Source organism: Lepisosteus platostomus, chromosome 17 (assembly GCF_059453375.1).
Source record: "Lepisosteus platostomus isolate fLepPlt1 chromosome 17, fLepPlt1.hap1, whole genome shotgun sequence".
NCBI classification, from domain to species: Eukaryota; Metazoa; Chordata; class Actinopteri; order Semionotiformes; family Lepisosteidae; genus Lepisosteus; species Lepisosteus platostomus.
The window spans coordinates 20,134,756-20,278,934 of NC_142627.1; the positions used below are offsets into that span (position 1 = coordinate 20,134,756).

At 37.9% G+C, this 144,179-nt stretch overlaps 7 protein-coding genes and 1 long non-coding RNA gene across 11 annotated transcripts in view; 4 read left to right on the top strand and 4 right to left on the bottom strand.

Moving 5' to 3' along the window:
- Window positions 1-1,428: 1,428 nt before the first annotated feature.
- On the bottom strand, window positions 1,429-20,824 carry sft2d1 (SFT2 domain containing 1). The gene is made up of 8 exons (XM_088609707.1): window positions 20,641-20,824; window positions 16,808-16,894; window positions 14,609-14,691; window positions 8,316-8,397; window positions 6,807-6,842; window positions 6,473-6,531; window positions 3,940-3,969; window positions 1,429-2,278 (listed from the first exon to the last, which is right to left on the bottom strand). The coding sequence occupies exons 1-8, from the start codon at window positions 20,701-20,703 to the stop codon at window positions 2,239-2,241; spliced, it is 480 nt and encodes a 159-aa protein (XP_088465833.1). The 5' UTR covers window positions 20,704-20,824; the 3' UTR covers window positions 1,429-2,238.
- On the bottom strand, window positions 6,903-8,298 carry LOC148646331 (uncharacterized). The gene is made up of 2 exons (XR_015927885.1): window positions 7,750-8,298; window positions 6,903-7,703 (listed from the first exon to the last, which is right to left on the bottom strand). It is a non-coding gene; the product is annotated as an uncharacterized LOC148646331 (long non-coding RNA).
- A 7,451-nt stretch (window positions 20,825-28,275) lies between the features above and the next one.
- lhcgr (luteinizing hormone/choriogonadotropin receptor) lies at window positions 28,276-46,546 on the top strand. Its single transcript, XM_088609937.1, has 11 exons — window positions 28,276-28,758; window positions 32,276-32,347; window positions 35,383-35,457; window positions 36,792-36,866; window positions 37,825-37,899; window positions 40,064-40,141; window positions 40,230-40,298; window positions 41,625-41,699; window positions 43,307-43,492; window positions 44,453-44,524; window positions 44,932-46,546. The coding sequence occupies exons 1-11, from the start codon at window positions 28,583-28,585 to the stop codon at window positions 46,142-46,144; spliced, it is 2,166 nt and encodes a 721-aa protein (XP_088466063.1). The 5' UTR covers window positions 28,276-28,582; the 3' UTR covers window positions 46,145-46,546.
- A 3,707-nt stretch (window positions 46,547-50,253) lies between these two features.
- mertka (c-mer proto-oncogene tyrosine kinase a) lies at window positions 50,254-77,334 on the top strand. 2 transcript variants are annotated; one of them, XM_088610732.1, is made up of 19 exons: window positions 50,254-50,566; window positions 52,793-53,177; window positions 54,843-54,943; window positions 55,478-55,651; window positions 61,643-61,729; window positions 61,908-62,023; window positions 62,567-62,759; window positions 63,412-63,557; window positions 67,502-67,640; window positions 67,843-67,993; window positions 69,594-69,682; window positions 70,167-70,262; window positions 70,598-70,678; window positions 71,148-71,240; window positions 71,463-71,581; window positions 72,816-72,925; window positions 73,445-73,604; window positions 73,858-73,994; window positions 74,415-77,334. In XM_088610732.1, exons 1-19 carry the CDS (start codon window positions 50,479-50,481, stop codon window positions 74,848-74,850), a joined length of 2,901 nt encoding a protein of 966 aa, XP_088466858.1. In that variant the 5' UTR covers window positions 50,254-50,478; the 3' UTR covers window positions 74,851-77,334. The 2 variants fall into 2 exon arrangements, with proteins under 2 accessions (XP_088466858.1, XP_088466859.1); XM_088610733.1 differs by having other exon boundaries at window positions 52,832-53,177.
- An 862-nt stretch (window positions 77,335-78,196) lies between these two features.
- Window positions 78,197-95,777, top strand: tmem87b (transmembrane protein 87B). Of its 3 annotated transcripts, none has more exons than XM_088610735.1 (20): window positions 78,197-79,084; window positions 80,968-81,028; window positions 82,369-82,460; window positions 82,840-82,974; window positions 83,781-83,834; window positions 84,131-84,184; window positions 85,671-85,764; window positions 86,056-86,117; window positions 87,122-87,305; window positions 88,010-88,109; window positions 88,536-88,629; window positions 88,883-88,953; window positions 89,632-89,741; window positions 89,823-89,881; window positions 91,380-91,483; window positions 91,579-91,652; window positions 92,482-92,549; window positions 93,036-93,088; window positions 93,333-93,363; window positions 94,182-95,777. In XM_088610735.1, exons 1-20 carry the CDS (start codon window positions 78,935-78,937, stop codon window positions 94,221-94,223), a joined length of 1,692 nt encoding a protein of 563 aa, XP_088466861.1. In that variant the 5' UTR covers window positions 78,197-78,934; the 3' UTR covers window positions 94,224-95,777. The 3 variants fall into 3 exon arrangements, with proteins under 3 accessions (XP_088466861.1, XP_088466860.1, XP_088466864.1); XM_088610734.1 differs by lacking the exon at window positions 88,883-88,953 and adding an exon at window positions 89,313-89,384 and having other exon boundaries at window positions 78,198-79,084; window positions 89,633-89,741; XM_088610738.1 differs by lacking the exons at window positions 88,883-88,953; window positions 89,632-89,741; window positions 89,823-89,881 and having other exon boundaries at window positions 78,198-79,084.
- An 8,901-nt stretch (window positions 95,778-104,678) lies between these two features.
- Window positions 104,679-120,443, bottom strand: fbln7 (fibulin 7). Its single transcript, XM_088610013.1, has 8 exons — window positions 120,045-120,443; window positions 117,443-117,605; window positions 114,246-114,416; window positions 108,646-108,771; window positions 107,884-108,021; window positions 107,240-107,377; window positions 106,552-106,690; window positions 104,679-105,941 (listed from the first exon to the last, which is right to left on the bottom strand). Exons 1-8 carry the CDS (start codon window positions 120,117-120,119, stop codon window positions 105,569-105,571), a joined length of 1,323 nt encoding a protein of 440 aa, XP_088466139.1. The 5' UTR covers window positions 120,120-120,443; the 3' UTR covers window positions 104,679-105,568.
- A 5,163-nt stretch (window positions 120,444-125,606) lies between these two features.
- On the top strand, window positions 125,607-137,990 carry zc3h6 (zinc finger CCCH-type containing 6). The gene is made up of 12 exons (XM_088610157.1): window positions 125,607-126,059; window positions 129,639-129,819; window positions 130,519-130,638; window positions 131,873-132,110; window positions 132,221-132,354; window positions 132,803-132,931; window positions 133,069-133,183; window positions 133,723-133,832; window positions 134,119-134,351; window positions 134,494-135,002; window positions 135,334-135,558; window positions 135,843-137,990. The coding sequence occupies exons 1-12, from the start codon at window positions 125,974-125,976 to the stop codon at window positions 137,306-137,308; spliced, it is 3,546 nt and encodes a 1,181-aa protein (XP_088466283.1). The 5' UTR covers window positions 125,607-125,973; the 3' UTR covers window positions 137,309-137,990.
- A 202-nt stretch (window positions 137,991-138,192) lies between these two features.
- LOC148646337 (uncharacterized) overlaps window positions 138,193-144,179 on the bottom strand; it is a 9,405-nt gene continuing 3,418 nt past the window's right edge. Inside the window, exons 4-8 of the mRNA XM_088610155.1 lie at window positions 142,001-144,179; window positions 141,008-141,199; window positions 140,076-140,248; window positions 138,971-139,088; window positions 138,193-138,800 (exon numbers count right to left, since the gene is read on the bottom strand). The exon at window positions 142,001-144,179 is cut by the window's right edge and continues 1,109 nt beyond it. Of these exons, the coding sequence (XP_088466281.1) occupies window positions 138,594-138,800; window positions 138,971-139,088; window positions 140,076-140,248; window positions 141,008-141,199; window positions 142,001-144,179 (2,869 nt within the window). The 3' untranslated portion in view covers window positions 138,193-138,593. The remainder of the gene's footprint in view (window positions 138,801-138,970; window positions 139,089-140,075; window positions 140,249-141,007; window positions 141,200-142,000) is intronic.

Consider the following 144,179-nt stretch of genomic DNA (forward strand, 5'->3'; position numbering starts at 1 on the left):
TACAAAAGAAAACCCGAAACACACGGTCTTCGGCACTGGGACGTAACAGCTAGTTTCTTCATCCACTGAAGTTGCCAGAAGGCAGGAAAGAGATGCATGCTCTTTTATTTGTACTGCAGGCACACACATATGATCAATAAGACAGAGAACCAGAATACAGCTATGATTGTTTTAGCATTTAGCAAAGCAGAAGTCATTAGTCAAGACTCATTCTTGCAAGTCTGGTCATGAATAAAATGAAACAATGTAAGATTTTCATTTTCTTTTATCAAATGGAATGCACAACAGGAAAAAAAAATACTATGCAAAGTTTTTAGTTTTTGATGATGCTTCAAAACATTACATTCATGAAATGACATCCATCACACCCAGGCTCCTGGAGTGTGCATGGCACAGAATGTACAGTATTGCACATATTTATAGAATGTATATGATCTGCAGTGTGTTTCATCAAGCAGGGCTGTGCTTTCATTCCCCAGTCGGTTTCAGAGCCTGAAACAGAAGGTTGCCAGTTCTTTTATGAAGAACTGTTTTCATTGGGGTTTTATAAAACCAGAGAAAATCCCTCCAAGAGAGCTTTTATGAAATCGAAGGGGAAATGGCGGGGGGGGATTAATTATAAGCCACTGGCAGCTCTTAGGGAATCATGCAGACTGGAACAGTTTGTGCAGGAAAGTGGGCGATTCAGAATGATCTCTACATAAACTTTACCCTTTAGTCTGCAAATTTCCTTAAATATATTATTTGTCTTAAATATTAGTTTAAGACAAAAAAAAGTGCAAAAACAAAAAAACAAGCCAGAGGGTCCTACAATAGTTCTGGCCACTCTTTTCTCAGCATGATGTTGTTCTGTGGAGAACAGAAGCCCGAGGCTCACATGTTGTCATGGTAATGATGTCTCTTATCATCCTCAGAATCTTTATCTACCAGTTTAATCCATTTAAGTGAAGCTCTGTTACACGTAATTCCTGCTTCCTAAAAAAGAAACCAACAAATGCTGCCAGAGCACTTTGAAAAGGGAGCTTCATGACTAACACTTTGGCAGTTGAGGATTCTCGAGTCCTTAATGCTAGGTTCTTATTTTGGTGTTTTGTTCTAAAAAAAAAATGCATGAACCATAGGAACATTCAATGAAAAAAGAAATTGTTATTTGAATCTACCGTGTTGTTCAAGCAATTTTCATCCTTGGCTGACAAAAAAACAACATACTTTGTAATTTACTGTATCGTGCTCTACTGCATATGTATTTGCAACGTCCTTCACTGGAAGTGAATCATCTCTCCATTGATACAGAAACTGCCCATGACTCCCCATTGAGGATGCAGGCAAGGTGAGGACCAGAGCCATCCACCTATTTTCCAACCTCTTAATCCAATAAAGGGTCACAAGGGAATTACTGTTGCAGTCAATAACTGGACAAAAGCAAAGTAGTTGGATGTCATTTATTATTGTGGGATGAATGATTTGAGTAAATTTTGTATTGATTACGTTACAGCAAAAAAAAAAAGCAAAAATCCCCAAAATTAGGAAATTGGCTCAATGTTCCAGGGTTCTTTTCACCAAGATATCATACAGATAAAAAAAGAAACGTAACGCCCATTTGTCACATTTATACACTGCTGTAGCTAAGGGCACAAGGGTTTTAAAAAGCCATTAACAAAACTTTCTATGAGGAACCAAATATGTTGAAAATAAAAATCGAGTTTATAAGCATCCTACTATACAAGTAATGGTAGGAAATAATGCATATCCACTCATTATTGCTGGCTAAGATATAAACAACTCTTTTAGCATGTCAGATAAACTGTTATACTCATTATAAATGGTTTATATGAAGAAGTTAATATAAATCATCTCTATGAGTGAATCTAGTATAGATGGAAACAATCATTTATTAACAAATACTTTTCAGAAAATGTAAATATTTTCATTTAGCGTTCACACTCAAGCCTTTTCTCACTCAGCACATGCACTCTCATATCAAAATCTAAAAAAATCTTCTTCAGCGAATATCATACAGCTGAATTACTTTAGTTGTTTTATTTAGCTTCTAATATCACCTATTAGAATCGTATATAAGCTGTCTTTGGAAATGTATGCAGTTTTTTTAACCGAATCTTAGGCAAATACACAAGATTTTTTTATACATATTTACTGTACAAGGAATAATGTTACTGAATAATGTTCTTTCACACTTTCTCTGCTTTCCAGGATCAGTCTTAAAACACACTTATCATTTTAACTCAAGCAGGTTGTAAAGCACTTCAAAACAGCATCCCTAGAAAACAAAAACACAAAAAGTTTCTTAGGTTGCAAAACAAAGTACTTCTAATGCCTCAATACCCTGACTATTCACTTAATTAAAACTTCATAGAGATATTCAAGACTACCTTTATTGTCAAAATACAATTTAATAAATTGATATTATTCATTGTAGATTCATTCTTTATTTTTAAATGTTCTACATTGGTGGTTTCATAAAATTTTAATGCTATCTCCGAGTAAAAACCTTGCTGATGGTATGCAGGCACTATAAGATGATGCAATATTTGCAGTCACCACAGTAACAGGAAAAGGTCCGTGTGTGTTGCTAAGCAGAAATTACATCTAATCCTCAATATTAGCAATGTGACAAACTCATAGGAGGAGGAGGTGAAAGTGCTATGTGAATTAAGTTTGAAAACACAGGAAAAGAGTAATCAATGGATTAAGGAGATGACAAGTAATTTAAATCATTGGGATGCACTAAATAACCAAAGTACTATTTAAATGTACAAGGCATCATTGTACAAACGATGTGTTAGTAGTTATTTATCACAGGCTTTCTTCGGATAAAACTGCAGTACAATATTTCATGTAACAGTTCTATAACAAATTAAGTCACAATGGAAATAAATGACCGTAAATTGGTGTATGTAAAACTAAACTATGTATTGGCTGTTGCACATCACCCAGGTGTAGGCTGTACTTGAGAGGTGGATGAGGTGGGGTCCTCCTGTATGTTAAACACTTTGAGACCCCTTGTAATGAAAAACACTATATTATGGTACGAGATTAAATTCAGAAAGAGTTCCAGCCTAAATTCTCCTCTCATGACTTGCATTAATAAGATTTGTTTTACATATTAACTGTAATATTTAGCAGTCAAATGTGCAGGTCCCAGGTCAAATTCAGATTGTTGTATTGATGACAGAATCCATGCAAAACATGATAACCATGGAAGTCTGTAATACTGTACATCCTTTTCAGAGCAGACACAGGTACTCTGTATGTGTTATTCTTTCCCTGTCTGTCATGGTTTCCTTGTGGAAAACACACTATAAGAAGCTTCACAGCTCTCTAATCTGGATTAGCAAATTGTTTGTGGGAATAAGAGATTCAGAACACTGAGAGCATTCAGAGACAACAGATGGGACAACATGAAATAAATGCCCTGCTATAATAATAACTTTGGCATAACACTAGCATAAGGTAATGCAAAAGGCATTTGTTAATGAGTGAGTCTGAAGAAACAGATCCATATTTCTACAAAAAAATAATTGTATGCATACATGTTAAGTAAAATGACTACTCTGAACATTTTAAAACAGAGCTGTATCTAGCTCCAGAACATATTTTCACAACAAGAATAACAGAATAAGCTAGTTTCATCAGTATATCCTTTAGCAGGCCTTGAAACACAAATATTGACAGATTAACTGTAATTTGTCTGAGGCCCATTTCTAAGCATTTTAAATATAATAATACCTGGACAATGGATTGCACACCATTCAGCACACAAGTGTGAAACAAAACATCTCAAATATTATAAGCAAAACATTATATTAATTTTATTACTGCTTAAAGTAACACCTGTTCTCTTCAATAAGGAGGTTTGAATTTGAATTTGTGATAAAAGCAAAGTTTGAGAAATGCATATGAAAGAGCTGGTACACTTACCTGGCAAAAGGAATGTATGAAATGCTATACCTGAAAGAATAATTAAAAACACGTGTTGAGGGTTTCTGCTGACATATCTGTAAACATTGCAATTACTCTGTAGAAACAAAGCCTTCCTTCTGCTTCCAAAGCAGATTAGCACACAATGTTCAGGCAGCAAATCATTTAACTGTCTTTGAGAAAACTGTAGTTCAGGTGTGAAGAACCTGAAGAAGGCTCCACGGCCGAAACGTTGTGTTCTCTTTCTTCTTTTTTCCAGCATGGAATAAACCTATTACTTGTTCCTTTGAGAAAACTGGACAATTTCAGGATTTCTGGTACACAATTCAGATTTCTAGAAGCATGGTTTCATGGGGCAGACTGAATTTTAGTCTTTTAAACCACCAAAAAAAGAGAAACTTTTAGAAATCCATACAAAATATTGTTAAATATTTTACCAACATGTGCTCAGACTAGTGACAGGTGAGGTACTGTACATGCTCCAGTCAAAGGAATTCCAACAAAACATAAATTAAAATGCACTTTTGATAGCTTGTGAAAAATCTACCATAAACAAGATATAAAAGTAATTTATAACTTTTTAGAATGAATGAACTCCCGGATTAAAAAATAAGCAATCCCATGCGAGTAAAATAATTAAACACAAAGCCTGCATTGTTAATAATATTCTTAAACTACAGCAATATGGGGTTTCCTGTATTTCCTGCTGTCTACTGAAGCACAGGTCAATAGATACTTAGCATTCACCCAACATCTCCCTCCCACGTGTGTGCTACTCAAACTTCTCTAATGCGTCACAGGTGGTTGCTACAACAGCGCTGGTCACACTGCAGTGGAACCTAACTGGAGTCTGCTGGATGAGTGGCTTAGGGAGGAAATGAAGTACTGACTTTTAAAGACTGCAATTACATGGGCAATAAATCCAGGCCAGCCGGCATGTGGAACAGCAGGCACATGTCGGGAAATTTTAATTGCAAAATTGACAACACAAAAGGAAACAAAAGTGCCATGAGAAAATCATTATTCTTCCACTTCAAAATACGTACTAAATGTCCTCTGATGTGGTTCATGACTCAGTAACCGAAAACTTAGAAATCTGAAGTTTCTAGTACGATTTGCTTTTCCATAACTAAACAGCCTATAGATTGTACAAAAGAACAAAAATGCTTTACTCAATTTGATGAGCACACAAGCTAAAACTAAATGATACAATCCAGCTTGTTTAGGTCCCTGATGAAATACTATTTGCCACACAAAAGGTGGATGTTCACGATTGTCCAGACAGCAGCTGGTACCTGTTCTTTGTTTCCTTGGCTGGCCAAAAGGTCATGATGTTTTCAGCAGATGGGATTAGCTTTTTCACAGGCACATTTAGCTTATTTACCAACAACAAGTTTAACAGTGGAGTGAGGGCCATCTGTTCACTGGGATACTGACGCAGACTTGACAGAAAACACATTCCATCAATCCTTGTAATTGATAATTATTTCAGCGTCTCTAAATATAGGCTGTATGGCTTAACTCAAATTGCAGGATGAATACAATTCTATATTCAAACATACAATATCACCAATCAATATTACCCAGGACTTCTGAAGAAATTGAAAATAAATTGTACACATTTTAACTATCATATTTCATTACTCATCCACCCTCCATGTTTAGAAATATAAGGACAGAAAATGAATGAGTCTGTAAATTGTATGAACAATGTTATAGATTTTTAGATAGGATTTTCTGTAGCAATAAAGCATCAGTAGACAACATGAAATGTTTTGCATCAACATACTGAACAGCTTTTAGGGATACAACCGCGTTATTCAGTAAAAGCAAAATGCTTCAAAGACATGTATGATCACCAAAATATTAATAGCTGATTAAGGTTTAAATTTATATTGACTAAATTTGGCATCATATTTTAATTAAAACATTGCCGAGGTTATTTTGTGCTATTAAATAAAAAAATGATAAAGTATGTGATTATAAATAATGAAATTCCCTATGAAGTGTAAGCACTAAAAATCCAAAAAGCCATTTTACTCAGACTCTAAACTGACATTTAGCAGAAAAGAGGATTTAGCATTAGTCTCTGCTAAGCCTTGTTTCAGTTTAGATAAAGAATAATGGAGTCAGTTAAAGCCTTACAGTAGAGCTACACCTTGACATTACGTATAAAAGAAATGTGGGTGTTCTTCAAAAAAGTAATAACTATACATCAAGATCAGCCTTAACAAAGATATAAGCAAACAACATTTTTTCTTGCTTCACATAATCTTTTTTAATTTAAAATATAGTATTTTTTTTTAGGAAAGTTTCAACTTATATTTCATTGTGAAGAAATATAAATATTAACAGTTTTCATAGCTGCCTGTCTTGGTACAAAAACATCCTGCAATATTTCGATTAAACAGCATAAGCAATGTTTCAACTAAATATAATATACCAATATAAATCTCAATCCCAGAGATCCCCTGGGAAAATGTCTGTATAAAGTACTTAATGGATTTAAGGTTTAAGAAAAAAAAAAACTTACCAGGTCATTGCCAGGAATTGTAATATGCAAAACAAAATTGCCAGTCCCTTCTTGTGCCACTAGAGGAAAAAAAAGCATACATTTCTAAAACAAGATTCATGGTTCATTAAAGCCAAAGAGAAATAGCAGGGATACAATCCCTAATGATTTTCCTAATAATCTCATCCCAATTACATGGTGGGTATTTTGTACCTTTACGTTTTTTTTCTAGGTTGCCAGTTTCCCCAAGAACAGCACAAAGCCAAGCATTTGCATTTTCACATATTTAACAGAACGCAAAAGTATGATAATTTTTTTAATATTCTGTTTTAAAAGGATAATAAAGATCACTTACCCAGAAAACAGCACACAATGTCAAAATTAGGCACAGCTGAGGAATAAACAGAAACAATAAGAATAAATACATTTTTTTACTTCAGAAAAAATTCCAATGCAGCTTATGTAATATATCAATAAATCAATAAAAACAAACATTCACAAAGCAAAGAAACCAACCTTTAAATGGATACGTGTGTAAGGTTTAAAACATCACCGACAAAAGTGTTATAGCTTAGCATAATTAAAACCCATATCATTGGACCATTTACTGTAGATATATTGCTAATGTTTATAACTTAGAATCCCAAATTGGAACAAACTCTATGACAACTACAGGTCCCAAATCGCTTGAATCTTGTCGTAGCGTTTACTGTGCATCAGTGAAGTCCAGTCCTTGGGGATGCCATGAGTGCAATGATGATTGCATACACGGTCCTTTGAGGCACACGTGTAAATATAGTGGAAGGAAAGTTTTAACTTTAGCTACATTTCCATCCGTCCATTTCTAACTGCTTTATTGGGTACCGGGTCACAGGAGAGCCAGAGCCTATCCCTGGCAAGCAATGGGGGCCAGGTGAGATACGCCCTGGAGTGGACGCCCGTCCATGACTGCGCACACACAGACACAGACACAGGCACTCACACCAGGGCCCACTTTCACAGAAGACAATTAACCTGGAGCTCCTGGAGAAACACACACGTAGGAGGACGTACAAACTCCACACAGACAGCACCTCAGGTCTGGAATTGAACCCAGGCCCCCAGCGCTGCAAGGCAGCAATGCCAACTACCGCGCCACTGTGTCGCCCATTCAACAATTTTAAAATTAAAACTACCAATGATTTTTGTTTTATAATGTACTCATACAAACTGCTTTAAGGCTTGGCTCTCTGGCAACCCATCCTAAACTCACCTGGCAGAGCAAAGCCACACATAGACTTATCCTCCCATACACTCACCTGAGCTGCTCATCATCTGACATACTGCAAGATCCCCAACGCCCAACAGGAGTGTTAGCGCTGACTGGAGCAGCTCTCTAAATGATGTCAATGTGAGCCTGTGGGCACCTCACAAATAACAGGAGTTGCAATTTTTGGGAAAGCATAAGAGAGCTCCGACTGACTAGTCCCACCCTTCTCTGGTAATGCTCTGCCAGTTGTTCAGCACTGCTTCTTAATGTCCCATTTAGCCATCTAGTGATATAACCCAGGATCACTCTGACTAGTTGAGCAACCTGGTAGTCCCTCCAGCAGGTTTCAAAGGGTGTGCTCATTTGTACATTTCAACCTACTTATTATGTGTATTAAAGCTAAACCGCTCTTTGAATGCCTTTTGCCAATTTCTAAAGAAAAAGGCATGTAACTGTTGAAAGACATTCTTCAGTAAGAAGCCTTTAATATCATAGGCCCCTGGATGTCAGGTAATGTCAAATCATTCATTATCACTAAGCTCATATTTTAAAGCAGGTTTTACCCCAACCACTAACTTATCACAGCAAAATACACATTTTAATAACGATATTTACCAGCATCACACATGTTGCAATCAATCTTGTAGGCTCGAACATTCGTTTTAACTGTTTTAATGGTCCCATGAGAAAGCAGGTACTAAATAAAATAGAAGAAAAAAACTGTTAAAATACATCCACCAATAACAGAAACAAAATTATGGTAGAGAAAGCACTGGTAGTTGTCATTGCAGAAAAACATATTAGCAGGTGATTTGAAACCACCTAACTATTGTACATGATTATTATGATTTCTTCAGAATTTAAAGGATAACAACTATTGTTATGGAAATGAATCCTTAACCATTTGAAATTCAAACCCAATTTCAAACCACATTCAATCGATTTCAGTTACACACTTCAAGCACACAAATTCCTCAGTACATTTGTATGTATGTTAGAGTCAATATAATATGTTTCTTTGTGGATTGTGGTTGTAGAATACTCAACAGTAAGAGAGTTACTGCAGCCTGAAACACTAAATTTATAGCTTTTCCTACAGGTACAAAACAACCAGATTCAGGTCACATGGATGGCCAGCCTGTTACATCCATTAAGGATAACCAACAAATATCACAGACACTGTATTTCGTCTATTTTAATAGTCTCATATAGTACTTTAGGTCAAACTGCTATAGAAGACCACAATATGTTACAGAGAGTTTTTAGAAACAAAGGCTGAGCTTTGCAAATGTTCTCAGGTGTTTGGATTGATGGGTTGAGAGTACGGCCTGTCAACTGATCAAGCACATATCAAGTCTGCTCAATTACAGGGAAAATATGGCCTTTAACTGGTATACTGTACTTCTAACTTCAAGCTTAATTATCTATAAAAGCTTAATTGCAGAGTCACAAAAGGAATACTACTGATAATAACTGTCATAGTGAAAACTTTCATTCATATTTTATCACACAATCCTAAATACCTGCTGTTAAACTAAACTCAGAAATACCAGTACTTGGAGATGTACATTGTTCTATTGTTTAGCATAAAAAATGTGTTGCTAAAGTCTTAAGGTGAAGTTTTTTCCTGCTTGCAACAAGCTAATCAGCATAAAACAAATTTAAATGCAAGTTATTGAAAAAGTAGTGTCACTATGCTATTACATTTTGAAATTTAAAATAACTACAAAATAATATCAAAAATTTAAATCCAAATACAGATTATATATAAGAAAATCCTCCAGACCTTCCTGCCATTTGTACAAGGTTGGCTTTAACACAAACTATCAAAGTATCTCAACCTTTGCATTACAGGCCAGCTATATTCAGGTTCTCTATGTCTGCAGCCCAATACTGTTTGTTTTATTTTCAAAGATTTCAAATACCGCACAACATAAAATTGCCATTCAGTACTAATCATGCACATAACAATGCTTTCAGAAAAAAGGATCACATTTTTCCACAGATCAGAGACAAAAGCTACTGCCCTGTCGTGCCAGTCATCCCAATGACACATACGTAAGCAGACTGAAACTTATCAGCTCTGAAAGGCAACTGTGTTTGCACTGCACTTTTCTTTGTCAGTAATAACACAAGTGATTTATTATATCACTTCACCATATGCTTTAGGTTCAAGTATTTAAATACATATTTAATTATGTGTCCAAGCACACTATCCATACTGCAACATTAATTTTCCAGAACAGCTGCTGACTGATAGGCACAATATGTACTTCTCTACCAAGGCAACCCATAACGATTCTAAGATGTTATGAAATTTACAAACCTCTTGTTCCAAACAGATGATGCATCTTAATATGTTTACAGCTGATACATACATAGATCAGCCTAAAGATGAAAATGGACAGTGGAACGTAGACAAAATTCACCTCAACACTGTGAATAAAAACACTGGAAAGCTAAAGTTGTAAGAGGACAATTACATGGAATATTAGCAATGAAACAGTTCTGAAATCTAAGCAAATTAAAAGAAGAATTCTCCTTTCTTAAGCCCTTTATTGCATGCTCTGGGCTCGATATGTGGCCCAGCAGAGTGTTTCATTACCCCTGAAACCAATTATCTGTTCTGTCTGTGTATTACTCAAGTACTACTGGGAAATCTAGTCTGTACACAAGTTTCTTTTCTTATGCCTCCATTGAAGCAGCATCCCTGTGCACTTACATAAAAATAGCTTTGCAAGCACTTTGCATTATCGTCTCAAGTTTGAAATGGGTCACTCTTCCAAATACTGTTTTCAGCAAACAGAAAAAGGTGCAAAGCAAAATGTATTATAGGAGACATCATAAAAAGAAATTAAGAACAGAACATGTGGTAAAATAAAAAAAAGATCTTAATGGAAAAAAAAACTTTAAATAGATACTTGTCACTGAAGACATTCGGGCTCAGTTGCTCTGTAGTGTAGCGGAGAAACTCAATTATAAAAAGACACCTGAAAAAATTTAATAAATTTAGAAGCGCAGCTAAGTAACTTGAAATGAAAACTTGTGTTCACGAGAGAAAACGGAAATTTATTAAAAAGTCCGCTGGAGTACCACTGCAAACTGATGTTATATCTGGTCAATTATTTCAAGAATTTTAAAAATACAGGAACTGAGCTCTTAGAGTGAAACATGAAAGCATAAGAGTAAAATATAAAATGGTTATTACACTATATGCACATAAAGTTCAGAGCTCTTACACAACATGGTTTAAGTGGACATGATCTATCTATTCACTTGGACAGCATACAAAACTAATCTACCTGAGTGGATGAGGATGTGCAGCCTAGTCAACATTCGAGAGTATGAATGAAATCATGTGATATCCATTTCCAGCCTTTGATGCCAGTCCTTTGGGATTCCTGTGTCAAACAATGTGTCTTCGAGTACTTTTCATCTGTATTCTCATCTCCAGCTGAGAGCACAGGGTGCAAATCAAGTCTGTTTTGTGGAAGAGAAAAAGGCTTCTCTGCAGATCAGGTTTTGGTCTGAGCCCATGAGATAGGTTTCCGAGTCAGAATTCGGCTTTGTATCTTAGAATGGCTATTTGCATAAATTCAATTCATAATATTAATGTGTAATGACCTGCAAAGTGATTAACTGGGCACCGAAAGCACACACTACCACTTGCTTCACAAATGGGAAGGAATTATTTTTCAAATATTAGTACTACTGCACAGCCTGGAACAGGTCACTGGCTTTGACCAGGAATCCCAGGTGGCTCCGCGCACCCAGGGGAATGCTGGGATTTGCTGGCCAGGCAACTGTGGAACCTGCGGCGCCCTCAAGCGTCACTGAGGGACATGCCTCTCGTCCAGTAGGCACTGCACCTCCTCCAAAACACGAATGGTTTGATGGATGGGTGGGATGAAGAGCCTGTATGTATTTCTTTGTTCTCCATGATGGGGAGAGACAAGACTTTAAAGACACCTGAAGATTCTTGGGTGCATACATTAAAAAAAACACATACCTGGTTAGTGTAAAATGGAACAAAAAGCACGTCTTCAAATCATCCTAATTTTGTGGTACATAGCTACAACTACAAATGCCACAAAAGCACGCAACACTCCAACAAACAGTGATAATGACTCAAGGTGCCACATGTAGTCTTGTACTGGAGTTCTTATTCCACTCCATATTGCCTTCCTACAATGGCTCTTCTCTTAGTCTGCATTCAGCATTCCTGTAACCTCTACAAAAGTAACATTTTGGTGGAGGTTAAACTCATTAAATGTTTCAAGTTACTTATTTGACAGAAATTAAACGGACAATTGCAGTTATTTTACTTGCAACAGCTGTCCTTTTAGGAGCTACCAACAATGAATGAACCTACTATCACAATTAAGAGAACTGGATTTATGTAGAAAGAAAAGCAGATTAAACCTGTATCTTTTCAGTAAAATATTACCACATAAGACAGTTGTCATTTCTCACATGAATTTACAGATGGAAACTATGCCAATGGATTCGGTTCAGATTTAATGCTTAAAATTTTCAAAAATGCAATAAAGACGTGTGTAATATTAACAGCTGCCAGGCAGTGGAGGTATTGATTATGACAACTTAAAAGACAGACCTAACAAACCTTACAAACAGTCCTAAGGGCAAGGCAAGGCTGGTTACCAAGACCATGACATCACTGGTTCAGCACCAAGACAACAATGCAAAAGAGCAAAGTTAACCATCAATGATGGGCAGAATGACTAATGCTTAATGACCTGTGAATGCACAGTAGTTCCATTCTACAAATTCCCAGAAATCCCCCTCAATATCTGTTTACTATAATATGGTTAATATTTTAACTTCCATATAGTTACATTTTCTTCTAAGTGTGTTAACATAGTCAAACTGAGTGGGAATTATTCTAGGGCTGCTTAGAAAGGTAGGGTGAGGATACCAGAAATTAATGACACTGAAATTAAATTAAACATTGGAATATATGCATCTGAAAATTAATCTGCTAGTGTGTGAAACTCTCTTTTCAGTCCAGCAAACCTTTTCACTCAAAAGATGCATCTTGTTCTCTCAAACAGCTTGCCACTGGTACTCTTATTTCTCCCATTGGGAATTATAGGAACATTATAGGAATGCATTTTACATTTGTGTAACATGTTTTTCTGCAGTACTGCTGCTTTCACTTTCATCAGGCAGTAACTCATAAAAGTACTGCAGATGAAGATGACTGACATCAGAAAATACTGACTGCTTGTTGAAACCACCACAAAAATTTTCATCACTTTCATCAAGCCTCATGAGAATGAAGAATATCGAGTGTGCAGGGCTCTGGCCTGGATAGGGTGCCTGTTTATCAGAGGGTTACTCCTAGCAATGATGATATAGTACCTTTCACCATGGTACAACACAGCATGGTTTCGAACCCACAACTTTCCAGTGAAGAGTCCAGAGCCTTAACTGCTAATCTACACTTTCCCCATATAATCGTTCAAATGCCTTTAAGACGTTTTTGTGCATCAGCACTCAAGCTTTTCTAACAAAAAACAAAAGGTTCCATTTTTTTATTACCCTGAGATAATTACTCTGTCAGTCTTTCTGGCAATCCTAAGAAAAAAAGATCATGGATTTGATCTGATAATATACTTTAAACTTTGTACTTTAAAGATAACATCAGAGTCCTGGAAGATAAATTCCCTTGACATAATGGGCAATACACGAATAATTATTATGGATTAATAACTGTCTCCACATATTTTTACACACACTGAGCTGACAACCTATCTTGTAAATTATTGCTGTTGACAGGAGGCTGTCGGCTGTCACCTATTGGACTGGAGTGTAAGTTCGCAATGCCGGTGTATTTTAAAGCCACTTTTTAAATGCTTAGTTTTTGGTCTTTGCCAAATGAGCACCTTTGCTGTGGGAACACAGGACATTCTCCATTCACCTGGTTTATTTCTACATCTATGCCACAAAACCTTACCTTAATTACTTTAAAAATAAGTGACAGCTTGAAACAACTAAGCTTTTTTCAATTAAAAGCGCTGGATACTGAGAATTTGTCCTCAAAATCCATATTCATTACACAATATACGTACAGTATGATGTATCATAGTTTTTTACACCAGGAACACAGGGCTTTAGTTAAGAGGTGTTTGCCTTTTGTCAGCTTCAGAATGCAAATTATAAGTACACTACTATACTGCATGTCACAACACTCTCATGTTACAGGGACCAGCCCAGTGTGATTAAAGATCTGTACACACAAGATGAAGTCATCAGTGTAGAGGTGCAGAGTATAAACACACCAGGGAACCTACAGTTTGTTTTCATACACAAAATACCCAAGGTAACAAAGACTGTGTTGATCTAAATAGCACACACTGTATTAATAATAGAGCTTTAGCTCTGCTACAGTTTCTTTTTTCCTGAATGTGCAGGAAAGTAAGAGGTTAATTGGTCACCCAGCAGTGTTGATTGACAGAGCAGAATGAGTTGGATGGAAAGCATGTTATGTTGCTAAATACATTTAAGGGTCAAAACAGATGAAATTACACATTTTATGTGTAATGATTTAAAAAAAATGCATGGGCTATTCATATGATAAAAACTCTTCACTAGGCCAATGAATAAGGTGCAGCTCCTTTCTGGCTCCAAAATCCATGGCGGGGTTGAACGAGAGACCGTTGACACAAATGCTAATCTTGAACCACACAGAGAAACGCCCCTTTATCTGCACAAGTATCTGTTCTTGTCCTCTCTAATTTACATCATTGGCTGCAGTCTTCCAATATAGACATTTTATCGACTCAGCATATTTTTTCAAAGAATTGTGCAGTAGAATGTCTGCATCTATTTACAGTACAATATTTCACAAAAGTTTTATTTCAATTAAAACATAATGCAGATCTTACCTGAACAAAGCAGCAAAATTCCCTAATGTGTAGAAAACTGCAAAGAGCTGAACTCCTTTTGGTAGAAAAAGCAATGCTGTCCCCTTAAACACAAGAACAACAAATATAAAATGTAAAAGAAAAAATAGAGAGAAGTGTACTCATATTTAAAAATAAATAAGACCAATACATTATATGTATATATAGGGCATGGCATTTTTCTTGACTAATTTTCTGACCTGGCTTTCGGCAGTTATCATTCAGTTCAGCTGCGATACTAAACAATCATCCCATTGTGGTACCCAATACATATTTAATCACGTCAATTAACTGTCATGTAGATGGATATTGACACTTATTCAGACCTCTTTTTTCACAACAGTATCACAGACAATGCAGCTCTAAATTAAAATGATAATCAGGAACTTGAATATAATGTGTCAACAACAGTTTTGTTTTGCTTCAGGCGCTGAAAAATACCAGAATAAAGAGTGCAGCATTAAAAAAAGCACAAAGCAAAACGATAGCAAAATGGAATTCAGAGCACATCAATTTTATGCTATACATGTTTTTTCACTTGCAATATTCTTCTGTTCGATTTAACCACTGTCAGTTAATTTATGCAATTAATGCACAGAGTGCAAATGATGCCTGGAGGAATACAAGTGAACTAAAGGTTAAGAGTCCCAAAGGTCAAGAAAAACCCAAGAAACCTAATTATACACAATACAGTGCAGATCTTTATTATCCATAACTTTCTTTTTGTCTTGAAATAAATCATTTCTGGAAGTGTAGACCAACTGCTACTTCAATCTAGTAAATTTATGCAAAGGTGTGCATTAAGCAACTCTTGCTGTACAAAGTATAGTACAGTCGCTGTGTTTTGTATTTTATAGAAGGAAATGTAAGTTTAAGATGCAGCCATACTACAGCCCCTAAGGCTTGTTTCTGCCAATGACACGCATGTTTTTTTAATATTTCTATTTAAGTTGATGGTTTTTATCATTTAAAAATAAACAAGAAATCGAACAAAACACAAAATCCTTTGAGGAGAGTAAAGATATTTTCAGAACACCGCGTTATGGTTTTGAGTCACTATCTCAAAGGCCAGCATTACATCAGCCTTGTTCTGGTAATATACGCACACATGTGCCACCCAGCAAGTGTGATGAATAAACATATCCAGTAACAGGTCCAGAACAGGCCTGCTGCTCCATCTTGTGGAAGCCCAGTGCAAATTCTATACTGATCTGAGGTATATACTCTGAAAAATGCATCACGTGCTCCCCCCCAAAAAAAAGTGAATGGAAGGAACTTCAGATTCCCAATACACACGGTCACATCTCAGAGCTGCTCATCAGCATGTTCCACCTTGTCTTTACAGAAGCAACAAAGAAAAATATCCTGCATTACAGAATAAATGTAAGTTCTATTCCAAACACTGACAGATGAATGAAGGGTGAGAAAATCAGATCTTGGAAGGAGACACAGAATATGATCATACAGAATCGGCTCTACTGATTAGGCCCGCAGGTTTGAAGGATGCAGCTCTACAGGTATAAAGAAGCGCCCACCACACAAAAATCTAACTAAAGGTTTTCCTTTACTAAAGCTTTCAAACTTTGGATATTTTTAAAACAGGCCTCCATATCCATTTACATTACTATCTTGATTCTTTTTAAACAAATTGCTTAAATATACAAAGTATAATCAGTTAGACAGCTCCAAACTAATTTGTTTGTTTCACAGTCTCTACATATTTATAGACTTGTGAAGATTAAGATGAGCACATGAAAAAGCCACGTCTGCACTTGCAGAAAACCTATGGCTATGGGTAAGGTGCAAGTTTATAAATGATTAAGACTTTTATTTAAAAATGAGAACATTTTGCCTGCTCATGCAGTGGCATTCAAAGGTATTACCAACCCCCATCTAATGCATAGTGGTGTTAAGCACTTATGGAAGAGCATTATAAATACTGCTTGTTAAGATCTGCCTGTTTTCAAAATGCAAACCAGAGGATGCAAGAACAGAGAAGTGGAGAATAAGAGGAAGTAGATTTGAGAATGAGAACAGATAGAAAGTCTTTACACAAATGGCTGTGGGAGTCTAGGAAAGGTTACCCCCTCATGCTGTCAAAGCTGGTATCTTTCTTTAAATATTTTTAAGTGTTGGTAAACTAACAGTGAACAACAGTTTTTAAAAAAAAACTTTACTCACAAGAATGGAACACAAAACCCCAGCAGCAAAGCAAATCACAAACCACTTCACTCTGGTACTAAAGCTTAGTGTACCGGCATCCAAAACCTTGAGAAAAAACAAAGAACAATTATGAACATCAGCAGAAACACTTCTCATACTTAACTTTACCTCACGTACATCCGGAGAGCTCAGTGGAGCCATTATACAAGTTAAAAAGCGCATGATAAATCGCTGAATACCCAAATCTCTGCCCACTCCCATTACCTGACATTTTTTAAAATAACCCCACCCAATAGTCTGCTCACATACCAACATTATATAACTGTATGCACTTGTTTTACCAAGAGTGAAAGACACCTGTTAAAAAGACATGGAATATACTGTGTATCGATAAACACTGGCACTGGAAAATAAACAGGTAGCCTATCTATATTAAGTTATATGGAGAAAACACTTCATGAAGATGGTGGTATAAAATGGACTGGTACAGGTACCATAAACATCTTAACAACTGGGCTTCCAACAGTATCATTAGCTGGATTGCTGAGAATCTAATCTGAGAATCTCACCATCAGTTTTGGATTTTTGTTGTTGACCACTTCTATTGGTCATCAGTACCAATTTCAGAAAAACTCCTCAGGGTCTTGCATAAGATACTGGGGGAAATGTGAAGCAATCATTCAAGAGGAGAAGCTTTTTATTGGTTTCTCCTTTCTATATGCTTGACAATAGTGATTTCCTTCCTAAGACCTACTGCATTCATCTCAGGTTTTAAACTCTAAAATTATATCACTACCTACACTTACACAGGCCTTGAGCTGTTTTCCCACAACTAAATTGGTTGTAGGGCAACCAACTGCACTGTGTCATATCAACGCAATACTGCTCAAGGCATCATTTCATGAACACTTTTTTCATGTGGCATTCCAGAGCATTCCAGAGCATTCCAGAGCATTCCAGAGCATTCCAGAGCATTCCAGAGCATGACAGCCTGTCTTGCTCCCACTACATTCCAAAGAGACCCTATGCATGATGTCACCTGACCAATCAGGCAACAGTGTTTGGTCAGCTGACTATATATATATAAACAGGAAGCACAAAGCTTCCTGCGGCTGATGTCAGCTATCTGGGAAAGAGAGCAGACTTCATGGTGTGTGCTGTATCTGAGGGAAAGAACATGGAGAATGAGTGATGGACCAGGAAACAGTAAAGAAGGGTGTTTTTATTTTCCGAGATTCTATCCACGGACAGAGATTTTCTACCTCTGGCACAGGCCGAGAATATTTTCTTCATATTCAATTGTAATCTTGTGTCATCTTTCATTACCGAGTCAGAAATAGGCCCCTGGGCTTACGTTATGTAAAAGCCTTAATGATTTGATCAGCTTGAGTCAAATCTCCTCTCAAACGCCTTTGCTGTCTACAGAAAAGATTTAGCTCCTTTAAACTGTTCAAATATTTGAAAAACCCCAGGAACTAGGAAACTAGTCTTGTTGCTCTCTCTTAAGACCTAAGGTTACAATACCATTTTCATGGTATTGTAACCATAACTGCAACAAAAAAGGGCAAAATGGATGCAAGAAAAAGACAGTTGTTCCAATTTTTGTTTGTACAATACAAACCCAGAATAAATGTTTCAGAAACCACTTTGGTGTTTGCAGGACTACACGAGTTGAACATCTTACCTTCTGGGATCCATCTGCTCCTGTCGCAAGCGTGTAAAAAGTAGCAATGCAAACACAGTTAACACAACAGACAGGATTAAACAGGAAGCACTCAGGGTTATTGAGATGACAAGATCCTGATGTTTGCAAAGGGTATTATTGATAAAGCATGCTAATTTTGAAGTACATTCCTCACATACACGTTGGAAAGACAATATACAAACTTTCATCACAGTTTTTCATAGATTTTCTCTGCCTGAAGTCATGCTTCTCGGTAACCCTATTTCCACATTACCTACAGATAGTACTGTAATTGAATTTCAATCTAAAGAACTTGTGAGTTATATTTGATCCAGGCTTACTGTCCAACCCACATGTGCCAAATATTGTAAAACCATCATTCTTCCATATCAGAAATATCACCAGACTATGTCCTTTGTTGTCTCTGACTGTAGCTAAAAAGCTAGCAAAGTCATTTGTCTTCTATATAATTGACAACTGCAATGCCCCACTCACTAGGGTATCTAAATCCACTCTGAGCAAACTACAGCGTGTCCAGAATTCAGCAGCCAGAATCCTGACCAGGTCTAGTGCAAGTGATCACATTACTCCTATCCTGAAGTCCTTGCACTGGCTTTCTATCAGGTCTCGTGTCAACATCAAAATCCTCATGCTCACCTACTGTACAAGCCTCTACCTGGCTTGGCACCTCCGTACCTGTCTGACTTATTATCTTCCCACTCCTCACCACGCAGCTTTCATTCATCTGACTGTGGTCTCCCGTCTGTCCCCCAAGCCCATCTACCTACTGGGGGTTTACAGGACTGTTCTGTTGTTGCACCCCAAAGGAGCAGTGGCTCTGTGGCACCTGTGGCTGGAAGGTTGCCAGTTCAAATCCCGCAGCCAGCAGAGGAATCCTAGTCCACTGGACCCCTGAGCAAGGACCTTAACCCCAACTGCTCCAGGGGCGCTGTACAATGGCTGACTCTGCGCTCTAACTCCAAGCTTCTCTCTGTCTGTGTGTCTCATGGAGAGCAAGCTGGGGTATGTGAAAAGACGAATTCTTAATGCAAGAAATTATAAAGGGCTAATAAAGTGATTTTATCTTAAAGATTCATTTGAATCCAGACTCAAAACCTTCTTAGTTAGAAGGCTTTTATTTAATTAGTCTGTGTCTGCCCCTTTGCACATTCAACTGCATCCTAAAACCTTCTATTTCTTTGTGCTATTTTTATTTCCTGTGTTTGTTGCCGTTTATGTTGTTTTAACTGTTTCTTTTAACTTTTTTCTGCAAAGCTTTAAAAATATGCTTTAAAAAGCGTTAATAAAATAACTTTTACTAGAACACTCGCATGGACTCCCTCGCAGAGTGATGGGAGTTCTGCCCAGGTTTTGCAGCTCCAATTCCGTCAATGTAAATGAAAGATCATTGGTTTGTTGACCCTAATGTCACTATGCGCTCAAACTGTGTGATCCCTGTGTCACTATGTGCTTTTAAGTGCTCTACTCATGTTTTGTGTAGCACGAGAAGAAAAACCCTGTACGGCAACAGTTACGTCCAGTCTAAAACGTGCCTAGTCTCTCACAGGGAAAAAAATGTTTACCAAGAAACGCAGGGTCTTTCATCGCTTTTGTGCTGAATCATGTCATTCATAACAGCTCTTCAGAACTACAGGCCTGGTGCAGATCACAGTGATAAACTACTATTAACCCTGACCGAGAGCAGCCACTGCAAACGAAACAGGAAGTAAAATGACTACTGCAGAAATTTACATTGCTGAACAGAATGGCTTGACCTGCACACACGTCTTAGTGTGCATCGACAAAAGCTCAGATGCATGGATAATTTTAAACTAACGATCATGCCGCGTGGCTCAAGAAGACTGTCCAAAAGTAATTCACAACATTTGATCAGTTACGACCAATGTCTTTAAACAACAACATGCAATATGCTAAAACAAATGTGATTATATGCATTTACAATAACTTCAAGAGCAGGAAAAAAATGCAAAGAAGTGCATCCGTCACAAAACCGCAGTAATTCTTACTAAGGTCAATAATAAGAATAAAAGGTAGTGTAAATAAGTAGCCTCACAATCCAGAAATAGAAGTGCGAACTAAAATACAGGCTTCTCACGCTTGGACAGATATCAGCTAACTTTTAACCATTTCTGTTGTCATTTCCTACCTGTGCAGTGAGCCCCTGTTCCTCGTCCTCCTGACCACTCAGGACACGACGCAGCTTGTCCATGTTTTAAGGGAACTTGCGCTTTTGTTTTTTTTATGCCCTCTTTCAGCAGATACTAAAACAGAAACTTCTCCCTTAACTTTCAGTCCAGTCTAGGTGTGTCAACACACGGCGAATTGACACAGGAAGTCACGGGGCTGTGCTGCTCGCTCATTGGCTGCTCCGTCCCCTGCGCCATGACGTCACCTCTCTACTTACGCTTTTGAACTGCTGGCTGCGGTCCGAGTGGTTGTGGTTTGACTTGGGTGTTTTGTGGAAGAACGGGTTTGCATGAAGATTGTTGAAAAGGCATGCGATGTTCCTGCATAAAGTCAAATAGAAATTATCTATTCTAAATAATTGTGCTATAATAGAATATTATATAACTCTCAATTGGCGTTTGCATGGATTTTAAGAATTTGATGAATAGCACAAGGTAAATGCATAATAAATAGCGAAATGAAACTGGCCTCAGCGCAAAATGTTACAAATACATTAGTTCTCGCGCAGACTCACGGAACCCCAGGTAATTCCCCAAATTATAAGACACCATTGAAGATTTTAGTGTTTCTGATAGATTCCCGGATAGTCAGAACGTTTCTTTTGAAATCCAAGAGATGGCACTATCCATCTTTTGTATCCATAATGTTTCTGGTAAAACTATTCAGCAAGTAAAAGGCTATGAGATCACTTTATTGGCCATATAAAGTTTCTTGTATTAGAAATTTGTCTTATCGCGTAACCCAACTTGCTTTCCATGAGACACACAGACAGGGAGAGAAGCTGGGGGTCAGAGCGCAGGGTCAGCCATGTATACGTTGCCCCTGGAGCAGGGGCATAGCCAGGAATTGATTTTTGGGTGGGCCTGTGCAAAAGTGGGTGACCCGGGCTCTAACTGACCGTCATGCCAGCATAGGGGCACCCCTCCAATTTACAATGCAATCCTTGAGCGGTATAATTAAACAGCAGAATTAGTGGAACCTTATATATATATATTGTAACGAATTCGGGTTTCGGTACAGAATGGAGCAGGCATGGGACTCAGGGAATAAGGCTGAACACATTTATTAACTTGAACTTGAACCGGGAAAGGTACACACACAAGGACAGGGGCTACAGCGCTGCACCCTCACTAAACACACACACACGCAGGGAGACTGTCTCCCAGCCTATATACAGTCCAGTAGTCCATTTAACATCAGTGTCTTCTGTGCGCTTGTGTCAGCAAGAATCACATACACTAATCAGAAGAGTTCCGGGTGTAGTCTCAAAAAGCGAACACTAGCAAACAATTGCATCTTCTCACCAAGAGGTTTTAACGAGCACGTCTTAATACTTCTTAGCGGTGTACTTTTTTAAAAATCTGATGAAGTGATCGGTTTCTCACTGTCTCCTTAAATAAACACGCGCACCAAGGGACGAGTAAAGATTCACCAGTCAGTCGAGCCACGTGTTCAAAAAGGCTTGAATCTGCAACTTTACGAACAACAAAACCAATGTTGAACTTTTTATGCAAAGCACATTCGTTAACGTGAAAAATAACCAGGGTGTTTTTTAAGGGGCACTACGTACAAGGTTGTCGCTGGTAGTAAATAACATATCCAAGAAGCAACACTGGAAAGTCCACCGTCACACACCTGCGGACCGCGCAATATTGGAAACATATTTTTTATTTCACATAGCAGAAGTGAACATATATCTGAATTCTTTAATAAACTGTCATTATCCGTGTGTTTGTATTTACAGGGGTCTTATGCGCAGACATGAAGCGATCACAGTCCTTGTATCTTTGTGTTTCTGGCCATGGTGTAGAATACAGCGTGAGGGCACACCTGTCCTCTGAAGACACAGGTATGGGCGCCTGTGTTAGATCCTCAGGTGAAGTCGAGTCTTCTGCAGTCTGCAGTGTAATGACCCAGACATGTTTGCTTGTCCTGCTCCATGAAGTTGCCCACCCGCCCGTCGAACAGCATAAACGACGAAACTCACCGCAATCGTTAGTGCTGTGTTTGTGCCGGTTTGTGTCGCTGCAAGTAGCGTTGCTGCTTTCTTTTCCGAAATATAGCGCCTTGTTTTTTCGGGTAATCACGTGACTATCTACAGGGACGTTTACAGGCACCAACAAACTCGGTACTTGAACTGATTGTGATTAAAACGATGGGGGCAATTTGTTTTCCGAGTCTGTCTGGTCGGGTGGGGTGGATGTTTGAATATAGCGCCTTCTTTTCCTGGCTGTGACGTCACTCTGAAGACGTACAAAACAGCAGTCACGACCACCAGATCTTTCAGTTGTGATCTTTTGATCAGTTGACCCCAGACTTTGCAGCCTTTACGCGAATAAACAGTCTTACATTTAGGAAGGAGTTACGATGTTAGTTCATTGGGTTAGGTGTTTTCTTTTAATTTTTAACCATGTTCTCGAAAATGTATTGCTTGAGTACTCCTTTCATTGGTGAAGAGACACCAGTTTCAACATTACCGCTGGTACAACACGAGAACCCATATTCACATTTTTAGGTATTAGTTCAAAGATCGATGTAATTTAGCAATAAAAAAAACAAAATTGAAAGCACGAGCATAATAATATAATCATAGAATTTACATTTCTATTCATTTTTGAAATACAAAGCAGAAGGTGTTTCCCCTACCTTAAATATACGATTAAAATTGTTCAAATACCATGTATTCATTACAGAAAGCAGCGGAGACAGTTATATTGCAAATAAAAATGTATTTATTTCGAAGAGTACGGGACATTTTGAATCAATAAAGACGTTAAAAAAATAAGCCGATGTAGTTATTTTGCAAATAAGTAAAGCATTTTAAAAATAGATTGTCAACAAGCCGATCCACCTGGCACTGCTCAAGCACAGCTCCCAGACCCGTGATTGGCTTAAACCCCCGAACAGCTCGGGCCGCGATTGGGCGAAGAGTGAGAATCGACACTCTGATTGGGTAAAGCGCCACAGCGGAAGTTCCAAGAACATGTAGATACACAGGTGATGGATGTTCTTCTTGGTCCAAATACTGTAGCCCCGGTTAACCGTGTGTGCTGTGTGAGCACGCTGGATATACAGTAACACATCCATTGGTTTCCAATTATTGATCAATCTAAGAGAAGTCGCACTGAGGTCAAAACTGAATAGTAGACAAAGAATGTCATGGCACCCACAGCGCGTTCACGACTCCGACAGCATGCCACGAAAGGAGTGCGCGCATCACGATCACATCGCGATAACCATTGCGACTGGCATGTCACTATCGCGACATGAAGTCCATATATCGCGATATGACACTGTCCCGTCAAAACGCCTCCGCCCCATGTCGCGACATGAAGCCTGCATATCGCGATATGACAAACGCCCCCGCGCTCATGTCGCGACATGAAGCCCGCATATCGCGATATGTCAAACGCCCCCGCGCTCATGTCGCGACATGAAGCCCGCATATCGCGATATGTCAAACGCCCCCGCGCTCATGTCGCGACATGAAGCCGGCATATCGCGATATGTCAAACGCCCCCTCGCTCATGTCGCGACATGAAGCCCGCATATCGCGATATGACATACCCCCCGGCAAAAATGCCCTGCCCCATATCGCGACATGAAATCCATATACCGCAATATGACAAAAACTGTCACGCCCATGTCGCGATATGAAGCCGTATGTTACGATAGGACATACTCTGCCAGGATATAGGGACCCCTATGTCGCAACACAAAGTCCATATATCGCAACACGTCCTATCTGGGTATATCATCTCCTGATATGAAACGTTTGTTGCGACAGTCGTGCCAGGGTGGCATGGAAGCAAGCCGCCAGTCCTGATATACGCTGCCGCGATATACATGCGATATATATGGGGTCCTTATCATAACATGCTGCGGAGGTCTTTTCGCGACGGTATCCCACGGTTACGCGTTTGGCAACAGCGTGTCATGGTAGCGAAAGAAAAGGAAAATGTGCTTTAGAAAATAAAAACCATAGATCTTACAATCACGGTGCTTTTACAGACATTACAACCACAGGTTTATGTCATAGATGATTAACTTGTTGGCATGTGTCATGTCATGTCTAAAACGAGCTCAATTGTAACAGCGCGCTTGAACTCGGCAGACGGGGTCACTGGAGGTCAAAGTCACCGTGCATGGTCACGTGATCACCGGAAAAACAAGGTGCTTTATCTCGGGAAATAAAGCAGCACAAACCGGCACAAACATAGCACTAACGAATTAGGTGGGTTTTACCTGTCTGTAGGGGTGCCAACTTCACGGAGCTTTTACCTTGCCTTTAAATATTCAGCGGACTTGAGCATAACATACCAGAAGCAGGTGCACGCACGTATGGGTTTCAGAGGTTGGAGTAAATGCATCGCCCCAAGGGTAATATCGAGTAAGGCGCCATGAGAATAAAAACTGCGAAGGTATTAAAATATTAAGTTCTGAAGTTCTTGTTTGATACTTCATGATGCTTTTAAACGTGTATGAAACCCAAAAGACACCTAATCTGGAAATTCGTGACTTCCCACAAGACTTGACACTGAATTACAGTGCTAACCAATTCATCGTAGCTTTTGTTGCAAGAATGGTCTGCTAATAAAAGCGTCAAATACATACCTTGGATGTATTTTAGCTCTGTAAACGTCGTTCACTTAAAAATACTTAGGGCATTTAGAGGCGATCTGAATAGTCATCTGTAAAATGCACACTCGCATCTATTCTTCAATATTATCTTAATGTTATTCATGCATTCCAAAACTTGTCATTTGTTTACAGGAGACATTTTAGAACATCTTCGTGCTGAACTCCTACAGGTCGAGCATGTATCGAGCTGCTACAAGCAAACGCGTGCACAGCCCCTTGCGGTCCAGAAACACTTGTATTCGGGGAGCCAGGCTGTGCTCCTTAAAACCCAAGATGCCTGTAGCATCTCATGTGTCTTATTTGTTTCGGGACTGGTCTGGCCACCTACAGGCGGCTTTTTGAAAAACGTAGAAATATGCATTTGTTTTGCCATGTTGGCTGAGAAACCAAAAACCTAGCGCTAGCTAGCTCTAAGAGCGTCTGACGACAACGCATGCACCGCCCCACGATATTTACATAGTTTTCTTATTGGTCAAAAACGATACAGCGAGCCAATAGCAAATCACATACGATGAAAAAAAACAAACAAACACGTACCATTAAAAAGCAAATCATGTAAAGCAAACAAGGGAAAAAAGTAAATTAAATTACTTTGGACTGATTGGGTAGCCCTAGGATCGATCAGGATGGGCTTGGGGTCAGCCCTGGAGCAGTTAGGGTTAAGGGCCTCGCTTAGCCACAGGTGCAGATCCTTAGCCACAGAGCCACCGCACTGCCCCATTTTCAGGGTTCTGTAAGCAGTTCATTACACGAGGTATAGTTTGGCAGCGGAGGAGCAGCAGAGAAGTCAGAAGGGGTTATAAGGAGACCCAGTAAACTGCCAAAAGCTAAATAAAATATATAATGACAATAAAACCTTGAAAATTATAAATAATTGCAAGCCAACAGATCCAACTTTAGCTGTTTTTTAAATGGATGATCTTTGAGAATGTGTCTGGGTTTGTATGTTATCAATCCAGATTACTTGTAACAAATCAAGGATATTCTAATGTTTAAAATCTTGAATAAAGGTGTTTTAACAATGCATTTTTAATCATCAAGAAGTCCCCCGTTCTGAAATCATAAACATTCTGTGTAAGTTTGTGACCAGAATTCAAAGCCCCTTAAATAGCAAGTAAATAGCCAGTGATTTGTAGCTAATCAAATGAACATGTATTATATATTTTTAAATCTGGGACTAAGCCTAATTTACAGAGAAACACATATGGATCACAGTGTTATTTTCTAAACTCTAAGCAGGCCATTTTAAAATCAACTCTTTAAGAAGAGTCATCTGAATTATGGTTATATTTTCTCTGTCAAAATGTTCTGTTTAGTATCAGCTGACAGAGACATTGCCTATAAAGAGAGTCTATGAAAGTGTATTTCAACATCCCAAGATATAGTATTAGAGGTCCAGAGCAAATGGTTTTCTAGTTCATCAGCTACGTTCGTGTGGCACAAGATAAGAAGGAGTTTAGCCATAAATTGTTTATCTGATTTTGTCTTTTTTCTTTTAGACGTGAGCAAAAACAGGAACACATGCTTTTTCACAGGTGCACCATTGTAATCTAATATATTAATGGACTAAAGAGGTTTCTTGTCTGTCCTTGACTACCATTATGTCATTAAGGCAGTAGGTCTCATCTAGTGAGGCATGTAAGGAAAAGCAAGTTAATTGAGCATGTTTATAAACTAAAAACAGCTAGCTGCCTACTCAAGTGCTTCTATGCTTTTTCAACAAACGTAGTCAGATGTTGAGGCTAGGGAAGTGCTTATCATGATATTTCAGCACAAAGTACAAGGAAAATAACCATATGGTATAAAGAGATGATTACCAGCCAGTCACCAACTGCATTCAAAACATAATGTATCTTTTTGCTTCAAGGAAATTAGGCATGATTAGCACAATGGTGAAGTGGTCAGCATTGCTGCCTTGCAATGCTGGGGCCCTGGGTTCAATTCCAGACCTGGGGTGCTGTCTGTGTGGAGTTTGCATGTTCTCCCTGTTATTGCATGGATTTCTTCTGGGTGCTCCAGTTTCATCTCACACTCAAAAGACTTACCTATACCAGTAGGTTAATTAGCTTCTGGAAAAAAATCAACCCTAGTGTGTGTGTTTGCGTGTTCCCTGTGATGTTTCCTCCCTTGCGCCTGTTCCTAACTGGTATAGGCTCTGTCTCCCCTGTCACCCTACAATGGATAACGCAGTTTGAAGATGGATGGATGGATGGAAATTAATCAGTGCCATGCAGGGAGGTAGCAACTGAAAAAATATGAGTAAATCAAGTAAGAAAATTAAGGTTCTACAAAAGCATCCATATGGCCTTCTAATAAATCAAATTTATTTTTACATTTGTGGGTCTGTTTATGTAATTACATGGTAGGTAAGGACATTGATACAAGTCTTAACTAACAGTAAAGTCATTGGCATTTAAGTACTCTTTTTTCTATGGATGAGACTGTTAATGTTGTCCCGATACTTAAACCTGCAAAGCATGTTGATGGCTTCACTCTCAGATATAATCTGTATAAACATTATGTTTCCAATAGAACACCTTTTTTATGGAGAAAAAGACTGGAGAAGGAGAAGACGAGGTCCTGTTGCAATCTGTGTACCAGTTCTGTCGAGCTATATCTGTTTGTAATAGAGCCACTATAACTTTAGGAGGTCTATACTGGAGCTTAGTGGCTCATCAGACTGAGATGAGGTTATGTGACCCCAGAGCAGCCGATACCTTAGTCAAGAGTACAAAAATTGGGGCTCTTCCAATATCTTGAACGTTTCTCTAACAACATTATGTGACTGCAGTATGTTGTATAATCCATATTTTACACGTTAGAATGTGGCTTCCTACGGTCTACTTTCATTTAGAAATGTCACAAATTCAGACATCTAAGGCAATAATCTACTTTTGTTTGCTTGGCTTTTGCATAACAATATTTCTTCACAGCCCTCGGAAGCTCAGGGAAAGTTTGCAATTTTGTCAGTTCATGAACAAATCATATTCTACATAAAATATGAACCATATACAGACTTTTATGAACGCGGTCGTGCCGCACAGAATAGTTTAGTAGAACGTTTCGCCGGAGTTAGATGGATAATTGAACACTAATAAAGATACTTGGAGCTTTCAAGGAGCTGATCTGCCAGTGACGAACACAGCACTCCGAGAGAAGATTACTTTTTCACTTTCAGCTGCCGCCTGAGGTATATTTCTCTAGCATTTGTAAGGAGTAATCAAATCAGTTTTGGTTCGCTTTTAGACATAACAACGACAATGAAACTGTCGCTTGTATGTATGATTTTTCCTCTTCTCTTGAGTACACGTTACTCTATCTCTCTTTTTAATTTCGTGTGTCCGGAGATTTGTCATTGTTCTGACGGGATTATCAGATGCAATAATGAGACAGAATGGCTATTTTCAGCTTCCAGAAAAGACAAGTGCAGGAGAATGTAAGTGTTAAATATTCTGCTTGTTTGTTGAACTCGTGAAATACGTACTGTAAATAACCTATCACGCAATAGCAGGTGTACAGTATACTTGTATGTGTGATTTTAATGTGGTGATGGCAACGTGTGTGAAGTAGCCTTGCTCAATTTTGTATGCACTGTCTGCACTATGGAATTGTGTGCATCTATTCCCTTTCCTGTATAATGTAACTTTTTAAATATGTACAGTATGTATTTGCATATTTTAATATACTAAAATCTTGTAGAACAAGAAGCAGGAACAAGAACAAAAATATGTTGAAAACATTTGTGGAATAATAGTCTACACTCAGTCATTTAAGTGTTGAAATGAATGCTGTTTGTGAAGAGGGCTCAGTGCAACAGATTACCAAATCAATCCAGTGATGTAGACTGAGTATTTTGTAGTTGAAAAATATACTTAGATGTCTTTGGAAACTGCTAGGTTTGACTAACTCGACTATGTCACCCCTCGGCCTGGAAGATCTGAAAATAGACATAAAAAGCGCGTTCCTCTCAGATTGCGCATCTTCTGCATAATATTGCCTTTCTAATTGATTTGGGATTTATCGTTGGAAAGACTGCAGAGCAGCTTGCTGTAGTCTACGTTTGATATAGTTTCCCACTCTGGATTTTGTGTTTTTTTACAGCTGTTCTAATGTGCCTTGTTTAAAATACTGAATAATTTATTTCTTCTTCTACTCGATATATATAAATGCAAATAGTTATTGTTTTATTTTCAATTGCATCGTCTTTGGCGGCACCTAGAAGAGAACATGTTCCACTACACTACACCAAACCACATTATTCATACTTCCCACAGTGTTGTACTTTATCTTTTGGCAAACATTGGTACAGTGGTGCAGTAGTTAGCATGAAGTAAAGAGCATGATTCTATCATGTACAGTAGCAACCTTCTGTATTTCTACAGTACTCATTTAAAGGAAAATACTTCTATTTTCTTAACCTCAACAGTAGAATATCTTTCCGACTATAACAATTCCTGAATATATCAAGCCATGTGATTTAAAACTAAATGTGTAACAGTTAATTAAATTTAAAAAATCAGAAACAACCACAGAAGTTATGTAATCTGACGCACCATTTAAATGTATACCCTGGTAATAAAATACTTATTACTTCAATTTATTGGAATATATGAGGTGTTGTAGACCTCATTACACATTAAGGTATTCATTTTAACAAAGTACCTAATGTATGTTTTTGCTACATCTCTGTGCTTGCAGAACGTATGTCTGTTGTAGAGAGTTGCATTTCCTAATGCTTTTTATTTGGCAGTTGGCAATCATCTTATTATTGCTCAGTGTAATTACAGCATTACAAAAGTTCAGTATCAGAGATGCTAAATTTCCATTTACTGGATGGTTCAAGGTAATATGTATCTCACCCCATGCTGTTACACTGCACAAATCTTTTTAGTCAGAGCGTGTATTGTGTGCAGCCAAGTAGCTGTCCAATTATGCTGCCTGTTTTATTAGGCGTCTTGGGGGGGCAGCTGTTCATCTGTGGACTTCTGGGTTATGCTGTACCTTATGCCAATGATGACATGTGTTTTCCTCTCTCTGTTTAAGCCATTAATAAGCTCCCCTAGTTTTTCCATTCGGGAGATCTGATTCAGAGACATTTAATGCTATATTAAATCAAGAAAAGGGTAAACAGGTTAAGACAGCAAAAGAAAAGCAACAAAACACCCATCATATGTCTTGTATTAAATATATGTTTTCGTAAATTAATAGACATATCTATTGTATAGACATTGAAGAAATTGTCCTTCAATGTAGCTGCAACACTCATAGCATGTGCCTGAAGACACTGGCTGCCCAGGGTTGTCTTTCCATGGACTCTAGAGTATTGGAAGAAAATAAGTAAAAAGCACAACTGACTGACAATGATAATGAATCTGTCTCACAAGGCCGTGTGGTATGCTGTGACAAGTAACAGGTACAATGCATATGACAGTGTCACGGGAGCGAATCCCACTCCTGTGAAATGCGTTTGTGAAGACCCCAGGCGAGACGGTATCATCCGGGAGTGTCTGGAGAATGACGTCAGGGAAGGCACGGCGAGTTAAGGTCGGGATGACAGACAGGGGGCGGTGACTGGGGATCCGGTACATGGGGGGAGCGCAGGCGACGGAGCCCAAAGGAGGTCCAATAGAGTTGCTGGGTCACAGTCCGTAATGCAAAAGCCAGGAGATCCATCCGAGACGAACAATTAAAAACCAGGGAGGAGGAAACTGGAACAAGGAGGATTAAAAGCATAACAAAGCTAGGCGCTCCGAGCCCCGGACCTAGAGGTCAGGAGGCCGTGCTGAAACCTCTGCCCTCGGGCCACTCCTGGACCCTGTGATAGGTGGGCTTCCAGGCGTCTTCCAGAGGAACCACGGAGATAAATAATAAGAGGGGAACAAGGGACAAGTGCACCTAATGAAAGTAAATTATAAAAGAAAGGTGGGAGCACCCTCTAGAGGAGTGATGACGACCGTGACAGACAGAGTATAAACACATTGAACACTGAAATTATAGCACTAAAGTCAACATTTGAAGGCGCAAGAAAAATGCAGAAGTAAATGAACTGTCCAATCTGAAACTGTTGGACATCTGTGGCAACAGCACTCTTTGTAAAACTTCCACTTACCATCAAATGTTTTTTTTTATGTGGTAAAGAATAATTACACAACTATGACAGATGAGTTTTAGTTGGTGCAAGAGTTATAATTAAACATTGACTTTAATTGGTGTTATGATTGTGTTTAAAACGTATAAAGTAAAACTGGGTCATGTCTAGATTCATAATAGCTTCAAATGTTGCCATGGGTGAAATTTCAAGTTCTGACTCTTGAAGGGCTTAATTCTAAATCTGTACCAAATACATGCCTTTACAAATTATGTCAAAGTAAGACCAAAATGGTCCTACTCCAAACACAGGTTTTACTTTGTGAAGAACCCAAACTTTAAGAAGACTGTAACCCCAACACTGGACGATCCATTAATTCAACTCACCTCTTATGGTTGTCTCAAACTTTAACTTCACTTAATTAAAAATTATATTGATTGGATGAAAAATTCTGTATTAGTCAAAATATTATACCAGAAGATGTCAGATTACACCTTAATATTATTAGGAGTATGTTTCCTTGGATACAAAGTGAGATTCCATCTCTTACGGCTGATTCTACTGAGAAATTCAGTGTACTGTTGAAATTCCATGACAATAATGTAGAGCTGTGGTAAAATTAATATTAGATGATCGTCTTGGGGGTACAGCTGTCCCTCTGTGGATTTCTGGGTTTCTCCAAACTTCGAGGGATGTGAATCCTGTGGATTTAAGAGGTACCTTTCAATCAGCAACTGATTAAGATTTATAAAAGGCAGGTGACGCCATTTTTATTCAATGGATTATGTCAATCAAGTAATTAGTAACATCAGTGTTTTTGAAAAATAAATGTTTTCTGAAAAACTAATCTATTTTTTCCCCCCAGAACACTTACCCACCTGTCTATAAAAACCATCGCCAGCCACTCATTCGAGGGATTAGTGAATGTCCTACGAATGTAAGTATCCCCAGACACGCTTTCTGAGCGTGTAGTGTGTGATGGAAATGTGAGCAGCCTGGGCAAACTCTTTGTCTTTAAACTTAGCTTGTGTTGTGTTTTTTAACATTCTGTTTATGCTGGAGGTTTAGCAGGTACTTGCAGCTGTCATGCCTGAAATGAGCATGGAAAACATGTCCTTGTGCTTCCACAGTATTTCACACTGTTCCCCTTCCATCTAATAATCATCCCCAGCCAAGGGGTGTGTATGAAGCTGGAGTTCATTGAATGCTGTTAGGTAGGACAGTGCTGTGAGATGGAGGTGAAAAAGTAGAAAAAAAATTTGAACAATTATTCAGAAATTCAACTGAGGATCAGCTAAAATGCTGTCTACGTGGATTATTGTGTTAATAGTGATACAGTAGTGCCTGGTTTTTATCTGGCAAAATTTTAATGATTTCCTTTGAAAGCAAAATTCACAATGTATACTGAAACACAGAATATTAACTCTCACAACTCTCATACCTCTCTGTTAATTTGATAACATAATCAACAACATAATATTTTATAACGCAGTGTCGCTGGTGTGCAGCAGTGAAGGAAAAAATGTTCCCATGCTGAGCCAGCATAAGAAATCTCCATTCTTCTAAGTTCCTGAAGATAAATTCAAGGACAAAGACTGCCAGCAATCTTGGAGATATGTTAAGCACAAACTATTTCATAAGGGCTTGAGCAGCAGCTACAGTACAACAATTATGATGTTGTTTTCTGAAACAAGACATTTTTATGCTGATTGTCACCAAAAAGGATGCATGTCTTTTATATTACAATTTCTGTGGTATGAAGCACACAAATTTATGATTGTTTTTTAAACTTTAAAGCCGTAAGAGGTGGGAAGTCACTACATGTTGTAGAACTTATCTGTTCTTATCTTATCTGTTACTCCTCTGCCATTTAATAAATGGTGTGGATTGGATCATTTCAGCATTACTGTACATTCTGAAATTACAATTACATTCTGAAATTAATGGAATACTTTTCTGAATAAATTTTGAAAAAAAAGACATTGCAATGTAAACTAAATATTTTGTTATTATTCTGAGCATAATATTGTCATTATGTCATTACAAATCCCTCTTCATCAAGGATGCAAGGAGTGGTTACTCAGTAAGAGTTAATCTTACTGTCTTTAGTAAACTACTTAAACAAGTGAAACAGTGAGTCTTGTACCACAGACCACAGGCTTTTATTAGAAATGAAAACTAGGTTACTGTTTAATTAAAACCTGGTTGAAATGGAATACTGTGTGGCAAAAAGATGTAAATGAAGGCACATTGATATTTTAATCGGCTGAATTAAATGTGAAAGTTCAGATTTGTGTAGTACGGAGCACAAATGTCCTAATTATATATTTTTCATTTTTAATGCAATGGCACTAAAGCATCAAAAACCAGATTCTGTTTAAGATATCTTCTCTCACACTGTCACAGCACTGGAGCAATTTCTCACAAAGCCTGTGTTCAGGGAAACCTTTGCAGAACAATTTGCCAGAGGGTTACTGTGGAGGGGGGATGATTCGTTTCTGAATGAAGGATAAAAACATCAATTACATTCTGAAATTAATGGAATGAAATAATAATTTATATTTGAAAAAAAATACACTGGACCTTGTGTTGATTTCATTAAAACTCATTGCAAGAAATGTGCTTTTACTCCATGGTTTTGCTTCCATGGTTAGTCTGAACTGGCAGTGGTTTGTTGGTAAGACCTGTTAAAGATCAGGAAAAGGTGACTCATGTGTCACTCATAAACAGTAAGAGAGGTGCTCAGGTGCTAGGCAGTTCCATTAACACATACAACTTGATCGCAGTTGCAGGGATAGAGAATGTGATGTCCTTATGAAATACATTTTTCAGAATACAGAAAAAAAGCGTTTTTTTACTTGAAGCAACAATAGATGTTATTCTTCTTCTGCTTGTTTTTGCAGCTGTAGACTGTGTGTAGATTTTGAATCATTTTAATAACTCTGTTCAGAGGACGAGTTTTGTTCTTTAAACCTCAAACTTGAATTAATCATGAGAGAGGCTGTATATAATCTCTGCAGTTAATGAAAAACATTAAGTACTATTCTCCTAGTAAGTGATAAGCCCAGTGACAATCCCATTTAAGGGGATTTTTAAGTCTAAAGACATCAATGGGAAAATTTAAGTCCATGAAATCATCAAAAGAGTGACATTTTTAAAAAGGTTTTTTATGCATTTAAATTACAGATCTGCACACTCCTTTTACATGCAGTGATCAGGGGTTCCCAGTCCTGGTCTCGAGGCCCACATACTGTACCTGCTGGTTTTTCTTCCAGTCTAACACTCAGTTACACAATTGAACCCTCATTTGACTTTATAATAGGATTCATTTGAACTGTTTGTTATGAACTCTGAAGACATTTTGCTAATTGAATTGTAACTAGTGCATTTCATAAGAAACTTAAAAGTCCAAACACTGAATAGGAAAAAAAAAACTTGCAAATGTTCCAATAAAGCAACATATTAGCTCAATTATGGCTTGAATGAAGTAGTCAATCTTGGCTGAAATGAAAACCAGCAAGTATGAGAGTCTCTAGGAACGGGATTAGGAATTTATCCAATGTATTAAATTGGAATAAATTTAGGCTTTATTACATCAATCTTCCTTTTATACTCCTGTATCAGTTTATTAAGAAAACCACCTACTTTTAATGGCTATATTGTTATTTACCTCAAAGATGCTTTCATGATAAGATGTGGATTTCAGGAATTTTACAGAGTCGTTATTTTTTAGACACTTATTTTTTGTTTGTTAGGGAAACTGAGGATGGGAAGTCACCAGTACACAAGTTCTGGGAAAATATTTTCACTTCTCCTTATTGCAGAAAAATAATTATAAACAAATAATATTAAGAGAGGAATCGTAAAAAAAACTATTAATAAAGGAGGAATTAGAGGGATCTAGAATGTCATTCTGGAGTAAATATTGATCGTCTTGAAATGAATTAACTTTCTCTTTCCATGTGATTTCAGTGAAATTTCTCAAAGTGTCTTTCTTGAAAGAATAGAAGCTCTGGCTTTCAATAACCTGCACAACCTTTCTGAAATGTAAGTTGGATTGCACTTGATAGAGATAATATCCATTATCTCTGTTTTGGGTTCTGTTATTTCCTTAAAGATGAACAATTTGTACTTAGATGATTTGGTATTTCAAGAGATGTGGGCATGTTTTATTATGAAAACTGAATTGTAAAAACATAAGCAAAGTTACAAGAAGAAGCCATTAGCTGATTCCCAATAACTTAACTGATTCAGTTACACCATATTCCTGACTTATTCCAAGGAATCAGCTTCAACAACTGACTGGAAAGTTTGTTATAGACTCCTACAACTGCACAAATGAGTGCCTCCCATTTCCTGAATTTGTATTCTCATATTCTTAACTATGCTGTTATTCTCAGATACTGTGTACTTAATACTCAGATACTGTATGACTCTAAGCAAAAATAGGACTCATTCTGTCTAAAGAGTAGCATAACAATTTGAATCTCAAATACATTCTCAGGTATAACATTGGAAAAGATCCTGTGAAGCTTTTCCAAGCAAAACATTTGTATTAATAAAATACATACTACAAAATAGCCAGGAAAAATAGTTACATTTTTATTTGAAATTAAATTCAAAATAAACATTACATTTAAATGAAGTGAATATTTGTGTATACAATGAAAACTAAAAAAGAGCAAAATGTCTTTCTTCAGTCTGGTGTGAAAATATTGCTCAAGAGCTTGGCCTAAAAAACTGCTAATGCAGTGATTGCCTTTGCAGTTTATAGCTGACAAATGTCACTGTGACCTGCAGACTTCTAATTTGCACCAGTTCAAGGCACACAAATTAATTTAACCAGGATTTTCTCTCATCAGCAACTTCTCACTGAAATGTGATATGGCCTGGAAAATGTGTACTTTAACTTCAATAACAGAGGAAACCATGTACCACCTGCCTATTACAGCTGCTCCAGAGATAATCAAATCAAGTCAAATAAACTACTTCTAATCTGTTCCTGGAAAGCATACTGTATTATTGTATGATACTGTAGTGTTGTATTATTTAGTTACACTGTGCTGTGTTGACTGTGCTAAGCTGCTGTGGCACTGCAATTTCCCTCACGGGATCAATAAAGTATCTATCTATACAACATCTCAATATTCTATCCAGTCTACAGGCAAAAGTATTCTGAAATCGCATGGAAATGAACTGGAAATTGGATCCAAGACTAGCATTTAAAAGTTTTAACATTTTTTTAATTTTCAGATTTGTAATCAGTACAAATATATTGTTATTGCTACATATGTATTGTTTTGCACTTTAGTGGAAATATACATGTGGATCACGTTGTTAACCCATTCTTTAAATAACTGTTTATCCTCTTTTCTCAATAGCTCTATTCAGAATACCAAAAGCCTAGTGAACATTGGCAGACGTGCATTCAGCAATCTCCCAAAGCTAAGATACCTGTGAGAATGTTTTAGATTTTTTTGAATACTTGTTTATTTTTGTCTCAAATACCGGCATAGAAGACATTTCTCTGAATTCACTATATGAATATACTTTTTCAGAGATTTGCAAATGCACCATTTTCCACAAAGACCTTAAATACTTCATTTTCTCCCCTCGTATGCTCATTCTTAATCATTTGGTTGTTCTGTGGTTTCTGGGATGCTTTTTTAGATCTTTAAAGACACAGATACAAATGTCAGGACAGATCGGCAAATTGTATATCCAACCTACTCATAGTCATAGTTTTTGCACAAGAACCTAACCTCTAACAAAAAAACACATTTTTGTGTTGTGCCGGAAAAATTAAATAAGGGTGTTTTTGAACTATAGTTTCAAATTTGTATTGTAATATAAAAAACCTGGAAATTCTCAACATTAGAATTAGACATCCCAATACTAAATAAATAATTGATGAATAGTTTGAGGTGATACGCCATTTGTGAAAGCAAAGGCTCATTCCAGAATGTTACCCCAGGGAATCCACTGTAACAACTCAGTCAGGGTAAAAGCTGTCTCATATGCAACTAATACTACTGTTATAAATTAGAAAAAGCACAGCTACAATGGTAAGTCAAGGGATCACCAGCACTATCCCACTAGTTACACCTGAAAATAGCGAATCACACCCAAATAAGGTGACACACTCTGTCAATAAGACACACCCATAGATAGGTACAGATGCACTGTGAGTTTACCTGCAGCACTGAAGCAGGGAGCAGTCTTCATTTGGAAATCATGTGATTGTTTATCTAAGGGGTGATGATGATCAACACACAAATTGTATCAAAGATTTATCAATCTCAAACTGCAACACAAATTAAACTTCAATTAATTATATTGTAAAAGCTCTTCTTATAGATTTACAATTACACAATATCACATTTTTCTAAGTTTTCCAGTGTTTTGTTTTTGCAGGAGTATCTGTAACACGGGGATAACAGTATTCCCAGACATGTCTACGATTTATTCCATTGAAAGCCATTTTATTCTGTAAGTGTGATTTTTTTCATACACTTCTACAACAATATTTCTTTCTTGAAATGTATTCTGTATGTCTCACTCAGTCTCTGAATTTGGTTAAATAAATTAATAAACATTTGATGGTTCGAGTTTGTCAAAGACCAGAAATGTTATTCTGCTGTCTGTGAATTATTACAAAATGTGGTATGCAGAATAAGCAAACATAGGAACAGAAAGATAAGGTAAGACAATTAATTTGGTCTAACAGTAAAACAATTTAAATTATTTGTAAACTGCAAACTACAGAAGTACGAAACAAAAAAGCAAGTTGCTTTTCGCGTAAAGTGATACAATCACTTTGAATTGTTCTTGGTGCTGCTGCAGTTCCTATCTTTTCCAGAAGATGCCACTCAATTAGTGAAGAGCAATTCATTCTCAATTTCTAATGTTTAATTTGATATGTTCTTAGGGGTGGCGTTTTTGCAGTGGGAGAGAGGGACCCAGTTGCCCCTCAAACTGAGTTTTATGCGTCTTGATCATTTTAGGTACTTCACAGATCAGAAATGTGGTGTTGGTGCTGTACAGGGGTCCAATGGTTTTGTGTTAGTCACCTCTGCTGCATCACAGCTCATGGCTCCTGGATCCCCATCCATCCCAGGGCGCCTCCTGAGTGGAATTTTCATTTTTTCCCTCCTGTCCGCCTGGGAGTTGTCAGGATTGTTTGTTTTCTGGGTGCAGGAATAGTTCAGGAGCAGAGCAGTCCCAGCAGTCCCAGGCAAATGGACTGCACCAGAGAGATGCTGGGGAGACAGGGAGGCCAGGGACTGCTGCTGGGAGTGGGACATGGGTGCAATGGGCTTGAGTGCAAGAGCAGCCCAGGGTCACAGGGTACCAACACTGAGGCCAGGAGGGGGGCAGCAGCTTCAGCAGTAGCAGACAGCGCTGAGAGGAAAAGACACCCTGCTGTTCACATGAGAATCACATGAGCTGCGTCACTGTGTTGACCTTCCCCTGACTTCCCCTGTGGCGTAGACCCAGCCAGCTCCGCTGAACATTGCAGCCATAAGACCCAGCCAGCTTCACTGAACACTGCAGCCATAAGACCCAGCCAGCTCCGCTGAACATTGCAGCCATAAGACCCAGCCAGCTTCACTGAACACTGCAGCCAAAAGACCCAGCCAGCTCCACTGAACACTGCAGGCATAAGACCCAGCCAGCTCCACTGAACACTGCAGCCATAAGACCCAGTCAGCTCACTGGACACTGAAGCCATAAGACCCAGCCTGCTCGCTGAACACTGCAGCCATAAGACCCAGCCAACTCCACTGAACACTGCAGCCATAAGACCCAGCCAGCTCCACTGAACACTGCAGATATAAGACCCACCCAGCTCCACTGAACACTGCAGCCATAAGACCCAGCCAGCTCCACTGAACACTGCAGCCATAAGACCCAGCCAGCTCCACTGAACACTGAAGCCATAAGACCCAGCCAGCTCGCTGAACACTGCAGCCATAAGACCCAGCCAACTCCACTGAACACTGCAGATATAAGACCCACCCAGCTCCACTGAACACTGCAGCCATAAGACCCAGCCAACTCCACTGAACACTGCAGCCATAAGACCCATCCATAAGACAATGATTTGTAAGAGATGTTCCAATGGACCTGGGAAGCATTCAATTGAAAGTAGTGCCTGAGGCTAACACCTGGGATGTGGTGCTCATCTGGAAAAGGCAGTACACTGACTGCAGCTTGTGCCAGTCTTGGTACTGTGAAATCTCCCTCCTCAGAGCACCCTCTGAAACTAGCACAGAGGAAACAGTTATGCACTGGACGGTGAGAGACCTTGGTTCGGTCTCTGTGTCTTGGCTTCTTTCTTTGAACATCAAAAGCTAAACAGATTTTGGAAAGTGTTGAGGTTTGCACTGTGATTGGCTAAATTTGAACAGAAGTATCTCCAGATTAGAATTAAAACGTGATGAATCGTGGATACAGGACTATAAATTCAGTTTTCATTGTTACTGCTAATAATTTAGATTATATTCATGCTTAATGCATTACTTATGTAACACTTATTGTGTAATTAGGTATTAATTACAAATGTATGATGTATTACTGGATTACACAGTCCAAAATGTTAAATAGATCATTTAAAAAACGTATTACCTGGATATTGTTTTCTTCATTATAGGGAAATCTGTGAAAACCTGCATATAGAATCAATACCTTCAGATGCTTTTGTGGGAATGACCAAAGAGCATATAACAATGTAAGTTTTATTTCTTATACCTTCGTTAATGAAAGCCTTGAAGACAAAGATTATCTTTTGATTTTTGTGTTTTTTTTTGTGTTTTTAGGAACCTGTATAAAAATGGCTTCAGAGAAATCCAGCGCTGTGCCTTCAACGGGACAAAGATCGATAAACTGTACATCTTGATTTTACACAGTACTGTCACTGTAACTTTGGGGAGACGATGCTTTAAATTTATATGAAATAATAGATTTCCTCTGCATGTCAAAATAAATGAACAAGTTTTAATCGCTGAAAGTTTATTTAACACTAGGGTCAGTGTAATACTTTTATAAAAACATTACCGGCAGAATTGTAATATCACCATTTTGTTTTATTTGATCTTTTAATCAGTTAATCAAGCATTTAATTGAAAATGCTGTTTATGGCCCAACATCACACTTCACTCAATACATACACCGTACAACTATACTAATAAAAATGTAAAATTCAGAAACAGCACATTCTAAATGTAGAAATTATGTACATATTATACAATACAAAACAGAAAATGTTTTATGTTTAAACAGTGAAAAGAATAGTCTTAAAAACATGTTTTGAGTAATTTAAAAATACAATTACTGACTCAGGATCTTCACCATACTGACAGATTCCCACGGATTCTATACAATGCAGACTGTTTCTGTATCCTGTGGTTTATAGCATGGTCTTAGGGATAGACAGGAGACCAGCAGCTGCTGACTGCAGAACTTGAAACAAGTCAATATAGAATTATACCTACACTTCAGATGAATAGGTGTAAATGTCTTCAGAGCTTTAATAGTCAGTTGTAAATTTAGCTCTTAAAGTAACAGGTAACCAGTGCACTGTCTCCATGTGAGAGGTTACATGACACAAAAGAAATTGTCACGTGCTCTCATAGCAAATATAATATGTTGCACATGAGGTACAGTGGCTATCAAAGTGAGACCCCTGGACTTTTTCACATTCTCTCCTGTTACAATATGGAATCATAATTTATTTAATTGGGACTTTTGCCATTAATCAACATATATGTCAATGTGGAAACAATTCTGCAGATCATCCATAAATAATTATAAATATAAAACAGAAAATAACTACAAGTAAGAATACTGGTGACAGATATTCCAACTGAAAACTTATTGTGATATTATGGATACATGTTTGCAGAGGTTATGTATCTAAGCAAAAAGAAATTGAGAAATTGAGAGTGAAAAAAACAGGTACCACATGTTGTGTAGCTGCTACTGTCAGTTATATATCCTTATTTTCAAAAATGTAGCTCCACTGTTAATGCCAGAAGTTACTAATCCACAAATACAAAACTTCAGTAAGAATCAAGTGATTGCAAATGTCTGAGGACACACTCCTGTCTCAGCAGAACAGTTAGTTCAAGTCAAGAAGTGTCCCCTTTAGTACCTTCTGTTTCTTATGTGCTGGACATGGAGTTAATTGTTTTAAACCTATTTTACCTTTACAGAGTTTTGAAAGGCAACAGTAAACTCAGAATAATCCATGAAGAAGCTTTCAATGGAGGCATTGGGCCTGATGTACTGTAAGTAAAACAGAGTTTATAAAAGAAACCAGCTACTAAAACAACTTACATTCTCAGGATGTGAATACACCCCTTACCAAGCAGCTTTTCTGTTTCATAGAAGCATATTAAAGAGTTAAAGTGAAATATGACTATAAATTATTCATTCAAATATACAATTATCCTTCAGAGCTCCAGAAAGCAGCCCATTATTAAGACTCTGTTTGTCCCATCAACTACAAAAATGGCTCACTCACATAAATAAATATGATCAAAATGTCTTTTGTTACACATTAAATCACTGCAGAGTATTCTTACTGTAAAAATTAACAATGCAAAGAAAGAGGTATAATCACAAGGCTTATTCACTTTTGTTTTATTGAGTACTTCCTTTGTATCTTTGTCACATTATCCAGTCTGCAGACCATGAAAGGAGAACTCTTGTGATAAATATGGTGTGCTTTGGCTCCAGTCTGAATCTGGGATGCTCTGTCGTAGTCCTGGAGGGATATTGTGTGTCTGTGGATTTTCCATTCTAGTATATCCATAATGAATTAAACCAGCAGGGTACTGGCTTAACCAGACCAAGTTAATTGCTTCTCAGAACTCTTTACGTGCTACTTCTTTCAATAGATGTATAAAACCTGCAGTCACACTGACCCTCTAGGATCTGGATTGGACACCCTTGGCCTAAATGAATCACTCCACAGCATTGCTCCAAACACAGTGCCTTCCAAATGAACAGGATAATTAAGGGGAGCAAGATCGTGGTGATATTTAATAGTTCTTGAGCTCTCTGTGTTTGTTTTTCAACGTCTCTAAACTGTAATCAGTGTTTTTTAAGTGATTCCTTCACCCTAACTAAATATATTCACACAGATTGGATTTTGTACACTTTCTACAAATATCATTCAGATTTGGAATGCTATGCTTGTGATTTGTAAACACCACACAGAAGTGAAATGACAGAGTAGATTAACTGGAGGAAGGAAATGTGAAAGATTCAGAAACTAGCAACCAATATCATGTGGTAACCCTCTGTCTTTAAATTACAAAGAAAGCATCAGAGATTAATTTGAGACATAAAGAGCAATTAGTCTTGTTCATTGATATCTCTTCAAAATAGGAGTGGGGTGATTCAATTTGATAATTACGAAATCAATAAACATGAGGTTAAATATCAGGTTAAATTGTCTTATATTTGTGTTAAGACTGAATTGCTATTTTTTCTCCTTTGTAATTGGGCACATTACTGACAGGTGTAACTAGCCATTAATTAGTGTCTTACATGTATCTCACATTTTATTAATGCAGTAATAATCTCATTTAGCTTCCAATGTGTCTTTAGTTTCATGACTTGTTGCACAAGACAGCTAATTTGGACACAGAGAACGCTTAACATGTATAGTTACAATTCAAAGGTAGGTTTCTTACTTGACAATACAGTAAATGATGAAAACCAGAAGCTCTTTAACAGCTATTTTGTTGTTTTCATGTAAAAAATTGTACCAGCTGAACAAAGTGGCTGTTTGTTCAGTAATGTATTTAAAGTTACACTGCCCTTCGCTCATTACAAAATGTACATGATGTTTTGTTGTGACATTAAGACCATTTCCTCTGTTTTACAGAGATGTATCCTCAACACCAATACAAAAACTCCCTACATCAGGCCTAGAGTCTGTGCAGATCCTAATGGCCCAGTCAACTTACGCCCTGAAGAGTTTGCCTCCCTTGAACCTGTTTTCCAGCCTGCGTAAAGCTCACTTAACATACCCCAGCCACTGCTGTGCTTTTCAGAACTGGAAAGCGAAAGAGTAAGCATATACTGTATAGGAACATTTGTATTTCAGAATGGTCTATTGTTTCAAAAGCAAAACTAGCTATTTTTAAATGCATTGCATTTCCCTTGCTTCTCAAGGATATACAGAAGTCCTTACACTTTGTCTTGAAACAAAATCTTTGTTTTTAACGTTTTTAAAGTGACAATATTTCAATTAATCTTGAGAAAATACATTTTCTGTATCACCTCAAGAAGCATAGAGCTATGTTACTAAATCAGGATAAAAAACAATTGTTCTCATTTAGGTAATTTAAACCTAAATCATATGCATTTAGATTTGTAATATGAATGCAAAATTATATATCTATATATGCTGTATATGACCAATTATTTTTCATTTTTGCATGCAATTGGAGGTATGGTTTTATTAATCATTAAATATCTTCAGTTTTCAGTGGTGCTCATTAATGTGACATTCCAGAATGGCTCATCACATTAGTAATTGAATTTTAATTGTTCAGTGTTTCTCCTTTGTTGCCCTTTTTGTTTATGTCTAATATATAAACTACATATAAAACTACAACTTAACATTTTGTTTACTTTTGTTTGTAATTTTGTTTGGAAAGGAAGTATTTGGTGTCTAAAAACAGAACATGAATTAGAAACATTGATTAAATGGATCAGTTTTTTACGCTACTTCTATATAGTTTTGTTTGGAAAAGAAAATAGATCTGCATTTTCCATACTAAGAAAAATGCAAATAAATGCTAATTAGTAATATAAAATACAATATATCTATCATAATATATGAATCACTAGGAGACAGAATAGATTCTTTATACTGTACCCTTAGCTTTATGCCTCATTATTTACTACTATTTTAGCCCACGGAAAAAAAATCCCCTTTTATAGACAGGAACAGAAGCTTTTGCCAAAAAGCCTTTTCTGTTTTCTAAAATATATTTTCCATTTTCTGTGCATCTAATCTCCACAGGCACAACTCTCTCTTTGCCAGCTGGGCTAACCTATCCATTCAGCATGAGGAGGACAGAATCATGTCCCAAGTGTAAGTGCTAAGCTGAGAAGGAAGTTTTTTTTTTACCAGGTTTCTAAAGCTGGTTTGGAAACAGTTCTATTTATTTTTGCCTCCGTAAATGCCTTGGTAGATATTATCAACATAAACGTAACAATGTTGTATGTCAACCTGCATAAGAAATGTTTGGAACTCTAAGTGGGCGAATGCTTTGAGTAAGAAATTTATGCTGGGTAATATGTTCTTGCTCCAGTGTGTTAACAAAGTCTCAAAAAGAACATGCTTGAACAGAAACAATAATCTGTGCTGTCATTTCTTCTGGCCATTTCTCCAATCTGCTGCTATTCCTTGCTGTTTCATTATGCTTACCATACCAGGACTTTCCTATGTGATACAGGAAACGTCTACAATATGTGTGTACCTGTTCTTTTTCCTTGAAGGATTCCATTTCTCACCCCTGAATCATTCAGCTCATCCCTGGTAACTCAGATTCCTGCTACAGCCAGTGTCACATCATCTGAAGAGGACAGTGAGGCTCTGAGTTTGGAATTTCACTATCCAGAATTTGACTTTAGCCAGCCCTTAAAAATCCTCCAGTGTTCCCCAAAGCCAGATGCCTTTAACCCCTGTGAAGATATCATAGGGTATGGCTTCCTTCGAGTCCTCATTTGGTTCATCAACATTCTTGCCATTGTAGGCAACCTCATCGTGCTGCTTGTGGTCATGACCAGCCAGTACAAGCTCACCGTCCCACGCTTCCTCATGTGCAATCTGGCCTTTGCCAACTTCTGCATGGGGGTGCATCTCCTGATGATTGCCACGGTGGACTTTAAAACAAGAAGCCAGTACAGCCAGTATGCCATAGAGTGGCAGACAGGAGCAGGTTGCAGTGCAGCAGGATTCTTCACCGTCTTTGGTAGTGAGCTCTCGGTCTATACTCTCACTGTCATAACCCTGGAGAGATGGCACACCATCACATACGCCCTGCAGCTGGAACGGAGGCTGTGCCGCAGGCAGGCGGTTCTGATCATGATGGGTGGGTGGCTTTTCTCCCTCACGATGGCCCTTCTGCCCCTTTTAGGCGTGAGCAGTTACATGAAGGTTAGCATCTGTTTGCCAATGGACATTGAAATTCTGCCCTCGCAGGCCTACATCGTAATCATCCTGCTGCTAAATGTCATTGCCTTTTTCATCATCTGCGCCTGCTACATCAAAATATACCTGGCAGTGAGGAACCCCAAGTTCACAGGCAAGAACAGAGATACACGAATTGCCAAAAAGATGGCGGTGCTCATCTTCACGGACTTCACCTGCATGGCGCCTATATCTTTTTTTGCCATTTCTGCTGCCTTCAAATTCCCCCTTATTACTGTGACAAACTCCAAGATCCTCCTTGTATTGTTCTATCCCATCAATTCCTGTGCCAACCCTTTCTTGTATGCCATTTTCACCAAAGCCTTCAGGAGGGATATGTGCATCCTAATGAGCTGGTTCGGCTGCTGTAAAAAAAAGGCCAGCATGTACAGAATGTCATTGCACTACGCAGATCATCACACCGGGAAACACAGCAGTGCATCAACAGCAAACAGAACCTCCCACATGGTGCTGAGAAACAGCCGGCATCCCCTGAGTAATAAAGGAAGAAGTCTTTAAATAATGCAGATCAAAATTAAAACAGCAGAGACCCAGAAGATCCGTATTCTAATCCCAAAGACATGCTTTCTGCTGCAAATTAAATTTCATGTAAATTAAATCTATGTTGTAGTTATGTCTGTTTTGGTCTTCTGGCCCAAGAGTTCCTTCTTAACAATACTACTGTATAAACCTTCAAAAACTGTTAGCTAAAATCAAAGCCATCAAATTTCTAGGATTCTAAAATCATTTTCAGAATTTACATATTTTATTATGTTTATCATATTGTAACATGAGATCTGTGCTCTCAGTCTGTACCATGTTATGATATTATTAAACTGTAAATATTACTTATCAAGCAGATATACAGTAAATAAACCTATAATAGCAATACTTTAAACTTAAATGATTAAAGATATTTTGAATTGTAGCAGCAATTTGTGTTTGATTTAATATATAAGTACAGTCTCTATGTTTCAATTCAATGGTCTGAAATGTAAAAAACAGTGTGGAGTAAACAATTACTAAACAAGTTGTTACCTTCTATTGTATCTTCAGTTCCAGTACCTTTTTTAAGGATTAAAATATATTAGCTTTAATTTAAAGAAAACAATCTCAAGTACAAATAGCAGTGTGGTTCATCTCCTTTATGTAAATAGTTTTTCAAAATATAAAACTGAGGTATATTTGTAAGATTAAGGAAAACAAATATCCCTTGTGTTTTTAACCAAAGCCCTGTTTTTCCCTCCTAGATGTAATCACAGAGTGTCAGGTGTTATCCTTTTGCTGGTGCCTATAGGAGAGCTAAGAGAGCTTAATGTTCCATTAGTACATTTTGACATTGAAAAGATTCAATAGAAATCAATTTTGCCCTGCCTCGTGTAGCCTGTTTTGTTGTGTCCTCCTGCTCAATTCAGTATTTCCTGTAGGTTTTGAATTTAAAACTACTATTAATGTCTAAGAACAATTTGGTTGTGCCTACAAAAACTGTACCTTGTGTAGAATGGCCATACAAGAAATGTAAAACTTATTAGCCAGTATGAGGCGCCACATTTAAAGATGATCAACGGTGTGGATTATGAATTAAATCTTAAATCAGGATCTCCTGCACATTTTGTACTTTTCTGTGCTAGTTATTGTATTCTTTCCTGTTTGTTGTGGTGCTCTGCAAAATGTTTCCACAATATATTAATTGATGTTCACATGCTATGAACATTGTGCTATGACAGTGATCTCCATTTTTAATCAATTAATGAAAACCAATAATAAGATGACTGAAAATAAATGAAAAAGGATAACACTTTAAGGGACCTTTTGAATACTGACATTATCATTAATTATCATTAAACAAAGGTTAAATATGTATGTAAAAAAATAACCTACACACCTGCTAATATGCTCCATAAATATATTTGTAAATCCAAATATGGGGCAAGAGTATTTTTAACAAGAAGCATATCTTTGTTAGTAAAGAGCAGGAGCCTTCTAAAAATGTAAGTCTTATGTTTATGTTTATATCCATTACTGTTATTGCTCATTAAGATAAGGATGACCTGCCTTTTCTAAAGCTATGCTGACCTGTAGGATCCTACTGTCATACATTTAATTCTCCAGTTTAGTTCTGGTTACCTCCACAAGCCTTCTTTCAAGAGTGCCAACCCTCAGGCAACAATGTATAACCAAGAGGCAGCAAACCCCCAGATAACATGTGCATGTTTAAGTGGTCTGTCACTGTTCTTGACTTGCAGAGCCCCTCTGGGCTCCTACACTGTACCAATGGTCCCCTTGTGGGGAAGCCTGCTCATTCTCAAGATCAGTTAGTTTCTCAGAGGTTCCATCTGCAGTCATTCCAGATCCCCTGCCTCTCCTATTGATAAGATTCATTATTAGGGCCCGTATGGGTGTGTTCTATTTTAAGGCTCCAAAACCTATTACAAAAAGAAGAGCCTTTTGTTATCCTGCCTTGGAAGACCAACACACATAACCTTGCTTAGTACAGCCAGGCTTGCCCTTTCAACAGAAAATTCATGTTCCACATCTCCTCAGAGACTTTCTGGAGTTCTTTAAAAAAGCTTAGCCTTTTTACTCCTTAATTCCCTCAAAGACTCAGGAGCATTAAAAAAACAATTTAAGGAATATGCTTAGTTGTGTATCTGTTATATTTCCCTGTTCTTTGATTAATAAAGAAAATCCAGAAAAAGTGCAACTTGACAAGTTCTGTTTGATCTTACTCAGTGCTGCAAACCATTAGGAACACTGCCAGCTTGTCTGCTGAGGGAACAGCACAGGAGCTGAATAACTACTCCTGTGCTATCTAAAGTAACTACAGTTCAAGTGTGCGTACGCACACTGCGCACACATGAACTCCCTGAACTGCAGGAAATTAATAAACAGAAGTCCTAGGCTTTGCACACCTGGCTGCCAATATACCCTGACTGTAGATCCCATGGAAAAAAACAACAGGACCAATCAAATTAGTTATTTTCCCTTCCTGTGGCATTCCAGTCACACAGGACACTCATCAGGTGTTAGATGTGTCCAGTTTTCACTCCCAGAGGACGACGTGGCCAAAGCTTCAGCCTGCAGCATCACAACTTCAGGTAACAGATGTTAAACACATTTTCTATCATTCTAAATTACTGTTCATGAAGTTATTATACTTGATTTTTGTCACTCTTTTATGAATAAAGTGCTACTATTTCTGTTACTATACTTTATATAAGGAAGTGCTGAATAGTATCAGGGCAGGTGGTAATAGAGAAAAGAGTTTTATAGAGTTTACATCAGAATGTAATACTAGTCAAATGTTAGTCAATCCTAGTGATTGACAAATAGCCAAAACGTAGTACAAAGAATCAATATGATAATCACTATCACATTCAGAATGGACTCAAATCTTTAGACAGAATAGTAAGAGCTCAAAAGAATAATATCTCATAACATGCTTAAACAAAGGCAAAGCGTGGTCCCCATATAATATCCAACTACAAACAATACTTCCAAAACTGACAGGTTAAAGGAATGTCAAAACCATGCCTGTACATTACAAGCACTTGAGCACACACCCTATTGTATGGGTGTGTTTCCTATAACCTGGATTGAGCTCGAGTACTTCGAGCTACAAGGTGATACAGAGTAGACATGGAGAAACATCTGCGTGAAACGTGGACTGTACCAGAACAAGAACTTTCATCGACCGCTGAGATAAGCAAACATGCTGGTAAGTCACCTGCGGTTAATATAGTACAAAGGAACAAATAAAGGTTTATCCCGTGCTGAAAAGAGAAGAAAGAAAACACAACGTTTCGTCTGTGGAGCCTTCTTTTGGCGTAAGGTTCATTTACGTTTGACTGTAGGAAAGGTGTAGTAAATGCAAATTTCTTTTGCAGGGTAACTTAAACGTTCCCGAATTCCCTGCTAACCTAAATGCTAGAAGATCTAGAAAGGAAAAGAGGTATTATTATATGATTTTTAATATTCTATATACATAATATAGATGATAATAATATCATTATTATTATTTAACCACGGGTTCAAGAATTTGAATCCCAGAATAGAAAGTCACTGATAAAAGTATATTCCTAACATACTGTTTGATGTTAGAGTCCAAAATGTTTTTTTAGAACATTCAATTTCTAGTTAGCGTTTTTTACAGAACTCTCTTGCACTGATTTCAAGTACGATGTAGGAGGTATGATTATCAAAAACATGTACTTGACCAAACAAATCCAATGCAAGTTTATTCAATTTATTTCCACACATGATAGGACTGATCGATATTGTGCAATGACATAGAAACAAATTATATGAAATATTAAATGATCTGAAAATATTCTACATTAACTCATGTGTTGTGCAACAACGAGAGCACATGTTTCTGTCATATATAGATACAATATGATGTGTTTTGTTTATGAGTGATTCTAGAAAAGGGGATCTAGGAAGTTACAGTTATGTTTTTATGTAAGTATTAAAAGACTTTAATGTAATAAAAAAAGATGAAAATAACGTAGTTTCATACTTTTACTGTAATTATGTGTTGCATGATTACGGGATTCCCATCAACAATCACACACAAAATCCCTCCCCCAAACGCGTGTCTCAGTCAAATTCACGTGACGTCACTTACCAACAACTTTAGTTTGTCCCGGAGAACGTGAGGAATGAGACCTGATGCGGACACAGCGGGAGGGGGGGAAGATCTTTAACGATTGTCCCGTTACATTGTTTTTAAGATCATGCTTCAGACGAACACTTCATGATTCCTTTTTAAACTTTCAGGGTAACATCTGCTTTCTTAACATCGTGCATAAAATAACAAAATTGACGTAGCAGTCTGACGACTCCGGCCAAACATGGGAAAACCGATCTCCAGAAGCTCCAGTCTGAGCATTGTGATGATATTTTTAAATGTTTGGATCCTATTTGGACAGTGCACAGTAGGTAAGTGATATATAAACTTTGAAACTTTGGTCTTGCATCTGTTGAGTTTAGTGTAGAAATCTGCCGAGCTAAGCGATCGTAAAGTTTAAAGGTTTGCAGGGATTAGTGTCTGAGTGGAAATGTGATGTGTGCGGCTCAGTAGTATGCTTTTTCATTTTAAAAAGGGGCATTTAATTTACTGGGCGCTCCTTTGGTGTGTTCATTTTTACATCACCCTTCTCTGTATAAAACGTCGAGGTTTTCGAGCTAAACAGTTTAAGATTGGAAAGAGAGCCTGACATGTATATTCTAATGAGCTGTGGCTCATTCATCTCGCTAGTCACAGCATCAATTAATTTAAGACTAATGCATGATACATTGAATGCAGTGCATCTAAGGCTGATTTTTTTTGTGATCCTTGTCTGAACATTGCTAAATGTTGAACATTGTCTGAACATTTCTAATTGCAACGAACTAAAGGTATTTCACTAACTGTGGATGATCCAGAGATACGGTACTACAGTGCTAACTAGAACGCTTACAATTTAGCGCACCGCTCCGTATTTAATCCACAACTTCGTTGTGATAGACCCTTCAGCGACACTCAGATGCGTGCAATACCAGCTGTTGCAAATATGTTAGTACATGTCAGTCTTTATTGTTTCAAAGTCATCTTTTCTGTCGCTCTCAGCATGCAAGAACTCTACTGGTGCCTTTTTATTGTACATCAAAGCACAGCCAAGTGGGAATGATTAGGTTCTTTGGAAAATTGGATCCATCTTAACGAGCTGAAATAGCAGTTTCCTATTGATGTGCGTCTGAAACACGATTAAAAAAAACAAATTAACAAAATGCAGATCTAAGGTGAGGTATATGGACAGGTTGATTCTTTGCTGACTGTTCAAAGGTTATATATACTGTAATTTTGCGTGTGATAAGCAACTTTCTGAACTTTGAGTGCTTAAGCAGCTAGTTAGGCCTGCTGATGCTGTATTTTGATGAATAATGATGTGATACGAATTTCAAATGGTTATTGTGCAGTAGTATTTTCATGGCATAACTTAAATATGAGTGTCAGAAATCAGTTTGTGTGATAGATGTATCCTTCATGTATCCTATGTAAGTTGATGGATGGTGTTGTATTGTTTCCTACATAATGTTTATTTATTGGAAAGTCAGTTCAGTTTGCAGCCTTGGATGTATGACATAGAGTGACTCTGGTTGTTGAGCTACTGTAACATCACATCACGATGTTAGAAAACAGCAGTCATTTATGAAAGTAAACTATTTAAATCTCAAAATCTTTCAAAACACGTTTAGACCAAGCTGAGTTCCTTGACTTAAAATAGACCCCTGTACTAGAGGTATCATTAGAAAGAAAATAATGGAAGTCAACAGGTCTCACATGGGGAAATTTTGACTTGCATAAAAATGTTGACTAATATTCGTATAAGCCGAAAATGAGCAAATGGAACATTTCTTCCTGTCAAAGTAATATGCTTCCTTCGATAACAGGTTTCCATTGCAGGAATGTGAGGATTTCCTTTGTGATCTAACATAAAAGATGTCAATTGGATGCAGAAAAGACATGTAGCTGAAATGTTATTGCCCTTAGTCATTGAGAGTAGGAAATTATCTGGGTATTCACTGTTCAGGAATTTCAGATCTGAAGAACTGCACACACTGCAGGGAGGAGAGTGAAGGTTTCTTTTATTTCCGAAGGCAAAAAACAAATTTCTTTTTACCCAGTTAACAAACAATTCATTACCTACATATAGTGCTTAGCATCTCAAACTGCTTATCATGTAAGTGGGGACCTACTTCATCCACTACTGAAGTTCAGCCCCTACTGGGGGACACCCAGCAGACCCTCTGCTCAGCAGGTCAGGTAGAGAAATGAGAAATTACTTCACCAGGTGCATTGAAAGGAACTTTTAGGCAGGCCCGATTGTGCAGACCCCCAGCAGAAATCTCTGGGATACCAGGGTTGATTCTTAGAATTCCTGGTTCTTTAATGACCAGTTGGCAGGTCAATGTGACCACCTGTCATATATATCTGTTGTTGAATCCAATAGCATTGTATTGGATTTGAGGTTGTGGCAGATTAAATCGGATCAACTCACCAGCATTCACAAGTCTAATCATTTAATTTCAGCTTAATAAGAAGATTAAATGTTTGTCACTAATGTGTACCATACATTCCTGTCATTGTTCCAGTTAACACGAGACTTTGACTTGTAATTACAGAGGGGCAGAGTAAAGGACTTGGAAATATTTCTCCCACAGCGGGGGAGAGGGCCAGTGTACCTCAGTCTTGGTCACGTCAGCCCACTGAAGGAGCTCCACTGGCACCCATCACAGAGTCCCCTGTGGTGCAGAAGAAGGTCTCCAATGTCCACTTAAAGCCGGAGGACATTGAAAAGCTGAAGTTCAAGCCAACAGTGGGAAATGTGCACCTGTCGGAAGGCACAGAAGTGAAGATTAACTGCTCCATTGAGGTCCACGACATTTCTCCCAATCTGCACATTCAATGGTGGAAGGATGGCGAGGAGCTCTCGGGGAGTCAGCAGGCAGTATTGAATGACCTGCAAACCACAGATAAAGAGGTGTCCACCATTCTTTCAACACTGAGGTGACGACAACAGACTTCTCTTATTAACAGTGTTTCTCTACCAACAGATTTTCTCAGTTCGTATCCTGTTTTTGTTCCACCTGAGTGTAGCCATCACTAAGGTTAAGCAAACCTTTAACTGAATTAAGTGTCTGATAAGACCAGCTTTTAATTAATTTCAGGTTTTCCCGAGGTATTGAGAACTAAATTAGGACTGCCATTTGCCTCACATGGGAAATGAGGAACTGTGGGCAGACTCCTCCAGTGTATCCACCTTCAAGCCACTCGTCATTTAACACAGCACAGGCTACACAGCCCTGCACTGGAGGTGCAGCTCTCTTTCACAGAACTGCCTGGCCTTCAGTTCCCCAGGAGGCTGCAGGGATGGCCGTCTTGCTGAGAGAGTCTTAGTTAATCAATCTCGCACTACTCTTGACTGTGCCCAGTCAGTCACACACCATCTCCTGGGGAACCCAAGTTTCAGACAGATAACCACTCTGGTTAAATGTTTTTGCAACAATATAGCCAAAGCAAAGTACTACTGAAGTCTCTCTCTAAGGGGAAAAAATGAAATGAATCAAACCAGGAAATGATTCCACGACACATTCTGTAAGCCTCAATCATTTCAGAGAACAGCTGTAACACATTAAGTGAGTGGCCTGTGAGGACGAGGAAGGAATGTAAGGAATGAAAACCTCTGGACACCAAACTCCTAATCAGCTGTCTTTATATTTGTTGCTCCTTTCCATGTTCTGCCTAAGCATAATAGAAACACTAGATTAACCGCATTCTTGCAGGTGTGCATTAAATTGTGTCTACTTCTGCCTGTACATAAATATATGCTAATCATTCATATTTTATCACTGGTTACCATAGGTGCAGAAACTTTTAAATATATAAAATTCTAGAATTGTATACAGAAAGTAAGGAATTAAATGGCTGACACAAACCTCTTGACATTTACTCATTTATACTTAAATAGTTTACTAGAATGCAGTTTATTGAAAATTTCAGCAAAATATTTGGGTTTCCTAATGTAAAGGCATTTCAGGCATTTCAAGTACACAACTGCTGTTCAAGTACACAACAGCAGCCCTCAAGGGCCTAAATCCTGCAGCTTTTCAAATGTCACCAAATTATAACACTTGAAGACATTTGAAAAGCATTAAACTGGTCTGGTTAAGCTATTCAGTTAGGTCATTATGTGCAGAGGTGGAAACGAAATGCACTAACATGGTGGTCAGCTTTGAATAGAGTTGTGTGCCACTGCTTTTTAAACACTGTGTTTTACGTCGGGGGGGGGGTCAGACTCAATTTTTGGAAGGCCTTGTGTCTTCTTGATTTTGTTCTACTTAAGATTTAAGATTTACAGTCGGTGTAATTGTGGTCAGTTGGTCTTTTAACCAGACTTTAAGATGTTCTATAGGTAACAGTGCCTTCTATGATGTGAATGTTGTGAGTAAAAGACTGCAGCAACAGTCTTAAGAAAAACCCTAGATATGTCCAAGAAAACAATTGGGTTAATTGTTCAATAGACTGCTGAGATTGCAACGAAAAACAGAAGATACTGAATCCCTCAGAGATTGAGTTAGACACCCCTGCTGTATGTCAAATAATAACATTGTATTTAAATAAGATGTCACCATTATGTGTTAATTACTGTACCTAGTTCGTCTTCTGTTGCAGTATTAAGAATGTACAGCGCTCTGATGATGGGGAATACTGCTGCATTTTGAGTATCAGTGATACACTGATAGAGTCTGATCGCATCCAGATACACATTGAAGGTGAGTTACCTTCCTGAAAGCAAACCGGGCTGTTTGTAAAGTCCATATAATATGTGTAACATGAATAGAAAGAGATGACTTGTGGTTATTTGTATTCAATAGGTAATATGTTTTGTGCAAGCTGAATTAGTCCTGGGGCTGCATGGTGGTGAAGCAGTCAGCAGTGGTGCCTCTGAGTGCTGGACCTCAGTTCAGTTCCAGACCCGGTGCTATCTGTCTAGAGTTTGTATGTTCTCTCAGTGTTCGCGTGGGTTTCCTCAGGGTGCTCCAGTTTCCTCCCACTGTCCAAAGACATACTGATAGGTTAATTGGCTTCCCGGAAAATTGGCCCTGGCATGAGTGTGTGTGGCTGTCGTCTTGCCTTGCGTAGAGTGCTGGCTGGGATAAGCTCTGGCTCCCCTGCGACCCTGAATTGAAAGAGGAAGTGGGGAGAAAATGGAGGGATGAATAAGGCTTATCCTTAAAAGAGCCTTTTCTCAGTGGTGTTTTTAGGAGGCAGGTTAACAACGTGTTGTTTTATGGCTTTATGTGTAGGGTTGCCGATGTTCATTAAAGAACCAGAGCATCTGAATGTCAGCAGAAACACCCCTTTTAACCTGACCTGTGAGGCAGTGGGTCCCCCAGACCCCGTCAGGATCGAGTGGCTGAAGAATGGGGTGAAAATCAACACCCCAGCATCTTTCTCCCCTTCATATATCACCGTTCCAGGTGAGGAGTACTTCTGTAAAGAAATCCAAAATTGAATCTTTTTGTGCAGGTTATGCTTTACAAAATTCATTTGGTTGTTGTAAATTCTGTCAGAACATAGAGTCGTTTCATAGGAAGCACTCATTGGTCCAATCTGTAAATGTGTGAAGGCTGAGTTCATACATTGCTAGCATGAGTCTGGGCTATTTCATTAGCAGACTGTATTTGTGTAAAACATCACTGGTTTTCTCTTATACTGGAAATAATAATATTCAGGAAATAGTTATCTTTTTGGCAGTATTGTTTATAATGTTTTAAAAGAATGTGTGCTTAAAATGCTAGGAGAGAAGGCATGACCACATAAATGGTTGATTTTGAAGTGACGCAGTGGATAATACACAGCCCTGAATTATGCTGAAGGAGTCTTTTTTTAGTGAAAATTCAGTATTTCTAGTTTCTAGTCAGTGATGACCATGTACATAAGATCCAAACTTTATCTGAAACATCCCCTTAGAAAAAAGGTTTGGGTAATTGAGACTGACATGGTTGTTAAAAGCACTGCTGCAGTTCTGTATGAGACCTTGATAAACGTGAAGGTAACTGGTAAAGGCCTTGTTAACATGAGTGCTCAAAATAATTATAGTTATGTTGAGCTTGTAATTAATTGAGTCTTAAGATGCAAACTTAAACTGAAACTAACAAATGCTTGTATTCTCCTAAATGGAATTATCTGACATTAGGATTTTCAGCCCTGGATTTGGGGCCCTGTGGGGTTCCTGAGAGGCTTTCTAGAGAATAAACCCTATGCTGTCACACAGTAGATGTGCTCTTATAGCATTGTTTAATAATAATTATGATAATTCTTTACACTTATATAGTGCTTTTCTGGACGCTCCACTCAAAGTGCTTTACAGGTAATGGGGACTCCCCTCCACCACCACCAATGTGCAGCATCCACCTGGATGATTGTTTGTGGATCTGTTGACCAAACAGCTTTTCTTTTAATATTTAGTTGTAATAGCTTTATTTACACAAGCTCTAAACTTAAAATTGAAAGCGTGTGTGAATAGAGAATTACTGAAATTACTTTGTTTCCTGAACAGGGTCATTCAGCCAGAAAGGTTGAAAAACTCAAGTAATTGTTTCAGTGTTCAGGCATGTAAAAAGAGAGATTGTTGTGCTGTGGAGTTTGGAAAATGCCTTGCTGAGTGGTGTTGGCAGTGCAGAGGTCAGGCCTGTGCTGTTTGTTGGAGGAGGTGGGTGGACACTGGGACAAAAGCCTTATTCATGAGCCTGCCTGCCATGCCTCTCATTACCAGGCTTAGTCTGTCTCAGAGGCCAGTGGTCTGTAAAGATGTTGCTCTGTGCTGTATACAAATGCATAACTGCAGGTCAAGGTAGCACGAAAAGATCTAAACGTAGAGTACCTGAGCAGTACGGTACAGTGGAGTTATCAGTCAGTGGTTGCCAGTGAAAGTCTGTTTTATCACAGAGTCGGGAAGGGAATTCCAGTTCTGTGTGCTGAAGTCCTAATTATTGTTATTTCTCTGCTCAGATGGTTACATAACCTCATTAACTCTGAGGGTTTGGGAACTGTTTAGAATTAAGCAGCAAGACAATGTTATCAACTCACACATCCTACTGAAGGATGGCAGATGTTTGAAGCATGACGTGATAAAATATACTGGCCAGCGGAATTTTCCACACTACCCTGTAATTTATTCAAAAAATGCTGCAAAACATTACAGATGCTAAAGGGTGCTCTTAACAGGGAATATATTTTACTTTTTTTTTCAATTAGTGTAGCGGAGTTTTAATCCTTTCCACAAAAGGATCTGGAGAACAACATCTTGAAGGTCAATAAAAGTAGTAGATAACAGAATAAAATGAGCAAACAAGCTAAACAAATTTGGCTCATAAAGTATTCTCCTTTTGATATGTCTGTGCAAAGTCAAACTGTTCTCTGAAGATCTCTGAGTCTAGAATTCCTTGAGTGTCCTTGAGATAACCGTGTGCTGTCTATTGTCGGGATTCTTTCCTTCTAAGATATGACCCAGTCACTGGTGGACTGGAGTGATTCTACATTTGTAATGCCAGCGTCACACTACATGACTCGACACGGCTTCTAGTCAGAGTGCATGTCAAAATTATCGACTGCAGTTGCTGAATCTCTCAGCCTTTTCTGTCCTAGAGGATGTCAAATTATACGATTAGGAATCGCAGGCGGTGACTAATTACACGATTCTCTTATGACTTTTCATCGTATTGCGTCGGGACCAATCAACATGGAGCACACCAGAACACACATCATGCTGTGACTCTCTACATATGCAAATGCATATAAAAAGGCATATTTTGACCATTGATATAGTTTTAAATTTGTATTGCAACCCAAACAAGATAGATCTTGACCAATGTAAGCATTTGTGTTGTTTTTTTTGGTCTCGGAGAGCTGATATGTTAAACTTATTTCCTGAAGAGCCTCGTGTCTTCTGCTTTTTGATCCATGTGGCTTCTGGTGACTTCCAACCAGCCCCTGATTAGTTTTGTGGAAAATGGTACCTTTAATGATGTGAATTTGTGGATTAAGTTAAAGTGTTAAGTAAACAACTAAATATTTTGAGTAATTAACTGGAAAAGTCCTAAAGAAAAACAATTGAGAAAATAATTGTTTAATAGACTACTCTGATTGGGTTAGTCAGAAAAAAATCAGAAGATACTAGGCTACCTGCTCTAGAGTTTTCTTGCAAGATTGTAATAAGAATTTTTATGCTTATCATCCTTTGAGTTACAATTGACACCTTAAGTGGTATAAAGCATAAGATCCTTATACAGCAGTACATTTCTGTTCTCTGCTCCTTGTTTCTACTTGTTATCTATGCATAGTATAGTCTCCAGCTTTGATTACCAAACTGTTTTCAGAGACCTAAAATAGATGTGCAAGGTCTAGCTGTTTCATTTGGTGTTTTTGGAACAGAAGCAGCTGAAAATTGCTGTCTAAGGGAAAACATCTGTTTTAAAAAACCAATGTGTTTTCAGTAGGTAATTTCACTCTATATTGTGTTGGCTTCCATCCTCACAGAAGCATGTCAGGAAGTTCAGTTTTGTCGGTGGTTTGTGATGTAGATCCACATATTTGAACAGCTTTAAAATCGCAGTACTTTTCTAGATTTCTAACAGGCTTCATACTGCCTGACTTCACAAAAATGTTTACTGTCAAAAAAGCTTCAAAACGTAAGCTATAACTTAGAGTAAATGTTTTAACTGAAATCATTTGGTACCTTTTAATTAAAAAAATATATATTTTAGTGTATTCTCTTTTCACTGTTAAGTGATGCTATACATTGTGTATGATTCTTAATTTAACTTTAATTTCTTAATAAATAATAACTATTTTATTGGAGCTGGATTTTTCCATTTCCATAAAAGTATGCTTTTAATAAGGATCATATACACAGGGTTTTCTCTACAAAACTGGTCTAGCAGTGATGCAGAAGAAAAAGATTAATAGAATTCTTTAGAAATTAGCAAGAGGTGTCACAAATTTCAATAATACTTTGCTAAAATGTGTAGTTGCTTCTGCCATTAATGGTTCACCTTATAAGTAATAAAAGAACAACAATAATAGTAACATTTTTAATAAAACATTTAAAAAGATTTAACCATCTTAAGGGAGGTTTATATTGTCCAACAGTTAAGAATGATTGTTTTGCTGTGAAAGAAACAATGACGTTGTAAGATTTCTCAGAAATTTATAATTAAAACATCTGGAATTATTGACATTAATATCACAAGCAAATAAATGCTACTATACTGTCAAATGAATAATCCCTGGCTTTGTTAAATGATTCTCAGCAACAGATTTAGGAGAACAAATAGCACATTATAAGCCTCACTTGCCTCCTTGGAAAATAATTGTGGGCAATTATAAGCCAGAAGTGGAATGACTGGCACTGTGTGGGTTATGTTAGAGTAATGGAGCTGACCTGGCACTGGATTAGTGAACATTGTCTTGCAGTCATTGAAAGAGGCAAATATCAGAACACTTACGGAAGAGTCCCACACAGTCCATTACTGACTGTTCAAGGTTCAAGCCCTGAGCATATGAACCTGTGACCTTTCTTGTGTTTTCTGCTACTGTTTATGCCAACTGGGAAATAGGAAAAAGGGGTAATAAGAAGAGGAAGGAATAAAAGATTGCATTGCCTGTGTACCTCTAGGACTATATTTATGAGAGAGCAGTTATTGTGGAGGATATGACAGATTCAGGAACTCTAGGAACATCCAATGACAGCTGGGAATGTGAGGTTTAATGGCACAGCCTCCCACTCTCATTTCCTTTATCTGATTTCCTGCATGTTTAGGGTATGTAAACACAGTTCTATCTTCCATCCTCCTACAGCTTTTATTTTTTGTTCTTAATGTCTCCACCCTGAGGACCTCACTCTAAACCCTCTGTACCATTTCTGGAATGTGTGCACACCGTCTCCCACTGACTGCATGTACCTTTCTAAGGGGCATTCTGTTAGTATCTGGTAGTAGTATGGTAGCTGAGCCAACAGAATATAGTGCGTGTGTGGGAGATTAATAGTCTCACAGCTCCAGCTTCCCAGATCAATTCCAACTTCCTAAAGACATGGCTGGCTAGGTTTGACTGTGAATTCTATGTGGCCATGTGCTGGACTGGTATCCCAGAGTCAGTCCTGCCTTGGCACCCTGTGTTTCTGAGATAGGTGTCAGCTTTGCATCAGTATCCTCACAGAACAAGCATCTTTCTGGTGAGGTGAGGGATACATAGAAAAGTGATAAACATTTATTCCTTCCTCTTGTGGAGAAGGACTTGCATCTAGCAATGTCAAGAAGGTTTCCATTACTTTACTTTTCTAACAGATATTTTTCCAAACTGGGTAGACACCTTAAGACATTAGGTTGCATTTAATGTACTAAAGTACAGGGTATTACATGCTAGTAGCAGAAATGTGTATTGTGTATGTGAAAGGAATGATACTGAGCTTGAAGAAGCTACTTAAGATAAAGAGCTCCTCTAGTTAGAACTACTAGTTTTTACTGCTTTAGTTAAAAATTAAAGCGGCATACAATTAATCTTTTTTTAACATCTGCTTCTTAGCTGCATGATGAGCAAAAGGTTCAAATATAACAATACATTGCTGTAACTATGGTATTCAACTTTTAACAGACCAATAATGCCAGAAGGGTTAACATACTGAAGTAAAGAAAGAGCTAAATCCTCACCCTTTGCCCTTCCTCACAAACACATACCCACCCTTAGAAACAACACGTGTTTTGCAGAAGTGAAATAGTTGATATGCCTTAAACAAAGCTTGCATCCCATGTTTTACTTAAGTGAGACAGAAGCAAATTAATATGGAAGTTAAACAAAAATGTGTTTAACAGAATTCTTAGGTAATGTTAATTTCTGTTCATCACTGTCATATTACAAGGTGAAATACTGATTAATTTTCCTGTAAAAAAGTATTTTTCTTCAAAATTTATTTTTTGAAATACTGATTTTTACCTATTTTTACTTAACATCCCAATAATTAGGAGAACATAAATGTTTGGGAAATATATAAACTAATAAAGCAAGTATTTGAGGAAGTACAGGGGAATTTTACTGAGGAAATGAATGTTGAAATCACTGATTTACTCTACATTAGCATCTCAGACCATCTGTGTTTCTGCTTGTAAATGTATTTTTTTTTATTTAATTTGTATTCTCAGAACCATGTCAATGAAAAAAACATGAGCTTGTACAGGTTTTTTTGAAAAAAATCTTGAAAAATTCATTTTCGTATATGTGTTCAGAGATTTGTTTGTAAACTACTTTCAGCCTTCCAAACCTGCTTTTATCAAAATCACTTGCTTTGAGTACATTCTTCATAACCACAGCATCAAAAGAAAATACAGTAGAATCTCCTGTCTCCTTGCGTGGAAGAGCCCTTTTTAAAATAGTCTGTAAGACCTGCTTTTTGTTGTGTCATATGTCCTCAGGTATAGAAGAGGCAACACACTTCAGTTGTGAAGCACATAATGACAAGGGACTTTCTACTTCAAGAGAAGCACAGATTAACATCAAAGGTAACCACAATGCTAATAACCAAAGATATTTCTCTCCTGCAGTGAAATTATTTATTGTACCTGAAAAGGTTAGTTTGCCTGAATTTACAATCCATTCGTAAATTAGTCTTTTGCAAAAGCCAAGGAAGGTTACATGCATTTTGATTTTTTACCTGCATTTTTTTTCTTCTGAATGTAGAAGCTCCTTCACCACCTACTGATCTGCGTGTGACAGCCCAAGCGTCTCACAGCTTGCTTCTGAAGTTGACACCTGGTCATGATGGCTTCTCTCCTCTTAGCACCTGCCAAGTTACAGTAAGCCTTTCTTGAAACTGTGAGCGTATAGGGGCCCCAACAGCCTCAACTATTCGAGCAAAGCTTGAGCCTGGTGGTCCAGCTGTCTGTGGGCATAGCCATTAGCTAACTGTGCCCACACAGCCCACTCGGGATCCCCCGAGTGACAGGTTCCACGCCCTGACTTGTGCCACTTCTGGGTGGGTTTGAGACGGTATTCTTTCCACACTAGCATGTCCACTCCTGGGAACTAATGAACTCCTGCAAGTCTGCAGAGTCGTGAGACATACCAGTTCCCCTTTAAAGCTCCATGGCACTCACATCATGTCAAATGATGAATGGCTCTCAGGGGTAAAATATTTCAGTAATGCTCAGTCGGTGAAGAAGGTCTAACATTTGCGTCACGTGTAATGCTAAGCTGAGTTGAGTTCCAAGTTGGGAATATAACATTTTTATAATGTTCTATGTTCTGTGATTATTATCAATTCCAAAAAACAGAATTATGAACCAAACATGTTTGTTCTGTTTTGTGGGAATGTTAAATCTTTAATCATGCTTTTCAAGGTGGAACAGATCCAAGAGGATGTGATTCTAGATGGCGTCTTCCAGAGAATCATGAACATCTCTGTGCCACCCTTTGAGTGCAACATCACGGGTCTCCAAGCTGCAACCTTGTACAATATCAGTGTGTCCTGCAGGAACGAAATTGGATGGTCCCAAGCCAGCTTTTGGATTGAAAGCAATACCACTGAAGGAGGTAGGGAAATTCCTCCATGCTTGCTTATTTAGAGAATTGAAAAGCCCTGTAGTTCCTGTAACAGGCTGGGTCTCTTACCATTATACTCCATTGTCATTATCTCAGAACACTTAACTCCTAAACGGAAGAGTTTCAGAGTCAAAGCATGCTGTTTTAGGGTGGAGTGACTTTAGATTTCCTTTGTATTCCTAGAGGCACAGAAGTTATTTTAAGCAGCTGATGGTGATGTTTTTGATTCATCCTGGAAATTTATTAGAGTCTGTTATGATCCTATTAGTATTTTTAAAGAATTACTTAGCCTCGAAGAGCTTTGCATTGCTGAACCTCAATATTGTATGTCTCTGGGGAAAAAGGAACGTTGTCATTTTGGATTTTGGCTAATGGTTTTACCATAAAAGGCTTAAATCTTAGCATGGCTTAATGTTTTTATGATTATTTTTCAAAGACATTGTTTGGTTGCTGCGCATCATCACTGTTATGAATGTTTTATTCTATGTTTAATTTAATCTGTAGAAGACGTTAGTCTACAAAATTGAAATAAGGATTGTGGGCTTGTTGCATGGTGTCTTTATAAAGATACCCTTTAAACGTGTGCTGGCACAAGTAGCACAGACTGGTTACTTCACAGGAATGGGGTTTGTCTCTGTTTCAGTTCCCTCTGTACCCCCGTGTAATGTGACGGTGCTCCTCAGTGGGTCCGAGCTGTTGGTGACGTGGGAGAGCCCTCCGAGAGACAAAATGAATGGAGTTCTGCAGGGATATGACCTCCTCATTAGCAGTGTGGCAAAAACATATACTGTAAGCTATAATACCAACTTTGTAAAGCAACTTAATGTACAAAAATCTTAGTACTAGACTTAAATATGCTACTTTGCTTAATTGAGTATGTGCTGCGTGCTCACTGGTGACTATGTGAGAATTCACCATTGAATAAAATGTTGGATCTCTGCAAGCCAAAAGCATGATTTCTGTGAGGTTTTGAAATATTTTTGCTGAAATCTCTTGTATTCTTTAGTAAGATTACTTTAAGTTGCATTGTGGAAGGTGATGGGGATGTTACGTGGGATTCAGCTGTGTGTTCTGTCATGCAGGTCCGCTGACTGTCAGTCTGTTTGAAATCTGGAGACTGTTCCACACAGGGGTGTGCTGGAAGTCTTGCTTACGATCCATTGGGTTAATTTCACTGGGGGTTCCTAAAATTTTGGACAGCAAGAATAAGAGATGTAACAGGAATTCATTTCCGTGTGCTCTGTAGAACATGTTCATACATATAAGTTATATTTTCATAACTTGTTAACATATAATTCATGTACTAACTGGTTTCAGAAATCCTAGTCAGGCAGCAGGACTGCAGAGTAGCCCTTTGCTTTCAGCTCCCTTCAGTCAGAAAGGTGGACTCTGGTATTCCCCACAGTGTATTCGAAGACCTGATTAAAAGGGTTACCTAAATTTAACTTTGTTGCTTTGATCCTTCTATTCACCAGCTTTTATTAACACAAAAATAAAGTCCCACATATCACACATCGTAAAGAGCAAAGGGGTTTTATGTTTTATTTCCCAATCTGTAAGAACTGAAATCTTGTGATAGCTGTTGTTGTTTTTTTGTGGCTTTTCTTCAGTAGGACAAAAAATAGTGCTGACGCCCACATTCCTTTATTGAAATGAAGTCTGACTTCCTTGTTCTTGTCTCTCTAACGTTTTTTAGGTTTGTCATCCTTGAACATATATGCCCCTAGTTTTGCATTTCAGGATACATTGGTACTTTATAGAACATCCATTTTTGGGGAGTACAATACAGTCTATTTTGGGCAGTCTAGTGACAGAGCAGGCTAAGAGCTATTAAACATTTTACTGTGTCCAAAAGAAACGAATCCTGCAAAACTATGAAATTGAATGTAGACCTACAATATCTAATCAGTCTTCAGATTTCTTTGGTTCTTTAAACTAGTACTTCTTGATTTGCTGCATGTTTTCAGTTTTGTTTATGATAAATATAAGTCAATTATTAAATAAGTTAATTTGCTCTCCATTGAATAGAAATGTCCTTTTAATGAGCATTCTTTTTCTTTAAGAAGGGCTGGACAGCTTTCGGGACTAATGGAAAAGTAAAACATTTTCCGCATCCTGGAAAGATTATACTGCTGTAACATACAGGAGTTTGGGGAGAGCTGTTATAGAATCCAGTCTAAAATATAAGGCATCAGTACCTTATCATTATTCAACGTCTTGACAGATTTGTTACAAGAAATATTTTGTAGTTCAAATGATTTTTAAAAAATAATTTGTCATTTTTTATTTGGACTAGCTGTGAGGTTTGGCTCTTATCCAGTGCTAGTAAGCTAAGAAATGGTCAAAAAGTGTTTCTGTTTGCAAGAATTATAGGTCATCTTGATTATTATATCACCCAATTGTTTGATCAGTTTATGTGTTAACTGTTAAATCCCTTTTTTCTTACATATGTTGTTTATTCATAAAAAAGCATTATTCAGTATTTGATTAATCAAATAATTTTAATACTGTCCTCTTCACTTGGACAAAGGCACCGTGAAGACACCAAAACAATCGACAGTATTAATAGGTGCAGGTAGATAGCGATGATAAATATGGATAAAATGTAGAGCTTTCCTTTTTCAAGACTGATATCTTTAAGGAACACATTTCATGTTTTTCACTTGTTTTCATAATAATAACAGCCACCTTTATTCTTTATTCACTTTTTATTGTACATCATCTCAGGATATCTTACTCACTAAGATTTGAAACATCAGTAAGATTTTTCACTTTGAGTTTTACTAAGCTGGTTTTACTTTTAGCTGTCTCTCGACCACAACTTTTGAAGTGTGTCCAAAACCTAGTTGGTGTTTAGAAAGCTGATGTTCTGCCGTGTACTGATGCCATGTGCCATTGTGCGCACTTGTTTTGGGTGCTGCCAGGAGACCCGGCATGCTAGGATTCACGGTTTTTGTCTGGGGAGATTAGGCGTCTGTGTTTTGGTTTCTCCTCACTTGCTAACTGTAAGTTGAGCTCGTTTGCCGGAATTCCGTGGCACAGCCCTATTGTGCTGACTGAAAGTCATTGTGTGCATGTTAATGTGCTGTTTAAGGTCATCCAATTGAATTCTGCTTGAGTGGGGATAGGGAGTGAATTGATGATGCGTGGAATTTTACTGCAATTTGTGAATACAATAATATTATTGAAATATAAAAAAATAGATGATGTCATGCACAATTTTACTTACAGTGCCTGTTTTTTGTTTTTAAGATACAGGCTCATATATTTTGCCCCAGAAAAAATGGCTTCAGCTAAACATATAAGTAATAAATCATGTTTTCAGTACCTCTGTAATCCCTTTGGCAGTGATAGAGAAGGAACAAGCCTGAGCTGCTTCCTCCCAGCTTCCCAGAGCAGCACATTTCCTTTACACTTGTCTATTGTAAAGAGGAAGTTTGCCCTATTAAATTAGTTTTTAAGCTGATCTTAGCTGACTCATATGAGAATGAATGGAAAAATAAAAACAATGGACATTATGAATTCAGTGCTCCTACTATTATTTAAACAGTGTAATCCGTGTGGTGTAAACAGTGATTCACATGGATCAGAGTGAAACATGAGGAAATGTGGATTAAGTTTAGCCCATTCCTGAAAGTCACCTGTGATCTACAACTGGAAAGGGCTGTGACAGTTACACAAACATCTTTGTCCGCCTAATAAAAGTCTTCTAAATTTGTGAGTTTTTAAGACATGGAAATTTCTGAAGGAAATTGAATTTTTGCACTCTCTGGAACAAGTCGTACCTGATTAGTCTTTTTTTTTTGTTTAGTAATCTAATAATGCCGTTGTTAATAATGCAGATTGAAATATTTACAGAGATCAAGTGTGGAAACTATCTTAATACATGTAAATATTTTTTACGTCTTTTAAACTATAAAGAGTTTTAATTAGACGCAATGAGAGGGGCTTTTCTTTATCTTTATCGAGACATTCTAGACATGATAGGTATAAATGTTGCCTCAAGAAGCTTTGATGAGAGTTTAGTATAGAAGTGTTGAGTACCCTGACTCGGTAACCTACACCTCCATTTCTGTCCATGCAGTCAGCATGTCTGTGAGGAACGCCAGCACCGAAAGTGTGATGACATTAAGCAATGAGCATTTCATTATCACATGCTGTCTCCTCTGCCTCTGCACACATGGCACTGTTCCTGTTTTCTTTTTTCACAAGCAAAAAAAAAAACCAAGCATGATTGCAGCGCATATCCGTTATTAGTAAATTAATCTAATGCTGGCCTCCTTTCACTAGACTACATCTTGAGCAGTGTTAAGAAGGCTCACGGCAAACCCACCAAGATTCTTTCATTGCCCTACCTTGTTCCATTGGAAAAGAAACTGCTCAAAAACTAAATGGTTTTGGCTACTTCCTTTCTGTTGAGCTCTTAATCGTCTGAAGTAATTATTTGCTTAATTACCATTGAAACACATGTTTTGGCTCTTAAGCAGCTAAAATATGCTGGACACGAGCCCTTATAACCAGTGTCAGCCTCTCCTCCTTTTAGCTGAATCTTGAGTGCACTCTTTGTTTTCGGATTATTTATTTTTTTGGACTACTGTCTGACAGATGAAAAATGCAGGATAAACATTTCTGATCACGGAAAGACAAATTTTAATGAGACTCTTCAAATTTTACCCAAATTCACATATTTGAAATTATTTGTAGGGTATTGAATAATTTTTCTGTTTTCGTAGGTCCGCAAAGGGCTTGTCAAAGCAGCTAACATTTCCTTGGAAACTTTCAACATGACCTACAGTGTTCAAGTGGCAGCATATACTCAAGGGGGGACAGGCATCTTCAGTGATGCGGTGCAGGTCTTTTTACCTGAGCGCGGTAAGATAATTAAGAGCCTTAGAGCAATTTATACTTGTATTATTAACACACAATAATAACTGTCTGGAGAACACAGCTGCTTGTAGATTCTGGCTGTTTATGAACAGAAGAATAGATAAATGCAGTCCCAGAGCTTGTGTGCTTTGTGTTTGCAATTTCTCCTTTGGAGAAAAGAAGTGATTGGCTTTCCTCTGTGTTACAGACCCCAGGTTGGCTCCATCTTCTCTTCCCCCGACTGGAAGCTCCAATGCAGTGTACATTGTCTTGGGCATTGTGTGTGGCATCTGTCTCATGATGCTCATCTTGTGCTTGGCAATTTTTATCAGGAACAGATCCTTGGACACCAGGTTTGGGTAAGAGAAATCTGAAATCAAGAATTCAGAATTTTGAGTCCTTAAGTCCATCACCAGTTAGAATCTGGGAAATGTCATTAGTCACTTATAATAGGACCCCCATAAACAGCAATGTTCAATTGTCCACAAATCTAGGAGAATTGTGTAGACTTGTTGGTGCAACTTGCTGAGCCACAGCGACACTAGTTTGACCTGCCATGCCTTTAAGCTTGTACACATCCTTTTGTTGGTAGGCCTGATGCTCGTACTGGGCTGCGTGTTGGGTGGACATAAAAAGTTAAAAGCAACAGGTTATGAGTTTTTTTTTAAAAAAAAATGTGTTGGTACAACATAAGCACCAAGCTTCACCTTTTATGTTGTAAGAATATTTTTCTGAAGTAGTCTTTATTTTGAACACGATTTCAGTTGAGTTGTACTGTGGCTCAGAGATCTTGTCAAGTCATCATCACAAGGATGATTATTTCACAGCATGCTTTTTAACGTCTCTCTATGGCACCAAAGGTTTGTTCTGAATTGTTTTTTTTTTTTACTATTGGCTAATCTTCTTATGAGGCTGGAAACCCAGATTTTATTATTCATTTACACAGATGTCACCCGGAAGCCTTTCTGCTTTAAAAAAATGTGCACATATGTTATCAAGTTTTATATTACATACATTTTTCATGTAAGTGGTTATCAAAATAGGATGGATTAGTGGAATCAGTTATTTTAATGAAGGATGATTTGGACATTTAACAATTAGTTTCTCAGTCACAGTCATAGCAGCGTGCACTTTTTAATCGGTCAGCTTGCTCTTTAAAGAACATCAGCCATTGCAGACGTGCTTGGTCATGTAGAATGTTCGTGCTGGACCTCCTTCATCATTCCAGATGAAAGAAAAAATGAGGTGGCCAGGATTCCACAGGACGCAGTTGTTGGTCAGAATTCTCTCTTCCTGCTTTTGTCATACAGTAATAACAGTTCTGGAAAGATGGTCAGTTTCCTCAATACGGATTCCTATTGCTGAAAGGATTGAGTGCAGCAGAACAGTGAATTTACTCCAGACTGTTTTCTAATAAAGGCAAAGCACTTCCTATAATTACTGCCCACACCTGCGACTGAAAAGACGTCATGGCCTTGGAGTTTTTTTCAGCTAAAGTTGGTCAAAAATGAAAAACAACCCATTTTCTGGAGTGACTCAGGACAAGCGACGCTCTGACTCATAGTTGCCATTCAGGATACTGATAAGGGAACTTCATCATGCAGCTGTTTTGTCACGTCAGCTGTTTACTATAAAACACAGCCATTGAGATGGCATTTTGCCAGGTTTCAGTTTTACTATTAAAGATGAAGAATGGCGAGGAGGAAGCGCACGTGTTAGAGTAAAGGTTTTCTACCAGGAATCAGGTGACCCCTGGGGGCTGTCCGACACAAAAGGAAAATTGTTCACCTTGCTTTTATACAGTGCACATGCTTTGACCATCTGCAGCTCTGCTTTTAATGTTCTAATTCAATCTCAGGATTCATAACAATTGTAAAAATCAGTGCATACATGAGTGGTAACATTTTTTTTTAAGAAGTGTCAGTAACACATGAGAAATACCTTTGACTGTCCCCACAGACGAGTTATTGGAAACGGAGAAGAGATGCAGCCAGTCATACTGTACAGAGCCAAGAGATCCTACAACCGGAGAGCCATTGAAATGACATGTAGGTTATTGGTATATGTAATTCTAATAATGTAATGGTACATTAAGTATAATGCGTACGAATTTCCTAATAATAATATTTATAATTGACAAAATAAGTTGATTGTGGCAGAAAGATAGTGCAGTGGTTAACATTGTTGCCTTGCAGCGCTGGGGCTCTGGGTTCAGTTCCGGACCTGGAGTGCTGTCTGCGTGGAGTTTGCATGTTCTCCCAGTGTTCGTGTGGGTTTTTTTGACGGGTGCTCTGGTTTCCTACCATGGTCTGAACACATACCGTTAGGTAAATTGGTCCTGGTGTGAGTGTGTGCATGTCTGTGCTTGTGTCTGTGTGTGCCCTGTGATGGACTGGAGTCCCTCATGACTAGTGTACCCTGCTTTATACATGGTGCCCCTGAATTGGATGAAGAAGTGGAAGAAAATGGCTTGATGGATAACAAGCTTATTATTATTCATGCAGTGTGTTTGCAATGTTTTCTCCCCTGCAGTAAGCAACCTGGGAATTAGCGAAGAATTGCAAGCAAAATTGCATGATGTCATGATTGAGAGGAGCTTACTTTCAATAGGAAAAATCCTTGGTGAAGGTAAGAATTACCCACTCTCACTGTTATCTTACTGGCTCCAAAGCTGACTTCATCTTTTGGCATTATTTTATTTTGAATTTACATTTTGCTTAATCCTCTTGTTCAGCTGCATTTAGAAAATTTCAGATTGGGGAGGAAAACAACCTCTTCTAGTACTTGTATAAAGTATTTGAAGGTTTATTTAATCCATTTACTCTATTTTTTGAGTGCTGGAAGTAGTCAGGATTGTCTGATTCATTTCCACTTTTAGTGAAATTTACATTTATTAGTTAAACTTGGAGGATGGAGATTTACATTAACAGAGTGCCTTATTTTACAACTCTGTTTCCCTACAGGAGAATTTGGATCTGTAGTGGAAGGTCATCTGAAAAGGACTGATGGAAGAAATGAAAAAGTAGCAGTGAAAACTATGAAATGTAAGCTGTGTTCTGTCATTAAGGTTTCACTAGCTGTCTAACCTTGGCAAAGATGCAGTGGATTTTGTTAAAGGAGAATTTTAATGCCATTTAAAAATGAGGTTCTGGTGATGCTGAGATGATTGAAAAGCTCATTCATTCTTACAAACTCCTATCAAAGATATTCACAAAAAAGCTATTTTAGAATTCCATTTGATAAAACAATTATTGCTGTAACATCTGAAATGTATACAAATCCAGTTGAAACTGGATCTTAAACTTATTTTTAAGATCAATCTAAATTCAAAAGAATATATTCCAAGTAAAACCTCTTCAAAATATAGTCTGGTATAAGTTGTTCTCTTTTTAAGTGTTGCTGCATTTTAAGGTGTCTGCACACCCCCTTTTTAATTCATTACGTACCGAGTGTTTTCAGATTCTTTTACTTTTAGCAGCAGAAGTATTATTATTTTGCCTTTTGTTCTTGTAGTGGATAGTTTCTCACAGCGAGAGATTGAAGAATTCCTAAACGAAGCTGCCTGCATGAAGGATTTCCACCATCCCAATGTCATCAGGCTGCTCGGTAGGTGGGAACAGTGTTCAGTAACTGTGAGGGTCGAGAAAGTAATAGAAATCAGCAAATGCTTTGGGGGTGATGATGTTTTTGTTGAGAATGAATAAAAGACAACATTTTGAACTCTACAGAGTAATCAATGGATATAAGTCCACCTATTACAGTGCTCTTTTTTTTCTTTCTGTAGTTTTATTTATTATTATGTGGAGAAATATTCTTTATTTCATGCAGGCGTATGTTTGGACGTCAGTTCCACCCACTTCCCCAGACCTATGGTGATCCTGCCCTTTATGCAATACGGGGATCTTCATAGCTTCCTACTGCGGTCACGACTGGGGGACAGTCCGCTGGTAATGCCTGCTTTTTGCTGATGTATTTATTTGACGAGGATTGTAATTTGGCAGCTTCTGCTGGTGGTCGAAGATGATGGAAGGCGATCTTAAGCTTTGAAAGCCAAGACAGTCTGCTTGTTTGAGTGGGGGTGATGCTTTCCCCAGTACAATGTGTTCTAGATCTAATTTAAGATCATATAAAATAAAAGAATCGTACCGAATGGCACGGCGGCTCAGTGATTCAGCTGGGGCCCTTGGTTTAATTCCAGACCCAGGGTGGAGTTTGTATGTTCTCCCTGTGGTCACATGGGTTTCCTCTGGATGCTCTGGTTTCCTGTCACAATCCAAAGACGTAACAAAGACATACAGTACTGATAAGTTAATTGGCTTCTGGGAGAATTGGCCCTGCTGCGAGTGTGTGCGTATCTGTGTTTGTGTCTGTGTCTGGTCTGCAGTAGACTGGCGTCCTGTTGTATCCTTGAGACTGTGGCTTGCTGGGATAGCCCCCAGCTTCCCTGAGACCCTGAATTGGATGATTGAATTGGCCCTTAGAAAATGGAAGGATGATTCTTACTGTCAGGTCACATAGTATATATGTAAAACCACTCTTAAAGTTTTGGAAAAATGACATAATGTGTGAGGAGTTTGTTTGGTGCAGAAAAAAAACAAATGTAATCTTAACAAAAATGCAATATGTGTGGTGGAGAGCAATAGCAGATTGTGCTGTCTGAACGGGTGAGTTTTGAGGAGATGCTGGAAGCTGATAAGTGAACATAGTTTACTCATTATCTATCAATTGGCATTGAACAAAGAACTACCAATGATGCTAAGCCACATTTGCATGTATTAGCAGCAGAAAAGTATTGTAACGCATACGGCCATCAGGGTGTGTAAGAGCCGGCTTACCAGAGCAGGTGACGTCGCCGCCCTTCCCTGTGATAGCAGGACCACAGCCCCTGGGCTGTGGAGAGATCTCGCTTTAGCTCACCGGGCTGGGTCCCTGCTGAGTGACGCGGGAGTCCCGGGTTCGAGCCCCCGATGGTGGGGGGCCGACCTGATGCAGCAAGGGCACCCGCCTGAACCCCCGTTGTGTTACAGTATGATGTAGATTACTTAGGTGAAGCATTTTGTAATTAATACCATATATACTGGGCATTTACAGTTTGTCTGGAAATTGTAACTGGAAGTTTGTCTTTACACTCACTGTGTGTATTTTGTTAATTTGATTGACTTTTTAATCGTTTTTTTTTAGTACTTACCACTGCAAACGCTGTTAAAGTTCATGATTGACATTGCCCTAGGAATGGAATACCTTAGCAGCAAGAATTTTCTCCACCGGGATTTAGCTGCAAGAAACTGCATGTAAGTCGGAAGACATGCCTCGCTATGCATTTTGAACCGCCACGATTGCCTTGTGAAAATCTCGATTTTGTTACTATCTGAAATACCACAATAATTCAGCAATGAGGGAATGAGCTAAAAAGCACCTAGATAGACCGATGTATCTGATAATGACCCATTACATTACATGAGTCCTTATTTTAGTTTCCAAACCGTAAGCCGTTAGATCAGAGAGAAGAGAAGTCCTTTTAACTTTTTTCTTCAGCTCCATAGTGGAGGGAAAGACCTATAGTGAATTAGTGACTTTGAAATAGGGCAATCAAGGAAAAGTTCAGTTGTGCAGTCAGAACAAGCCAGTGTTTTGACAAAAGTCATTTTCCAGCTATATAGAAAGAAGAGCAAACATTGTTTTGGTTTTGGGGGAAAAAACTTTCTCTGTCTTTCATTTTTGTTCACTATGTTCCCTTAAAACCATTTATTTGTCTCTCCGCTGTTCTGCTTAGCTTCAATCATGACAAGTTTTCTTGATCCATATTGCAGGTTGCGAGATGATATGACTGTCTGTGTAGCAGACTTTGGCTTGTCAAAGAAGATCTACAGTGGAGATTATTACAGACAAGGAAGGATAGCAAAGATGCCTGTTAAATGGATTGCAATTGAAAGTCTAGCAGACCGTGTTTTTACTGTCAAGAGTGATGTGGTAAGACTTATTTCTAGATTTCTTAAAGAAATGTAACTACATATATTTGTTTACAGTGGCAGCTAAATAGTACAAATTGTGTTCCTCTAGACCATTTTCAAATGGCTTGTCAATTTAAAGTAACATTTTCCTAGGTGTCATGTCTTCAATGATTATTTTAAGACTTTTGTAGTCTTAGACCACAACATTAAAAAAAAAAGTAACATGGTCAGACTGTTCATTCGAAAGCACTTTATTTTATAATTGCTTGCAGTGGGCGTTTGGCGTGACAATGTGGGAGATTGCAACCCGTGGAATGACCCCCTACCCAGGAGTCCAGAACCATGAGATTTATGACTACCTCCTTGAGGGACACAGGCTCAGACAGCCAGCGGACTGCCTGGACAAGCTGTAGGTGTCGACCAGAGTCGGGGGAAGAAAGGAAGTGTGGGGCAGGGGGCAGCTGGGGGTTGCCAGAGACAAGCCGTGTCTCAACCAAAGATTGGGTTCTGTTTCAGTCAGTGTCATTCTGGATGAGTGTTTGACTGTTAACACAGGTGTAGACGTAGCGGTATTATTGAATGTCAACATTTCGGAAACTATTGTGTGACTACAAACAACTTTTTCCAGTTTTTAAAATTAGTATTTATTGATGACCTTATATGCAGCACAGAAACTAATTCTCCTACTTTTTGTGTGTTTCATGGTCTCACGTTGATCTTACTAAATCTTCATGTTTCTTGCTTTTAGAAAACTGCCATCTTCATCTTTACTTTGCATGTCAGGGAGAATCTCTTAAAGAATCCCTCTAACCCCCCCGTGTCTCCCCAGGTATGAAATAATGTCCTCCTGCTGGAGAACGGAGCCAGCGGACCGGCCGTGCTTCACACAAGTCAGGGTGATGCTGGAGAGGCTGGCGGAGGGGCTGCCAGAGGCATCCAGCAAGGAGGATATCATTTACATCAACACTAGCCTGCCGGAGGAGCCGCCGAGCCCAGTGATGCACCTCCCTCCCGACTCCGAGCGGGCCCCTGAGACCTGCGCAAGGACTGGCCCCGGGACCTCTGCCGTGGCGGTAGACGTCCATGAGCCCATGAACAGTGAGGACAGATACGTTGTCGTGATTGCTCCCGAGGAGCCTGTCTCGTCCGGAGACCCGAGTGCTCCTCTGCTTCAGGATGGCAACGCCGAGCAGCCCGGTTGCAGTCGGTCCTGTAGTGCGCCTTGTGCTGATCAGTCTTCGGAGGATTCTGTGATTATGCTGTGAGAAAGCGTTACTGAACACCGGTGGTTTGAATTGAAAACAAACCCTGACTGTGACTCAAAAACATCCTGCTGAAGTTGTGCTTTTTTTTTTAATAAGCAATCCTCCTGCTGCTGAACCAACAGAAGAATCTGATTTCACCACCACATGGTAAACCAGCAGGTGTTGTTATTGTAGGCCATTGAGTCACGTCTGCAAATAAGCCTCTGGCCATGTGGAAGGCTAAACAATGAAGAGCTTTCATTTGTTGAAGGTTTTGCCGGCAAGTGTTATCTCTTCCCGATAGAGGCAAAAACTACCAGTTGTTTTATTGATGACTCAAAATGAGAGAATAATGGGTAGTAAGTATTTTTACAGTTGTTGTTTACTTTCAAAGGCCAGTGTAATGGATGTTTGAAGTATTGTTAACATTTTTATTAACTTTGATTCTTTCAAATATACATTATTTTCATCTCTAAGCTGTGACAGCCCATATGGGACTGGCATTATTCTCTGAAGCAAAAAAAGAGCTGGAGACTGCAGTTTTTCTGTCCATTTTCTTGTTCTTTATTGAGTTTCTTGCAACATCACGATTTTCCACATCTTTCCATTGTCCCTCTTTCTGTTCTTCACTGACTCGTCCTTTTCATATAAATTTAAACTGTGACAATTCACACATCCCATCGCAAGCAATTACAACAGGTGCTAACTAATTACATAAGTGATCTGTTTACAACTAATTTAGTCTCTGATGCTGCCTCTGTGATGGATTGTAGTTGCAGCCCAAGCAGGCAAGCAAGCTCCTTCGTCTGCTACACACTTATATGTGGAGCTTTTGGGGAATCTTCTCACATCATGATTCATACCTGTCAAACAATGTAGCTTATATGTAAACTGCTCTTACAAACTGTCATACAGAAAAGTAAAAACTCCTGGATTAATATATTTCATGTCTTGCATGTAAAGATTTCATGTTCTCCCAACATTCAACGTGGGTTTTCAAAGAAACCTCTGATTTGATTGGCTATTTGATACTGTCCCTTTCTCTGTAGCTCTCTAATGGCTTGCAATCCTGTCCAGGGCAAGAGCAGTCATGTGTACCCTATGTTTATGTAATAGGCTGCCAGTTTTCACAGAAATCACCAGGATAAGCAGGTTGAGCATTTTGGGCTTCCTAACATTTTATACTTAAACAGTATTTTTCCCCAGTTTCATTGCAAAAACCAATTTACGAACAAGAATACAAACTACGTCTCGTCAATACTCATTCTCTCCTATCCTTGGTATAAATAAGTGTCTCTTGTTCTCCAATCTAAATCTGTTCTCTCATAACTTCTACTGCTGTACTCGGATTCTTGTGCCAGAGCTGAGTTTATAAGGGAATCCTTTGGGTTCACTTATTAATAAACTTTTTGGATTATGAAATTAAGTATGTGAAAAAATAACTTGAATGTTACTCTTTTCAATGTACTTATTTGTCTTTTGCCTGTTTCTTACACCTAATGATTAGGAAGATATTTATATTTTTATTTTTTTAAATGTCATTTGCTTTTTACATTTCTGAGTATGGTTTACCATGGACAGCAGTATTGATACAGACTTAAAACTATGAAAAAGTAATCTCAACAGTTACAAAATGTACTGTATGTGCTCTTTTCCATCTTTAAATTGCTGTCTAAATCAGTCTTGCGAAGCTAAACAATCCTTAACACTTCAATATTTTTGTTAGATTTTATACCTAAAACTTAAAAATTAGTACACTGTACACTGAAGTGTAAACTGAATTATATCTGATTATGCAATTCAGTGTGCCAGTTTCTGTATGAAGAATGATATGTATATTTTTTTAACCAGATCTCATTGGTAATTAAGTATGGCTCAGAACATGCTCACCAGTTCTATGACTGGCATTTAAGTTGCAAAGATTTTATTTAAACAAAGGAGACCTAAACTGTGATAATAGTGTTCTTTGGTGCAATGCGATTCTATTCATTGTTTTAGAATCTGTGTATATTGTATTTTCTGAGAGGATCTTCAATTATATCTAGACTTTTGTATGTCTAAATGTTTCTGTACATTTATGGTGATTTGAAAATATTGATAGTCTCAGAGTTAATGTAAAACACATTAAAATGAACTTTTCGAGTGCATATAATCTGTACCTTCCATGCAAAATGTTTTATATATTCCTAACAAAATACTATAACAAATTATTTTAACAAATATTTGTAAGACCTTGCATTATTTAAGTATGTTGATTTTTTTCTGTGTATACACAACAAAATTTCAGTTGTTTTTCGAGTGAATCTTGTATTCATACATTACATTTACACGACAAAAATACCGTTGTCAAATTTTGAATACCCACCAGACTTATTTTGGTGATGAAATGTAAACTATCATTTTTTCCCAATTTTAAACGAAATCGTGAAAATATTTCAAATGATTTTATTTCGTGGTACAATATGGGAATTCTAAAATTCGAATAAACTGATGTTCTGGCAGAAAGGGTATCGCCTCTTTCTCAGTGGTAGAGAAACAGCTCTTTCTCCATCTGGTGGTAGTTTCTAGCAATTGTGACGGGGGTGAGGGGTTCGAATATTACCCAACCACTGTTGCTTTCGACAACTGTCACAGATTGCACGGTGACATCATCTTTAAATAGTGAACATGCATTACGTTTTATCGGATTAATACACCAGCCGACCAGCAAATCCCGAAACCAGTCCTTGCAATCATCTTTACACAAAAAAAGTGTCTGGCAAACACCAGCTATTAGTTTTCATTATTCGAATTTCTGCTTGGCAGATTGACCAAAAAAGTATGCATTTTAATAACTGATGCATTTTAGTGCAAGGTTAAAGGTTGAAAGAATAGCTAGAAAGGTCTTGAGGATTGAACGATTAAATCCTGACAACGATGTACATACAGTACACGCTACTTCTTAAATTAAATAGCAACGTTATGGTTCCCGGTCCTAATACTTTTGATTTCAACAACAAAAGGAAATACAATACAAACAAGAGTACATATAACATACCAATAAAATCGTCAGGGCTACGTATTGCAATACAAATACACTCTATGAAAACCATTTAAACTGTAAATAAAGATAAGGTCCGCACAGCCTTCATGTTTTTACATTTCGAAATAGTCTGCAAATACCCCTTTACATCTATTTTTAACTGTTCAAACAGGACTCTTCTCAGACCATTTCACTTTATGTATTTAATAACGTGCCCCCATTCTTAATACTGACCCTACATTCACAAGTTCCGCTAATCAAGGAGCTCGCCGTACGTCAGTGGTCACATGACCTTTAGTGGGCGGGCACTAGATAGGAAGTGATGTAAACGACGGATCTAGAGCCAAAACAATGCTATTTAAACCTGTATAACCCTTTTTTTTGCAAGATTCAAAAATCTAGATTTACCATATTCTTAATGTATTGCAACACTTTTGATCAAATGTTTGCTTTTTGTAAGGTTCCAAAGCATGCATTTTTTAAGGAATGATAATTACTGGACTTTGGGATAAATGGACTTTTCTGTGAATGCTAATTGATATGCAGATATTTCATAGTTATGCGATTTTATATCTGCAATAAAATTGTTTCAAACGAATGTAACATGTAATTGTTTCAAACGAATGTAACATGTAATACTATTTACTTGGACACTAAGTTAAATATTCTGTTGAAACGGCAGACGGTAAGACAATACGAAAACAGGGTATAGACTTCAGGGTGGACCACAGGCATTGCACAGGTTTTGGCAGTGACTTCCTTCTAAGCAAAATCCTTACTGAATTAGCACGACTTGTTGGTGAATTAGACCTGGCAAAAATAACCCCCTCCATGAATATAGGTTCTGTAGTTAAGGTTTACATTTCCCAATTCAATTGTTTTAAAAAATAAAAATCGGTGAGAAACCGTCTTTATTGATATTTCCAGTTCCAACCACAACTGGAGAAAATCTGTGTAGGTCTATATCCAGCCAGCTCTGCTCTCTGCGATCGATTAGTCTACCTCGGTGCAGCGGAATGCAGGTGAGGCGCTGACGTCGCCTTCAGGTGAGCTGGCAGCGCTCCTTCGCATCCTGATTGGAAAATGGCCGCTGCGGTCCGGTGGCCGATACAGAGCAGCCCATGGAAAACCAGACTGTGGTTTGCACTGCTCGCAAGGATGCTTCTGTGGGCTACTGACCGTGGAGCTGAAGCTACCCCTGAGCCAGGGCAGTGGACGTTCACGATCGACAATGTAAGTACTTTGAGGAAGAAAAGCGAAAGGGGAGGCTGGCAGGGAGGGAAGACCGCTGCAGACTGAGCCTTGAGTTATGAGCCCGGTGCTGCCTGCAAATCCGACCCCGCTGTTGGAATCACAAACAGGCCCCGCCAACGCCGCATAGGAAAGGACTGGCATTGCAGATTTGAGCAAAGCAGCAGAAAAACCCAACGTAACTAGCGAACGTCCGGATCTATTATCAGTAGCATCTAGAGATAAGATGTTTTCGTTAAGTTAAGACCCTTAATATTTGATTTTATCGGACCTTTAAGACTTAACATGTCATGAAACTCCTCACAAGTGTCACGGATGTGCAGGACTGTTTTTAAAATGCAGCCCCAGAGCCGAACTCTTTGTAAAATTTCTGAATGAAGCGAGGTGAAGGTGTGCAGAGAAAGAAAAATAATTAATGTAGGAATGCAGGACAGTCCTTTTAGCTGTGTGTTGCTTTTGCTTGAATTTAGTGTGGATGCAAACGTTTTACAGATATCGCAGAAGTTTTAAATTTAATCCTATTTTTAACAATGCAGAAAGGGTATAGCTCAAGGCAGGACTAGTCTGGTTCCCGTGACGTTACGAGCTGTCATATACCGTGTCCCTTGTCTGAGCAGTGCTGCCTGAATTTCTGTGCCTCAGGCTGTGCATTGAGGTTTTATTTTAATTTAACAGCACCGTTATTTTAACAATAGTTATTTAGTTTTGTCTAAAAGATTACATTTAACGATATGACGTTATTTCTCAAACGTTTTTCTTTAACGAACTTTAGGAAAATTGCTGTTACTGCAGATGCAGCAGACTAGTGTATTGTAGTTTGTTTTAACTCATTATTCATAGTCATATTTTGGTCGTAGAAGGTTACTCAGTCTTATTAGTACTAAACATGTATATTAAGACTTAGGTTTAATATGCGGCAAGTTTAGTATTTTTTGTAAAGATGGGTGGAGATCTTTCATACATTCATTTTTATTAAAGGAAGATCTTTAAATTTACGTTATAATATGAAGTCTTTCAAAGTAAATTATTCATGCCAGGTTCCTCTTTTACCGCTATGCCTGTAACAGTGCAAGTATCCGATTACAGAGCCAGCTAACAGATGCCGGAAATACGCTCTTGGGTCACGTTGATCCATGTCATGTGTATTCTGTGTAAATATGTCATGTGGGAATTTAAGCCTTGAATTGTGAACAGTGCTTTCTTTTATATGGGTTTTCGTACTGTAATTCCACATAATGGCAGGCAGTTACGTGTTTAATTTAGCTTTCAGATCCCTGGTGTGCAGCTAGAAATCTGGACTATCCATCCATTTTGTCACAGGGGAGCTGTTTAGCAACCACCAGGCTAGCAACACACGCCATGGAGGGGACGCCAATCCATCACAGGGCACGCACAGACCCAAACATATACACTCACCCTAGGGAGATCTTTCCTTGAAGCCAATTAACCTACCAGTACGCTTTTGGACTGTGTGGAAACCAGAGCATCTGGACAAAACCCATGTGAACACAGGCAGAACATACAAACCTCACACAGATAGCACCCCAGGTCCAGCATTGAACCTATGACCCCACCACTGTGACGCAGCAAGACTAACCACTGTGCCAATGAGCCCCCCTTATGTATAATAATTTTGAACACAAAAAACGACTTTGTTGTATTAGACAAGAGTTGTTTAGAAGTGTAACTGATACCAGTTCATATGAAATATCGGAGCTTGTTAAAACGTGTACTCACATTAAAATGTAGTGTAATATTGTTCCTGAAAACCGGTATGGGGAGAACAGTGAAGTTATTCATAGCGCAGAGACAAAATTGACTACTGTTTTTTTTCCATTCTTAGTTACCATTCCCGTTTGTTTCAGACTTCAAGGCCACTGCTCCTGCAGAAATCCTTGTTTGAAAACACCGATATTTACCTTAAAGGTACAGTATGTGCTCTTGGGTTCAGCAGAGAAAATGTATACATTTTGCACGTTAGAGTGACTTTTGCAAAACAAAAGGTCAATGGTATATTTTTATTTCACTTCATTATTGTCACAGTAATGCTGTTTGGTACATCCACGTCTAGGCTGATTTTATGTAATTGTCATCCATCAGGTTTCCAATGAATATGCTATAGTACTGCAATAACCGCTAAACTTGTTAAACAGTAATTATTGACTGTCTAATGGATTCTCGTTAAGCAAATATGGATCTTTCTTGGATTCTGAAACCATTCCTTAGTATACCAGAACTTACTCTCCAAAACAGTTGCTGAGTTTAGTCACTGTTAAAATATAATTATTGCCAATCATTTTGAATTGTATTTTAAAGTTTGTTAAAAGATAGATGTTTGTGAGTAATTTCAACAGTTGTGATTTTTTAATGACATCTCAGTATTTCTTACTCAGCAAACATCCAAAATATTGCATCACCAAGCATTTTCCGTGGTCTCTGTTTCGTGTTTCACAGTGACAGTGTTTAAAAAAATTACACCTTGTTTATAAAAAGTTACTAACAACTGCTTCTTTATTGCATGACAACTTAGCGATGTGTTCATTGTCCTCTGGGTAGAGGATTGTGTATCAGTGTAAATTTGTAGACATATTTTAGTGGTGATTATATTACACCACAGCTATAGTGTTTTTAAAATAATATAAATCAGGGAATCTTTTTTAACAGTTTCTGAAAATAAATGTGCGATATTTAAACATCAACTGGTAAACCAAAGGACTGAAATGGCTTGTGATCACAAAGCAGCATCTCCTATCAACTGTGCATGTGAAGCTGATGTTAAAGTATACTCGGTGACTAAGATGTGAAAGAGATGTGAAAAGTGTAAAGCTCATTTTGTTTTAGAATTAAAAGTTGTTTAGTTTTTTAGCTACAAAAGAGAATTGTCGAAATGCAAACATTAATGTTCTTGTGACAAAGAGTGAAACTATGGAACATGCATGTTTCTGTACTGGATGTGTGTTCTGGAGTGTAAGTAACTCTTCTGTCCTTCAGAAACATATAGCTCTGTCAGCATGCGTAAGCTGCAAAGAAACTGTTGCTTAATTTCTGATCCACTAAATTAAGTTAGTTGGTCTTATTATTAAAAAAAACCTGTGTGTAAAGACTTTCGGCTCAGCGGGTGTGAAGTTTGTATGTAAAGCTGAGTAGAATCATTTGGTTTAAATGAATGAAGCATTTTTAAAAACGTATTAAGTGTTGTAAAATAAAAGGATACTTTGAGTACATCTTAAATTGCTTTTCTCCTTATTCTGATGTCTTTTTTTCAGTGAAGTCCTTTCATTGTCCGGAAGTGACGAGATTAACAATCAAGTGGTATCTAAAATATTACCCCTGTCACAATGAGTTTAACAATATTGATGTAAGTAACAGACTAACATTTTCTTGAAATACTACTAAACAGACTTCCTTCCTAAGATAAGTTATACACACTATACATCTGATTGAATGATGTACAGTTAGACCAGTTTTGAAGTGTTTCAATGCAAGGAAATGTATTTTTTATAAATAAATATGAAGAACATGACAGTTCAGCATATCTGATACCAGTATTCATTAGTACAGAGTATTAATCATACAGTGTATCTCTCAGAAAGCCTTAAAATATTAAGTCTTCACGGGTGTGATAACATTCCTCTTAACATTTTAAAAAAGGGTGATGTGATGTTTGTAATTGGTGTTTTAAAACTGAAATGAAAGCAATTATTATATCTAGCTTTATCCTTCTTTCCTTTTCTTAGGAGATGTATGATAAAACATATCTCAGTCGTGGAGAAAGTCTTGATCCAAACCCTTTTGGAACAGGAGAGTACATTAATCACACATACCATAATGTTGTCTGCCATAACGAGCTGCAAGTCTTTCCAGTGTTAAATGTAAGTATATTAAGTTCACTCCTTTGAAAAGTTTTACATCCATTTGGACATTTTTGCTTTGAAGAAAGGACATGGATAGATCCATGGATTTTGTTTGTCTTTATAATAATGTGTTTCAATTCTTATCCTCCAGGTGTCTCCATAGTCTCTCTGATTAAGCAAACCTAAGCAATTAAAAAAATTGGAATGTAAGGATGAAGTGACTCATCAGGAAAGGAAAATATTATTTAAATTCAATGAAGTCATATGTTTAAATAAAAAAAAAATAGTGTCTGAAGGGTAGCATAGGGGCTAATTAAGAAAAACATTCATTGAGTAAAGCATGCAAAATTATGAATCTGGTTTACTGTACATTCATGTCACAAAATGTCACATTTCACACTTAACTGCAGTTTAACTTTGGGACACACTTGAAATTAACATAACAAAAACATGCAAAACAAAATGTTGATATTGAAAGAAATGAGGCCAAGGCCACCACAAGAAAGTCTGGAACACCGATTCCTTGTAATATCTGACTTGACAGAGGCATGTGTCTGTGTTTTCAACTTTCATTTGGAAAGAAACCTGATAACCCCAAGCTGTGTGCATGCCATAACAAACATAATAAAACATGATTACATTTCTTTCATAGTTTGGTTACATTTCTTTTTACCCAGCGGAAGAACTTTTTTCCAAAACATCCTGAAACAAATGCTTTAAAAAAATAATTTAGACCTTCAGTACAACATAAAACTTATTGTTCTAAAATGTCCCTTTACAGTACTTGTATATTTAAAATTGCAAACTGCCACTTTTATTTTCAGAAGAGTAATTCATTGCCACGTTCAATCTTGCCACCCTCAGCACCTGCTGAAAAGGTAAATGGATGTATACTTTTGTATCAGATGAAAAGGAATGAATCTGAATTAAGTACATTATTTTTTAGTGTATTTTAATTCTGGTATTGTACTTAACCACTGTTGTGTTTTTGTTACCGACTTAAAGCTAAATGCAATGAATCAATAATCAATCCATAATAATCAGCTTTTATCTTATTTATCACAAATTCCCTTCTCTTTCAGCAGGCCATTAATGAATGCAACCAAGTGAGTGCATGTTGATGGAAATCTTTGTGTGTTTGTCTCTGTAATAATTTTTCCCCCTCTTCTTTCAGTACACATTATCTTCTACACGGACACAGAATGGAACAGCTGAATTTCACTCTCTGGTAAAAGCCCTGAGCAGTTACAGTATTTATTCAGTGCATGTGTAGCAGATTATTTTACTTAGTAATAATTCAAACTGTTTTTCAGCTAGTTATGTTCAACAATATTGACACACATTTTAGGTTATTCAAAAAGCATTGTGAGCAGTGTCAGAAATTGCAACCATTATTTCATGAACTGCTTTGTTATTTAAGTATTGTACATTTTTAACATCTAAGCACAGGGTGACATTTGTGGTGACAGATTTCTCATCTGCCAGCATCACTCTATAATTGGAGATGGTATTCCATAAGAACTGCTGTGTGCTCTGACCCTTCACGCTGTTTAGATAACTGGGTCTGTAAGAACTCTTAAATTTTAGCACTAACTACTACTTTATCTCATTGATATTAATGTGCTTGGCTGTTTGCTTTGCCATATTCTGGAGCTCACTTTTTTAATATTTACAAAAATACAATAAACCCTCACTTTACTGGACTTGTAGGGGAGGAGGAGTATGTGGTATTGGTGGCTATCCATTAAATTCATGATGAGAGATTGTGACCTCACAAAACACTGATATAGTTTCTTTATCAATTTTGTAAAGCCTTTTTATATATATTCTAGCGTTTTAATGTTGTTCAATTATGTACATGATGTCTAATGTTACATCTCCCTGTGTTAAAGTTTAATTTTCATGCAATCATTCTTCAGCCGTGATGGGAAATCAGTAATGTACAGTGTAATGTAAAATACTTTGCTACGTTAATGGTATTTTACAACTACTTTCCTACTTTTATTTCTCCTATACTCATAATTTGTCCTGAAAAAAGTGTATTATAGTGAATACCTCAAGAAAACCATAAAAGTAGTACCATAAACTCTGCTTTGGGTCAATAATTATGGAGAGATTTGGACTTAAATGAACTACTTTACTGTATGTCCGGAATTGCAGGGTGGTCTGTTAGTGTTTGCAGACCACCCCCCACCAGATTTTGTCTTTTAAATCCAGTGTGTGTTAAAGAGAGGGTTTACTGTATAAAAATATTTGAGGCTAAGAGAGCCCACAACTGGTTCTTTTGGTATATTTTATTGGTATACTGTAATTTGACTGCTCATCCCAGAAACAAGCCTCTCTCTTTCTCTGCACAGTTTAACCTGTGGATAGAAGTGGATAGACCTACATAAAGATTTGATTTTGTTTGCTAGTCTGGGTGCTGACCGGTAAAGTTGCTTGTTCATAGCACAGGTTGAGCTTGGTGGCTCAGGCGTGAAAAATGAGCTTTTATGGTTCATGTGACTATCAGAGTGTAACCAGGACTATCAGGCAGTAAGAAGTGGCAGAGCACTACTGGGGTAGGTGGACATTAGTCAGCCATGGTCCTCAACAACTCCAGTATTGTGCCATGCACACAATTGTATACTCGTAACAGACCTTGGTGTTACTAAACTTGGATGTTGTTTCTTCTGTGCAGACATAGGTTCATGCAATCCTCATTCTCTCCTTAGGAGGATGTTATAGTCACAGCATGGAGAGATGGGCCGTATTTATTAGTGGTTTCTTTTAAAACATATGATGGAAAAGCTAACTGGAATTTGTCAGGTAACTATCTTATTAACCAGATTGCATGTGATCTGTTGTAAATAAGTAATGTAATAAGGAAGTCTCAACAAACTAAGAGTCCTGAATTGTGACCCATAAATAGCTAAGGAGCAAAAAACAACAGAAAAGTTTCTGTATAAGTGTGTGCCTTACTTTTAAGTGATTCATGTCTGTGTTAGTAGATGTGTTACATTGATAAATCGGTTTCTCAGTACTAGTTGGAAGGAATTTGAACACTAATGTGGTGTAAGACTTGTTCTTTTTGAAAATAAAGCAATCCTTTTCTTTTAGTACAAGTAACTATGAAAGGCAGCCATGGATATATATCCGTTACAGAATGGCCACTGATGATTGTAAGTATTTTTTCTCTCAAGTATTTTTTCTCCATATATTATGTTTTTTTCAGTCGTATATATTTTTGAATCCCTTCAGCATGCTCACTTTATTTAACATTGATGTTTGTCAGAAACCTCCTGCCCCACTGAAAGCTTTAAACGTAATGAAAAATTGTTCATACTGCATTGCTTTGCTCTTCCGTAACTATGGTGCCTTGATTAGTGCTGTTAATCGGTTCCATGGGTCAATATCCAGGTTCATTCTAATATGGCTCCTATGAAGTTCCCAGCACCTCCCAAATTTGTAATAGATTGCTTAGAACCACCATCTTGGGTATTGCTGTTAAGCACAGCAGTACATCAAATAGACCAGTACAAACGTGAAAAAAGCAGAAAATCATTCATTTAAATGAGTCGACCCTCTCTAGTGAGCCATATCGGGGCCTGTCTGTTAGCTGCCCACTGCTGGACTGAAGGAGGTGCTGCTGTGTTTTGCTCCATCTCTAGGTCAGAAGCATTTGTATTCACCTGCAGAAACACCTGTAGCTTTCCTTTAGTGCTTGTGTGCTAAAGAGCTTCTCAGTTTCAATCACATCTTCCTCAGTTTTTCACAGGACACTATTTGTTATTTCTAATTTCTCACACAATTGGCATAAGGTTGCAGGGAACTGGAGCCTGAATTAGATGAACCATTTAGAAAATGGATTGATGGATGCCTGGATTATACACATCAATAAATATAAACAAACAGTATATATGTAGGTACAGTATAGTAAAAACTTTGTTGCACCATAAGCTTTGTCTTATGCTTGTTTTTTTTTTAATTACATTTTCCTAGAGTGTTAACCAAAATAGTGCTAAGCTGGGTACCGTTAACTGAGGCCCCATAAAATTGACTTTCAAAATCACTGCCTCCCCTTGTCGGTTTTCTGGTAACGTCACAAGCCTCTCACAGCCTGTGTTTTTTCATCATTGATGAGATGAAATTCATTCTCTTATGAAACATTGTTGATTCATTTTAGTTCTACATGGTGATGTGCATCATCTACATTCTTTATGGAGTGCTGTGGTTTCTGTGGTCAGCGTGCTATTGGAAAGATCTCCTGAGGATCCAGTTTTGGATTGCTGCTGTTATCTTCCTGGGAATGCTGGAGAAAGCAGTGTTCTGTGCTGAGTATCAAAATACCAACATTGTAGGGTCAGCATGTAAGCTCCATTGTTTTTTCTAGACAAAGGGTTGCTGAGCACTTTATCATTAAATTTAAATACTGACATGAACCTCTCCGTTTCCTTATTAAGATCCTGCTTATTTCCTTTGTCCTCTTCTGATGCAAAGAAAGATAAAAAATGTGCCAAGCAGCTTCAGTGATGTAGTTCTAAGGACTGTGCACAGAAGGGTAGAGTTAAGACTCTGGCTCTGCAACTTGTTCTGTAACTGGAAGTTTGTGGGCTCAAGTCAGAGTGGGGCAGTACAAGTTGTTTACTTGAGCAAGTTACAGTACGTCTTTCCAATTGCTTTTGTAAAGTACCCAGCTGTATAAATGGGTACACAAGAAATTTGCTATGAATAAAAGCATCAGCTAAATGCCCACCTCTTTCATACCTTAGAACACCCTTCTTTAACCATATACAGTACATGATCTGCCTCCTGAGTCCTTAGACCTGACAGCACTTGAAGATAAGGCAGAGAGTGTCATCAGCAATTTGAATGTGCTCTTTGCAGGTATTGAATATGTTTTATGTCTCTCACAGCATGATAAAACAATAACAGCACTGGATTTGAATACCAAAATGGAAATTGAGTCTACGTTTTGAACATTTAATGTTTTATGTAGACCTTTAAGTGTGTGCACATATACTGTATTAAAACTAATATCTAGTTATTGTTCTTGATTACTTAATCTTCTCAGCGCAAGGACTGCTGATCTTTGCTGAACTTATTTCTGCACTGAAACGGACATTAGCACGGCTACTGGTGATCATTGTGAGCCTAGGATATGGAATAGTCAAGTAAGTGTCTGACAGATCTTTTATATTTATCACCATCATGTGTCACAGTGGCCTAGTGGACTTGAATATTGATCATAACCTAAGTATTTTGAGCTTTATATTTCTCAGAATTAAGTCTTATTTTTTTACACACTCCAGGGATGCCACAAAATCAGCAGAGAAAACACAAGAGAAATATTTAAACAGGAAGTGGCAAGCAGCCACCTCTAACTTTGCGGTCAGCATTGCATTCATTGGCATACAAGTGACGGATCAGCCAAGCAAAGCCATATTAGTCATAAAATGTGCATGCCTCTCTGTGGAGGGGAAGTAAAAGTTCACTGTCACCTTGTACATAAAATTCTTGCATCTTCTTATGTTGCTTCTTTTTGAAAGACCTTTTTTGCACACTGCCTGTAATTTTCTTAATTTTTCTGTCCATAACAGGCCCCGACTAGGAACAGTGATGCACAGAGTTGTTGGGTTAGGAGTTCTCTATTTCATCTTTGCAGCTGTTGAAGGAGTTTTGAGAATAACAGGGGTAAATTATTTTATTTTATGCGATTGATGAAGTGGAAAAATAATTATACTAATGTGTTAATATATACTGGTATATATATCACTATTCTGATCATAGAATGTTTAAGTTGTTTTGTATCTGTTTTTTGCTGTTAAATATGAAATATATCGATGCGAAGCCAAGTCTCTCAATAAGTTTATGGTACTGGAATCTTTTATGTCTGGAGCACTGAGCATCCTTGCTTAATTTCAAATTTGTTTTCCTAATTTGAAAGGGTCGCGATAATGCTCCTGCCCTCATATCAGAGATTGTGTTAAACATGTTTAATACCGGCTTTGCGTGGTTCATATCCTTTTCAAAATGTTTTTGGGACATGGAAAAGTGAAGGGATTTAGTTTTTTTTAAAAAGCTAATGCAGCAGGAGTTTTATTAAATAATATTGCTGTAAATAGACTATTTATCCACAGGGAAAATTGGGCCACAGTATTTTCTGAGAGTGTTCATAAAGAAGGCCATTTCAACTTTAAAATAAGATGTAGTTTTCAGGAGTTTCAGACCTTGCAAAATACTGACTAAGAATCAGGTGGAGTGTTTTACACTGTCTGCATGCATGTTTTATACTCTTTCAGTGTAAATTTTTTAACAATCCAGAATTTACCACAGCTCTGCCACTGAATTCCTCAGTTTCACATTTTCTTTCTTAGGCAAAAGATTCTGACCTTGCCCTTCTTGCCAGTATTCCTCTGGCTTTGCTTGACTCTGGTTTATGCTGGTGGATATCCTTTTATTATGCTACTTGTTTCTGTCAGTTGCTTGTGTTGGTGCCTATATAAATACAATTTCTTTTTCTTTTTAAAGATTTGATTACAGTACTGGCTTCTTTACTCTTTACTTTAGTTATGAGACTGATTCAACTGGGGTAAATGTCCTGATGGTGAAGTATTACAAGCGTGTGTGGTCAAACTACATCTTAGTGTTATGCATTTTATGACGCTGTTTTGTTTTTTCCTTGACCATTTTCCACATATTTGTCAGTTTGGCTCAAACCCTAAAGACATTAAAATTAAGGAGAAATCCAGTGAAGTTATCTCTTTACAGGCACTTTACAAATACATTAATATTTGCAATAATAGGTAAGTATTCCAGTGCAATAATTCATTTGAATCCAAAATATTTGGATGCACAAAGAGCTAATGTCCGTTTTCTTTTTACAGCTTCAATAATTTTCATGATATGGACAACAAAAAAGTTTCGATTGGCAGATTGTCAGTCAGTGAGTACTGTGAATTTTGACAGTTCATATCACGTTGATGTTGGTAAGACAAGTGTCTTACTCACTATTGTAATTATTTAAGGCACTACACAGCACTATGTGATATTTTTTGTTAAATTAAAAACTTTTAACTCCTGGAGAAAGTTTATTTAATTTCTTGTGGATTCATTATTAAAAATGAATTGGGCAAGTATTTTATGAATGGGATGAGGCCATTCGGCTCATCCTTCTCATTTGGATGCTAGTTGTGCATTAATCGCATCAAGATGTTGCTTGAGTCTTGATGTCTGGTAATGAGATTCAACACCATGAGTAGATAGCTTCTTGTATTCAAATCTCTACAACCCTGTCGTCTTAATCACTTAGTTTCTGCTTTAATCGTTCTATGCCTATTGGTCTTAACAACATTGACAAAGCTCTCCTTTAAATTTCCTTTAAAGATCTTACTTGGATCATGTCCTCTTGTAGTGTCCTTTGTTTAACACACAAGAGATTTCAGTTCTTTTAACATTCTAAACGAATGGACAACAGAGGATCATGATGCTAATAAATGGAATGGTAGCTTTTACTGGTATAGATTGGTATCTATGGATGTGTTTGTACAGTTTGTGGTTATCCCACCCAATAAAAACCCCCCAGTTGAGTGGACACAACACATATATTTCAGCTTTTGAAACTGGGATTTATTGGAGAACTAGGCAAGATCACATGATCGGCAATGTGCTTGCAATGGCCTGGCTGTAGAGTGGTACAGCTGGAACTGGAGGGGGCTGATATTGGAACCAGAGGGTTCTGGCACTACTCTTCACCCCTTGGATTCCTCAGGCATTTGGGCATCAAAGGGACTGAAATGTAGAGAAATAAGCTGTAATGTTTGTATATGTAGAATTTTTTAACTTCCTTTTTTAAAATCTGCCAGGCAAGGTGTGTCACTCTTGTTTGTATTTGAATGCATTATTAACTAAGGACCAGTGGTTGTCTCCTCCATTGAGATTAGAGTGTGGTCTCACCTATAGTGGACATTTTTTAATGAAATTGGATTACTTTCTTCCATGTCTATTTCTGAATGCATTAGGCTTGGTCAGTTTTAGTAAGTGAGTATGTGAAGTCTGGATGCAATTGTGGGATCTGGAACTCATTTTCAACTGTACATCACATTATGTAGATATTGGTGCTTTGTGTCCTTGCATTAGTTTTGTTTTCAGTGTTTTTAGCTACAGCCTTTTTATTTCTCAACCACGAAAATGTTCACAGTATATTAAAGAAGTCATATGACGTCATTTGGTATGTTCTCAATGGGAATGTTTAATTATGTATTTTTCGTACTCAAGCTGACGGCAGAACTGACTGACTATTATCCAACATCTGTTAACTATTACAACCTCCCCAATGTGTAACAGTATGATACTGTAAGTTTTATAATATAGTGCTTGTTAGTTCTTTAATGCAGCATATCATCCATGTTTACTTCAAAGTCAATTTCTTTGTGTGTCTACAGGACTGGAGAGAGCTTTGGGTGGATGAAGCCTTCTGGAGATTCTTGTTTTCCATCATGCTGTTGGTAATCATGTTTCTGTGGAGGCCATCCGCAAACAATCAGAGGTCTGCATACGGTATAAATCTGAATATTAACCAAAACCCTGTGCTGGCTGCCTCCCATTTAATCTTAAATTAAATGTGCGTTTATTTTTCCAAAGATATGCATTCACACCATTAATGGATGACTCTGATGATGAAGAGATTGAAGAGTTTTTGCTGTCAGATAATTTAGGTAGGTTCTGCGAGTATTGTGATGTACCTGATCATATAGTTGTGGGGGTCTGTTACAAAACAGCCAGAGATATATGTGAAACGTGAGACTTCAAGATGGTTCCAGAACTCGCTGGATGAACTTTTGGGGATCAATTAGATAAGAACAACCGAACCAGCCTAATAGGAATAATGTCCTTTCTCCTTAGAAACACTTCTAATGCTGTTCTACAGGTATATATTCACTTGGTTTGGTACAGCTATTAAGACAATGTTTTAGTTTTTAATTTGGCATTTTGTTTAAATAGGCTTATTCTCCTGGATCTGCATTAGTATGACGATCCGTCATACTAAATATCATGCACTACTAAAATGAAAGCAATTGTGGCTACTATATCGCTCAGTAGACTCATAGGAACAGGTTGTTTGGTTAAGTGCTCTTTTTGTGGACTTGGGGGTGGGGGATAATCTCCTTCACCTTTCTTACCATCACATTGAGAAACTGTGAAGAGACAAAGGAAACTGCAAAAAATGCATTACCATTGGAGGTAATAACACAATTACAAAATTTAGAGCTTAAATCATTCTAAAATAGACTACCATACACACCATCCTTTTAATAATAAATCTGCTGCTATAATTAGTAATTTGGATGATTTCAGAACTGCTACAATACCAAAAAATTGTGATATAAATTATATTTTCATTCAGGAAATCTGGTAATCTTAAGAATTAAAATTTTGAATATCCTGTAGGAAAGGGTAAACTTTTGAAAGCTTTGTGTGTGTGTTTTGTGCATTTGTGCTTTCTGTTTCTGTTACTGGAATTTAATATATTGTGTTCATTTTTAGCTGATGGCATCAAACAAAGATCATCAAAAACTGAATCAAATGGGACATCAAACCCTGTAGCTCATCCTGTAAGTATCAGTGTGTCTGAAACAAATTTGTCATCTTTAGGGAGTGATTGGGGGAAGTTTTTAGTAAAGAGGTGGGTAAAATAAAAGCTGTTAATTCCCCCGACCCAATATCCTTCTGTCTGCTTTCCTCGTCCACGGGCAACAGAAGAGCTCCAGTCCCCCTCTTGAATGGAGAGAGGCGAGACAGACTGATCCAGGCAGGCGAGGTGCCTGAGGTAACACACCAGAACCCCTCAGTGAGTGGAGTCTGCAGGGAGGAGGTGCCCAACTCCCCCCCTTCACCACCAAACCCCATTTCTCTGCAGGCTCCATGACGAACAACCTGAAGGGTGTACAGGGCTAGAGCTAGTCTGCCTTGGTCTCGTCTCCTTGTTCGCTAGAGAGCCTCCTTGCTACTCTTTATATAAAATTTGAAATGAAGTTATACTGATGAAATTTAACAAGTGGACTTAAGTCTGAGGTTAGCTTGTCTTGTTCTCTTTAAAGGATGAAGACTTAAGATGGGTGGAAGAAAACATTCCATCTTCACTTTCAGATGTGTAAGTATAAGTGACCGTGTGGTTTTTCTGTTAGCTAGACTGTTAGGTGTGCTCTCTGAGTCGGGTGTCTCTGGTTCATATTTCTTTTTGCTAAGAATTTAGAACTGTAATTGTACTGTTGACCTCGAATTTTAAAAGATGCCATGTTTCATGCAAATCTGCTTTGCTTTCTCAGGTAATTAGTGTTTTCATTTTACCTTGTCAGTTCATAACAATGCCAAAAAAACATTTTTTCCAATTACAGAGCCCTGCCAGTCCTCCTGGATTCAGATGAGGTAAATTAATCTTATTCCTATCAAGAATTAAAAAAATGCATGCATTTTTTCCTTTTCTTGAAATTTAGGAGCACTAGTACTAAATATTTTCAGATGTTCTTTGTAGAAATGTTCATTTCCACAACTATATTAATCCTTAAAGAAATCATTCTATCAAACTTTTCAATGCCAAATGTAGCAAAAAAAAAATGAATAGAAAATATCTACATTTGTTACGCACAACCAGATTAAGAGGTTCCAAACAGTCTGTTTCATACTATTTTTATTTGGGAGTATAACCTAAAATTGTTATAATCACGTGGAACAAATTCTGAGGTATTTTTAATATTCAAGACTTTTTACCTTGTTTACTGTTGTTCACTGACATGAATAGGCAGAATGGAGTTTTGTCTGATGTTTGGTATTATCCAAGTGTCACTTTGTAAACTACACTTGTTCAAAGCTGTACCATGGTTGAATGAGCCATTGGCTCAAGTGGATTGGACTTAATACAAGCAGATGATGATAGGAATAAAAGGAATAAAAGATCAGTTCTGCTGTGTTGTGGGGCTGTGCTCTGTACATTAGAAACTAGAATTAATCTCTATTTTTCTTTCCTTTTGGAAGTAACAAAGATGGTACCCTTAATGGCCATAATAACATTTTTCATACAGTCTAATTTAATGCATAGGTCAGAAATACACTGCATATGCAAAGAGCTGATTTGCTTAATGCAAGACAACCAAATATTTTATGGACTTGACATGCCAATGCTTTTAATAAATAAGTGTGTAATACAACCACATTGTAATTAGTAACTGTCTTTGTTTTCACCCTAGGAAATAATGACAACAAAATATGAGATGTCGAAGATGGAGTGATATAAACGGCTGTTCTCTGTCAGTGGTTTGCCTGGCAATAATGATGACCAAATATATAACAGATTGCACGGTCATTTGATAATTTAACTTAATGTAATGAGCCTCTTCAGGGATTGCACACTTTTTTTCTTTTATAAATATCATTCATTCTCCATTTCATTCCTAAGCAATATACAAAATGTTTCCATTATCATTTTTGAAAATGTAGTTATGAATACAGGGGAGATCTTAAATATTGGATGAAGTCGTAAATGCACTTTCAATATTACTGGTGTTCCATGATTTAAATTGGAAATGGGTCATATTTGACAGTTTGTCTAATTTTTGTGGGCCTCACAATAAGGAAAACCTTTTATATGCAAAACTGAGTAGTATGCAGTTCAGGCCAAGCAAGGAAAATAAAAAAAGTCACTTTTTGTTTTCTTTCTTGGACTTTATTTTGCTCTTACACTTTGTCAGTTCTTTGTCCAAAATGGAAGAAAAAAGGAAGGATTTTCTCAAAGCTCCTAAAATACCAAAGCTAGACTTCTATAAAACCAATTACACCGGGTCTATGTGGCTGTCATTTTTATAGCATATTATTTTGTGAGGCTGTGCTGGACAAAATCAAGATAACGTCTGACACCAAGATGTTTAATGGTTTGCATTTCCTTTACTGGTGTTTTTCTGCTGTGTAGTAAATATAGTCTGACATAAGTGTTTAATCATCGTGTTTCTGTCTGAGTTGTGTTTTGGAATTATGTTTGGATTTTTGTTCTGCTCCAATTTGAGAGTTAGAAACAAACTTTTTACTCTTTGCATAGCAGAGAGTATTACGTTGTCAGAAAATGCAAAATGACAAGTTTGCATTCTTCATGGTTTTTCTGTTATTTGCCTTTATAGCTGTTTGAAGTGTGCTTAACCCATTGAAAGCCTTTAGTATAATGGTTTTTTTTCTTTACTTTTGAGGAGTAGTTTACGAAACTCAGTTACGCCATTACAGATTATTTAGTCTTAAAGCAATGGTATTATTAAATATGAGGGAACATTTTTTTTTCTCGTTTTAATAAAAAGTGCCTCTTTTAAAGTCAGCCTTTAAAAGTATGTATATTTCACTGTATTGGGAACACTTTACAGAAAAAAATAGGTAATTATCTTTATTTCTACTGTACAAATCCAGTAAATATGAGTAGTTCAGTTGAACTTTTAGGAGTACAAATGTGACAGGGAGATATTCTGCAGTTAAAACACATGCCATGCCATGGTTTCTGAGTGAATTGTACACTGCAAATTTTCTTTTTTCACCTAAACAGTGTTTTTATCTAGTGGGTGGTAGGTTCACCAAAAATATTTTTTTCTTTATTATTTATATTTTTTCTCATGCCTTCCATGTTTTACTTTTGCTATTGGTATTGCAGTGATGTAATGTATTGCACAGAATATTGGTCATCAAACGCTCTGCTCTGCTGATGCAGTTGTGTTTCCAGTTCTTTTCCATTTCATTGAATGGGTGTTTTTTCAGTATTAATTAAATTTATTGTAAATATGAAATAAAACGGTTTTATTGGAATTGAACTGTTCTGCATATGCACTTTTCTTTGACTGGATGAGTCTTAAAATGTTTTTTGAGGTTTACAAGGCTATGTCTGTTATGTTGTTTTATTTAACAAGAATAAGGTTCCCATCTTATGTTCCTGTGTGGTTCCCCCATTCTTTACCATCATGTGGAACAACACAGGAACATGCTGTAAGATGGAAACATTTGTGTGGTCTCAAAACAGGCTGGACTTGGTAGGAGGTCCACACTGTCTCCTGCAGCTGTGCTGCAGTCTGGTGGGTCACTGCTGATGTGCTCTTTACTGCAGAGTCTATATTCTACAGATCTGGGCTTCATGCTTGATTTTGACACTGAAGATTGTGGTCTTGACATCCTGGAGTTACAGATTGTAAGTGGGGTTTGTCCTACTGATAGAATCACATTCTCGGGACAGTCGTGGATTCTTTTAGATCCTCTCTTTTAACCACGTTAACAGTGTTATTGATGGACACTGACTCCTTAGCGCCCTATTTCAGGTATTTGGAACTAGTTTGTTTCCTGGTTTTAAGAAAGAAAATTATTTGGACGTAAATAAAGGAGGAAAGAATTCAAATATTTAAATTTAAGAATGGAAAATTTAATTGGAAAATTGTGATAATGATGGGTCTAAATATTTGGAATACATGCCGAACATTATTTTATTGTCCAGTGATGCCACTGATGGTGCAAAAAAAACCAAGATGCAGGCCAAAGATACATGGACTCATATGAATTCTTCCGTGTGAATTCTCTGATGTATGAATTCAGCCCGCTTTGATGAACTTTGTACTGTAGAGCGAGATTTACCTTGCCCTCTAAGGGGATGAGTCAACCCAAACCATGCCAGGAAAATGCACCCATCACCTTAACCCTCCAGAACACGTCACCCTGGGAAACAAGCAGTCGAGCCTGGAGGCTTCTATTGCAAACAGGGTGAAGGATGACTCATCTATCCATATAACTTTCTTCCACCACTCAGTCGACCACTGCCCGTGTTTTTTGCACCACTTTACTTGCAAACATCTATTTTTAGCTGTACTAAGGGGTTTATGCACTGCAGCCTTTTCGTAGTATCGGTGGTCTCTGTGAAGTTCTCGACAGACTTGAATGGAACTGCCTGCTGCCTGCTTCGACTGGCATTTGCAGTCAGCTGATTCAGAGCTGCTTGTCCGTTTTGCATCTCGAACCGATGCACGGACATCATGGTTGAGGAGTATCCACTTTCCTCCACTGTTGCCCTTAGTTGATGACACCTTTCCCGCAGATTTCCATGCCGACATCACCCCAGCCACTCCTTCTCATGAAACTTCAGCACGTTGAGCAGTTTCCTCACTGAAACTCCTGCCAAACGTGCCCCAGCAATCACCCCTCTCTCAAAGTCACTGAGATCTCTTCCTCTAGCCATGTCAGCCAAAATAATGGGCACCTGGGCCTGCCTAGCATTTTTATACATGACCCTCAGCATGATGGGATGGCACCTGTGTGAAAGCACCTGTTTCAAATATGCTTGGATCTACTTGTATTTACTCAAGTGTTTCCTTTATTTTGGAAGTTACCTGTAGATTGCTTTGTATGTTGTAAGGTAGAGCAACACCTGTAGTATTGTCATGTGTTAATATATTATTTACCACTAGGGGGAAGCATGGGACCAATTCTCTGATTTCCACTCGCAGTATTCAGTTTTCTTTAAAAATTAGTTTAATACACTGTAGTTTGATATTATCACTCTACACCACCATTTAATGAATAACCAGCTTTATTAGTTGTGTAGAAACGCCTGCTAAAAGTACTTCAAAAATGAAATAAAAGTATTTTGTGTGCTTCCAGAAAAAGTCCTGGAAAGGACAACACTGAGACATGAGGATATGCTAGATGAGGGTGAAACACCTGCTGTGAATATCCCACCCTCTACCCAGAGATATTTCTAAGATGGTCACTGGACGTCGGCTGCAAACAATGGAAAAATTAACCTGAACAAATGAGCTTCTGGCCGACATATTCTTTGGCACAGTGGGTCTATTTTTTGCACAGAGCTGCTGTGATCTTGGGCTGACTATGGTTAGGTAAAGAGAAGGCACCCCAGCTGCTTGCATTTAAAAGATTTCAGCCATTAACTACAACTAAATATTAGGAATTGTGACACCTTCTTGTGAACCTGTGAAGATCACAAAAAGGTCCTGGCAAGTCTGTGAATGCTGGTTGATGCCCATAAGAAGAACAAGAATTGCCTTCATTGTGGAGAGCTGTCAAGATAATGGATGAGTTTCAAGGGTGATCAGTAGAACCTTTATAGAGACCTCCTTAACCCCTCTTTCACACTGTTAGGGTTTTAAAAAAATTAAAACCCTGTGAGTCTTGTTTATCACTGTGAAGGATCCTCCTTAATGATGGAATGATGCATACGAACGTATTAATACAAAATTCAAATGTTGCTCAAGAAACAGTTTATGAAATTATAAGTGGTATCCTTATGGCATAAATGCCCCCAGTGACAATGTGGGTCTAGTAGTAATGTTCTTTCTGACATGAAGATGTGCAATCAAATCAAATCTTTTTGGGGAAGCTGGATTTGTTATTCTTGAGCAAGTCAGCAAGTTCTGTTGCATGAATCCAAATATTTGAGTATCGGTGTTGTCGATGTAGATGAACATTTGTACTTGGTTGACTAACCTGGTAAAATAAGAAAGGAAAATTGGAGAGATTTTATAAGCAGCGAACTGGGAGCAGAGTTCAGAACCAATAAGAGACAAAGACATGTCAACACCTCAGAAATGCATTTGCCTAGGAAAATATTGAAAGGCCCAAAATTTGTTCCTGAAGTCCAAATCTAGGAAAGCATTGCAAAGTGCAGAAATAAAAAAACTGATGGGAAGACAGTGCTCTTCAGAAAGCTTAGTAGAACCAAGATTCAAACATGGAAATGGTGTAAACAGTACCAACCTACAGGCACAGCTGAAAAAAGGACATTCGAATTTCAGAGGCAGAACAGAATATTGCAATGCAAGCAACAAATAACAATCAGCATTTTTTAGGACTAGCTACATCAGAAGCACTCTAAAAGCTGGAGTAATTTTGAAATAAGAGGATTATTAATACAAAAAAATATTCTTTGCATGAACATTGCATACAGGATTTCACAATAGAAGAGATCAATAACATGTCCTATATTTTGAATGACCAACAACATTGGGGGTATTTTAGCATAACTGACAGTGAGAGTCTACATCTTAATAGTAATGAATTGCTGGAGCCTGATATTGCAGTCATACTTCAGAAAATGAGGGATGTTCTTCCTAAACCACTAAATAGGAGAGTTCCTCAGCCCCAGGCCTGGGATCTGCTGTATCTAATGGCTTGTGTTTCAGTTGAGCTGTGAATCACCAGTGCTACTGGATCCCTTTCATTATTTTGCTCAGTTAATTAACTTTAATTTTCTCCTAAATTTCAGAGATACCTGACTTCTAACTTACTGTTTGTCAAACAACAGTGTACAAAACTTACATGTGTCTTCCATGTTCTTGCCCTTATTTTGGACTAAATAGATCTTAAAATGTGATCAATTGCTGGTGAACTGATAAAAGTGGTGCTAACAACGTATCATTCTCTTCTCATCCTGTAGAAGTCCAATTGGTTAGTCTTACATCTGTTATTGATACACAATAGATCTGAGCTACAAGAATACTTACAACGTAATGGCATTTTAAGAAACAGTTCACATGGGTTAAGAAAGTAAAGGTATTTGAACAAATAACAAAGTCAGCTGTTAACAATAAAATGTTTGACAAGATACATTCAGACTTCCAGAACCTTTTGCTAAGGTGTTTTATAAAAAGTTAATTCTCAAATTGAAATCCATAGTAATCCAGGGTAATGTCTGAACGTGGATTGAGGTTAGCAAACATGCAGTGGAAACAGTGTATTATCTGAATATGTGATAAATTTTTTTAAAACCGTTCAGTCTAGAAAAGGGAGAAGAATAGATTGTACCCAAATTTATAAAATCAAAAATATCTAAAAAGGCAATTCAGCAGACCACGAGTGGAGTACCACAGGGATCTGTATAAGGACCACTGCTCTTCTTTTCTAGATTTTGATCTAGATTCTGGTATAGCTAGAAAACTGGTCAAATTTGCAGATTATAATTAGGAGGATTAGCCAACCCTTTAGAGTAAACAAATGGAAATGACATTTTTTGGCACAGGCTTCCCTGCTGGGAGGTTGAGGCACAAACTCTGGATTCCTTCAACAAATCGTTGTATGACATTTTAGAATCAGTTAGTTCCTAAACTCTCAAAAGAGCAAGACAGTCTGAATGACCTCCTCTAGTTTGCAACCATTTTCATGGTTTTAGAATACTGTATCATCATAAAAAGAATATGGGATTTTCCCCCTTCCGGAAAAAAACGAATCAGTTTGGGTTCAAGTTCTCAGTCCCTCAGAACTCAAGGTTCATGCAGTGCTGTGCTCAGTGGAAGACCGGGCTGTGGAGAGCTCTCAGTGACAGCAGAGATCATTGCACTGCTGGAAAAATGTTTTTAGCTTGTGTTCAGAATTGTACTGTGGCTTCTGGAACATGTTTCTGCATTAAGCACTGATAGTTTGTGACAGTCCTACACGCTCTCTGTTCAAACATAATACCGCAGGGCCATTTTCATTTTAGGGATCATGATTTTTAGTTTTGGTCCATGTGGCTTTCGTGTATTTGTTACTAGAGAAATTATTCTTCTATTCTTCCTCAACAATGTTTTTTGTTTTCTGTGTGATGCTGTTCAGAACCAATGAAGTCTGATTACTAGGATCTCCGTAGTTATATAAATTCTTACCACATTTTGGCTGAAAACTGCCTCCCCTTAAAATTTAAGGCTCCTTTGTTTCACAAGTGTATTCATTTTGGCTAGTTTAAAGGTAACGTTTGATAAAATTGTAAGGAACCCCACATGTAATTTTGTATGAGATCATAAATTGCCCTAGAGGTTTCCGACAGAACTGCAATGAAGCAATTGTTTTAAATGTCTGAAACAGATCCAACTTTTATAAATTTTGAAGTAAAATGATTAATTATTTGCTTTTTGGTCATAAAAACCTGCTAGTGCTTGGTAGAAAATGGTTTGCATATGTGGGTTTGTATTTGCTTTCAGAGGTTGAGGCAAAACCTGGTGTTACTAAAACATGCTTAGTTGTTTATATCAGTGCTCATGACATGTGCTCTCCCTACAGGATAGCCCCCAGAACATAACCCAGAGATAACAAATGACCCTTACAATGGTATCCTTCATTGACTGCGAATAACATTCACGTGCAGTTGCACTATTTAACTGAACGACCCTGAGATTTTATTTTTATGCAAAACTTCCTTTATAGATATGTTCTTTCCTCAGATAATCAGAAAAATCTGTTTGGCAGATTAATGTCTGGGCATGCATTGAATCAATTATTAAAGACTTAAATGCAGCCTTTTTTCTGGGAAACAGCTACTGTTGAGAGAATGTGAGCCCTTCACACTCGAAGAGATGTGTTGGGTGGCATGATGTCTGTTGACTTTACTCCTCTTTTTCTTTTGTTTTTCATTTTACACGTCCATTATAATTTGGTTGCCAGACATTAAATGAAAAAAATCCTTTCTAGACCTAATGAGGTGTTTGTATTTTTAATTGTGAAAATGATGCATTTGTCAGTTACTCCTACAGAGGTTTTGCATTTCTGATCTGAATAGTTGGTATTACAAAAATTCCACGACACAGCACTCATTTCTCCTGAAAGCCAGCACATATTTCCATCTAGAAATTGTCTCCATTCTTCTTCAGATCATCAACTTATTGGACATTTTTCAAAATTATTAACTGGTAGAAAAAGAAATGTAGTTGTCAAAGCTATTTGTCCTTCTCGTATATCCAATGAGCTCCTGTTTCCTTCCACAGCCCAAAGATATACTGGTAGGCTGAGTGGCGTCTTGGAAAATTGGCCCTGGTGTGAGTGTCTTAATGTTTGGGTCTGTATCTGCCCTACGATGGACTGGTGTTCCACTCAGGGTGTATGCTGCCTTGCGTCCTTACTTGTTCAGATAGCCTCCAGCTCCGCGGTACCCCTGAATAGGATTAAGTGGTTAGAAAATGGATGGATGAATGGATACAGCTATTAAGAAATTCAATTCCACAATTCATTATGAATACATCCGATTCATTTTACAGTGCCTACTTTGTGTTTTATAGTTGAAATATGGTTAACTGTTGTTACATTTGTCCTTTATGTTGTTGCATTGAGGGGTAAAGGAACAGATTTTTTTATACCGTTCTTGTATTTTTCTTCTGCTTCTTTTGTGCAGTTCACTCTGTCATATTCGAACCTTAAATATCATGTGACCGATACAGGTTTATGGCTTTTTTCCATTGCTAATCTGTAGTTTTTTTCAGCCTTGCATTACATTTCTTGAAATATTACATTTCTTTAAATATAAAAAGTTTTTTTTTCTAGGATGCAATATAAAAATGTGATTGAAAGGCCAAGCATTACCCATGTTGTTTCAAGAAATAGGAAGAATCGTGAGTGGGATTTTTTCTTTTAGGAGTATTCAATTTGTGGAATACAGTTTTTGAAAAAAGAAGCTCTATGTGATGTCGAGTACTTGAAATAATTGCAGAATAGTAGAAATAATGTAAATCACAGAATTCTATTTTGTGTAAAAATGAAACTCACTCCAGGGATTGTAAAAGTGTGGTCTAGAATAGCATAGTGGTGTGGTGAATTCATGATAAGTGCTATGGTATGTGTCACATGATAAGACTAGTGAAGGCAAATTCATGAAAACACATTGTCTCCTGAATCCATGTTTCAGGAAAAGCAGTATGTCAAGAAAGTATATGCAAAACTAGCACCGCTCAAAACAGCTAGAATCCCAAATACTCCACATCTGCTGCTGGACTGAAAGAAATCTTTGGGCATGCAGTCATTCTGTAGACTATGTAATACAGACAATGACTGATAATGATTTTATAGCAGTAAAATATACATTATCACAAATTAAATGAGTTTTTTAACCTCTTATGTTTTAATTTAGCCAGTTTCTGCCTTTTCATTTGGTTAATCAATTTATGTAAATTGTATGTTATGCCCAGTTTTCACTGTTTCCTAAGTTACTAAGATTGTATTGTATGCTTTACAGGGCAGAAACTTTTAGTTTTCCTTCATGATGTCCAGCAGGGTTTCCTATATCCAAAAGTCTACCTATTCAGTGTCTGAATTTTTTTTCCGAGTTGATATTTTCCAGGTATTTCTTGTCGGTACAACACTCTAAACCTAAGTGCTTTGCCAAAGGAACTAAAGGGAGGGGAGAGTTTGTTTTGTTCATTATTTACTGTACCTGAAACTTAAGTACCATGTCTTGGAAAAATACTCTGCCCCCTTCCAATGATGTCCCATTTTGTGCAAATAACATATTTTTTAATTTTTGTAGTTTTTGCTGACATTTAACTTCTTTAACCCATAAATGTGTTCACTTTGAGAATTCAGACTTTGGTTAAAAATATTCACTTTTTAACATAATTTTAATTCAACAGAATGGGACGTCATTGAAAAGGGGGTGAGTATTGTAGCAGACCTACTACTAATTGCTGGTGAGAACATTTTCTCACGTTCATGTTTGAAAGGTATTCTTTGCAGCCAAACAAAAATACAAGTATTGCAGTTTGTCAATCAAAAACAATATGGACATAGATGCAATGATAAAAACATAAAGCAGCTCATGAAATCTGTCTGCTCTTCCAGTGCTGTCTCATTTCAGAGCTACTTATAAGACCCAAGAATGTGCATCTTCCTTCCTAAACAGCGTGTGGTTCTTTCCAACCCTCTTATTGAGATTTAAAGCCCAAGATAGTGGAAAACAGACTAGACACATATGGTTGACATTACTCTTTGTTTCTACAAATACATAATTGAAAAACACATTGAAGTATATTTTCATTTCCTGATGCTTATTGTTTCAGTCAATATTAAATACTTTTGGCATAGTTATTTCTAGTGCAGACTGCTGTCTGGCAGGTTCTTCAGTCGATCTCTTGTTAGAAAAGGAAACCTTGTGTTATTTAACCTTTAACAAATTAATAGCAGATAGAGGCTTTTCTCTTAAAAACACTATGAAAGTTGTACAGACAAAAACACAATAAACTACTGTTTAGACGTAATTGGTGTTACTGGAAATATTATTTTATTTTAAAATGAAATCAGTGCCATTTTTGAAAGGTGGAAATGGTTTTCCTTCTGAGCTGTTCATCATGTAAAAGGTACTGGTTACTGTTTGTAGAGCAGAACTGCAGTCTGGAGTCTGCAACCTCAAGTAGTCAATAAGTTGTTATCAGATTAGATTAAAGAGTTAATACTATCTGGATATCCTTTGCTAACATGGATGCAAGTTCTGCTGCAACTCCAAAGGTATGAGCTAAACACATTTCTGATAAGAACTGGAGCAGCAGTTAAGGGTTAAGGGTTCTGATGTATCATGGGAAGGCTCAGGGTTTACATCCCCAGGCAGGCTGTGGCTGTAGTACCATTGAGCGAAGGACTACTCCTGAATAGCTCCAATAAAATTACCTGCTGCATAAATTAGTGCCAGGGTAAGTTGCTTTCAATAAAAGTATCAGCCAAATAAATTAAATCTGTAAAAAATATATATATGTATTTTCTGTGTTCCAAGATATTACAGCGGGTATTACTTATAAAATTGGGAATCCCAAAAGTGAAAGAGGAATTTCGGCTTTTAGCCATGTGAAAAATAGCGCTGTGATCAGCTGCAGCACTGCACACTGGCATTGACATGCAGCTGTGGTAAGCACTGTGGAAAACACTTTTATTAGAATGGGTGGACACCAACACGGGTGGGTGAACACAGAGGTATAGACTACAAGATAAACAATTATATCAAACTTTATTTCTTTTAAAACATTACAGTTTGTGCAATACAAAGGCTGGTTGTAATGCAGTACCATATTACAGGCCGTGGGACGAAGTTAAATATCTGTTAAATACTGGAAGCTATGTCCGATTACTGTAGTTATGACATAACATAAATAAGAGATGAAATGTGTCCAAGCTGATTTACTGTGTAATCAACTGCTCATAAAAATTCTGAGATTTGCTTAAATCTGGATAGATTTCACATGTTGTGGTCATATAAAACTACAAGAGACGCTAGCTTACATAAATTAAAAAAAAACAGACTTGCTACATATAACAGAGATGAATAAACACTACTGGTAATTATCTGTCTGAAATTTCCATTCATGATTTTTTGTTAAGATTATTTCCAACAAATATGTGATAAGGGAATAATCAGTGAATCAAATGTATTCCAATGTTCCACTGATTTACACGCAGCAGTGCACAATCAGGAAAGAGACTTCAAGCCACAGAAATTGTTTTGGCCTCAGACCTGAACTACTCAAAGGGTGAGGTGTGTAATTCTAAAAATTCATACTCTGTTGATATTACATTCATTCTCGTTACCCCCTAACTAAGTACAAATCACACCAAATGTTCTTTAAATGCTACTGACAACAAAAGTACAATAATTTTTTTTTATTTCTCACTTCCAACCCTATTTTATATATATATATTTTGGAATTAGTGGTAGATAAATTGATCTCAGGCTGGTCACTTAGCTTATTGCTAAGTCTATTACTAAGTGTGTTTTGCCTGTGGCATTTCAGGAATTGGGGTGGCATGAAATAATTCAATAGAGTCCTTAAGAGTCCATGCTTTCAATTGCAATAAAAAGGCAGAGGCCGTGTCCTCAGTTCCTTCAGAATTCATAGGGGGAAACGAACACAGTGACCTTTGCCACGTGTTTAGCCTGGAAGGTGCGCTCCAGGTATTCGGACATGTCCACCTCCACCTCTATGTCCTGCATGCCCTCCAGGGCTTGCACCAGGATCAGTTCTCCAGTTTGCCGGTCTGAGCGCTGCATCACAAAGTGCCCTTTGCTGTTTCCTCCCACGATGCCAAAGCGCAGGCTGTCCGGGCCGGGCCGGCCAGGGGCCGCCGCCGTGGCCATGCGAAACAGAGTGACCGGCGTCTTCAGGTTGGAAGGCAGGGAGAGGTAGTGGAAGGAAACAGTCTTAGGTGCCAGGTGGCACAGCCTGCTGTCCATTGGGCACGGGTTTCGCTCACACTGGCTGTCGAATGAGAAAAAGTGATGAAATAATGACATTTTCCTCACAAGCGCAAAGCATTTTTCTGAACTGCTGGAAACGTGGAAAAGAGAAATTATAGCCATTTGTAAGGTTAGTTTCAAACCTTTGACTTTAGTAGATTTTTATCAATTATAAATTATAAATAAATTTGCACTTTGTTTTGTCTGAATGTTGTTCAGAATGAGCAGGGCAAACTGCAGCGAACATTTAATCATAAAGAAACAGCAAAACCATATCGATGTTAGGCACTAACAGAAGATAAATGCTGTTTTCAATGTGCATTTAAATTTATAATAATGAAATAATTAATAATTTAATGAATAAAGAAGTTTGGTGACTGTTATTGCTGGATTTTTTTTGTTTAAGAACATTTGTAGAATCACAATGTGCGTGGTAGTTAACAATATGCAATTTAGCACTCAATGCATACGTTAGTGTTTTGAAAGATGAATTCAGGATTCCATCCTAACTGAACGTGTTCCAGGGATTGTAGGGTCATATGGTCACATACACTGGATCAAAAGCCTTTGAAAGACATTTTGTTGGTGCTACCAATTACCAGCGTATTATAGTGTGAGAGTGGTGCTCTTACAATGACGATGTCTTCACATAGCTGACGTTGCCATGGGACTTGGGGCACTCTGGGCTCACACAGTGGAAGCCCCCTCCTGTATTAATGCAAGTTGTGCCCCTGGTGCAGTTGTGCTGAGAGGTGAGGCACTCGTCGATGTCTGCAAAACAGGAGTTTTCAAGACAGGGCAAGATGCAGACACGAGTCCCAGTTTCGTCATGAGATGAGAGAGGCAGCTTCTCGGGAAATCTCTTGAATACACTCAGTTTATAGACACATTTCCCCGTTGCACCAGCGCACAGCTGTTCCCAGAAGATGTGACATCTTTGACATTCCACCAGCCTGCAAACTGTGAGGTCATTTGCTCCAAACACCTCCTGGAAGCCAGAGTTAGTGAGAACCGACCAGGTTAGAGGAGTTAATAGACTGAATTTGACCAAACCGCTGCTCTGCCGTTAAATGGCCAGAGCACATTTATGACATGGCTGTGCTTTTCTGACAGACAGACAGTAATAAGCCCAAAGCTTTCCTTTCACTTCTTTGTGATTTACAACTGGAGCCCCAGCTCATGTGACCTCATGAGTCCCTCGGCAAATAAATCATCGTGTGTCTCCCCAAGCACAAGGCTCCTGGCCATGAATGAGGCTTCTGTCAAGCTGCAGGGGAGACCACAGGGCACTGAGTGGGGATCACGGCTTTGGCGACTTACCCTCGCAGCTTCGGCCATCGCCAAGCAATTTGTATCCAGAGGGGCAGGAGCAGCGGTACGAGCCGGGGATGTTGACACAGGCGTGCACGCAGAGTCTGGCAGCTCTGTCTAGCTTGTACACCTCGCACTCGTTCACATCTGCATGCAAACAGAGTTTCATAATGCAACATATGGCTAAAATCAGGGCCTGACGCCAGGGGTTTAGTCAAAGGAAAAAGTCTTCCATATTCAGCCCAGGAGCTGAGTCTTCATCTGCATGCCTGCTTGGGGCCCAGGAGGCAGTGTGTTAAATGGTTTATTGAAAGTCAGGGAGCTTAACATCCTTGGCAAAACATGGAAATAGGAAAGGGAAAGCATACAGTTTTTCCATTTTCCTTTAGTGTACTTGGATGCACATTTTACCTGGCTAGGGAGCTGTTGTATTTTTTTCTTTACACAGTATTTTATTTTACATCTTACAAGGATGACTGCAGCTTTCTGCCTGCCCTGAACTGGCTCTTCTTTTCCTGCAGAAGCTGTTTGCATGTTGTCTCATGCATTCATTCTGGCATTACTGGGAACCGAAAGTCTGAAAACAAGGTAGCTTGGCTAATGTGCACGTTGGCATTTTGCTGCCAGGCCAGAAAGGCCTTTATGTGGCCTACCTTGGCAGATGCTGTTGTCCGAGGTGCCGCTCATGTGAAATCCGGCGTCGCAACTGCACTGCTGTGTCCTGTCCACCTTGGCACAGCGGGGCTTTCGGCTGAAGGCCGGGTCATTCATCACGCTCCATTCTGGGGGTGCTGAACACAACAGATGCGGCTTTACTCTCCAACCTCCACTCTACAGTAGATGACAAATATGATATACTGCTGTCCTACTCTCAATAGTATTATAATGTACATTTGGCTTCAACAGGTGTGGAAATACATAATGACCTCATGCTCAGGTCTATATTTAGAGTTTTACATGCTTATACTCTGCCCTTTTACAGTAAGCACATAAATAGCTGTTCATCTGGTATGCAAATATTTATTGAAGAAGGTAAATATATGCAATTACACACACAGGTGCAATTTTCTGAGCATTTGTGTAGAGATTTTAGTAAGTTTATGCTATCACCAATAATAATGGCCTAGAAACAGCGTTGTGTGATGAATGAGGTCCTGGAAAGGATTTTGCAGTTTCCTTCTAAAGCAAGGTTTCCTTTTCCTGGTCAGCAAGGGCTGCATTCCTGCACAAGATTTCTCGGTCTCCACCGTTAGATAATTAACATCGGCTTATGATTTGTTGCGAAGGGCTAAAGGGATTCCAATAAGACTTTATTGCACCACTTGAAGCTTTGGACTTGACTAGATAATGTAAGGAGACCTTGAAAGTCCTGGATTGTGGCCCCACTGGACTGGGAGTAGAAGAGTGCTACAGACCTGTCTGAGTCTGATGCTGGCAGTGAGAGCCACTCCAGTTCTGAGGGCAGACGCACTTGTACTGGTTGACACCTTCCACACAGCTTCCTCCATTCTGGCATGGGTTACTGGAACATTCACTGATGTCTAAAGAGGGAAATGGGTTCAGCTGGGTTTCTCTTTAATTGGAGTTGACCGACGTAGAAACAGGCTGATACAGTATGTGGGTCTGTATCCCTGCTAAATCTAAAAAAAGCGAATTGTGAGAGAACTGTTTTGAATCTCTGTCAGGTGTGACACGTTCTTTATGTTTTGCGATCACAGAGGAGCTGTAGCTCTGAGGTGAATGTGTGTTTAATATTTTAAGGGTGTTGTTTTTGGCTTGGAGAATGCACATTGGGAGAATGGAAACGTGTGCAAAGAAATGACGAAGAGTGAGTAATGGTTATTAAAGGACGGAAACAACACTTCATTATTTGATAGAAATGAGAAAGAAGCCTTTTGGATAAGCCACACAGAGGCCTACCCCTGGCTAAAGAGCCCAAACAGGGATAAAAAATCACCACAGAAACAGACACAAACTTGGTGCACTGACAGCTGTCATTTTCTCTGGAATCATGTGGTTAGGACTTTGTGGTTAGACCATTAATGGGGGCAACACCTTGGTAACATTCAGACATAATTCTGCTAGTATACATAGCAAAGAGGGATTTTGTTTAACTCAGAACCTCTTTTTTAAACAGCTCTGTCAGTAGCAGCCTTGGGGACTCCTATTCAGTAAATTAGGATAACACTCAATATCACTCTCTAACAGCTATTTGGAACCAGGCAAATTGATTCTCATAGATGCTTCCTCCAATATATGAGTGACCTCTTCTTAACAAAATAAATGTATTTTCAACTCTTAAAAAAGTATTAAATGGGGTCCAGAGCAACAGGGTTACTTTGTGTTTTTATTTTTTAACGTAGTTTGCAAAAACTCTGGACATAGAGAAACCACAGCTGACAAATCCAAGCCCCCCTTATCCCAGCTGTATACATGTACCTAGTAGATTTTTCTTTTTTGGGGACAGAAGTGAGATGAGGCAATAACAAACTGTGCTTTTGCATTTTTTTAAATTGGTCACAGCAGGGCAAAAAACAACTAAGCCTGAATACAAAAACACTCTGAGGGTTTGAAGTATTTTGTTGCAGTATGAAGCAGATTGCGCCCAGATAAATAAATGATCTTAGGGCATTGTGGGTATGGCACATGGCATTGTGGTCTACTTATGGCCTTGTAGCCTTTTTAATTTTTTGTGATTCTACTGCATTGCAATTTTGTTCTACTTTGTCCAAAGCTGTGAAAACACAATCTGGATTTTTGAAGTTAGCAGCTGCATTAGCTAATGAGAACCATCGCAGATGTTCTTAATTAGGAAGTGGGGAAGCCTATGTGCTTTGAAAGTTAAATTTGTAACATATCCGAAGTACGTAAAAACAAGTGTGTCTAACATGCAGGCGGTGTGTAGTCATTCATCTTTGAGTACTTTATTTCTGCACATGAGTTTATTAAACCTTTGAGTGTCAATACTCCAAAACAAATCTATACACATTTAGTTGTTTTTTAAAAAATCATCACATAATGGGAGACACGACATACTTTGCCATGATAAATTACAGAGTTACACAGTAACACAGTTGCTGATGGAGACTGGTGACTTTCAAGTCCTGATGAGTTGCAGTGAAAGGCTAAATCCAGCTGTGACTTTTTAGCCTTTAGCTGAGTAAAATAGGTTTTTCACATGGCTGAAACTGACATCAGCTTCATTACTTAAGCGAAAAGGTATGTTTCTGAGGAGCATCTGAAAGGGTGATCAAAGTACAATTCACCAGTGTCTCTAGTATGTGATGCCTTTCTGTCGGTTCTGCTCAGTTTTCTCTCTGTTGTCTTCTGTATCATCCATCCTTTCTCTAACTACTTCATCCAATACGGGCTTGCAAGGAAGCCAGACCCTATCCTGGCACACAACAGGAGCGAGGCAGGATACACACTGAATGGGACACCAGTCCATTGCAGGGCACACACTCACACTCACACCAGGGCCAATTAACCTACCAGTATGTCTTGGGAGTGTAGAGCACCTGGAGGAAACCCTTGAAACCCTTGAAAACACGGCAGAACATGCGAACTCCACGCAGATAGCACCCCAAGATCTGAACCCAGGGCCCCAGCAAGTATACGGCAACTATACTGCAAAAAACGACCAGCAGTAGCTGTTCTGTAGCCTTTTGTGGCTTAAACTGTATTTTCTGTTGATAATAGTTTTAGAAGTTGATCACTGCCTACTGCTGTCTGAACTGGCACATTAGTCAGTCTGTTGTGGCCTTTAATTACGCATCAGAGGATATAAACCAATAATCTTTTTGAATTTTTTTTTAAAGTTTACCTTAAAATACCTAGTTCTGATGTCACAATGTACTGTAGTTGTACTTATGTGACTGTGCTTAATTTGTGTTTTTAATTATTTACCTTCTTGAAAAATCTGGCATGTGTCACTCCCCCAGGGAGTGTGTGCACCCCAGGGTAAGAACCACTCTCCTCTAACATACGGTGTTGTGCAACAATCATGGAGAGCAAGCTGGGGTATGCAAAAAGACAAACTCATAATACAAGAAATTGTATATGGCCAATAAAGTGATCTTAAAATAAATCTTAATCTTAAACAATGTTTTCTTTACCACTTTTTGGACTCTTTCCTTTCCTTTGATATAAATAAATCACACAATAGGTTTTTTTTTACACAAGACAAATAACTAAATACAAAGAATGTAAATGCATAATAGCATAATAATAAGCAAAAAGCTGAAGAGTATCTTGACTTTTTGTTAAGCATAGTGACACTTGATACACATGGGTCTACCACTGCAAACTACATATTCAATACCACAGTATACAATGTAGGAGCAGGAATCCCCCACTCACCTCTCACATTCAAACGGAAGAGACATGGTGACCTCCTGGTTTCATTTTTAATGACACTTCATAAGGATCTGCAATATTATGGCTGTGATTCAGCAGATCTTGCTCATTTGGTAATTTAGCACCAAAGTCAAAGTATAATTTCAGCCAGCCATTTTTCCCAGGAACAGTGTCTTGTTCCAGATGCCCCACTACTCTTTGTATGCAGAAGCCTTTCCTGTTCTCCAATCTAAATGAATTCCCCTTTCGTTCCAAGTTCAAAATTTAGAGATTTAGCTACACTCTCGGTCTGTATTTGACAGTCTTCTAAAACCAGGAATCATTCCGGTTGCTCTTTTTTGAATTCTCTCTATAATTCTCTTCATAATACACATTTTGGGTATATGGTGACCAAAACTGAACACAATATTTTAAGTGAGATTTTACTAGTGTACTGTAAAGCTTTTTAATAACTTCACATTGGCTTCAAATTCCACTTGTGAAATTGGAAGAACTATGTTTGCAGGTCTTTGTGTCTTTCCTTTTGAAGCATGAATTACTATTGAAGAGAAGGAGACATTTGTGAGGTTTTCAAAACCTTTCAGAAGGTCTCCAGATTCATGACATATGAATATCACTGTCTCTCTCTCTGTACAAAGTTTGATAAAGGGTTCCATTGTCTGTTAGGTCAGCATTCAGTGTGTAACAGGTCCTTCTGACTGACTAAAAGCAAATAAATTATTCTTCTAGCAGTTTTTAATGAACACACTGCATCCGATTTGCAAGGAAAGTAAATCAAATTAAGTGTTTTGGTAACAAATGAGTCATGTTCATTACCCTTGCCAGGGCATGAATATTTTTTCAGTGCATCCCAATTATACATGGCTCTGCTCTTACAAGGACAGCGTTGCGCATTGGTTCTTATATAAACATGATTTCAGAGGAAACATTTTTTGTTCTTATATAAACATGATTTCAGAGGAAACATTTTTTGACACTCATAATAAATCTGGTGGGTCTCCAAAGACAGCTTTGGGGTAGCCACTCAAATTTACCTCTAGCTAAGTTAATTCTTCATGTAGCTCAAATTTAGAATTCAGATGTGTCATTCCCTGGCTGCAATCTGTTAGCCAAACAGCTCATTGCACAAATTTAAGCAGATGTTCATTTTTCTTTTATCCATTTTTGCATTATATTATGTTTCACTAAAGCTTTGCAGTAAATGACTACACATTCCACACAGTGCTATATGTTGTACTGAAGTTGAGCACTTGTAACGTACTGCAACTAAAACTATCACAGTTTACACTATCACAGTAACTGTTATTAGTGTTGCTCATGCAGTGATAGAAAAATCACATTAATATTGCTTTATATACAACCACAACAGAAAGTTATGCATTTGATTATTATTGAATATATTAGTACACATACAGTAATGCAAATTGTTCAGAAAAGGCATTTCACAGCACATTGTATAATATGTATTAGCAATACAAAATGTTGCTGTAAAAATGCCGTGCAGTTGACTTCTTCATTCCTTATCCTACTGTGTTTATTTAGTTTTAGAAGCAGCACATACTTCAGGAGTGTACAGAGCACAATCAAGGGCTACTTCACCTTCCTGGATATTTTTAAATACAGTCTTCTTGTTTATATTTTTCTTTGGTTTCAATGGGGTCTTTAAGCGGTGCTCCAAATTTAGACTGGTTGCATGTGTTTCAGTTTGAGAACCTGAACAGACATAATACTGTACCAAGCTCAGTATTTTTTTATTTCATGGGAATGCTATTGAGAGCACACCATACCACTAGGAATTTCTCAGTCTTTGCCAGCAACTCAGGCAAGAAAGCCATCAATAGCATGCTTTGCATATTTCTAGACTATTAGACCATGAACCTATTTAGTGAAATGTACACGGAATTAACCCATGCCTACTTGAACTTGCCATAAAGACATACATCTTCAATCACATGAATGCCGTGAAATGTGAGTATACTCAGGTGTCACACTAGACACAGATAGATACAAGACAGGAAGATAATCTGTTCTTAGCAAGGAATGCAGTACAGGTGTTTTTATATGCAGGAATGTAACGCGACTTTAACGAGAGCTTCATTCACTGCAGCTCTGTTACGGAGAGCCAAAGAAAGGCCTCTTTATTTCCTTATCTGTCCGTGTGCCCCCCTGTGCTGTTTTAAAAGCCCTACTGACAATCCCACAGCTATTTCACAGATGGAGTTCTTTTATTCATCCAGGCATTCAGGGCATTTCTGAAGGTCACAATGAATAGTGAAGCAGGATTTTTCCCAATACTGCACAATAATAATGCAGACTTTACAGTGCGTCTGAAAGAACGAGACAGTTTCATCTGGTGAGATACGCCAATCTCAAAGACACCATTTTAAAGTGTGTTGGAATAACTATCTTCACTGACATTTAAAGATCTGCAATAGGTCTAATCCAGTAATTGTACCAAAATTCTGTGTTCTCGGCAACTGCCTGACTGCAATCTGGCTTGCCTTCAGAGACAAAACAATTCAAGGTGTTGAAGTTTATGTTCTCTTAGTCAAGTTGAAAAAGTAAGAAAGAAACTTTCAATCATATTTAATGGAAATGTGAGTTTTCTCTTTCTCACCCTGTTATTACGAACAGTGAAGACTGAATTAGATCTTGGTACCTTTGCATACAGTGTTAACTCCACTCCAGCTTCCATTTTCTTGACACACTCTGGTACCAGGTCCCACCAGGTGATACCCAGAATTGCAGGTGAAATGAACTTCATGACCCAGGAAGTGCTTCGATCCAAACTTCCTGCCATGCTGTGGAGCCTCCAGTGTCGGGCATGTGACTGCAGGGAATAAAACAGAAACTTTCTGCTTGTCCTGTAGAATTTCATTGTTAATGACCTAACCGAACCCCTTTATTTGAATATTATATATTATTCAATATATTATTTATTAGAAGATAGCATGTCTTATTTCTTAACTTACTTAGCAATACCTTATTGTTTCTAACCAAGCTTATACTGTAGTGGTTGGAAACCTTCAACAGGGCACATTAGCTGGTCTTGACCACTCAAGGAAATATTCTGCTAATGAATATAAAAATGTAACATGTTATCTTTTTATATTCACAGGGTTTTCTTCTATAATGTTCTGTTATACCTGTATGTTTTATGTCATTTGTTCATCTATGCATTTTCACTGACTGAATGAAACATTTGGTCCTCAGGAAAATGATAAAACTGTGTTCGTCACCCAACCATTAATCTAGAAATATAAGTGTGTTGTCACAGGTGATTGCACTAATAGGCTTAATATGTGTCTGATTTTCTACTGCCAAAACTGAAAAAAGATTTTCCTTTAAGTTGTCTTAAATTTCTTAAAATGTCAATCTTTTTCCGATTCTGGTCAAATCAATAGTTGCAGGTGGTAGTTATTTTCAATTAAATCATGTGTGTAATAATTCATAAGAGTGGAAGAAAGAAATCCATCATCTTCATGTATATGAGCACCTTAAATTTTCAGTAGTTCATAAGTGGAAAATTGTTTTTAATTGGTAGAACTAAAGGAACAGGTAACGGGTTTATTCCCTGCTGAAAAGAAGAGAAAGGCTGAAACGTTGTGTGAATAAATCCGTTACCTGTTCCTTTGCAGCCAGCGCATGCTGACGCAGCTCCCTACCTGAACTACTTCAAGGTCGAACTAAATACCATAATACAAAAAAATGACATAAAATTCCAAATGTTATTCATGGAAATGTCAATTACTTTGATTAATTAAAGTTCTGTTTTTAAATATAACATATTCAATATTGATTAAAATACTTAATTAGTATTTATAAGACCTTATTATTAGACCTTACTCTAAGGTAAGGTGCATATTCAAAACTTGTAATGTGTGCACACACTTACAGTATGTGTACAAACAGATGAAGAATTTATTTGGTTTATTACAAACACAGTTAATATTGTACCTACTTTAAAGTGCCACTCCAGTACTTGTGTTGCACCAAAAAATGATTTCAGATACCCTAACTGGAAGAATCTATGTTTGTATTTCTCTCCATTGGAAATCACACTGATTCTTGTTTTCTTTAGCATAGGTGGCAGAAGAGTGTACAGTACATAAGTGTAAACCAGTAGCATTGGGCTTCTAAACCTGGGGTGCACACACCCCCTGCGCGTGCAAGACATGCCAGATTTTTTTAGAAGAGAAATCATCAACAACACAAATTAAAAATCAGACCTAGATATTTTGAGGCAAACTTTAAAAAGTGTGTCATTCTTCATGTATTGTTAATTTGACTAATTTTACTTCTCTCTCATTCTATACTTGAAAGGTTGAAAGAACGGACCGACTTTATGATTTTTGATCAGGGGTGTGATAACCACTGTAGTAGCAGGACGTTGTGTCTTGTTTTTAAAATCAAAGATACAATATGAGGGCCTGCAAGCTCAGAAATTCAGCACTGTCCCTACTAATCTCCCGCACACCTGGGCTGCAGGTCGGCCTCTGCACAGACAGATTGAGGAAGTCACTGCACTATTCTTCACAGCAGCAGCAATCGAATTGAGGACTGTTCTTGCTAGCACTTGGATAAACTGGCAATTCATTTTTTTTGTTTTATAAATAATCTCATAAGATTATATGCACATCTTCTTTCTGAAATGACCTTTCCTTGAGTAGCGCCTTTTGATTTAGACATTGAACTGAAGTCTTCATAGCTTGCCCTTACTCACTGTGGGATGTCGATGTGTGTGCGTGTTTAGTGTTATATTTACATAACCTAATGTGAATTATCTTTCGTAAACTCCAAATCAAATAATAAAAACAGAGTCAACTATTGTACTTCTTTTACTCTGTTTTGTTACAAAACAGACTACTGTAACTCATTAAGCTTCATACACGCGAGTAGCATGATGCATGTACAGTAAATGCTCCCCAGATTAAGTTGCTGTTTCATGGGGTCATAGAGTCCATCATGACTGGTTTGGAGATATGAAAGATATGATTTATTGTCCATCAGTATTTTTCTCTAATTTATCACATCACAATACAGCATATGACCATAAACTCTGCTCTTTAATGGTGATAAAATAGCCTAAAATACAAAGAGAGCTCTAGAGAAACCAACCACTAGTGGGTGTCCTGGACGCTCAGAGCCAACAGAAAGGACTCTTTGTGTTAGCAACAAACAGAGCAGTGGGAGTCAGACAGGAGGCTGCAAACGTCTCAGAACAACAGGTGCCCACATGAACTACAACCATCGTCACAGCGTGGAACACAACAGATGCACAACGAGCCACAGGCCACATTCTTTAATTCAAGTAATGTCGGCCATCAGCTGCAAGTAGCAGGACACATACTGTCGTGTGCTCCCACCTTTTCTCATGATCACCTGACACAGACTAGCTCAGGAATTTGTACTGAAACATCTGGGAGACAGCACAGTAAAAGTGGACCGGTTTGGTCTGGACAGCTGCAGCTTCTTGCATATGAAAGGCAAATACTCAGAGACATTGGGCTGAATATGTCATTATAACAAGACAGTATAGCACTTACTTGTAAGGCAAGTTGGAATATCAGTGTAAAATGAGGCTCTATACATCATTGTTAGGTGAACTTGATAACTTTTATTTTAGGCATTTTTAAAGGCCAACATGTGCACCAAGTAGTTCAGCATCCAAAGACAATTGGGACAACCAATCTGATCACATCATACATTGTAAAGTTCAAGCTGAGACTTGCAAATCTGCTAAACATTTAAGGCTTTTCCCTGGAGCATAGTACTATAATGCCATCTAGCAGAATCAAGGCTGCTGGCTGGCCAGGCTTTCTTGGCAATATGCTTTCCTCTGTTCAGTGTATTTACCTGTATGTTGGTCTGCTGGAGGGAACTTGGACACAGTGTTCTGCAGAGCTGCCAGTTTGGATTTCATAATGCGGAGCCCTTCAGCAAACCGCGTTTCCTGCCCTTTCAGAAACTTTTCCATCTGACGGATCACAGTCACAATATGATGCTTGTCTATGCAGTTCTGTCCAAAAACAACACAGAAGATTTTTTTTTAACAACCCTAAAACGTTTTTAGGTATTAAGTCATCCTTCTGTTCTACTTCCCTAAATAAATTACGAAAAAGCAAACATATGCTGCACTGTTTCACAAATTTGTCAAACATATTTACCCTCATACGCATTCTGTGAAGATCCAAAACAGTCGTAATGTATCCAATTCTAACCTTTATTTACCGTAAATTACTATATTGCACTGGTACATAATAGGCTTCCCAAATATTTAGAAACAGGAAGGACATGAATAGTTAATGATTTCATTTTATTGTTGTTGGTTGTTGGTTGTTGGTTGTTGCAATTTACGTCAATTGGTTTAATAGACAAGGGAGAGCATTACACGGCTATGATACCATGTGGTTCACTGCGCACATACTGTATCTCTGTCCTTACTGATGCTGTTCTGAAACACATGTAAGTGAGATGAGTCTGCTTTTTAATAAAGACAGACAGGATAGCAGATGGATTAAAGCTGTTCAACAGATGCTGCTGGACCACAGTTCAAATGCTTGTCCTGTATATTTTGGATGACATTAAGTAGCTCAGACCAAAAGAATACTGAAAAGTACGCCTTTGTATTAAGCTCAGCCTTTGAAATCAGGTTGATTTCAAAACAAAAAAAACACTGAAAATGAAAAAGTACTATTTGAAATTCTGTAAAAGCAATTCAAATAACTCTGTAGCCTTGAATTGGCTTAGGTGGTCGTTCTCTAGTCCACATTGACAAGAAGACACAGGACGTGAAAAAACAATACTTGCCCGTTCCCTATGAATTCGACTCCTTATAAGTCATTTATTTTCCATGTCAAAGCATGATAAGTGAAGTCATATACAAGATGCAAAATAAAATTCTACTTCATTTGAATTCTCAATTGAAGATTAAATGAGTCCACTTAAAAGTTTCTTGAAGTCCACAGAATTTTAATTTGAGGAAAATTGCTTCAACTTTAATCCACACAGCGCTTTCAATTTACATGGCATATATAAGGTGTCTTTCAGCTAGAAAGTATTCATGCTGTCTTGTGCACATAAACTTTCAATGGCGTACTGACAAACCACAATAGCTACTACCCATTTGAAACAAAGTAAAACACTAATGTCTCAAGGAAAGCTGAGCACTAACAATCTCTTTGTCTCACTGGGAGGCTCAGAAGTGGAAACAATCCCCCCCAGAAAATGATGGTAAACAAGCAGGATTGATGCCACATGAAAGAGCTTCATATATAATACAGCATTTGTATTGCCCTTGACAAATAAAGAGAGAAACAGCAAAGAAATATACAAAGTAAGATTATTCTGATGACACACAACAGACAGGCAAAAAAGCCATTTGTACTATTTATCTTCCAGCAGTCTGCTCCCATTATATGATCCTACTGTCCCAATACTGTGGCTGTGTATGAGCACATGTATAGAAAGATTTAGTCTCCTGTAAACGTCCTACGGACGTTTTAAAAGAGGTAAATTTCTAGAATAATATTACTATACTATTAATATAAGAGAAGGTTTATATTGCACAATGTGTAAGCAATGGATTGAGTGAATTCAAAAGCACTTTGGAATCCTTTATAATGAAATGTGCTATATCAATGCAAGGAATTTGCTGATGAAGCTTACAGTATATATCGAGGTATTTCCCATTTTTTTGGTTTTGCACTGCATGGTTTGTCAAGTTACAATGTGTTTGAATTTAGTTCAGTGTCTAAATTAATTCATTCAATGTCTCCCTAGCAAGAATGCAGAGAAGCCCACCTTGCACAATTGTGAACACACTCTTTCACAAAACCTGTCCAAGCCCAGTTCCAGCTTGATTTGCAAAACTCGTGTTCCAGAAGACTTGCATTCTAAATGTAAACATCTGAAAGAAATCCCCTGGCTTGGGGAAGTTTAATTGTATCCAAAATCCCTTCACAACTTCATTTCATATAAAAGAGATTATTGCCTTTTTTCTTCTAAATCCATATCTGCAATGGCAGTAGAAAATAAAAACAAAATAAGTATTATCCAGCAAACAAAATATAGAATTTGGAATTAATTTTACTTTGTTTTCTAGAACTGCGGATGGTGATGTGAAAGGAGTTCTGTCTTAATCTTTATGGATTAACACAATATTCAGGGTATTTCACATAGTTTATATATATAAACTTTTACAAGAACGTAGTGTATAAAAGAACAACAATAATCAGTCATTATGAAAAGGAAAACTGCAGTATGACATTTAATTATTTTTTTCTTAGAATATCTCAATGAATGCGTGACAGAAAAAATCTGAAACACGCAGTAGCAAAAAAACTTCGTAGAAAACCTCGGATTTATAAATGCAATCTGGTTTAGACTGGGTTGGCTTTAAAAATGCTAGTGACAATCGCATTGTACTGTGCAGCGAATGAAAGATGGAAGTACTAACCTGAGCTGTGTGAGACTGATCAAGCGCTGTTAAACACAGGAGCAATAAACAGATGTAGCGGACACCCGCAGTCATGCTTGCAAGTCCGAAGAAGTTTTTTTTAACGAATATTTCACACTCGAGAAACTCAAGGCAAGGTAATACATTAACTGTTTATTGTGTAGAAAGCTGTGTTGAACTGCATTCCTCCTCAGCAAAAAAGAAGACGTTTTGCGGCTTACAAGTTTCAAGTACAAGCACTGATGCTCTGTGTATGTGAACTAGCAGTTGTGATGCTGTGCCGTGTTCTTTACGCTCCAGGAGCCAGGGAAAAGCTAAGGCTGCTACCTAATGTTCTCAGACTCCCATGAACGATTGATGTAATCCCTCCCACTAACACCCCAACACTGCGCTAAATTCCGAAAGTTTTTTTTCTTTACCTCTTAGGTCGCCTCCATCAGACAGAAGAGCTACCATATGTGGATTCGTGGTGTAGGAAAACTCAAATTCCCCATTCCTAACCGTATGTGAACATTATTGCCTTCTTTCTAGAACAATCATTGGATTACACGTTATTCCTACGAGATTGTTATGAGATATTTTAGGGAGTCCATTCACTCAGAAGACATTAGAAAAATAAAAAGCCTACCCTCTGTTAACATGAAGTTTGTTTTTAACTCATATTAATTAATTGTATCCGGGCTATTTTTTTAATTAAATACAGATGTTAAGATTTAATCTTACACTGTTTCCCAAAACAATTCTATTTTAAAACCCTCTACTGCTTGATGCACAACTATAAGCAATTTCCTGTGAATGCTACTGTACATGTTGATAAAAAATGCAAGAAAATAGAACTAAATTGTGTGTAGCTGATTGCTTTGTAATTGTTCCCAACTTCCTTTATATAGTTTCCAAGACCTGCTTCGTGTTTGTCTTGGAGCAAAGACAGTCTGAGTTTAGAAATCATCGCACTCAATAAAACAGAGAACTTTCAGCAAATTTCTGAAGATCGTGCTCTAACTGAGTAATTGAGGAGACTTTCTACGAGACTGCAGGGTAAAATCCTACTACACATTCTTTTCTGATTCACATAAAATTGGAATCGTGGGTTCTGGTTCTTTTACATCCTCCCTAGTCAAGTGGGATGAGCACTGTGCTCTTCTCCGAGACGCGCACTCTGAGAATCAGCTCTCATGTTCTAGAAGGCCTGCAATGCCTCAAGCAGTGTGGACTCTGAGAGAAAGAGGGACTCTGCTCTTCCTGAGACCACCACAAGCTCCCAGGCAGCAGGTACTGTAGATCACACACTAACCTGGTGTTGCTTGGCAATAAGCACTGCCTCTTGAGGGATCCCTGTCACTCTGCGTTAATGTCCCAGACCTCAGGCGATGATGTCTGCACTCATATCAAGGCTCAGACTGGGTTCTGAACAAGTGTTATTGCTGGGTAAGACGTTCATTAGCTCCTGCGGCCTTTTAATAGAAGTTTCCATCACTACTTGAAATGCTGAAATACTTACAATAATTACATTTTACGCACCCTTACCTTCAATAATTCAGAAAGCACTACTGTACCCAGATCTCACTGTACTGATGACTGAACAGAATATTAGTTTCAGAACTAGGGATTTCCTCCTTTCTCAGATACCAGTCTTGATTAAACTAGAGAGGCACCAGTTGCATTACCATCATTACAGATAGTAATAGTTTTGTTTAATACACAGGATGTAAAAGTTTCAAGATGGCTCTCTTTTCAATGTAAGAATATATTGTAACGTCCTTGCTGCTGCCGCCTCAGGTCAGCCCTCCCACCACTGGGGACTCGAACCCGGGCCTCCGGCATTACTCAACTGGGAACCAGCCAGGTGAGCTAAAGGGAAATCTCCCCTCAGCCCGGCGGCTGCGGACCCTGCTACTCACAGGGAAGGGGCGGTGACGTCACTGCGCTGGTAAGCCTGCTCGCACAACCTGTAATGTCGGCCGTATGCATTACAATATTGTCTAGAAATTCCAAATTATTTCATTTTGCAAAGATATATGGTAACGCACTCAATGTTTCAGCTCCTTCGTGGAAGTGTATATCTTTGGAAGCGAAAAAAGTAGATGTCCTGCCTAAGATGCTGCTAAAAAATACACATTTGACACAATGATTGACTTTGCCAGTTCATCACAGTAATGATGATTCCGTTTTGAATCATTTTGAATTAGAAAAGGAAACTTTTTTATCGTGCTTATTAGAAAAGGAAACTTTTGTATCTTCAGGGACTCCTGTATATTCATTAGTCTTCACTGTGAATTTCACATTGGAGACATTACTTCCAAGACACAGAGAGTTTACTGCATCTGCATGCCATCTGTGAAGCTACAAGTATTATTGAAAAGTAGAAAGAGAAACACACAGCATGTTTCAGTTCCAAAGTCAAGATGTTTTGTTTTAATATTATTTTTAATAATAAGAAACCGCACATGGATGCATGTTATATTTTCTATTGCAGAATATTTGCAGGAGTTGCTCTTTAAGCAACAGAGTGCACTAGTGCTTAGGTTTGCCCATGCCTGAGGGTACGGGTTCAGATCCTGAGAGGAACGCTGCTGTTGTACCCCTGACCTTGTCTCTCATCACAGATGCTCATGTGCTGTCCTGTAATGGCCCTCTGGGTTATCACTAAGTATGAGGCTTGGTTATCACTGAACCTACCTAGTGAAATATGTGATGAGTACAACCTTGAAAAAGTTAAGACAGTGCTTGTGATGGGATTTGCCAACTCGTGCCACATTGTGTAATGATCAGACCAGCTGTAAGGCTAAGCCTGTTGCTGTTGAGTCTTACACAGCATGCCACTTGTTTTATTTACCTCCATCTGGCATATAGATCTACAGTATTAAAGCAAAAACTTTGTTTTAGCAGGAGTTTTTCTCCTATCCAGACCTAGAGCATATCTAGTTCTATCTGTAACAGCCTGCACATGTGTGCAGTTTGAGGTGTATATTGAAACACAAAGTTTTTGCTTGAGTGTATTATATTAAACAGACCTGTCAACCCTACATGTCTACATGGATACTGCAGTTTAACGTTTGTGTAATACTGAATTGAATGGACACTTGCAACATCTGGATGAATTCCTTATGCATTCTTAGTCAGTTGCCCAATGGAAGTGTCTGTTTCTGTATATTAGAAATACTCACCGCTGTTTATTCAGCAGCAGTATTTTTCAATACATACTTTAGATGTTTTTCAGAACATCTGATATGGTGAGCCTGGTACAGTTAAAGAAGTTTAATAGCATATCCATCTGAAAGCCCCTTCCAGCACTGATACAATCAAAAAGCATTCTGGAAGAAAGCCACTTGATTATCTTGTGAAATGAGGCATTTTATTTATTCAGCCTTAAAGCAAATGCAACATTCTCAAGACGTACAGATGTTCAAAACATCCTTTGGAGTTCATTTGGTGCTATGTCCTCTGTCTTCTTGAATGGCAGATCTTACATGTACTAGTTCAGTTCTATTCCAAGACCAGCTGTGAGCTTTGGAGGATAACAATAAGTTTGATTCACCTAATAAAAACAAATTTTCCATTCAGCCTATTTTCGAATGCAGGCCTGCAGGGGAGCCAGGGGCACAAACACAGGCAAACTTGCCAAGGCCCAAGGCCACAATTGAGCCTCGGGCCCCAGGGCTGTGGGACACCAATGCCAACCACTGAGCCGCAGTACCATAAATCTTTTTTTATAAAGGTGGAGCAACATTCTCTTTCTAGCCAGCTGCCACTTTTGTGACCTTTTTCTGTTCAGTCCTTTTTTCATTAATCCACATCACCAATTGTATAAGTACTGACTAATGTCTATAATCACAGAAGTAATTATGCTACTTACAGTATGTACGGTTATTCAGGTTGTCCTGTAATGTGCAAAATGCCTTCTGTAAACTACATAGAAGCCTGATAGAGTTTGGTTCTCACACAAAATACTCGTGAGAACAAAACAGGGCCTGTCTCTAGCTTCTGAAAGCCTCTTTCTGAAGGTAAAAACATGTAATTTTTCTGAAATACATATGTTCAGGGAAAGCCCTTCTTCAACCATAAAGCAACACACTTTGGAATTTGGGATAAGATAATTCCAGGCAAGTTTTCTCTGTAACCATACATCGAGGACAATAATGTAAAATCAATAATAACCTCTTATTTTAAATTATTAATACAGAATACATTAGCAAATAGTAAATAAGATTGATACTGCCAATGTTCCAACTTTGATGTGAAGAAAACAATAGCACCTTGTTCCATGTTGTTAATGAGACCCGAAGCCTATCATTTGGGTGGACATTGCTGTCGCTGTGTTATTGTGGTTATTTTTCCTTTTTTTTGCAGTGTGAAGGGTAACCATTAACAATCCCCACATGATTACAGAAAGTATGTAAGTGTGAAGCAGAAGATGTAGTTTGATAGGTGATGAGAATGAGAGTCCACTATAAAGATAGTGGTGTTTGAAGAGTAGCAGAGAGAATTGGTTTTTACATTTTAAAAGACAGAATGCCATTGAACTACTTATTTTGAAAAAAAAAGCCTGAAGAGTTTTTATAGGCTCAGAAGAACAATGTTGTTTTAAATAATGTAAGTGTACTGAATAAAGGAAAATACAACTGAGAACTAAATATGTCTGTTTCACACTCTCCCAACAATTTTAGTAATAAAAATAATATCTATTTTAAGTGAAAATCTTACATAAAAGTATTCCATAAAGCTGTTAAACTGGGTGCTTAACTAGGGGGGGACTCCAGTTAAATAGTATTTGTTTCATTGCACGTGTTAATCACTGAATTCAATTAGCAATTCAGAATTGTTGATTCTGAATAAAAGTTGATCGCTGACGCCATCTACCGTTAAAATCTGTCAGCTTTTGAAAACGTGTTTCTTCCTGTGGGAGGCACCAGTGACATCTGATTTCCCGCACTAAATGTACACGAGTTACGGCATTTAAGGTCACGAACCTGTAACGCCGATTCTCATTGGGAAAAAAAAAGTTTCAGTTTCAGTTAATACGTTTATCTATTCTATGCATGGTTTCATCGTTTAAAACAAGGAAATTGTGCACATAACACAAAATTGAAAATAAAAAAACATAACACGCATCGCTTGAAAACAATCGCCTTCACAATCTTTTAAAGACGATTTGCACATCTTTGATTTCTAGTCGCATAAAAAGACGTAAACGATCGATAATTGTATCTCTTGTGCTAAAACAGGAAGACTCCCTTTTGTAAACATTTTTATGTAACTTGCTTTGCATAGTACTAGCCGAACCTGTGTTCTACTTTTCCACATATCATTCCGCAGTAATGACGCAACGACAGTTTTCATTGGTGGGTTTTCTTTTCTCTCTACCAACCTTGATTACTAAAACCACGCCCCCGGATTCGTATGACATTCCTCTTAACCAATAGAAGAAATAATATTTACATAATCCGCCGAAGGTAAACGCAGCTATCCAATCACAAATACCATAAAGCGGATATTTGGGGTATTAGACTGATCCTTCGGGACTAGAGCAATAAGTGGAAGAATACAATTGCCGTGGTGAGGTTCAGCGCAGCCATTTTGACAATGCGTTGCGGGCGCCATGTTTGTGTGAAGGAATAGATACTACCGAAAATGATAGAATTTCTTGTTATTTCACCCTTCGTCTCCAAATTTTCAAGAAAACAGTCATCCGGCGGGACATTAGCCAAGCGGGTGTATCAAACTCTGTTACAGTTTTAAAACAACATCAAGTGATTGATAAGAGACTGGATAAAGTCTGTTGTGTTACTCTGTCTCTCACTAAAGTAACCGTGAGTTTTTCAAACTAATGTAATCCTTCATCATCTCTCACAATCCAACGTCTCCTTTTGAGTGACTGAATGCAACTCACTCTGGTTTCGGGAGCAGTGCAGTGTCGTTTCCAACCATCATGGCTTTTGCGAGCCTTTTCGCCAATCCCCCAAACCCCGTTCTTGACAAAAACATGACAGACTCTGAACTTGCAGGGGACGAAAGGTCGAGTAACATTCTTATATATCTAAAAATTCTTCTGTACGATTTTTTTTTAGTTAGTTAAATGCTTGTGATTTTTGTTTTGGTGCGTTGTCTCAGAAATATGGTATTGTTGAAACGCTTTCTTGGTAATGGTGAACTCAGGCCTTCCAATCCTTGTACTTAGAATCTGCATGCGTTTATTTTTTATATAGTGCGCTATATATTTATATTAATACCAGTATTATTTACGTTCCATAAAATGCACATGTCATGGTAAGTTATGTTGCTCATTTCACTCTACCAGCGCGAATAGGTGGAACTGTTGGTTTTTTTCTACGCTGTACAATAGTGTTAATTTTTGGCAGTGTTTACAGAGATGGGTCAACCATTTTGAAGTTCTTCCTTATAGATGCTGGCTTTCATGTTAGGTGATTTTTTATGTAAATTAAGATGACGCATGATAGCCGCCCCATAATATCCATGCGCACTGAGCTCCCCTTGTGAAGAGTTTGTCTCCAGTACAGGCAGTTGGATGAGAAACTCGAGGCTGTGCATTGTAGGTCAGTGTCGGTTAATTTCAGCTGTTCATTTCATCTTGTAACCATCTGATGCAGGCTTACTTTCCCTTCCACTCACATCCACCTGTTCCTTTGGTCAGAAGGGCATGCACTAGCATAGAGTTATTGAATTTACAGTGGAGTTGAATTGTTAGGATTTTCTTCCGTTTGTTGTCTAAACAGATTTTTGTTTTGTCCAATTTATTTCCACTTATTTCCATTAGGTAGGTTACATATATGGTAAGAGCCTAATCTTCTTTGTTTCATGGTGTTACTTGGTTTGGAATGTGATTTAAGCAGGTTACGTAAAAATAAAGAGATTTTGTAGCTGTTTAATAGTAGCTAAATGAGTTTTGCAGTTGTATTTTAGTGTTGGTTTTTGAAAAAAAGAACTTAACTGACATAACCTGTCGTAGAAAGGTTGTGCTTATGTGATGCAAGATTGTCTCATTAACAGTGATAGAACTCTGGGTTCTCCAACTCAGTTCCTGGAGGGCAGAATGTCCTTCTTTGGTCCAGTTTGAGGAGTCAGTTCCACACACAGAGTATAATTATTTAAGTTTTCAATAGAGACTGTTTTAATAAAGTTTTATTGCTGATTAATCAAAATATTTACCTAATCAAGGGTACAGTTACCTAGATATCACCTTGAAGCCAGATTAGAAGCCTTACGTTGAACAGTTAACCTAAATAATTTTGATAATTATTATCATCTATGTAAGTGAGAATTGGGGTGGAACAGAAACCAGATGATAGCAGGCCCTTCAGGAACTGAGTTTGAAACCCCTCGTTTAAAGTTATCCCCTTCGAGCCTATTGGTCTCCAACCATGAAAAAATAAGATTTTAAAAATTGAAAATTACATGAATGACAAGTGAATTACTGGCATTTGCAAGTCATCAAGGAAGTATGTGAAGACTCCAAAGTATAGAAATGAAATGCTACTGCAGAAAATCTGCTGACTTTAGTCATGTACTGTATATAGAAAAGGAGACCCGTATTCTGATCAAATTTGAGGAGAAATGAGTTGTTGATCAATTCCTATTAGGCAAAGGGTCCTGCAATTAAATACTTCAGCTCTATGTATGTTTATCACATTTAATGTACTTTATTCTCTAACAAAAGATGCTGGTCTTTTCTAGTGTGTACAGGTTTTGTTGTTAAAATCTTAGCTTCAGAAACAAACGTCCTGAATCTCCAGTGTTTTAAGGTCCGTTCACACTGGAGCTTTTAATCATAATCTATAAACTTTGGTTTGTTAGGAGGGTACAGTCCAAACGGACTACAGATCACAGGGGCAGATAGATGTGACACTCTTCACTTTATTAACTTGAATGTGAACCTTACAGGGGGCTCAGTTTGCAAACAGAAAATTAATATGACCACAGCATTGAAATAAAAAAAAACTTTTCCTGGCATTACAGCCAATGTTTCAACACAGCAATACCACTGGGATAGAGATGGGCACGAAAGAAGGCAGAAGAGCTTTTAGAAATACAAATTGCATTCAGATTCAGATGCTGTCTGATATAAAAAAGACGAGCGTTTTCTGTTTTTTCCACAAGCTGAAAAAGGGTTTGTGAGTAGATGTAATCAACAAGGGGGCAATGTAAGAATGATGCCACCAATGTATTTTGAAAGAAGCGCGTGCTGTTAAAACATTGGGTGTAATACCAGGAAAAGTTTTTTTTAACAGTGTATCTAGTGTAACAATCTACACTTCATATCTAAAACATAGTTCACATTATTTTATAACAATATGAATACAAGTAGACCAAATCCCTAGGATACAAGGAAGTGAAACTAGAAAGCGATCTGCAGTCCACTTCCTAGAGAACTCGGTGCAGCTAGCAAATTTTCCAAGTCAAATGAACCAAATTGATTTAATCTGAAACAAGCCCAGTGTGAACATACCTTTCATCTAGAGTGTCATGAGACGCATTCAGGGGTCAGGTATATTACTGAGAGTTTTTTCTTCCTTTTAGAATTATTTGGAGTGGCAGCATGTATGCATTCCTCAGTTTTTGTTTCCATTTTTTCTGAGAATTATTTCAGACGAGCACAGTGAATATACAGGGAAACAAGCTAGGGTTTAAAGAAACATTCTCACAGACATTGATGGCCTTGGGACTAATCTGTAGGTAACTCTCTCACTAGATATTTGTAAACCTAGAATGATATTTGTGCATCTATAATAGAACCAGAAACATTTCTTTTGCAACAGATACTAATGGCCTTGAAGTGGTATGAATCCCACTGTAAGTTAAAACATTTTGTTAACGGGTTTATGTTATAAAAAGGGTGTTTAAAATGTGGTGGGTGGCCTAAAAAAACTCTTGTCCAGCATGAGGTTTTCAAGGAATTCACTTGTGATCATTTAGAAAAGGACATAATGATATGCTCCACCTCATCAGCTTTAAATTAGTAGTGTGTCTGACTGGATTATTTAAAGGGTAGAAATTGCTCAGTGTTAAAGATGTGTTCCATGTAATGAGATACTTATTACCTTTAATTTTATTGCACGGAAGTATTTTAACATGCATCAAACAGCAATGAAGCATATGTTCTTAGTTGCCATTTCATGTATGCAGGTACTTTAACAAGATATTCTTCATGATCAAGTAGCTATCTCTTGAACTTTTAATAATTTTTCCTCTCTAAAAAGTACCATGACATCTAGAATTAGAATATGTGGAAAAACTGCTGTGCTTTATAAAATTAAAGCATTTTTTGTGTTGTTGTATTTTGGTTGTAAGATGGTTAAAAGCAGTCTGATTAGAAAAAAAAAACATTTTTGCAATGTAAACACCAATAATAAGGTATTAATAAAAGGGGGGTTGAATTGAAATTAGATTTATAAAAAAATATGAGCATGCTATTGGTTGGAAGAGCAAATTAGGTATTTTTTGTATACAGTGTATAAATGTTTTATTGAAGGTTACACTGCCTCAACTTGATGATTAAGCTATGTAAAGACTTTCTTCTTCAATCACTGTGTCTTGTATATATGATTATTCAATATGTGTTCTTTTTCTTGGTCAAAGAGAGGACGGTGAGCTTGAAGATGGAGAAATAGACGATGAAGGGATTGGCATTGAGGAGGAGGGAAAAGAGCTGAAAGAAGAAAAAGAGAAAGAAGAAAAGACCCACAGGCGGTCGAGGAAGAGACACCGAAAAGAAAGAGAAAAGAGGAAATCCAAGAAGAGGAGACGGGACAGACAGAAAGTAAGCCTGCACTCGGCCTAGTGTTTGTCGTCCATGTCGTAGTTTACAGCCAGGTAACCATGTAAAGGCATGGCCTCCTCTTCTTCTTTGACACTGGGTATGTCCACCCTCAGGCAGCCAAATGGCATCGCATTTAACTTGCATTAGTTGCTATCCTTTGAGTGTCGCCTAGGCACAGTATGAAATAAATTTGACCAATGAACATGTACAGTCAGTGTTGAGGAAAATTATCTTTAGAAAATCATCCAAAGCAGTTACAAGTTACTTGTATTAGGGATTTGTTTTTAAAAGTACCACCAAGATGATGTGGGGAAATGAATTTTAAGAAGTCGTCAGTTTCAGTGATCTATGTAGTGTATAGATCAGAAACCAACTTAATTGCAAAAAGTATCCCTTACTTTTAAAAAGTAACATATAACTTTAATTTATTCCTTTTAAAAGTATTTCCCAGCACTCTGTACAGTGTATGTATAGATAGCAGCAAATTCACGGTAAATTTGTTATGGAAACAAAGTTCTTTATTAATGGTTTTAAAATAATTAAACCAAAACTTTTGTCAGGGATGTGTTTTCTTGTGTTTATTTTCTAGGTTTGTTGCATATTCATCCCTGCAAATGGTAAAAATGTTGCAGAGACTTAGCATTATTAAAAGTTAAAATATGTCTCTGACTGTATTTTGTGCATATGTAATTTTTCCAGCATCATTCCCCCTCCAGTGAAGATGGTTCGGGCAGCTATGACTCTGATTATGAGCATTCAGAAAGGCTGCACAAGAAAAACGCAGGAACATACAGGGACTATGACTCCCAGTTTACTCAGGTAAAGACATCTCCTCCCCTCTGTTTTTACATTTTTGATTGGAAGTACAGGTAATTGTTTCATGACCGTTTTTATCCTTTTTTCTCAAAATTTGCTGAGTATGATAACAACATTTTCAATATTATAATATCCGCTTTTGAGTTTCTGTTGAAGTGCATTACATACATTTTATAACAGAAGATTGTTCTTTACCCACATATGATTTTACAGATTAGAATAAGTCTTGTACTTGTTTACACTGAGATGCTTTATATTCCATCATATACACTTTTGAGGCAATATCATGTGTTGTGGTCTTAATGTACACTATATCAGTAAATAAGCCATTACTGTTTTAGTGATAAAATTAAATAACTCGAAGTAGAAAATAAAATGAACTATTCTGTATATGAGGTGTGATTGTGACTTGTAATGATCGTATAGTACGTTCTTCCCTTGTCAAAGGAGCACTTTCTTGACCAGCAGTCACAAGAACCAGTGATGTACATACTTTTTTTGTTACAGGAATTAACAATGTTTTTTCCATTTGTCTTTCACTTCTCTTGGTTGATGTTGTCTTAACCATCTTAATAGAAATTGTAAGGGTGTTGAACTAGTCATGTTGAATAATTTTTGAATGCATAATTTGTAAAAATATTGTAGCAGTTTAATATTTTATACGATACGTGTGCACTATGAATGCAGTATTATCATCAGATAGATGTTCTGTTGTACTTTTTTAGTTATAGGTTTCATTCTCCTTAACTTTTAAAGATTTATTAAGTAACACTAATAATAAGTCATTTTTGTTCAACAAATTTTTGATTAGTTTATGCCATACTTACTATATGAAATTCCTAAATCTCCACATAACTGGTTCATTTAAACATATCATGAAAATGAAGTGTTGCTAAATTCTACATGTTGTAACACAGACCTAGCATTTTATGGTGCTAAACTATTTAAGTACATCAGAAAAAATATTAAAGTGGTTTATGTCCAATTATGGGATTTTGGTACTTAATTATCTATATTTTCATGAATTCGAGTGTCACTTTTACAAGTTCTTGTCTACAAGTTAACATTTTGGAACTGTTTGTGCTCATATAGCAAGGGATGAGTATATGAAATACATAAAGACATTTTTATTATCAACTCAGTGAAGCTCATAGAAAACTGATACATAACTAAACACTAATAACATTATAAAGTGGCAGTCTTCAATAACTGTGTACTTTATCACTGTTGTTTTTAGCATGGCCAATCTAGTGGAGGTTACATGAAATGTCAGAAGACGACACAACATAAAAACAATGAATTTGACAAGTTCAGTGACTATAGTGAGGAAAAATATGACTACGAAGGCGACGACAATGATTTTGCTGATGAATTGAACCAATACAGACAAGCTAAAGAGGCCACAGCCTCAGGACCCAACAAGGGTCCCCCAAAGGAGCAGATGAAGAAGCTGAATATGAAAGGAGTACAGAAAGGTAAGAAGATTTTTTTCAGACGGCCGTGACTTGACATGACCTCATGACGTGTTCTGTATGGCGAAGGGAGAAGACGGCCGCAGGGTAAGTCCCATGTGTGACTATTGCAGGTCCAGGCCAGAAGGGCAGAGGCCGGGGTGCAGGGCGTGGGCGTGGCATGCAGAAAAACAAGAAGCAGAAAGGGAAGAACTGGGGAAGAGGGCGAGGCCGAGGGGCAGACCAGGGGGCAGATGGGCTGAAGGAGGTAAGGCTTCATCCATCCGTGTGGCTTAGGCCTGCGTCTGTAGGAATGTTGCAGACCCAAACTGCAGTCAATAAGCCGTTCTTTCTTGGTTAAGAATCTTATCAGGTCTTAATTTTCAACCCTAAACCAGTTTGTTCAACTACATCAAAGCTTGAAGAACGTCACAGGGAACGCCACGCTATTTTAAGAAGTCTATTTTGCATTTTCATTTCAATTCATGTCCTCATTTAGATCACTGGAGACTTGATTTGTGGATGACCTTTTGATGTCGGGATTCCTTAATTCAGTTTTGTGACGGGTAATGGTTTCTTTAGCTTCTGTGTTTTAGTGTAGCTTCAGTGGTCCTCAAGGTTTGAAGCTTTGTAATAAAATGGACATCCAGTCAGTTAGAAATGTGTTTTACATGTTGGGGTTAAACGTTTACAGTATGTATTTTCCATTCTTATAGGAAGGAAAAGGTCCAGCTGTTATCCAGAAGAAACGTCCAATTATGACCCAGGAGTTTATTAACCAACACACAGTTGAACACAATGGAAGATATATTTGCAAATATTTCCTGGAAGGCCGTTGTATAAAGGTAGAGTTTAGAGTAAATGGTTCCACATTTTTTCCTTTAGGAGAAGATTCAAAGCTAGATAAATAAAACCATATATAACTATGTTAAATGTAGTATGTAACTATTTTATACTAAAATTTTCCAATTTTGTCTTTCAGGGGGACCAGTGTAAATTTGAACACGAACTTGTTGTTCCTGATAAGAAAAAGGAGATTTGCAAATTCTACCTACAGGGATTCTGTAGTAAAGGCGATAACTGCATTTACATGCACAATATCCTTTACTCTTTGTTAGCAATGTGTATTGTCTGTGGGGAATAGTGCAGTGTCTCAGTTGAGTTAAAACCCAAACAAATACATTTTTGGATTCTTTCTTGTTGACCACAGTATTCCTTTTCTGTATTTTTCAGCATGTACATTTGAAATGGTTTGTATACCTGTGACTGTTTTCTGTGACCATTGGCATTCTGGTCCATTCAGCGATTGTTTCCCTTTGGATGTGTGGGTATGCTGAACAAAGGTTTGCAAAGGGTGTTTCTGCAATAATATTTTAAATAAGGCAAAATATTCAATATATCAGCAGCCAAAGTAGTTCATATGCATGTAATTAGGTGAAACGGTTGCACTTTTTATTTTGTGGTTTTCTTCCAACATTAATTTGTTAAAAATACATTATGTAATTTAAGTGCAGTTATAGTTTTCAATATTCGTTGTTTCCTGGCAGTCCAAAAATGCCCTAAATAAACTCCACATTTATTGTAATTATATGTGCATATTTACAAATGTGTGCTTTCCTTAACCCCTGGTATTTACATGAATATCCTTGCAAGTTCTTTCACACTGGAGCAAAATGCTATCAAGGAGATAACTGTAAATTTTCCCATGATCCCCTTACAGATCTTACGAGAGAACTCTTGGAAAAGGTTAGAAAAATGCATGGATATTAAAAAAGTTCCTTTGATGTATAACATAAAATAACACCAATTCTCTTGTTGTTACAGTATGTAAATCAGCGAACGGACTAGAAAGTGAAAGATGTTGTTAAACTAACATCAGCAAGAGCTTAATGGATTCTTCATGTATCTTCAAAATATTCATTAAAAGATAGAGAGAATTAGAAAATTGAAAATGCATCGTTATGGTTTAAAAACACCTTTACTTCCACTTCGAAATGAATAACTTTTAATTACACCACATTTTCCTGTCTAGGTTTTGAACACTGAGGAGGAGCCAGTAAATGAAGATGAACAGGAGTTGGAGGACTTGCGGAAACAAGGCATTGCTCCCCTTCCGAAGCCGCCTCCTGGTGTGGGACTTCTACCCACACCTGGTCCTAATAGCCCCCAGGAGGGCAGCCCCTGTAGCGGACAGAAGAAGATCCCCTCCTTATTTGAAATTGTTGTGCAGCCAACTGTGGATCTGGCACAAAAAATTGGACTTAGGTAATTATAGGAAACTGAAAGTTCCAGCATTAAATCTGAGTCATCCATAGATGAACCTCCTTGTTATTAAAGAAAGAAAAATGTTCATTTCTATTATTGATACATGATTTTGACCAATGCTGTGGATTTTGTCTTATTCTAGGCCCAATTTCTACAACAGCTCCTCCCCTCCTGGGCCCCAGTTCCAGGGAAATGGTCCTCCTCCTCCGCAGATGTTTGGAGGCGGCACTGATGACATGCCAGGCCTCAATATGATGCCCCCTGGACCTAATGGACCACCAGTTCCTCCTCCTGGGTCTCCAGGGTCACTGGGGCCAGCTCATCATGGAGGGCCTCCGGGGGTACACTGTCCACCAATACCTCAAAGTCCTCCTCGTCAGCCCGTACCACATGGTTTTCCAGGGGCACATGGCCCGCCAATGCATCCACCACCCCCTGGGGTACCCCCAGCCTTTCACGGGAATTCCCATGGAAACAGATCCCGAGATACCCCCCCGCAGACTGTACCAGGCCCACCCTTTCAACAGATGTCAGATCATCAGATGCAGCAAAACATTCCTTTTCAGGCAATGCCGAACACCACGGATTTCTTCAATAACTATTACACCAACCAAACTGTTCACAGCCTAGAGACCGCACCACTTCAAGAAGGTACTAGCACTCTTTGTTCTTACTATATTTTGACAGTGATCATGATGTTTTTTGAAAGAAAAAATGTTTTAGAAATTATAATCATGTACTCCCTTTTGGCTAACGCATGCCTTAGCAAAGACTGCTTGCATTCAAAAAGTAACAAGAAAAATTAATTGGATCCGCTTGCACTTTTTAAAGAAAGCCTTTGATGTGAAAATTTGTTTTTGGTGTAATATGCTGTTAGCTTTTCCAGTAAGCCTGCCTCTCCATTGTTTTTTCATAATACTGCTTTTTAAAGACTGCAAAGATTAGTATTGCTAACTCACCCCAACAATTCTGTTCTACACAGAAGAAGCTCTTAACATGGACCAGCTGACTTACAGCTGTGTCCAAGACAGTCAGCACAGCGGCACTGACTCAGACGGCAGCAGTAACCATAAACCCCCAGTTCATGTGCCAGACTTCCTTCCGGCCATGCAGAAAGCACTGTTCCTCAGACTGAGTCAGAAGCAACATGAAGGGGATCATCAGAAAGAGGAAAATAAAGGACAAAAAATGTCCAATAAAGAGAAAGGTGAAGTATATCCTTCAGTTTGGGGATTGATATTAATATGATGTTTTCTACAGAAATGTATTAGAATATTTCGGAATCCCGGTGACTTGAAATGTGTGGTATAATTACAGTTCTCTCTGTATGAAATATATTTTAATATATTTTATTTTTTTATTAAAAGTAAAAATACACCCCTCACTGCATCAGGTTTCTCATATGTTCCAAAATTTGTGAAGTGATGATGTCTTACATATAATAGTATTATCTTTCTAGTGATTGCATGATTTTTGCTGAAACTCTTTCAGATGATGCAGTAAACTGGTATTCCAGCGATGAAGAGGATGGTAGTAGTGTAACGGCCATACTTAAAACCCTCAAGAAGCAAAATGAGATTATTAAAACTCAGCAGCAGTCAGTAACACAACAGACAGCTTCCCAGGGTCCTTGTGATCCACGACTTCAAAAGGACAAGAACATCCCATGTGATCCACGGACAAAATGTGACCCAAGGCACCGTGCATCTGGAGAGGTGAGAAAGTCTGGAGATGGCACTGTAGACCCAAGACTGGTCCGAGATCCGAGGAAGATCAAGCCTTCTGACTCCAGTTCCACAAAGCCTGACGTTCACCACTCTCATGGTTCGTTTGCTCACAAGCAGCAAACTGGAGATGATGATGAAGAGGGTGAAAGAGAGCTCAGAGAAAAGGCTGCAATAATCCCTCTAGAGCCTTTACCTGGCATTGCGTTAAGGGACCCTAGATGTCAGCTAAAGCAATTTAGCCATATCAAAGTAGACATTATCCTGTCACGACCTGCATTTGCAAAGAATGTTGTATGGGCCCCAGAAGACCTAATCCCTCTTCTTATACCGAAGCAGGAACCTTCCATCAACTTGCCACTTCCTCCTCTCATTGCTGACTCCAGACTGAACAGAAATAACAGCGTTTTAAATGACAGCAATCAAAACACACTGCTTCAGGACCCGCGTCTGGTGGGGGGTAGAGGGAAAGATAATTTTCATAAAGCGGGCGGGCACACGATCAAGCCCTTGGAACCGAAGTCTTCCCCTGAAAAACCCCTGGATCCTCGACTTCACAAGGCAGTAGATCCCAGGGTCAGAGGGCCCTTAAACATAGACTCAAAGCACTCTGTGGTGAAAGATCCAAATACTACTGCAGATCCTCGGTTGCAGCGTGGAAGCATTTCTGCCTTCCAGACATCGGGTACTCCCACTGTTAAATCAGAACCAGAAAAACTCCCACCGTATGCTCCTAAACTGTCATCTTCTAGTGGAGGACTTGGTAGCCCAACAACACTCCTAGGAGGAATCAGCTTGTATGATCCCAGAAACCAAACATTGCAGTCTTCAAAGGATGACGTGGAGAATCCCAAGAGGTTAAGTATTCTGAAACAAACGGTTAAACAGGAAAATACTCAGTCATCCCCTTTAGCTGCATCCAAAGCTGGAGCGGTGCCAGATACCAAGACAACAGACATTTCTTCAGATGCTACTGTAGATAAATATAGCAGCTACAATAGGCAGCGACCAACGCCAATGGCGGCACAGTCTTCTACAGCCCCTGCAGTGCACAACCTGCCTATTCAAGCGTTAGCTGGTTTAATTCGGCCTCCGTATAGTGACCCCAGACAGAGCAGACAATCTGGACAAGTGAACGCACCTCAGGAGAGCGATACAAATGGGGAATCGGATGATAAACCCCTCAAGGATGTTTTCAAGACTTTTGACCCCACAGCTTCCCCTTTTTGTTAATAGACACTCCAGCAAGAATTTCTTCATTTCAGATAATGTATGCTAGAATTTTGTTGCTTTCGGCCCCCAGGCAACTTGTTGAGCTCGATATTTATTTATTTTAATTGTAAGTAACTGTTGCACAGACCCCATGCTGTGTCTTTAGTTTTGTTTTCACTTAGATCAACATCGTAATTGTAGTGATGTATTCTAAAACTCAACAGACTTTGTGTAAAATTATCACAGATGTGTATGTGATGGATCCAGTAAAATTTATTTTGTCAGTAAATGTGTATCAGAGATGTATGCTATTGAAGTATTATGGTTTTAAACACTTTTTTGTGGAAAGAATATAAAACTGCCACTTTTATAAAACTGTACAGTACTTAGCTGATATTTAACAAGATACCAGAGATCTACCGATAATAGTGTTAAACAACAATTATCATGTTTATTTTTCTGCACTAACAGATCAGATTTGCAACACATTGGTTATATGACACTTTTGTTTTACATATTTATTGCACATGACCATGAAGAATGTTAGAACAGTAAGCAATTTGCAAAGTATTTTTCCTTGTTTCAGCTGGAAAATCTGTATAAGGTAAATGTATGTTTCTGTATGAAGTCAGATTTTTTTATGATGTAATATGGCACATTGTATATTGCTTTTTTGTAATATAAATACTGTACTTGTCATTAACTTCTGATAAGTTTGATATTTTTGTTGCTATTCTAAAATTATTTGACAAGAACAGAAATGTCATAAAGTTGTGGTTTTAGGACATTTTAACTCGAGTCTTCAATAAAAGGATATAGATAGAGAAATGTGAAAATTAGCATTGCACAGTCATTTTATTTTTTACTGAAAATAATTTTAAAATCACATTAAAGATTTTCGAACAAAGCAAAAAAATCAGCTTTTATTTGATAAAACTGGAGTGTTTGTAGTGGGACTAATTTAACAACTTGTCAATGGCTGCAGATAATCTGATATGAAGATGTTGGGAATCATTGGCGTTCTTCAGAAGGACATAATATAAAAAGCAACATTTGTAAAAAAGTTTCCATCATGTTAATTGAGTATATTGTAAACCAATCCAATGTGTTTATACTCTGAATCTGAAAAATCACAGACCTCCATTTGACCATACAGTAAACTTATTCTGATTTTGTTTTGCTCTAGAGATAATGCTGCAATGCCTTGCTTTCAAACTTTCCAAGCTACTGCTATTGCTTTTAAAATTGTATGTTATGATTGGAGGAAAAAGGTTTAGAACAGAAATGCTATCATAAAGCCCGATTTCTATAGAATCTTTAAGGATTCTTGCATTTTGATTAGTGCTGCCAGACTGGGTGCAGCATTATTTAAAGATGTTTTCCGAAGACCCAGCTCATCCATTTCAGGGTTCGAGGCCTGCCGGGCACGGTGAATTTGAAGATTTTGTTTCCACCGAAAGCACAGTGCTGCTGCCTCAGCTTCGTCTGTGTTTGGTGGGGGTTGTTTCAGTCCCTAGATGGAAAAGGGAGAAGAGAAAACTTATGTCATGGAGTCTGTTTCTGATTAGTTACCTTTGCTATCTTTTCAGTTAAACTCAGGTCTCAAAAGATATGAGTGTGGAGAACATAAGATAAAGAACTGAGTTGATTAGTGTGTACTTGTAACTAGCTATGGTATTTCACCTTGATGCATGCTGTTTCTGCTGCTTTCATGCCTTGCAGAGCTGTGTGAAGGAGGTTTTGAGAATTCTTCACCAGAATCTCATCAGATGTCCTGTCTCCTTCAGTCGCTGCTTTCACACTGTAAAAACATCAAATCCTGGTAAATTCTATATGTTGATCTCATACTAGGAATCAAATTTGCTCTTAATTGTCATGCTTCATTAATTTCATAACATAACATAAGGGACGTTTCTAACAAGAGGTGGCCATTAAGGTGATCTTGCTTATTTTTTTAGTAGTTAATTGACCTGGGGACTAGACTTTGTCAATACTTCAGAGGACTGTCAAGGCTTGAATTGTGTTCTCCAGTAGTCTTTTCTGTTGAAGAATAAAGAGATTTTTTTTATTTAGTGAAGAAAATTCCTTTAAGTCCAGGATTATGCATAGTCAATTTTCTTTTGGTTGGTTTCAGAGCACTAATGTCTTTGTGCTCTGCATTTTTTTGGGTTGTTTTATTTGTTCTATCTGTTCATCCTTGAAGCATATCATTCTAAACGGTTTCATTGAGGTGTTCAACAACCAGTCTTAAAATACCCTCTTCACGGGGTCATTATTTCTGCCTTCTCTTTATCAGGAAAATAAGGTTTGAAAAACCACTTGAAAAGAACCCGATTCTCTGTCTGATGTTTGTTGCCATGAAAGTTTTTTCCAGTCAGAAGGGCAGACACATTTCCTGTCTAGGAGGACTTGACAGACCCCTCAAGCTGTCCACACTACAGTATAGACAACATCTTCATTGGCATGCATGTCACTGCAAGCTACAGTATGTTATTTCTTTCAGCAGCGTCTAATAATTGCACTTGCTAATACAGTGCTAGTCGGCCACACTGCAAGGACTGGCTTGTGTTATACAAAACTGTATAAATCATTTGTAATGTTATCACCACTTTGCAAAAACAATTTTGAATTTCTAAATTTTCATTGCTTATCAGTCAAACAAATCCATAAATATAATCCAAAAAAGAGACTAATATTTTATAACAGATTACACAAGGGCAATGTCAATCAAGCTACCACAGCATGAGTGAACAACATCTGCATTAATTTGTAAGGTAGGAAGTCTAACCTTGAGATGATGTTAAGCTGGTTGGAAATGGTGAGAATCTGCTCCACAGTGCGTGTCAGCTCTGCAGAGCAGTGCCTGTCGAGGCAGTGATCGGCAATGATCTGAACAAACCTAGAGATCAACTGGCCATTAGCAGCAATGCGTTTGGCTGATGTGATGAACTCATCTTTGGTCTGAAATCGACAGAACAAAATGAAAGTAACTTAAAAGGTGTAAGCAATAAACATTTCTATTGGACATTGTTCTTTCAGATTGCTTTTTTGAAAAATAACCAGAAGCTTGGCTGATGCCTGTTGAGTGATTATTTACCGTTTATTTTACTTAAAGTTACAGTCTTAACAAGATAAAAGTTTAGCTTTGACTCAGCAATGCTCTACAGTAGATTCTGAATTTGTGGCTTAGAGTTCACAGCCCGATTCTAAATTGAAACAACATTAAAGGCATTCCAAATGGAAAAAAAGGGTAGCTCCTTCCTTTTGCCACCCAAACCTCTCTTGAAAATCAAATCTTACAATGAATTTAGACTAAACCTTTAAAAGCCTAAAAAAATTTTCCCCCAGCATAACTCAGGCCAAAACGTTCCAGAGCCCCGCTGACTAATGCGTCAGGTCTTTGTGAAAAGCAAGAGCAGCTTACACCAGACAAGGCTTGTATTTTATGAGCTTTAGAAATATTTGCAGCCTGCTCCCATCCCATTCTTGCAGGATTTACATTGGTTTAGATTGTAATGAATATGAAGGTACCTGATATTATACAATACATGTACTCTCTTTAAGGTACAACAGCAGCAAATGCAGTAGGGACTTGAACCCACAACCCACCAGTTTTGAGTCTGAAGGTTTACCCACTGTGCCATGCCCCTCCTCCTGTTCCATATTCTTGTATTAAAATACACTGATATGAGACCACAGTGTTTCCTTATGTTATCATACCTTGATGGGTCCTTTCTTTTTAAGGTATTGCACCATGTAGTAAATCTGAGCTGCCATCTCTTTGGTAACTTGGACAATCTTGTTGTTCTCATCCTGCCATTTGTCTGTTTCTTTCTTCAAGAAAAGGGCTGTGTCTGTAAGGGAAACGGATGTGCTGCTGGTTCTGATTTCTCTGATCGGTGCATTGGAATCCTGCAAAAGACAACAGCTAATTCACGTTCAGCGCACATACAGAACAACTGTTAATGGCACTGATATACTGTATTCTTTATTTTCCTTCCTGGAAGTTACATTTTTATCAGTCAAATCTTAGGTGGAGCATAACAGTGATGAATACTTTATTTGCTTATCAAAATACTTTGCTTTGGACAGCAGTACAATGAAGTGCATAATCACGGACAGATGTTTTCGATACTATTTAGTTACTGTAGTTGGTTGAGTTAGACTTTCTAACTTACAAAAACTGCAGTACATCCTGGTGAAATTACAAGTACACACTAATCAATTTTTTCCTTAAAATCCTTAGCAGCTCTTGGCCGATGACATTCACACTTTAATCCTGTCATCTGAGACTAAGCAACCAAGTTTAGGTCTGCTATTAATTTCACTGTTTATAAAAGGATCATTTATGCCAATGGAACAAGTAATAGATTAATTCCATGCTGAAAAGAGAAGAAAGGAAACACCTTGTTCATTTATGACAATTATAGACTCTGGTTTCTTTCCATGTTTATTGAAACTGATTTATTGAAAAAGATCCTGCGCTAAAAAGGCTAAACTACGGTTGACAGCATTACTGGTTATACTCTTATACTTCTCAATTTGTTTAAGCCATAAAAAATCACAGGCGTGTTCTAGGTTTTTCTTGTTTTCAACTTAACTACATGAATATTGAAATTTATTTCCAAAAAATGCTATAAATTTGCTCACATTCAGTTGCTATTATGCTCAGTAGAAAGGATGCAAAATGTTTAAAAGGTCGTAATGTACTACCTTCTCAGGTTCATGTTTTTGGATGGGAGGCCGATGAATGTCTTCTTTATCACTATTCACTGGATTTTTGGTCTGCCAGGAAGAAACAGTATTTCCTTCAGGTTTTTTCTGTCTATTATGGGCGAAAGAGTTTTCAGCAGATACATTATGGGCTTCCATTAAAGATCTGCATTGGAGATGCAGTCTTATACGATTTTTTGTCTCCTGATGAATTTCATTTACTTTGTAAATTTCTGTCACAAGATAATTTGCCTTTGCAGACCAGTCTGTTACTCGGATTTCTAGACTTGGTATTTCATGGAAATTCTGAGTCTCAATGACCTCTCTTGCTCTGCTGATAATATCTGTTGTTTCAAAAGACAGGTGCTCATTAATGAATTTTAGATTGAGTCGGACTCTGGGGTCTCTAATGTAGTTCAGGCAATCCTGCACGTTTTGACTGGTAACTTTGATATTTTGTAAGAGCTGTTCTGCTTCTCTTTCAAAGTTCCTCTGTGCTGATATCTTTTCATCTTTATTACCTGTGGTAGCCAGAATGGATAAATGGAGAATGTTTTTAATTGTCTCTTCATATTCTGTGTTAATCATGCCAATGAGAGCACATAGCATCTTCATTTTAATCTGAAGCTTTCTTTGTAGAAGTTCAGATTGAGCAAACCGATTAATATTAGACAGAGGTATTCTGCTAAGGCCATCTGCTGACTGAAGGTAGGCTTCTGTAAGGACCTGTACCTCCTTTTGAAGGTCCACAATCTTTTTGTTAATATTGTTGTCTTTACAGATAAAGGTGGACAATCTTGCAGCCTCCTGGATTCGAAGCGAGTTCTCCGAAAAGATCACAAGTCTTTTCTGTGGAGTAACTGTATGGTCAAAACACTGCCCTTTATCGTTTAGTGTTTCAGCCACTAAGAGTTTATCAAGTGAGTTTAATAGAACCTGGATGGACAATGACCACAAGATACAGGGACCCTCGAGTCTGTCAGAACCTGCTGGTAAAGCACTAACTACTTCAAGTAGATGTTTAGCATTAGCCTGTGCCTTCTTCAGCTTACTGTATAGCATAGCAATGCTTTCTTGAGGTGCAGTTCTTAATGCACAATCAAAGTCTGATATTGGAGAAATGATAGCTGATTGTACAACATCAGAACAGGATTGCATTATTTTGTTGATGTCTTGCATACTTTTGCTGATGTTCTTTTGTGAGTGGTTTTGCAACATGCCATGGACTGCATGATACCAGCCTCCAGCAGCAGGCAGAAGTATCTGTCTCAGTTCAGTCATTCTGTCAGAAGCTATAGCTGCGCGCTTGTACATTGTCTCTGTATCCAGTGCAGGGTTTATGGCTGCCTCTTGAGCAGTTTTAATAATTATAGGCGTCAGTGAGATGATGTCTGATTGAAGAGATGCAAGTTTTTGAATGTCCACAGATTCAATAATAGCGGATGCCTCTTTTGCAGCCTGTAGATAACAGTTTGAAAGCTCAAGAAGAGCTTTGCATGCCATGTTAACAGTAGAGATATCTTTTCCCTTTGTTGCACTGAGCACATCACGTATGTTTGGTAACAGGTCCACATTCTGCCAATTTTGGTCAGACTTTATGTCACTGAAAACTGGTATGCTGGGATTATTACTGTGTGCATGTGCCTGTAACGTAGGTTTGATGAAGGCTTTTTCAGAACACTTGTCCTGACACTGCAAGGCAGTGTTTTCATTTTTAATGTCCCAGGTTGAAAATCCAGCTCGCTCAGTAGCATCAGTGAGCTGGGCAAGTGGGCGCTGGCGGGCTTCTTCTCGTAAAGGGCTAAGGAGGTGTGGATGGCTGAATCCATCCAGACCAGCTCTCAGAATGTGGATCTGTTTGATTGACTTCAGAACGATTTCTGAAAACAAGCTGAAGGGTTTCACATCCAAGCAGTGTTTTAGGCAGTGACGCACAGCCAGCGTTGTATGTGAAGCACAGTTTTCCACTTGTTTTATCAGGACCAGAAGGCCATTTCGGAAAACTGGGTTGTCACTTTTGTCCACGTGCCTTTTTGCGGTTATAACCACATAGTTCATCCGCCCTATGAGCCTGACCGAGTGCTCTTCAAACTGACAGGCACTTTGGCTAGTATGGGCCTTTTCACATTCCCTCTTGTCAGTCATCAGCTCTTGAATGCAAAGATCTAGAAGCTGCTTT

Bases quoted from the DNA above. Each gene is read 5' to 3' on its own strand.
- lhcgr (XM_088609937.1), top strand. From the start codon at position 28,583: ATGAAACTGTCGCTTGTATGTATGATTTTTCCTCTTCTCTTGAGTACA. The intron at 36,867-37,824 runs GTGAGAATGTTT...TTGTTTTTGCAG, and splicing joins CTCCCAAAGCTAAGATACCT to GAGTATCTGTAACACGGGGA. The intron at 37,900-40,063 runs GTAAGTGTGATT...TCTTCATTATAG, and splicing joins ATTGAAAGCCATTTTATTCT to GGAAATCTGTGAAAACCTGC.
- mertka (XM_088610732.1), top strand. From the start codon at position 50,479: ATGGGAAAACCGATCTCCAGAAGCTCCAGTCTGAGCATTGTGATGATA. The intron at 53,178-54,842 runs GTGACGACAACA...CTTCTGTTGCAG, and splicing joins ACCATTCTTTCAACACTGAG to TATTAAGAATGTACAGCGCT. The intron at 72,926-73,444 runs GTAAGTCGGAAG...TCCATATTGCAG, and splicing joins TTAGCTGCAAGAAACTGCAT to GTTGCGAGATGATATGACTG.
- zc3h6 (XM_088610157.1), top strand. From the start codon at position 125,974: ATGGCTTTTGCGAGCCTTTTCGCCAATCCCCCAAACCCCGTTCTTGAC. The intron at 129,820-130,518 runs GTAAGCCTGCAC...TAATTTTTCCAG, and splicing joins GGAGACGGGACAGACAGAAA to CATCATTCCCCCTCCAGTGA. The intron at 135,003-135,333 runs GTACTAGCACTC...TGTTCTACACAG, and splicing joins GACCGCACCACTTCAAGAAG to AAGAAGCTCTTAACATGGAC.
- sft2d1 (XM_088609707.1), bottom strand. From the start codon at position 20,703: ATGGACAAGCTGCGTCGTGTCCTGAGTGGTCAGGAGGACGAGGAACAG. The intron at 16,895-20,640 runs GTAGGAAATGAC...TTTTTTCTCAAG, and splicing joins AACAGGGGCTCACTGCACAG to GTTTTGGATGCCGGTACACT. The intron at 14,692-16,807 runs GTGAGTAAAGTT...CTTGTGTTTAAG, and splicing joins GGGTTTTGTGTTCCATTCTT to GGGACAGCATTGCTTTTTCT.
- tmem87b (XM_088610735.1), top strand. From the start codon at position 78,935: ATGGCCGCTGCGGTCCGGTGGCCGATACAGAGCAGCCCATGGAAAACC. The intron at 81,029-82,368 runs GTACAGTATGTG...TCTTTTTTTCAG, and splicing joins CACCGATATTTACCTTAAAG to TGAAGTCCTTTCATTGTCCG. The intron at 89,742-89,822 runs GTAAGTATTCCA...TTCTTTTTACAG, and splicing joins ATTAATATTTGCAATAATAG to CTTCAATAATTTTCATGATA.
- fbln7 (XM_088610013.1), bottom strand. From the start codon at position 120,119: ATGACTGCGGGTGTCCGCTACATCTGTTTATTGCTCCTGTGTTTAACA. The intron at 108,772-114,245 runs GTACCAAGATCT...TTCCCTCTTTAG, and splicing joins AGTTAACACTGTATGCAAAG to ACATCAGTGAATGTTCCAGT. The intron at 106,691-107,239 runs GTAAGTCGCCAA...CCTGTTTTGCAG, and splicing joins CGATGGCCGAAGCTGCGAGG to ACATCGACGAGTGCCTCACC.